We start from the raw sequence: 144,179 nt of genomic DNA on the forward strand, positions 1-144,179 counted from the left end.
TTTTTATACATCTTATAATACTTATCATAGGAAATATTGTAAGAGTGTCAGCTATTCATATCATTAATAACTCTTCATTATTATAATTGCTGATGCCTGTCTTTAAATCTTATTTGCCACTTGTGATCATTGACAAAGACTCAAGAGTGCAGACGTTAAAGAAAAGCACTTCTCAGCCATGGAGGTGCCGTGGTGGGGGTGAGTTGGAACGGATGTTAGCCACCAGGGAACTGCCTAACTGCTCATTTCACCAGGTTAATATTCTTGCTTTTTAAAGAGTTTAGTGCCTGTGCACTGCACCATGAACACAATAGTTACATCATAAAATAACTTTCACAATGATGACAACCGCAAACTACCAAATGCCGGACACTAAGCTGAGCACCTCCTGGGCATTGAAGCATTCTCAACATCTAATCCCCACAGTGTTCCTATCAGGTGGCTCTGACTGTCATACACATTTGATGAGGCCACCCAGGTAGTGAAAGCCGAGGCGCTGCAACTCATAGGCACACTGTATACCCACCAACAGGGTACAGCAGACACAGTTCCAATCACCTCCCTTTCCAAATTCTAAGCATCTCCAAGGACCTGGAAGTTGGAATTCTTGCATTCTATGTAGAGACTGCACTCTTTGTGGACGTCTGATTGCACATGCCTAGCTGCATTGCAAAGAAACTATTCTCCTGGGAAGGTTTTATCTGGCAATTCAGCCTAACTAGTGGCTTTTCATAAATCAGTTTGAATCCTACCACAAAATGAACATGAAAAGGCCCATCTTTGAACGTTTTGCCCAGAGCTTATGTTCCTGCACATATTTCTAAACAACAGAAGCCAACCTTTCCCCAATATTCAAACCTCTTCAAGTAATTTAAAAGAAAAATGTGTTGTCAAGTTTGGATTTCATGTGAGCATTTTTTCAAGAATCTATTCACATGCACCATCAGCATGTGGTTTTCCCAGATCTAGAGTCAGTTCCTCCAGAGATACATTAATATGTTATCATGAAAATTAGAAAAACAATTATTCTGCACTTCAGTAGACTGGGTTGATGTAATGATCATGCAACTATTTGGGTTTATAGGGAACTGCATCTAAGTTCTTACTTCACTTTGGATATTTTACTAACATTTTGGGGGATGAGGCACTGCTTATTGCCCTGGGTGTGAGTGATGAGGCAGTGCAACCCACTACACTAGTACAGCAGTTAACCTAGGGCAGGGGTTCCCAACCAGGGGTGATTTTGCTGCCCAGGGACAACTGGCAATGTCTGCAGAAGTTTTTGGTTGCCGTTACTCAGAGGGGAGAGTGCAACTGGTTTCTACTGGGAAGATGCTACCGTGGACTAAATGGTGCCCTACAATGAACAGTTATTCTACCCAAAACGTCAGCAATGCCAAGGGTGAGAAACTCTGATCTAAGATGATTTGTCTTTATAAAAATTATATACACATAATTTTAATATTTAAATATATATAATGTACGATATAATTTATATTATATTTGAATATTTGTGAACATAATTTTAAACATTTAGATTTTATAATTTTATAAATACAAATTTTAAAATTATATATGTATATATAATCACACACACGTGTACATGAGTCACACATACATATATGTATTTCCTTACTTGATGCAGGTACTCAGTTGAGCTGATTGGAGTCTCCACCTCCACCCAGTAGGAGATACCATGTTTCTGCTTCCTTGGTTAACTCCTTGGTTTGGTGGAGGACATCCTGCAGCAGCTTTCTGAGAAAAGGTACATGGGACGCGTATTTTTTTGACCCCTTGAATTCCTGAGCATGTCTCTCTTCAACCCTCCTGTTTGATGGATGGCCTTGTTGAGAACTGTCAGGCGGAGATGCCTTTGGTTCAGGACTTCCAGGTTTTCTCTGCATTTTCTAGCCCCTCAATGTTGCTGCCGTGAAGTCTGGAGCTTTGTTCACTTCTGGGACGATTTTCTTACCTTTCTCTTCCAACTTTTGCCTCGGACTTTTTCACTTATGCTATCGTATTTTTCACTGCCAAGAGCTTTTTGAGGAACACCGTTTTTGTTTCATGAATACAATATTTTCTTTTCTCTCTCTGAAGTTATTCATGGTAGCTTTTCTTATTTTAAATTTTTGCTCACCGAATAGTCTTTTTTCCTTCCTGTTTCTTTTTTGTTGTTACTGTGGTAAAATACTTATAAAATGTTTGCCTTTTCACTATTTAAATGGTTCCATCTAGTGTCATTTAGAACATTTACAGTGTGGTGCCACCACCCTTTTTTCTAGCCCCAAAACATTCCCATCACCCCAAAAGGGAACCTTGTGCCCATCAGCAGCCACTCCCACCCCTCCTCCTGCAGCCCCTGACAACCACTCAAGCCCTTCCTATCTCTGTGGATTTGTTTATTCTGAACATTCCGTGTGAACGGAATCAGACCTCTTGTGTTTGTGAAACGGGGGTCCCAGGTTGCCATCTCCTATTTATAAGCAGGGCACTGAAGGCCAAGGGGTGCCCCCAAGGAGCTTGGGGAGAATGTAATGAGTATGGGGTCCCTGTGGGGCCCATCAAGGCCATGCCATTAGGGACCTCCAATGTCAGCACGTTTGCGCATTTCTTCTTGGACTCCAGTTCCCCACAGTGGGCTCTTTGCTTCCCTGCCTGGAGGCTGGAGGCCCAGGGCTAATGTTCTGAGAGTCAGCAGGTGGTGAAGTCCTGGTTGGAGGAGGTATCAACCTCCATGCTGAACAAGTCACGCTCGTTCAATCCCCTGCTTTCTGCACAGACCCCCAGCCTGGCTGGGCTCCAGAGACCCCAGTGCCAGCCTTTCAGAGAATGAACGAGCCTCCATCTGCTGCCAAAGTCGGGGCGCCTGGCTGTCTGCAGCACTGGAAGGAGCCGAGGCCCTGCTTCTCCCTACTCCTGGAAGCACCTGGTGCTGCCCATTCCTGAGCATTTAGGGATTCTCTGTCCCATCGAGGGATGGAGTTTTCCCGTCCTCTCCCAAGGCTGTGTTAGGATTCAGCTTCCTGGGTGGAGTGGAGGCGAGGTTAGTTAACACTTCTCCAGGGGCCTGTAGTTTCCGAATTTCTCTGCAGTTTCTACTTCTCTTGTTGAATTCCCAGGTTTGTGCCTTAAAGAAAGTCCCTTCAGTGTCATCTAGTGATGCTTCAGGAAGGAGCCCCTTGCTGCCCCCCACAACGGCCTTGGCTTTGACGACACCATCTCTCTCCCCATGCCCGCCGGCACCCACTCCTAATGCGGAGAGGCAGGGCGTGCCTTCAAGAATAAGGACTGTCTGCTCCGACCTTGATGCCACCCATACCATCACCAGCTGAATGAGCCCAAGAGCCCTGGGGACACAGGATGGATTGGAGGACAAAGACGCCCTCTCCCTGCTTCACTTCACTCTCTCAGCTTTACTACGTTTATTCTCCTGTGCTCTGCGGTGTTACCGCCAATGCTTTAATTGCTTGGAAAACAAATCAGTGGTCAACTGTGTTTGCCAGCCAAAGAAATGGGTAGGATTTTTAGGTGCCACACCCTGCCCAAGCTGCTTCGAAGAGCTTCATTTGTTTTTCAAGGAGGTGTCCAGGGAGGAGGAACACCTACAGAAAAAGATAAATCGCTGTCCTTCCTGTTTTCCTCCGTTGCTCCTTGCTGGAGCAGCCAATCTTCACCTGAGCCCAGCAGGAGTAGTCACACAGCAAGGAGGCCAAGGTTCCCCCATCCCCTGCCTAGAGTCAACCGCCCGGCACCTGCCCCCAACTCAGCCTTGTCCTCGGGAAGGGGTCACGCTTCAGATGCCTGATCTAGCTCAGATCTCAGGGCAGTCCTGGGGGAGGTGAACTCACCCTCCCCCATGATACCCTCACCATGTCAGAGGTCAGAGGGCATGGCATGGGATTTAAGCCAATCACCAGCTCACAATTCTACAGACAATTATCTTGGATTTGAGTTAAAAGGCCAGCCAGGACAGAACCCAGTCACCACACATTCCTCTGCTAATGTGTCGTTTCTTGGAAATGCACAAACAAATAAAGCAAAAAGCATGCCCCACCACTGGTGAGTTCTCACGACTCTGTTTGATGATGTGGGTACAGTGACAGTCGCTCTCCAGGGTTTTAATGCTCCAGACAATTTAAAATAAAGGAGTTGTATCGGGAGGAAAGAATACAGGATGTTTTAAACACCAGAAAACCAAAAATTCTTGTCCCAGGAAATCAGTGACCCCTACGGATGAGCACTTGGAATGAAGGGTCACTGTAAATGGAAAAATGAGAACAACGTCTCTATTACAAAGAAAGCCCAGGGGTAAGGGAATACCAATTGGTACCAATTAGAGACGGATCAGAGAGGTGGGGAAAGTTCAGGTCCCCTCTGGAGTATATTTATATATCCTGTCTAGAGCAAAAGCCTACTTAACCTGTGACTGGCTGTCGGTTTCCCCCATCGGTGACCCGACCCACGGGCTCTCTGTAAGATATTTCAACTGTGGCTAACTCTACTCGACATTATTTGTAAGCATGTTGCAGGGGACACATTTTTTCCAACTGTCTGAAACATTGCGAAACCAATTGCCTTCCAGCATGAGGACAGTAATGTAGACTAGTGAGGCAAGATGGTGCCGGGCAATGGGGCGTGGTGGGGCCTGTGGCTGAGCCCCAGGCACTCATTTCCAGAGGGGAACACTGGTCAGACCTTCTGGGTTTAGCGAGAGCAGCAGGACAACTAGATTTATTGGTAAGATGTCCCCACTTTTAAAACACTGTAGGTCAACAGAAGATGCCCATGGCAATTGAAGACTCCTGGATTAAAGTCACAGAAAATGACGGTGGCTTCTCTGTATGCATTGACCAAACCCTCTCACCTGCCATAGAGGGACAGCCAGCGGTACTGTGGTCTATCTGCTGGCTACTGGCTGGGCCAGAGAGCTTTCCAGCCTACACTACCATCTAGTTCTTGCCTCTGGCCAGAAGGCCTTTTTTGCTCTCCTCCAAATGCAATTTGAGTTGATTAACCTCACAAGATGAGGTTCTCATTACCCTCTGAGAGGAGGAGGTTCATGACTGTCTAGTTGCCCCGTGAACGGGCTTCAGCTTGACTGTATGGTTCAGGTTGAACCATACACTATAGAGCTTGGAATTCGTCTTGCCTGGTCTCTTCTCCCTCAGAGCTTTATTCTCTTACTCTCTGGTGTTTATTGAATGCCCTTCAGGGTCTAGACACTGTGGATATCACTGGATGAGGCTGATGACTTCAGTAGAAAATGTTGTTCTTAGCGCTGGCTCTGAAGAGCCAGGGCAGGTGTGATATTTGGTGTTTCCCTTGAAGGGGGAGCTTCAAGAGAAACTTGAGACATGCTGGGCCACCGGAGACAACTTAGCAGTCCTGTCAGCCTGAGCACTTCTGTGAAACCGGCATCTCTTACTCAAAACGTCTCACACTGATTTCAGCTCATTTGATACTTGGGACTGAACAGAGAGAGAGAGAAAATTAGATATGATCCCTGAAGTCAGGGACCACACTTCGTGATGTGGAGTCTGAGCCCCCAGACCAGGTGCCACTCACCCAGTGTTTGCTATACTTCCTGCCCTTTCAAAACACCCAGGTTTACCAGTGTACAGCTCTTATTAGGAGAAAATAATCAATTGCCTGCTTTAATAAGTGAATGCAATCTCCTTCTAGGGAGGCTGCTAATCTGAAGCCCACCTGCATTTAAAAGATGCATAATTAGGATGGGTCTGGTTGTGCTAGAAAAAAGGCAGAGCTCACACCAGCACTCGTCTTCTGGCTGAGATGGAAACATTCCCACTGGCTACAGCTCTAGTGAATCCTTGATGTGTAAGCCTGCGTGATACAATCACATGAACAAACAGCCAACCGAAGTAACAGGATGAGGCTCGGCGTTCAGATGTTAATCCGCATAAGCCCAGGCACTGATAACCATGACGTTTTGGAAACCAGACACCGCAGATCATTAGACAACAATGTCAAGCCGTAGGTTGTGCCCTGAATGCTCCCCAGTCCCTGGGTTCAAATCCCAGAGGTTAACTTTTGTTCCAGATTACTTTTTTTTTTCCTTTTGTTGGGACAAAAATCATCAAAACACAATTTAACCTCCACCTTTCCTTGTCCCCTTAGACCAGGGTCACTTTTCAGCAAAATAGTGGACACACTGCAAGTGGCTGGTGTTTTTTCCAGTTGTCATTTCCAGTTTACCTTGCAGAGCTTCACCTTTCAGTGAGTAACAAACAGCCGCTGAAATCTATCCAGGACACTTTTGTTCTTTTTCTCTTTTTTTTTCTGCATGCAGTAACCGCCCATAAACCAACGAGGGTAAAAAGAGAGGGATGTCTGCCACCACGAAACAGGCTTTTAAAAGACAAATTATGGCCAGGTGTGGTGGCTCACACCTATATTTCCAGCACTTTGGGAGCCTGAGACAGGAGGATCATGAGGTCTAGAGTTCAAGACCATCCTGGCCAATATGGTGAAACTCCATCTCTACCAAAAATACAAAAAGTAGCCAGGCGTGGTGGCGCGCACCTGTAGTCCCAGCTACTTGGGACGCAGAGGCAGGAGAGTCACTTGAACTTGGAAGGCAGAGGTTGTAGTGAGCCGAGATTGTGCCACTGCTCTCCAGACTAGGTGACAGAGTGAAACTCTGTCTCAGGAAAAAAAAAAAAAAAAAAGACAAATTACACTCATCCTGGGCACGTAACATGAAAATTGTGTTGGTTAAGCAAGCAGATGAAAGTAGAAAAATAATGTCCCATACCTGCGGCTGCAGGGACAGCATGTCCACGTCGGATGGCTGTATGGGAGCCTCTGACAGTTAGGAGTGCTTACACGAAGCACATCTTAGTGGTGTCATTCGTGTTATCTTTACTCTGCTAACTCCAAAAGCATAAAGCAAGCCCTTCCCAAGAAGGGTAAAATTTCCAGGGTGACAGGTTCAAAGGGTAAAACAAGTGGGGTCAAAAGCAAAAAGAAAACAGCCTCTTATTGGATTAATGGTTTGAATTCAATGAGTGGGAAAAAGCCCAGATTCGACAACTTGTGACTTGGTCAAGCCCCAGGTCTCTTCCTGCAACACTGCAACAAGCAAAAGGGGTGGCTGGGCTAAGCAGACCAGCCTTTCTGAGACGCCTGCTGTTCAGTCACTGCTCTTTAGTCAAAGCTGACTAGGAGCTGAAATACACAGGTAGGTGATGCTCTGAGCCAACAATGAAAAGAGTGGTTTTTACGGTTGCACATTTTAAGGGATTTTTTTTGCAAATAAAGTTTTGAAAATACAGCAGCAGCACTTCCTCATCTTCATTTTCCAATTCCACGACCTTGTGAACTGTGAAGGGTTTGGTTATATGGTTCCTAAGAAGTCTGAGTCATAAAGAATGAAAGCAGGTAGAAATAGTGCTTCATTCAGTTCTAGGACTGAGTGAAGTCATCTGAACTAACCTTTGAATTGGTTCATTCATTTATTTCTTTGTTGTTTGTACCACAAATATCTACGGATAATGGTCCCGACAATAGGGTAGGTGACAGGGATAAGTGGTTTTGAGAAAGCTCTCCATCTCATATTCCCTCTTGAGAAAGAGTGGGAGCCCGCAAACTGAAGTGACTTGTCTAGGATTACACAGCAAGCTCGGTTTTGTGCTTGGATGAGCATCTGATGCCCCTCTTTTTTTTTTGAAGACTTCAAAAAAGTCATGTCTCTTAGCAAAGACATGTTTCACCATGTTTTCCTTCTTCTCAACAGGAAAAAGAAACTCCCTCCAGCAGAGGTCCCAGCTATGGACATGACATACGGACTTCCACTTGCCTTCCCCAAACCTGTTCCCCTTCCCCTAAGAAAACCAACAAACACCACTTCACTTTCCTGCTTTCCTCTTGAAAATGTGGCTGCAGCAGTGGCCTGGAAGAATCGGAGAGGCTGGTTCTGGGTTTTGGGAGGGTTATCTAGACAGACGACCACGTGTCCAGGTTTGCGTAGGATGGTCTCAGTTTCTGCCTGCTGAGCTGGCATCCCAGTTAGTTAGCGTATTTTTCAACTCCCAAAGGTGCGTTGGTTTGGATGATGCGTTATGGCCATGCCACTGTAGGACACTTTTAAGCTCTATCCTGCCGGTTACGCGTCGACAACACATCCCAGCCTTCCCTCACAGTGGAGATGTTCCCCGTGTTGGAACTCACAGCAAAGGGGGAGAGAGGTCGGTTCTCTTGGAACGTGGAAGCTAATGGCCCCTGAAAACCTTTGGACTTGTTGACTGGCTACCTCAATTTTAGTGCATTTAGGGCCAAAGCCAGACATATTCACAACATGTGCAGGACCCAGGACGTAGGTCAGTATGAAAACCCACATGTCTTAGATTCAGATATTTTAACATTAAAAATCAAAGAGCTAAATAGAATTTATTCTCCTGACTTGACAAAGGGAGCTTCATGACTATCTGGAAGGTGGGGTTTGAATGCAGAATTCTCATACTCCTAGGAGTTCCATGCTGACAGGTAGGTATGGGCAAAGCCAGGCCTCAGCCCCGGACCATGGCCTGTCTACCTCTTCCTCTCATCCTGGTTCCTTTCTGTGAAGCGCAGGGCCTCAAGCTCATGGATGCAGATACCATAGCCATGCATTCAAGCTCTGCTCATATCCCTTGCAACCAGCTATCCCTCAACCACCTCTTCAGGCTCATCTGTGAAAGAAGTGCTGTGAATGAGACCAGCACAGGCCTTGGGAGTGAGCCGGGGGCCATTTGGGCTGGGAGCTCTGGCCTGGATACCTGGAGCGTGACCTGGAGGTGCAGGTGCAAGTCCAGATGGGCAGCCTCTCCTCACACTTGGCTCCTGGCTTCCCTGTGACCTGTAGCACCATGACATGGTACATGGCTTCCATGTTGTCTACAAGGTACATCCTCATGCTTTTGTCATAGATGAAATCCCAATCTGTCTCTCATTTCTGACCATAAGGGCGCTGCAGTTTTTTCAGTCTGGAAATATCGGGCTGCCTTTTAATTCTTGACTATTTTAGTTCTAGCACACTGACTTTCCCCTGGCCCCCACCTAAGCCATTAGACCTAAGTCAGAATGACTTTTGCTATTCTTCTCAAATTAATCTCATAATTCTGTCTCCAGTCTTCTTAATTACCTCTTACTTTTCCCAAAGTCCTCTTAGTTCCTTTGAGTTTGGGTTTGCATTTCCTAATGTTTTCAAGTCCCAGGACTTATATTATGTCATGAAACAGACATGACAAAGGCAAAACAGACCAGGTGTGGTGGCTCACGCCTGTAATTCCAGCACTGGGAGGCCAAGGTGGACAGATCACCTGAGGTCAAGAATTCAAGGCAGGCACAGTGGCTCACACCTGTAATCCTAGTGCTTTGGGAGGCCGAGGTGTGTGGATCACCTGAGGTCAGGAGTTCAAGACCAGCCTGGCCATCATGGTGAAACCCCATCTTATTAAAAAAAAAAAAAAAAAAAAAAAAAGAATTCGAGACCAGCCTGGCCAAACCCTGTCTTTACTAAAAATACAAAAATTAGCTGGGTGTGGTGGCAGTTGCCTGTAATCCCAGCAACTCAGGAGGCTGAGGCAGGAGAATTCTTTGAACCCAGGGGTGAAGTTAGCTGACACTGCATCACTGCACTCCAGCCTGGGGGATAGAGTGAGACTCTGTCTCCAGAAAAAAAGCGGGGCTGGGGGCAAAACAAATCTACTGCAGAGATTCTATGTCTGATATGTGAGAAACAGAATATGCATGCTTTATCTCTGAATTCTTCAAGTACGGACCAACTCCCATGCACTCTAGAGGTGATTCCACGAAGTTTATATTCCTAATCACATTTGCAAACAAAAAGGTGCAGTATATTTTGGCTCATAAAAGGTCTTCAGCAAATATTTGAGGAGTGAAGAAATGAATGAATGAGTGAATTGCCAAGAACCCAGATTTGGGAGGCTGACAGACCTGGGTTTGAATCCCGGTTATGCGACTTTTTGAATGGGACACCTAGGGCAGTTTTCTGAATAACTCAGCCTCAGATAAGGAAGTGCAATCTCCGAGGGTTGCAGTGAAGATGAAATTAGGTAATATTTGTAAAGACTTGGCAGACTACACAGCATATAGAAAGCATCTAATTATATAGCCTGAAAATAACAAGCATTTAATGCTGTAGAATCAAATAGAGCTTGAGACCCCCAAAGGCATTGTTTGTTCAACTGTGGAGTTAAACAAAACATTTTTTTAACATAAAAGTTTGCAGAGGTGTCCAATCTTTTGGTTTCCTTGGGCCACATTGGAAGAAGAATTATCTTGGGCCACACATGAAATACACTAAGACTAACGATATCTGATGAACTGAAAAAAAAAATTGCAAAAGAAAAAAAAAATCTCATAATGTTTTAAGAAAGTTTACGAATTTGTGTTGGACCACATTCAAAGCCATTCCGGGCCATGGATTGGATGAGTTTGGCTTAAAGACCTCCCCCCGACTATTTTTTGAAAAACATTTTAAAGGCCTTGCTCCTAGAGAGTACACCATCTTCCGAGAAATGAGAATAGTTTCATAGAGTTTGGAATAAACAAGGTTTGAACAATAATATCATCATTATACCGAAAGAATCAGGGTACATAGACAATTATTCTATTTCCTTTTTTTCATTAACTATATAATCCATTTATAATACACTGTCCATATTGATTTACAAAGATATCTCATTTACAATGTGTTTCATATTATTTCACTGAGTGAATGTTTCTTAATGTTTTTGCCCTGTCTCCTGTGAATGGGCTTGGGGCTGCTTCTGTTTTTTTTCTGATTCTATGTTGAATGAATAGATCCCTATGCTTATTTTTCAGTGGGTTAATTTCTAGAAATGAAATTTCTAAGTAAATTTGGTAAATGGAGAAATTGCATTTTGATAAAAAGTGCCAACTTGGCTTCTCCAAAATGTAGACCAGCCATGTTTGAGGGGGTTTACTTCCAAAAATTTCAACCAACATGGAACAGTCTGGTTCTTTTAAATCTGGGACAACCTGGCAGACAAAGTAAAATCTTGTTTTTTTAACATGTGCCTGTATTTGATGACTCACAGCGCTGGAGCACACTCCATGTGAACATTGGCCATTGGTGCCATGTTTTCGTGAGATGCCTGATCACATCCTGCCTTTGTCTGTTTTTCTCTTTCAGTTGTTTATATCTCTGTGCTGTGCTGATATGTAGGTGTTTTCTTTTTGTTTGTTTTGTTTTGTTTTAGACAGAGTCTTGTTCTGTCGCCAGGCTGGTGTGCAGTGGCATGATCTCGGCTCACTGAAACCTCTACCTCCCGGGTTCAAGCAATTCTTCTGCCTCAGTCTCTTGAGTAGCTGGGATTACAGGTGCCCTCCAACCTGCCTGGCTAATGTTTTGTATTTTTAGTAGAGGCGGGGTTTTGCCATGTTGGCCAGGCTGTTCTCAAACTCTTGACCTGCCACGGCCTCCCAAGGCGCTAGGATTACAGGCATAAGCCACCACACCTGGCTGGTATTATTTTAGAATACAAATATTCATCACATGTTTGTCATATGTGTTGGAAATTTCTAGGTTACTGATTACCTTTTAATGTTTCATTACAAATTTTTATAAGATACATTGTGTATTATTCTGGCTTATTTAATCCAGATCCCTGAACATAATTAGATTTCTTATTGATGATCCATAACCTATTCCCTTCTTCGTGGTGGTAATGATGATGGTGGTGGAGGTGGTAATGATAGTGAGCGGGTGGTGATGCTCATCACCAGTTCCCTTCTTCAGTTGCTGCTGAAATTTGTACAACTGTTTGCCCTTTCATGAGATGGCCTCCGACTGCCATATTCTGAATATTTCTATCTATTTTGTTTTCTTGGTCCCCCTACTTTGTGATGTGCTATTCACATCTATTCCTTGTTATTAATGGGTTAAAAATTGTAATGCTCTTCCTTGATTTTCTAAATGCACTTTTCTTGATTGGCTACAGCTGGGGAATCAGACAGCCAAGTCTGTTAGGATTGTGTCTGAAGCAGGAGTCACTAGGTCATGAAGGAGATCCTTAAGCACTCTCAGGTAAATGTATGAGCGATTTTCTGAGTCATTTTGTATTTTCTTGCCAATTCTTGGCTCTTGTTCAGCTGGTTAAGTGTGCTGATATTTTTAACCCCAGTTAAGTGAGGTATTACTATGTCCCAAAGACTTAAATAGAAGCAAGTCACTGCATGCTTTTCAAGTGAAATAATTGACTCTCAGATCTTAGATTTAGTTTACTCTCTCCATCTCCAGATTTTGAAACCATTAACAATGTGCCTAGTTGTGTTTTCATATACACCCTTTTTGAACAATTGCAGTAGTGGACAGACCAGCTCTCTAACCTGAGTATTGTTCATTGAACAGCGCTCATTATTACAAAACTGCGTTACTCTATGGAACATAATTCCCCAGAAAATTCACCCTGTAGTCCTGCATCTGCCTTCTCCTTGACTTAGCTCTGCCACATGTCCTTTTCCCAGTAAGCTCCATGATTGCTCTGTGGTCAGCACAGATGTCCCTGGGTAAGCCTGAATTCCCCCCAACCCCAAAAAACCCACCTCTTCCACCCTAAGGATAAACACCTGGTTTTCCAAGTCCCATAGGGAGCATGGAACTGGCTTTGGAGTCATTTAAATTGCTCTGGGTTAATAATGGTAGCCAGACCCAAAGAGCACCACACCCCCAATGAGGTCATCACCATTCCAGTCCCACTGAGTCTTCCGCAGATGCTACAAGAAACCTGCCCACCAAGCAAGTCACATGTTAAATGTTAACCTGAGAGGTTCTGAATCTGAACGGGTCAGGGACTGAACCTTCCTGCATTTTGGCTGCTGCTCTGGATGCCGGCAATTGGCTTTTGTCTCCCTCAGAAGGCTCTGACTGGTGTGGCAGCATGTGCCTATGACAGTGTCTCCAGTGTCAATTCTTCCTTAACCCTCCAATAGGAAACACACACACACATGCACACACACACACACAGAGCAGGTATTTGTTTTGTTCAGTGGTTTGGTCACTCAGAAATAAGAACTCTTGCCTGTAAGCAAAAACGTTCCGCTTAAGGAAGTGGTGACTCCACCAGACCTCGCCCCCTGAGCACTTCCTCTGGCTTCTATGGGAGATGCCACTGGGAATGGATTTGGACAGCCTAGGAAGTAAAGTGTCTGGATGATGTAATCCTCTGCAAAGGAAAGCCTAGCTCAGCTCATTGTAGGTGTTCTTGTGCCTGCCTGGCAGAGCAAGTCTAAGGAGGATGAAGCAACAGCCGCCCTCCCCATAGGTTAAAAAAATTGCTCCTCATAACATATGGATACCTATATCCTTGAGCCAGATTACACACACTTTGTCCAGGGCTTCCTTTGTCCAGACTTTCAGTATTTTTTTCATCTGTAAAACGAGTGGATTGGACCACAAGATTTTGACAGTGCCCTTTAAATCTAATATTCTTAAACTTATTGGGTCGAAATGGGTTATTTGGGGGAATGGGCACCAAACTATGTCTACTCACCCATCCCTTCCAAGACAATCAATGAAGTACTTTTGCACACAATCAGCATTGATCATGCCAGGACGCCCAGCAGACCCTAATGTGGCTGTCTCGGTTATCATCATTGCCGTCCTCATTCTCTGATCACATGATCACCATGATCACATGATCACCATGATCATTGCCATGAGCATCACTATCACCACCATCCTCATCACCACCGTCCTCACCACCACCACCATCACCATCACCATCTTCATCATCATCGAGGTCATTATCTAGCATTTTGGGTTGTTAAATTGAGCTAAGATTCAAGGTGACTAGTGGTTGTTCTGAAGGCGACACACTGACTCTCACTCAGTAAACAAAGAAATTGTATTGTTTGCTGCCAATTTTGGCTTTCATCTTGACAACACCCCTTTGCATCAAATTCTCCATGCCTGCTTTTTTGACTATTTGCAGACAATGTAGAAAACGATGATAGAGAGAGGTGTCTCTTTTATTACTTAATGGAGTGATTCTGTAGGGAGAGGTAACATGTGGGTGGTAACATACAGCAAAGGAAATGGACAAATAGACCCATTGTTTTGACCACATCTGTTGCCTGTTTGTGATGTGTCTCTGTTGAAATCAGGTGCTGAGTATCCAGTGAACTTCATGCACAGGAACGGAAAAGGGGGATGAGTGACAGAGAGAGAGCAAAGTTTCTCAAGGCACCAGGGTGCCAGGTTCTTACTTCCTCCCACTGAAATCTAGAATAAAAGTATTTTAAAGGAACACTAAAAATATCTCCATACTCTCATGAAGTAAAATCAGTCTTGAGCACTATCTACATTAGAGTTCCCCAAATTCTTATGATAACCATTAATTTATTGTCCAAATTGGAGAATGAAAGGAGGCACTGTAATCAATTAGTAGACATTAATTAATTAACTAGCCTTCATTAAGCTGTCCCAGCCCAACTAGGATGTATAGTCAGCCAACAAATGCCAGACCTTGGGCTCAGCAGATCTATAACAAAGTTGCACCAAACAAGAAAAATGACCATGTAAATATGTACAAATGTGCTGTAAGATTGTCAACTGCCCTTTCCTGGGGCAATCTATTCTTTATCTGTCATTATGTTTCTTCCACTTTTTTGTGTTAAAATAAATTAATTGGTCATGGGGGTAGATTATAGGGTTTCATCATTTTTGTTTATCTGTTTGCTTGTTATTTTCCAATTACTTAACTGACATAAAATCTGATGAGCCTATGTCAATCCACCTGTTTTCATTTTTAATTTCCTGGTCTCCGTAATCCTCAAATCTGGGACTACTTATCCGGACCTTTCCAGCTCACTGGGAAAGGATCATTTGCTCCATGAGTGATGACATCCCTACCGTCTCAGCCTGTCTGCTGCCCCACATTCACGTCCATTCTCAGAACCACCCATTCTTCCAATTGTGCAAGAATCGTTTTTCTTAAATATTTTTGTTTATCGCTAATTTTTAACCTTGATCTTCTTTCCGGTGAAAACGTTAAAAAGCAGCCTCCTCTCTTCCATCAACCCATCCCCAGGCATCCTGACCCCAAGCAATGGCAGCCCCTCCATCATCACAGATAATGGAATTTGTCTCAGAACCATCTGGCAAGCATCACTATGCAAATGATGTCCTCACCGAGGGAGCCCAAAGGGAGATTGCTATCTCAAGCCCCCATGTGGGGTGGTTGTTATTTTTAAAGGCAGCTCATTCAGCCACTGCAGGGAACTAATTTCTTTTCAACACCGCTGCAGCACCCATCCTGAAGTTAGGGAAGCTGGACAGAGATGGAGGAGGTGGGGGTGGGGGAACTATTATTAGCATGATTTCTAGGATCAAAGTTCTTTATGACCTAAAAGATCTAGGCTGTTAAATTATAAATTAGGGTTTAATTAGAGTCTTGTCCATCAACTTTTATCCCTGCTTCAGTTTGGGCAAATGGCTCTTGCTTTGGCAGGTCGCTTCTTAAGTGTTTCTGAGACTACAAGCTCCAGTATTCGTGTTAAACAGAGGAGCGGATGTGTGGTGCTTTTCTACCCTTAAAGCATGGAAAGTGGAGATGCATTTCATTTGCTTAGCAAAAGTAACCACAGACATCAAAGTTTAAAAGTCTTGAAGCATCTACACCTGGTTTGTTCTGGGGCAAAGAGGAAGCCACAACTTAAGTCTACTAGGAAGCAGAGGTTAAAGAGCCTGAGACTTGTGCCCACTGCTGAACTCAGAATTCTGACTCTGACCATGCTGGACAAGTTATTTAGCTTCTCCAAGCTTCATTTCCCCTCAGTTCCATGATAAAGATAGTGATAGTAGCTATTCATGAGGTTATAAAGAATATTGTTTTATTGAGCTACTATTTATTGGGCACCTGGTATATGACAAGCACTGGGCTGAGCTTTGGGAGTCCTATTGTCAATAAAATAAAGAAAACCTTGTGTGGAACTTAAATTCTGGACAGGAGAGAGAGGGAGAAACAACATACCAATAAATAAATAAACATGATATAATGAAGAAAAACTGGGTAGTATGTAGGGAGAAAAACAAGGAGGTACTGAGATGCTAAGTGAGCAAATGCATGTTGAGAAGTTAGTACAGTGTCTAGCAGATAATAAGTGGTCAAATGGTGATGATGCTTTTGATGATGATGACAGAGATGATGGTGATGAAGGTGATGATTGATGGTGATAGTGGTAATATGATGGTGGTGATAATGGTAGTTACAATGGTAATGGTGATGGTGATGGTGATAGTGATGATGGTGATGAAGGTGATTGATGGTGATAGTGGTGATGATGATGATGGTGATGGTAGTTACAATGATAATGGTGATGGTGATGATAGTGTTGATAATAGAGATAATGATGGTAAAGGTGATGATGGTGATGGTGTTAATGGTGATGATGGTGGTGGTGGTGGTGGTGGTGACGATGATGGTTGTGATGAGGATGATGATAGTGATGATGGTGATGATGGTGGTGGTGGTGGTGGTGGTGATAATGGTGATGGTGACGATGATGTTTGTGATGATAGTGATGGTGTTAATGGTGGCAATGGTGATGATGGTGATAATACAGATAATGGTGAAGGTGATGATGGTGATAATGAGGTTGGTGGTGGTGATGAGGATGACAATGATAATAGGGAGGCCAGTGATGATAATGTTTATTCCTAAAACTTTCTGGGCATACCAGATCTCTTTATTTTCATCATTGGAAACAAGGCGTCAGTGATTGATTGGAATGAAGGGATATCAAAGCTATGCCCACTTTTTCTCTTTTCAAGTTGAACTCTTTGCCTGAGATTTGGCCAAAGGTTTTGGATAAGTGTTCAATAGACATTTATTAAAAAGCAACATACACACGCAGTCTAAAAAAGCAGTCATACTAGAAAAGAAAAGGGTTCTTTGTGTTTTGCTGCTTGGCAATGAGTTTGTATTAAATCAGAACAAGACGGATTCTGTGTAGATAGGAACTCTTGGAACCAGCTTTGCTAATGCCCCAAGCTGCACATGGCTGAGTGCCTTTCAACCACACCTGTGCCTTTTATTAAATTTGGGAAGGAAAACTCTTGGTCCAGCTTATTCCATTACTAATTTAGCACTGCAAAGCAAAACAGTAAAGAGGAATGAATTTTCCTTGGAACCTCAGCCCCTTTATAATTTTGTGATCATTCATTAGCAAGAAAAAATGATGGCCATTTTCCTATGTCCCCTCAACAGTGGAGGAATGTCTCCATTCCCAGGGTGCTTCTGGCTTCATCCCATATATGAAGCCATCATATTCATCTAGTTTGGGATAAAAATCCCTGTGTTGAGGCAAGGGCCAGGCTAAGCCAGAGAATTAATCATTCTCATTCATTCCTCTCGCCCTGTGATGAGTGATGGGGAGGAGATAAAAGGAAATGAAATGCAGCACTAAGGGAATCCCGTCTTGCTGCTTCTATCCCTCCAGCCACAGTAAGAGTGAAAGCGTTTGGCTAAATTAAGGACCATACAAAGTATGTAGTTAATTAATCTTACACTACCAGATAGGATAAAAAGAAAGTTTTATTATTTGAGGTTTTTTGGTTGCAATGAAAACATTTCCAACTAAAGAAAAAGGAATTCATGAATTATTCTGGCATAGCTCATGGAGTTGAAAGAGAATTCCAGAACCAGGTCTCAGAAGGATGGGAACTGGGACAGCTTGGGGGCCTCCAGAGACCACTGTCAGAATGCGTGAATGCCAGCTCTTTCTAGCCTTGGGGTCAATTAACACCAGATTCAAATTCCAGGGAGGGCAGAGTTTGTCAGGCTGGCCCCACTTGGGTGACATGCCCAGTCCTTGGCCGTGGGGAATGCCTCTGTTCATCTGTGCTGCTTTAACAATTTACCATGGGCTGTGGGGCTTAGAGAACAGATATTTATTTCTCACCATTCTGGAGTCTGGCAGTCCAAGATCAAGGTGTGTCAGGGCTAGCTTCTTCTAAAGCCATCTGCTTGCTGTGTCCTCACAGTCTTTCCTCAGTGTGTGTCTGTGTCCTAATCCCCACTTCTTTGAAGGACGCCAGTCCTGTTGAATTTGGGGCCTCAACCCTGTGACCTCATTTAACCTTAATTGCAACCTTAGAGGCATTCTCTCCAAATATAGTCCGTTAAGGTTAAGAGTGTCAATATTTGAATTTAAATGAAGGGGTGGCACAATTCAGTTCATAAGAGGGGAACTGGTAGTTAGATTGATAAATCACTTGGAGGGTGGAAACCCAGAGAAAGGAGGATGAACCTGTAATCCCAGCACTTTGGGAGGCCAAGGTGGGTGGATCACATGGGGTAAGGAGTTTGAGATCAGCCTGCCCACTACGGTGAAACTTCATCTTTACTAAAAATACAAAAATTAGCTGGACGTGGTGCCATGTCCCTGTAGTCCCAGCTACGCGGGAGGCTCAGACAGGAGAATTTCTTGAATCTGGAAGGCAGAGGTTGCAGTGAGCTGAGATCACGCCACTGCACTCCAGCCTGGGTGACAGAGTGAGACTCCATCTCAATTAAAAAAAAAAAAAGGAGGAAGAATGAATATGAATTCTGTGTCCAAATACAGACACTCCAGAGAGATCAGTGAGCATGGGCCAAGCACCGGCGTGCTGGAATGAGTGTGACCTGCTACCATCCTCCCAGAGGCACATGTTTGGGGCAGGATGCAGAGGACCACAATACAGACAGGGCCATGGAACCAAGAGGTGGAAACAGAGAGGAGAGGCTTTTAACTGTTCCTAGCAAGATGCGGCCAGGTAGGCTTCAGAGGAAGAGGGCAAGCCTGAGCCAGAGGAAGAGCAGCCATCTCCAAGGGGGTCAGTGAGCATGAACTTTGCCCAGAGCTTCACAGATCCTAGGGGATGCTGTCTGCTTGCTGCCTGGGGCTTCGGCCCTACATGGGTGTGATGGAGACAGTGGCCAGGGCTCAGCACTCGCACTGGGGGAGAACTTATGGCCTTGTTTTCTGAAAAGCGACCCAGGCAACCCCTCCCCCTGTGGCTGTGGAAAACCCCTGACCATGCTCCCCACGGGCCTGGAAAACTCGCTCTCACACCGATCCAAACGCGTTGTTCTGTGCTCCACCCCGGGTGTGATGTAGGTTCATTCATCCGGTTATTATCATTTTCCTCTCGGGATCTTGGAAATCAGTCACTTGCTAAAGTAACCTCATTCAACACGCTAATGGGTTTTCACCCATCCATGGGCTTCTTTTAAAGGTCACATAATTGTATTTTCCAAGGATCTCTAGCCACACCAGGTCAGAGGGTTGATTTCAGGAGTTGTCATTTTAAGCCTGTGACAAGTTAGTTGCCGGAGATACGAGGTAAGTCTTTAACACTTGCTGTCTTGTATATAATGATAAAAGGGATGCACTTATTTCAGAAAATTTGGAAAATATAGAATATATATGTAGAAAAGGGGAACTACGTATAACATCACTGCCAAGGGGTAACCACTGTGAACATGTTGATATGTGTCTGATTACTTCCAAGTGTCATTTCTGCCTGCACACACAGAACACAGTCCACACAGCAGTACATGAAGTTCTGCGTGGAACCCCACTCTGCCCTTCCGCTGCAGAGAGAAGCATGTCCATGGGCTCCTTAGGGGAAAGCACAGCTGGATCCAGGCTGCTTGGCGTTCTCCCACGGGACAACTTTGGAATTTTTTTATCAAGCTCCTCTTCTTGGACATTGACATCACTCTCCAATTTATCCCCTCCCTAAAAATGTGGCGATAAACAGGAAATTTTCTAGCACATACATGTCTGTGTGCATCTCAGGTTATTTCCCAGGGATCACAGCCTGGAAGTAGAATGATTAGACTGGAGGATGAGAAACTTGGATTTCTTGCTAAACATGGGCAGTTGCAAGTCCTGGACGTTCATGCTCTCGGGGAGTGGGTTTGCTCTCTTGCAAGTCTGACCATTTCCACTCTTCATTTCCCTGTCTCTGAATCTGGCTGCTGCAGAGGCCAGGGCTGGCAGGCGGTGTTTCAGGGGTCAGTGGGATCACTAGCTCCAGGACAGTTTCTCCTGAATTGTGCTGGTAACACCTCTCAACCCACCCTTAGGCTTGGAAAGAGGAGGTGCCCATCATTTCTGCTCACACCCCATCAGCCAACACCCAGTTGCCCAGCCCCACTTAGGGGCTGCGGGATTGGCCTGTGGTATAGCATTACCAGGGCCAGAGAGAACCCTGTTACTGGATGCTGGTGAACTAGCCATCCTTTGGCATCAAAAATGATGAAACTCTCCATAAAGATTACACAGCTAGGAAGGGGCAGAGCTGGCATCCAAGCCCAGCTGGTTCAACCCAGAGCCACAGTCCACTTAACTCATTCACAGACCCTTGCTGTGGGCCCAGGTGTATTTCACCCTGGGATTGAGCACTGAGGAAAATGGATAAAAATATGAAACAAAGAAGAAAACGAACAATAGATACATGAGTAAGTAACATGGCTGTATGACTACAGGGAGGAGCTGACAGGTAGGGCAGGGACCCAGGTGGCCACAGGGTCAGTGTAAGCCGGCCCCTGTGATATGGGTGGTGCGGGGGCTGAGCACAGAGCTACCATCTGACCGAGGGCTCGTGGATCTCCAGCTGCTGGGCTGGAAGCGTCTACAGGAAGCCCGGGTGGGAGCCAATGGCAGTCACCTAGGTGGTAGGTGGACTAGGGTGGTCTAGGGCAGTAGCAGCAGAGGTGGGAGGGGTGCAGGCTTAAGGTGAAGCCAGCAGGATTTGCTAATGGATTGGGTGTGGGTGGGAGGGCAGAATGATCCACTGACGCATCCCTGGGGTTGACCTGAGCAGCTTGGCAAGAATGCAGGAAGAACAGGCATGGATGGTGGGTGTCATGGTGTGAGGGGAGGCAAGGTGTCAAGAGTTTAGGTTTGAACGTGAGAAATCTGCAAATCCAAGATCCCGAAGGAGTGAGTCCCACACCACAGAGTATTTCGCCTGGTGCCTGGCACCTGGAAAATCCTCAGAAATGCTGTCTCCTAGGCCGACTCTCTACTACCCCAGGGTGGGCAGGGCCCCAGGCCACATGACCTGCTCGCTGCTGTCTTTTGGTGCCTGCAGCTCCTCGTGTTCATCTCCCACGCAAAAGCCCAGGAAATATGAGCTGTGGCTGAGTGCGGGCCATCCCGGGAGTCAGGGAGATGGATGCTCTGTGCGGAGACGGGGCTTCCCCCGGGGTTAAGGCTGGCGGGAGCGGCAACTCCTCTGCCCACGCCTCTGGAAACCTGATCACTCTGTGTCTGTTAGCAAGAGGAACTTACTGGCAGGTGATTATTTTTGCTTTCCGACTTCATATCAAACACACCAAAGATCAGACCCTCAAAGGCCAGCTGTTGACAAGGAGGCTGGAAGGCAACGGGCAGACGTTCCTGTTGCTCCTTCATGACCTTATTAGGTCCCTAAGCGGAGAGCCCCTCACCCCAGACCCTGGAGGCACACACGGCAGGAGCTGTGGGCCGGGCTCTCTGGATGTCAGGAAAGCCCCTGGGATTGTTCTCTGGGCTTGATAAACTCAGGTCTCACTTCTTCCAGGAAGTCTCCATGCCCCGGGATGCTGCCTCCCTGTTATGTGGCCTCAAAGCACCTGCCCCTCACCCTGGCTTCCTAACACTGCATTCTTGCAATCATCTTTATTTATTTATTTTTGAGATGGAGTCTTTTTCTCTCACCCAGGCTGGAGTGCACTGGTATGATCTGGGCTCACTGCAGCCTTCCAGTGCAACCTCTGCCTCCCGAGCCACTGGGTTTACATGTGCCTGCCACCGTGCATGGCTAATTTTTCTATTTTTTAGTCGAGAAAGGGTTTCACCAACTGGGCCAGACTGGTCTCGAACTCTTGAGCTCGGGATCCACTCGCCTCGGCCTCGCAAAGCGCTGGGATTACAGGAGGGAGCCACCATGCCCGGCCTCTTACAATCATTTTGTCAATCATCCAATACGATTTATGTAGCACCCTTCTCTCCCACATGACCGTGAGCTTCCTGGGGAGGAAAGTCCATGTGTCTGGTTTTGTTAGACCCATTCCAGAGCCTAACACATGACAGAGGATCAATTCATACTTATGGATTGGCTATTGACATTATCTGTGCAGAATGGAATGGAAAAAGCCAGGTTTGTGATCAAACACAAATACAAATCATTGCCCTCTTCCATCTGAGCTATGAGACTTTTTTAAAGACCTAACACCATAAAAACCCTAGAAGAAAATCTAGGCAAAACCATTCAGGACATAGGTGTAGGCAAGGACTTCATGACCAAAACACCAAAAGCATTGACAACAAAAGCCAAAATAGACAAATGGGACCTAATCAAACTCCACAGCTTCTGCACAGCAAAAGAAACAGTCATTAGAGTGAATTGGCAACCAACAGAATGGGAAAAAAATTTTGCAGTTTACCCATCTGACAAAGGGCTGATATCCAGAATTTACAAAGAACTAAAACAGATTTACAAGAAAAAAACTAACAAGCCCATTCAAAAATGGGCAAAGGATATGAACAGATACTTTACAAAAGAAGACATACATGAGGCCAACAAACATATGAAAAAATGCTCACCATCACTGGTCATCAGAGAAATGCAAATCAAAACGACATTGAGATACCATCTCACGCCAGTTAGAATGGCGATCATTAAAAAATCTGGAGACAACAGATGCTAGAGAGGATGTGGAGAAATAGGAACACTTTTACACTGTTGGTGGGAGTATAAATTAGTTCAACCATTGTGGAAGACAGTGTGGCGATTCCTCAAGGACCTAGAAATAGAAATTCCATTTGACCCAGCAATCCCATTACTGGGTATATATCCAAAGGATTACAAATTGTTCTACTATAAGGACATGTGCACACGAATGTTCATTGCAGCACTGTTTACAATAGCAAAGACCTGGAGAATGTTCATTGCAGCACTGTTTATAATAGCAAAGACCTGGAACCAACCCAAATGCCCATCGACAATAGACTGGACAGGGAAAATGTGGCACATATACACCATGGAATATTACGCAGCCATCAAAAACGATGAGTTTGTGTCCTTTGTAGGGACATGGATGAACCTGGAAACCATCATTCTCAGCAAACTGACAGAAGAGCAGAAGATCAAACACCGCATGTTCTCACTCATAGGCGGGTGTTGAACAATGAGAACACATGGAACCCAGGGGGGGATGATCCCCCCCCGGGGTCAGCTGGGGCGAAATTGGGGAGGGACGGTGGGGGGTGGGGAGCTGGGGAGAGATAGCAAGGGGAGAGATGCCAGATGTAGGTGATAGGGGAGAAGGCAGCAAATCACACTGCCACGTGTGTACCTATGCAACAATCTTGCATGTTCTTCACATGTACCCCAAAACCTAAAATGCAATAAAATAAATGGGAAAAAAAAAAAACCTAAATGACAGGCATTTGCCAGTAATCTAAATCCACTGGTTCCAATCTGTGGCTACAGATGTCACTATCGAGAGGGAACAAAATCATTTTAAGGAAGTCTGAATGTGTGGGCCAGGTATTATATTCATTCAAAGTTTTTATTATAAAGATTTCCAAACCCTTAAGTAGGCAAATAGTCTAATGAGCTTTCATAAACTTACTAACTACATTCAAGTTTTCAATACTTTGCCATGCTTCCCAGATTACACATCATTTCTTTCCTAAACACTTAAATAGTCATCATTTTCTAAAAACAGACATTTTCTTACCTAATAGCAAAAGCATCCCTAGAGAAAATACGGTCTTGTACATATGAATTGGACTATTATTTTTCACAGTATATGCTGTTCCCATTACAGGTTTAATAAACTTCATTGAAGAGTGTTATGGAATTCGCAGAAGGCATTTTTGTCAGTGTGCATTTTCTCAATACACACATATTAAATCAGATCATCAGGCCTTAAATCTTCAGGATTGCTATCCTGAAGAGTCCATGACATCCTTTTCTGATGTCATACTTGGAAAGGTTGGAAAACTCTGATTTAAAACTTCATTTCAGCCACAACCTCATTTCTCCCCCAGCCGACTCTTGATGGAAATTGCAAAGAGAACAAATTGGGGAGACTCAGGGTTCCTGTGCTTTGCCTGGTTTCTTTTGCTACCTTCCCATCCAAGTGTTCCCAGGATAAACTGGCATCAGACAAGGGGTGGCTGGAGGGGGCTATTCCACAGAGCATGGTCAGGGTGAGTGCAGCCTGGAACTGGCTTTAGTTTCTGAGTTGTCTGGAAGAATGGACTTAGAGGTTGAATCCATGGGATAGCATTGATCTCAACACAGGTCATCTGCATTCTGTGCTAGTGCAATTGGATTTTAAATGTCAATGAAGGACTGTACATTTGTCTCTGTGAAACTCTGAGCCCTTCATTTCAACTTATTGAAATTCTTTATTTGATAAACATTTATTAAGCACCTCTTAAATGCCAGGTCATAAGTTGTGAACTTTTATAGATGCATTGAGTCCAACTGTTTACCATCTGTTGAATCATTACCATGCTCACCCATTTCATGAAATTTTCTTCTGAGTTTAGTGAATCTTAAGTTTGATGCAATAGTCTGTCTTCAGCCAAGTTTTCTTGTTGTTGTTGTTGTTGTTATTTTGTTTTGTTTTCTGAGATGAAGTTTCGCTCTGTAGCCCAGGCTGGAGCGCAGTGGTGCGATCTCAGTTCACTGCAACTTCCACCTCCCGAGTTCAAGCAATTCTCCTGTCTCAGCCTCCCGAGTAGCTGGGACTACAGGTATGTGCCACCACATCCAGCTAATCTTTGTATTTTTAGTAGAGACAGGGTTTCACCATGTTGGCCAGGCTGGTCTCGAACTCCTCACCTCATGATCTGTCCACCTTGGCCTCCCAAAGTGATGGGATTACAGGCGTGAACCAGCGCACCTGGCCTCAGCCAAGTTTTTATAAAACAAGAGCTAAGTGCAGAGCCCGGTGGCAAGCTACGAGGGACTTCTGTCTGGATGAACTCTCCTACCCTAATAGACTCTGCATGTATGTGTTTGTGTCTGTACACACTACATCTTTCATACAGAAATATTTTAGATGGTTAATTCTAAAGAAAATATTATGAAGCATCTTGACATATTTTTAAGTTGTTTACTACTTTAGTAGACAGAAAAAATGTATTTGTTGAACATAGAGTTTTCTGTGTCTGTCATGAACTTTAAGTGATACTATGAAGGAAGAAGGGGAACCCTCCAAGCGCCCTGTTTTGGAGGGAGCGTTTGCCCTCTTTACTTTTAACCCTGTCCAGAAGCTGAGGCTCCACCATAGTTTTTCATTTTTCATCATAGTCTCACTTGACAAAAAACCTCCCATTTTTTTTGATCCCATTGTGACCGTCTTTCCATATTTTTATTTTCTTATACTACTCATGTCTTCCTGTTGTTCTCCCACTTGGCTGCCCTATCAGTATTTAGTTTCTAAATATTTATTTTCTAAATTGCTGTGCTTGTAGTGTTTAGCCAGGATACTCCATTTCAATGAAGCACTTGTAAATTCATTCATCCATTTGTTTTCAGCCCTGGCTGTGCACAGAATTGCCTAGGAAGCTTCGGAAAGTCACCTTGACCCCACCACGGACCAATGAAGCTAGAATCTCAGGAGGCAGGGTCCAGGTGTGGATATTTGTCAAAAGTTTCCCAGACAATATTGTCATGCAGCCAAAGCTAAGGGAGGCTGATTTCAAAGATATTACTAAATGTTTCTATGAACAAGATAGGGGAGGGTCCTGGAGGGGTGACAGGGAGGGCTTTCTGGAAGAAGAGAAACATAAGTGTCTCCTTGCACAGCCCCAGCTGACTGTCCCTAGCCACATAACTGAGCCTCCTAGATGTCCAGCAAGGCTGAGCCTTCAGGCGAGGCAGCTTTAGCCATCCTCTGACTGCATTTAGAGCAACCGCCCAACTGAGCCCAGCCAACCTTCACAACTGTAAGGTGTAATGATGAACATTGCTTCAAGCCACTAAGGTAACCCATCCGGCAATACAGCGACAGATCACTGAAACTGCAAGCTAAGACCAGGGGCAGCTGAGAGAGACTCAGTTGAAGTGAACCTTTAGGGCTTTCCTAGCCAAGGGAAAGGGAGGGAAAGTCCCCAATCCAGAAGCAAGCACGACTCCTTTGTGGACTGTGGGAATCCAGTGTGGCTGGGGCCCAGGGTGTGCGGAGAAAGTTCCCTAGCACTGCCATGGGCCTCTGGCCACAACCAGGGTGTGCGGAGAAAGCTCCGGGCAGCTAGATACCCACTGTCCTGCTCACAAACAGCAAAATGAGGAAGCAAAAACTCTCCTGCTGATGATTCCCTCTTCCAGTGCCTAGCAGAGCTGGTGGAACATCAGGCTCCTGTCCAGCTCCAGCTCTGAGTCATTCATCCTTGTTCACCTCCCCACAGTGAACATTCTGGCTCACCCCGCATGTTGGGTAGGAGCTCACGGATGGAGCCATCTTTCTTCTCTCTGGTTTGGGTTCAGAGAGGGGCTGCGATCAGTTTGCTCTAGAAAGTCTCAGGACAGAGCTTTTAACGGGAGATCCCTCACTCACCTCTGAGGCTTTGTGTACAAGTTGGTGAAACCCCAGCATGGACAACCTCTCTTCTCAGCAGCTGCACTTGTGAACTGCTTGGACCGAACATGGGAACCCAGTGAGAACTTCCCTAGCACTGCCATGGGCCTCTGGCCACAACCAGGGCTGCAGCTTGGTTTTAATAGGGGCTTTGTAGGAATAGTTTATACCTCATGAAAAGCAGCAACCCCATGGAGTGCAGAACTTGGGAAACCACACACACTGAAAAACTGCTCTCTCTGCCTACACACCCTCCAATCCCCAGGTCTCAAACAGGCCCAAGCTCTCCTGAGTGACCACCCACCCTGCCCTAGATGGAAGGATGGGACTGACCTACCCCTGGATCTGAGGTATCCTTGCAACACACATACCAATCAGAGCCTCACTTACTCCTCCTGCAGGGACTGGCTCATGGTGAGCAACCAGCACTGCCTGTCAATACCACAAGACCCAGGCCCAGGTTTCTGGTGAGACTGGAATTTAAGGCAAGCTTGAAGTTGCTAGGGGATCACCTTGCTGCATCAAGAGAGTGCTGAGAATAAAAATTAAACCAATGAAAAGAAAGGCAGAAATGGAGAGGGACTGAGCCCTGATGATGTGGGAACCTGGGGATGGAGACTGGATGCCCCCAGTGAGACTGCTCCCGGGCTTTCTAATTTTGAGTCCACAGGTGGTCTCCTTGATTTAAGCCAGTTAGGGCTTGGTTCCTACCACTTGCAGTGGGAAGTGTACCCCACACACAGGGAGATGTTTGTTGATTGGTCACAGAGCTCTTCGTCATTAGGCTGACCAACTACATGTTCTATCATTCCTGGGATAGTCCTGTGGTATGTTGTTGCTATGGGGTAATGATTAATAGTACCACTTTTCACTATCAAAATATCCTTTTGAATGATAAATCATATGTCACTGTTTCAGTTATCTATCACTGTGTAACAAACCACCTTGAGGGCCAGTGGTTGAAAACAGCCACTGTCTTATTTGCACAGGATTCTGCAGCCCAGCCTGGGCTCAGCATGGTGATTCATCTGCTCTTTTGCAGGTGGTTGTTTGTGTGGCTACATTTAACTGGTAAGTTGATGGGCTGTACTCAAGGACAACATGTTACTGATTTTTAACGTTCTCCAATCATTGAACGTGTGACTTGTCAATGACATTTGCTGTTGAAAATAAAACTGTCACAAGTAAATTAATCTGATGTTGTACTAATAAGATATTATGAAATGGTGATATGTGGATTTAAAAATAAAGTTCATTTATAAAAAGAAAAAAAAAAAGAATGGGCTGTGTTCAACTGCAGTAGCAGTGCTGTCTGTCTAGGTCTCAGTGCTACTCATTTTCCATGTGGCCATTCCATGTGGTCTCTCCAACATGTGGCCAGACTTCTTATATGGAAGCTCAGAGGTCTCTATAATGCAAAAGCAGAAGCTTCTAGGACCTCTTAAAATAGAGGCTTGGAATGGCCACAGCCCCCGGCAGCCCTCTTATTAAAGTGGGTCACAATCCCAACTGGATTCAAGGAGAGGGGACTGCACAGAGCTGGGAATTCCTGCAGTTGTGGCTCCTTGTAACCAACCTAGGGGACCATCATTGTAACCCTTTCACAGCCCATCCGCCCTTAGCTGGAGCCCAAACAAGAACCTGGAGTCTTCAAAGAATGAGAGGTGGGGAAGGAACACATTGACTCCTCTCTCTTTGATTTCAGCCTCAAGAAAATGAAGTCTGGGATCTTCCTCCCGACTAAGGTGTCATCCCCACAGCAGCAGTAGCAGCATCACCCAGAATTTGTCAGAAATCGGAATCCCAGGCCCACCCCAGACACAGAGAACCATAATTTGCATTCTAATGAGATCCCAGGGGACTCAAATGCATCTTAAGGCACGAGGAGAAAGAGCTCTAGACTCTCCACCATCTCAGAGAACATGCACACCACGTTTGTAGTGTTTTCCAACTCTGCAAAACCCAGAGAATCGTGGCAAAGGCTGCTGCCACCATTGCACAAAATCACTCCTAAGGGGATCCTGGAAATGAGAAACAACCTTTCTGTTCTCAGTCATACGTCCCAGCATATAAGGCTCAGATGCGGCAGGGAGCGGGGACAGCTTGGTTTCAGACAGTGCATTCTGACCACTCGCCCAAAAAGGGCCCCTTCCAACCCAAGACTCTGGGAATCCAGGAAATCCCAATTTAGATATGCAGCTTCGGAAACTGGCAGCAAGCAGAGAATGGAATCCGGAAGGCGCTTGCCATTGTGAACGCAAAGTCTAGACACTGGAAAGGGAGCCACCGAGGCAGGAAGAAGTGAAAGTCCCTTTCTCAGCGATCTACCTTCCAGGAAGCAACGACCCAGCAGGTCTCCACAAAGCCCCGAGGTTGTGATTCAGCAACCCCTGGGGCAGGTCCAACGCACTGTTATCATACTCCCTGAGCCTCGTCCAAATACTCACACACCCAGCCTAGTGCTTCCTCACGATAACACCAGTAGCAGGACCAGCCCGGTGTCATCCTGCACAAACAGGTGGTGTTTATGTACGGCATGTCACCGAGAGCCATCTGACCAGCCGTGCCAGCCGAGAGCAAAGGGGGCTGATAAAGGCAGCTTATCACAAAGGATTAGCAAGTGTTATTTTCTTTTTGTTTGTTTGAAGTTCAGTATTTGGACAATCTCCGTGAACCCTGGTGTGGCCGGGGCCAGGTTTAACAATGGTGGGCAGAGATTGCCGGGTGAAGATGAAATGACATGAGTGAGCCGGTGTTGTGCGGGGGAGACCCACTGCAGGGATTTGTCAGGCTGGGTTTTGAAGGGTGGAGACAATATCAGGATTAATGAACCACTTTGGCTTTAGACAAAATAACCACATAAAGCAAAACTTGTGTGTGCACCAGATCAGGGGTTCTCAACCTAGGCTACATGTTAGAGTCACCTGGGGACTGTTACCACTTTGCCACACAAGGGCTGCCCCCCAAAGCAATGAAATCCCTGGAGACTCTGGAGGTAGGAGTCCCACGTCTGTTCCTTAAAGGTCCCCCGTGTGCAGCCTGGTTTGAGAAGTGGCTCCCTGGACCAAGGCTTCTCCATCTTTCACGTACATTCCAACCACTTGAGGATCTGGCTAAAATGAAGATTCTGATTCAGCCTATCAAGGGTGGGGCCTGGGGTTCTGCATTTTTAACACCCTCTGGGGATGCTGGCACTGCTGGTTGGGGACCACACTTGGAGCAGAAAAAAGAATGGACTGCTGTCCAAATGTCCCCAGCATGGCCCCCAAATCACCTGTGAGGCTATCAGAGAGGTACAGGGGTTCTTGTGGGTGGGTGACAGGGTGATGGCCAAGTTACTAATTGATGGGAAAGAGATCAACAGAAATCTGAGTGAGGGGCACCACTGCAGGGACTTGAGATGCCCACTCCCAGAGAGACTGCCAATGGGCAGAATTAACACAGCTGGGTTTTGTGAGTTAACCAGGTGTGGGTTAGAGAATAAAATCTTGGCCAGGCATGGTGGCTCATGCCTGTAATCCCAGCATTTTGGAAGACAGAGACCAAAGGATTGCTTTAGCCCAGGAGTTCAAGACCAGTCTGGGTAACATAGTGAAACTCCATCTCTACAAAAAATACAAAAATTAGCTGGGTGTGGTGGTGTCCACCTGTAGCCCTAGCTACTCGGGAAGCTGAGATGGGAGGATCAATTGAATCCAGGAGATCAAGGCTGCAGTGGGCCAAGATCACGCCACTGTGCTCCAGCCAGGGCAACAGAGCAAGACCCTCTCTCAAAAAAAAAAAAAAAAAAAAAATCTCATGGCAAAATTTTAAAAACACATTCACACACTGTAATGTACTCCCATTTAAAAAGCACAATACCATGTTTTTTTTTCTTTTTTTCTCTTTTCTTTTTTCCTTTTCCTGAAATGGAGTCTTGCTCTGTCACCCAGGCTGGAGCACAGTGGTGGAATCTTGGCTCACTGCAACTTCACCCTCCTGAGTTCAAGCAATTCTCCCTGCCTCAGCCTCCCAGGTAGCTGGGACTATAGGTGCCTGCCACTATACCCAGCTAATTTTTATATATTTTTTAGTAGAAACAGGGTTTTACCATGTTGGCCAGGCTGGTCTTGAACTCCTGACTTCAGGTGATCCACCCACTTTGACCTCCCAAAGTGCTGAGGTTACAGGTGTGAGCCACCATGCCCGGCCAATGCCATGGTTTTTAGCATATTCCCGGAGTTGTGCAAACATCACAGCTGTGTAGATTTAGAACATTTCTCACCTATAAGGGTGCTATTTCAGGCCACCTTCTTCCCACCACCTCTGGGAAGATTGCGTGCAAGGATGCTCCAGCAGGAGTCGAAAGAGTTGGGCCCCCGGCTGGAAGCACAGGGTGTCATCATATCCTTAGTAAAGGGAGGCTGTGGACACAAACCACGTCACTGACTCCAGGAAGCCCTCTGTGATGCCCCCAGGCAGACTACATCTACTTCCTTCATGTTCTCAAAGCACCCAGCTCACCTGCCACACCCATCAGCCTCCCCAACCAGGCTGGGTATCTCCCCAAGTCAGGACCTGCGTTTTCATAAATCTAGCCCCAGACCCAGCCTCATGCCAGACCACAGCAGGGTACGGTACAGGTGTGGGCTGCAAGGTTGTGCCAAGACCCTTCTCTGCTGTAGTGTGAAAGTCTAGGGAAGGTTAGGGTGTGGTCTGCCCTTGTCCTCTATCATTTTAGTGGATAAAACACTGAACTACCATGAAGTCTGCATCGGAAGCTCACATTCAGCACCCCAGTATCCTCAAATGTAAAATGTGGATGGCATCCCTCCCGGGCTATTACCCATCCCAGGGCTTCTGTAACCTGGGAAGCATTAGATCTCCTCAAGGATAGAACTGGAGGCAGTGAGTGGAGTTCAAGGTTTGAAAATTCTCACTGGATATGAAGAAACAGAGGTTCCCCTGAGGCTGGAGCAAACTTTTAGGTTGGTGAGTCCCCATTACCGGAGATATTTCAGGTAAATGCTGATCCAAGATGTTACCTAGGAAACGGGGGTGACCTTGAAGGTCTGAGGTAACCTTGCACTTTGTGTGTGTGTGTGTGTGTGTGTGTGTGGGTATATATATACATAAAATTTAAGTTCTGGGGTATATGTGCAGAACGTGTAGGTTTGTTACATGGGTATACACATGCCATGGTGGTTTGCTGCACCCATGAACCTGTCATCTACATGGGGTATTTCTCCTAATGCTGTCCCCCCCAAGCCCCCCATCCCACGACAGGCCCAGGTATGTGATGTTCTCCTCCTTGTGTGCATGTGTTCTCATTGTTAAACTCCCACTTATGAGTGAGAACATGTGGGGTTTGGTTTTCTGTTCCTGTGTTACTTTGCCGAGAATGATGGTTTTCAGCTTCATCCATGTCCCTGCAAAGGACAAGAATTCATCCTTTCTTATGGCTGCATAGTATTCCATGGTGCATATGTGCCACATTTTCTTTATGCAGTCTATCATTGATGGGCATTTGGGTTGGTTCCAAGTCTTTGCTATTGTGAGCAGTACTGCAATCCACATGTGTGCATGTGTCTTTATAGAATGATTTCTAATCCTTTGGGTATATATCCAGTAATGGGATTGCTGGGTCAAATAGTATTTCTGGTTCTAGAAGTAAACTTGGACTTCTGTGATGAAGTATTTCCTTGAGGAAAAGATGTATTTTTTATTACTAAGCACTGACCATGTGATGCTGAGTTTTGGGGGCAAGCTGACCAGGAGGGGAATAGTTCCCTAGACCAGAGTCAGAGGACCTCAAGCAAGAACAAGTTCATCTTAACCAGAAGTTCATAAAGTGCTCTTATGGCCCTAGTCAGTGGTTGTGAAGCATCTCAAATGCTGATGATTCCCTCTCAATATTTTTATTAAGGTGTTTTTATTTAAGATGGCAAAACTGAAATTGGTATTTTCCAGAGAGTCTCATTCATGGAAGCAACTGCACAGAGATTTTGGAAACACATTTTAAAAAGAGAAAGACATGCTTGGTCTTATGCTTTTCCCCCCTTTCCCTTCCTCACGCCTGGATCATGGAAGCCATGATCCAGGCGTGAGGGCCATGAGGGTCAACTGTCAAGGATGGCAGGGCAGGAAATCCCAAGGACAGAGATCCATGATGACACTTTTAAGTGAGCATAATGGCCCTGAAGTAGCTCTAAACATTTATATGGTGAAAACGCATTTAAAAAAGAGCTCTGATACATCAATTTGTTCAAGTCACAGTTGAGGTTTTTTTAGTTGTAGCTCGATGCCTTCCTAACTAAGAGCAATCATCTTTCCTGGCCCCTCCTATATGCAATAGAGATGGCAAAAATAAGGACAAATACCTTTGGCCACTTTCTGTTAGATTACACAAGAAGGCCCTACCCTATTCATGATTCCAGGCCAACAGCAAACGACAGTTTCTATGTCAAGTCTCCTCAGCTTTGACACAGCTGGCCTCAGGCCGGCTGCTTCTCTGTGGCGGGGCTTTGTGTATTGCAGGATGTTGAGCAGCATTGCTGGCCTCTACCCCTAGATCCAGTAGCATCCTCTCCTCCCTGTTTCTGACAACCAAAACTGCTTCTACACACTGCCAAATGTCCCCTGGGGAAGCATTTGAGAACCATCCTTGGAGACATGGTAGGAATTTGGCTTTGACTTGTTGTGGGATTTTGAATGGAGGAGGAACCAGACCTGACTGTATTTTCAGAGCATCTCCTGCTGCCATGTGAGAATGGACTGGGCAGAGGAGGTTCAGAAGGGCCCAGGTACTAGTGAGAAGGGGACTGAACTAAGCGGGTCTCTCTAGAATGTAGCCGGAATTGACGGGAAGGGGTGGATCCCAGTTAGATTCTCAAGGTGGAACTGGCACTGTTTTCTGATGGACGGAGGGGTGTGACCCAAACAGAAGACTTGGGGCAAGTTCAAGCTTTTGGTTCTGTGGAGATGCCATTTTCTGATGTGAGAAGGGTCATGGGTGGAGCAGGTTACCAGGCACATCCGGAATTTGCAGAGCCTGGGGCTCTGGGGGTGATGATGTGGTCTCCAAGGGGCAGTGCACATTCTTCACCTTCGACAGCCAAGATCTTTAACTATGACCCAGTCCTTGACATCAAAGATCCACCCACAGGCACTGTGAAGACAGTCACCACATTTAGCCACATGGTTTGTCTTTTCGGAAAATTCCTGAACATTTCCCTGAATCAGACTGAAATCCATTTTCCCAGATTTATTTTTATTTTTATTTATTTATTTTTTTTGAGATGGAGTTTTGCTCTTGTCGCCCAGGCTGGAGTGCAATGGTGCGACTTCCACTTACCACAACCTCCACCTCCCAGGTTCAAGCGATTCTGCTGCCTCAGCCTCCTGAGGAGTGGGATTACAGGCATCGCCACCACGCCTAGCTAATTTTGCATTTTTAGTAGGGATGAAGTTTCTCCATGTTGGTCAGGCTGGTCTCAAACTCCCAACCTCAGGTGATCCACCAGCCTCGGCCTCCCAAGGGGCTGGGATTAGAGGTGTGAGCCACTGTGCCTGGCCCATTTTTCCAGATCTTTAGGGGCAGTCAATTAATACATAAGGCCAAAGTACTAATCATCTATTCATAGGCCAATCACCAAGCCTCCAAGGGCATGAAGTGAACAAAACAACCTGTGATGCAGAACTCAAATTCTACCATTCCTATTGGAACCTTGTCAGAGAGGAGTGGCAGTCACAGGCAGCACCCAGGGCTATGGGACACTGCTGTATAAACCTCCACCCATCAACAGTCACCCAGCTGCCCACACGGTCCCCAGCATGGAGCAGACACTTTCTTTGTTTACAAGTTGACACATCTGGAATATGCCCAAAGCGTGCACCAGAGATAGCCATTCATTTATCTGCACTGCCTGTTTTCAATAGTCAGATTCTCACGAACAAACCTCGCTCACCCACACCAAAAATAACATGAAGGAATGCAGGCCCTACTTGATGCCGCACAGAGTTTCACTCAAGCCGTCACAGACGGCCAAACCAGGACCTTTCTTAGGAGATTTTCTGAACAAGGCAGAATATTGATACTGATAGCTTCCCACGGCTTTATGATGAAGACCAGCGGAGTCCAGCAAGAGCATTTTCACCATCTAGATTCAATTGTGATCAGAGACGCCCTCATCATGCCTTTCTGCTCTGGGTTATTAGACCAAAGAGAATAAAGACATTTAACTCAACATGAACTGGAAAGAGATTCTGATTCAAAACCCACAGAGAAGAGAAAAATAAAGTCGATTTCTAGACAGAGTTTGAAGCGCCTCGCTCCACCTGATCTGACAATTTCCTTTAGATTATTCTATCAGCCAGGGAGGACTAGGTTTGCCACAAGAACACACAACCCTCTTTTGTGTGACCTTGATCTTGTTTTTCTACCGCTCTTCTGCTGGGAGCTCTGACTCTACCAGCATTCAGACATTACCAGCCGCCATGGCAGAGATGAAAGGAGTCATAGTAAATTGCACCCCAGAGTTAAAGCCTCCGGTCTGAGACGTATCAGCTCTCCACACAGTTAGTTGCTTTAACCTCAAAGCCACAGAGAAATGCTACCTGGGCCTGGACGCTGGCAACAACCCTGATGGTTACGGCAGTGACTCATGTTTTCTTTGGCTGCGCAGATGCATGCAGGCTGCTCGCTATTTTCAAGGCTGCATCATAATTATTTCATAATAGCCGTGGTCAGTCCTAATAACACATAGTGAGTAGTTCCCAGGTGCAGGACACCTTGCCCCACGCTGTCTTTCCACGAACTCATTCTTTCATTCATTCAACAATTATATACGGGGTGCCTACTGTGTGCAGAGAGTTATTCTGAGCAACTCACAACCATGATTCCTCTTTGGAACCACCCTGTGAGACAGTGCGGGAGTCAGGATTTGCAGTTGCAGTCACAGAACCCACTTGAGCAAGCTGACGCAGAAAAGGAAATGTACTTAGCAGTTTCTCTTACACAGTCTCTGGGATATGTGAAAACCAGGAGCAATGCCTAGATCCCACTGCAGTGCGCTCCAGTAAAGACGTCATGGCTAAGGCCTCTGGGAGGTGGCATCACAGTGCTATGATGGGCCTCGGCAGCCGTGACCAAACCCACAGAGTCAGATCCCACCAGCACCACCCTCGCCCAAGCCTGCACCCATGTTGCCTCCTCCTGAACCAGAGCATGACATGTTCCCGCCTTCCTGCAAGGGACACTGGGAAACTCACTTTGGGAGCAGGAGGCAAAGGGCAATGCTGTTTACCTGCTGCTGGAAAGCCTAGACATGGCAGATGCTCAAGACAGGAAGTCTGTTCTGTGGATGACAAAACCAAGCCTCAAGAAGCTTCAAAACTAAAAAAAAAACACAACCAACCACCACGACACGCCAGGTTCCCCAGCTAGAAGGGGTGCAGCAGGTTCAGTCCAGCTCCAGCGCATTACCAGATGATGCCCAGCAGCCCGGCAGGGCTCAGATGAATGTGGCATCAGGGCATCCTCCATGTGGCACACATTCTGGTGGGGATTTTCACAGCCGGGTCATTAGACATGTGTCTAGACAGGCCATTTCCTTCACTGTCCTTGTCACATGATGGGTTCTCCCATCAACAAGTGCAGGGAGCAGAGAGCCTGGCTTAAAGACGGAGCCTACCACCTCAGCTCTTCTAAGCCTTCCATGTTCCCCACCTCCCTGGCTGGCTCCTGTCCTGTCTCCCCAGCTCCACCTACCCCTCCCTCACTCTCAGGAGAGCCAAGCTGCTGCCCTGGGCAGGAGGGAGGGCCTAGGGTGGGACAGTCTTGCCCTCAGAAGGCCGCTCGGACACCTTGACCCACTGCATTTGCCTCAAGCCCACGAAGCGAAGAACCCACATTTGCTCTTGCTAAGACTGGCACCCTAGATTCTTATAACAGCTTGTCCTGCCTCACCACAAAGCCACATGGATGAGCCACACCTGCCGGCCCACAAGCCCCCATCTGGTCCAGCCTGGGAGCAGGCCTGGGATTGCCACTCAGGGTTTCTGCTCCCACGCTTTGGGAGGGCAAGCTGTACTGCTTGCTGGTCTGATGATTCTATGTCTTCAATGAAAACAAAGGAGGGAAAGCCTCCTTTCTGAAACAAACCCCACCATGAGAAACCTTAAAATATTTATTTACAGAAGCAGAAATTAAACATCTTTGACCTTGACTGACAGGAGCAACGTTTTCATCGGACGCAGACTGCTTAAAAAAAAAAAAAAAACAACAGACAAGTAAGCCATACACCCTCCACCCTGACCAAGCTCCTCCCTCCGCCGGCCCGTGCCTCTGCCATCCACCTAGAGTTGTAGAATTGGTTGTTATTTGCCTCACACTTCTACATATCTTGTCTGATTTGAAGCTCACAGCAACTCTGGGATGTGATCTCTTTATCAGAGTAAATGAAATGAAGCTCTGTTGTAGGGCGTACTCCAACGGCAAGCAGAGGCGGTGACCAGCAAGTCACAGGGCTCATCCAGCATACCTTACTCTAGAATTCAAAACTGTCTTTTTTTTAATAAGCAGATAATTGGTGCAGGGGGAGCAGTGGACTGGCAGCTCCAAAGCAGATGGACAGAGGGGTGGCTGATGACAAGGGTTACTGTGGGCTGGGCAGGAGTTTGCAACGCTCATGTTTTTTCACTGACCCTTGGCCATCTCCTGGTGTCCCCAAGCCCAGCCTCATCCTTGGAGAGGTGCACCCATCAGGAATGTGGAACGTGGAGAATCTGGCTGTGAACACACAGTGGAGGGGGTGTTGATGTGGAGGGGAGAGGGTCCTCTCATCCCTCCGTAACCACAGAGAGCCACAGAGGGCCCACTACCTCAAAACACCCAGGTCGGGCTCTGGGAAGTTCCAGCTGAGCACTCAGGGTGGGGCTCATCTCACCTGCTCAATGACTTCAGGGAAACATTCAGCAGTACTGACAATCACAGGGGAAGTTCTCTAATTACCCCGCTGACATCCAGGAGAGAGCCCCAAGCACTCTGCCCGCACCTCCCTTAGCAAGCTAGAGCAGGCTTGGGCTCCAAGCCTCCGGCAAGCCACAGCGTCTAGGGAGACTTTGACAATGGTGGTATGGTTTCTTGCCTCTCTTTTTATAGTAGCTTCTGACGGCGATGAGAAATAACTATTTTCATGGAGGTTCTTTTAAAATAAGATAAAGTCAGAAAATCAGACGATGTAAAGAAGAAATATTAGGGGGAGGATAACAGCACAGATGGAACACACGACGCCATCGGGGACCGTGACGTAGAAGTTTAGAAACAGTTTTCTTTCAGCCAGATTAAGCGTGGGTAAATAAGACATAGCGTGTATTTCCAGGATCTAATTAGTTATCAATATGTTCATCGACATTTTCAATTCTCCCCTACTGCATGAGTTTTACTCCCCACCAAAGGAAAGAAACACTTACCTGTGGGGGTAACAAACAGAAACTCGTATGGGGACAGGAGTCTTTTCGACTCTGTCTGCCCGACTGGAGACACCCTGAGACCACAGGTCGCTCTCAGATCTATGGGTTCCAAGACAGCAAAGCTGGCGGTGGATGGCTGAATGGGGAGGTTGAGATGATGGCGCTGATGGGACCCCTGGGTCACCAGCGCCCAAAGGCTGCCACTGTGTGCAGACTGGATGAGGATTACTGCAGGCTGAGTAGGAGTTTGCAACACTCATCTTTCCTCACTGACTCTTGGCCATCCCCTGGTTTCCCCAAGCCCAGCCTCATCCTTGGAGAGGTGCACCCATCAGGAATGTGGAACTTAGAGAAATGGGGAATAGTGAAACGTGGGTGCCAGGAGCCGGTATCAGGGAAAATGGTCAGCAGGAGGCTCACGTTGCGCTCTAGGAAAACAAGCATCTATTCACACTCTGTCACCACAGCAGCGGAAGGGAGGCCATACCTGAAGAAGCTTTGTTATAATCTGGGGCTTCATTCCAACTTTGTATCGGTTATCACAAGCTTCCGGAAAACCATACAAATTCTAATACCTAATCTCCTATTAATTACCATGTAAATATATCTAAAGATTATCCTCAGAAATGCCGGACAATACAACCAAGGGTTCAACACATTGTAATAAATATTCACCGTGGAAAACCACACAATCATTACAAAGGTAGGCTTATCCTAATGCACTACCGAGAAAAATGACAACCTTCTGTTATTAAAAGAAAAAGCCAGCTCACAGGCATTTGCTCACCCAGCCAAGAGTATTTCCTCAGCATCCGCCGTGTTGCGGGCAATGTTTTTGGTGCTGAAGATGCGGTGGTGCACGGTGCATCTGCCAGGGAGGGAGGGTGAGAGGAATCAGTTTGCAAGTAAACAGGAAAATGAGCACCACTGGCCAGACACAGCGGCTCACGCCTGTAATCCCAGCACTGTGGGAGGCTGAGGCGGGCGGATCATGACGTCAGGAGTTCAAGACCAGCCTGGCCAACATGGTGAAACCCTGTCTCTACTAAAAATACAAAACACAAAACCCCGTCTCTACTAAGATTACAAAATACGCCTGTAATCTCAGCTACTCGGGAGGCTGAGGCAGGAGAATTGCTTGAACTAGGACCCAGGAAGCGGAGGTTGCAGTGAGCCAAGATCACACCACCGCACTCCAGCCTGGGCTACAGAGCGAGACTTCGTCTCAAAGGGAAAAGACAAGACAATGAGCACTGCCAGTCAGGCAATGAATAAAACAGGATGCCGCAAGGAGGGACCAGGGTCCCCACGGCAGATGGGTGTGGTCTTGCGGCAAAGGTGAGACTACAGCTGAGAAGTGAAGGAGGAGTAAGAATCAGCCTACAAAGGTGAGGCAGCAGGGGCCGGACTTACCGCTCCGAAGCAGGCCGAGCAAAGCTGCCCAGAAGGAGCTCCAAGTCTTCCAGGACTGGAAAGAAACAGCCCTCAGTGTCTCCACCTGACAAGATCCAGCCAAGTGTGTGGTGTTTCCACTAAGTCCCCTGTTCTCTCAGGAGCTCCAGGAGGAAGACTCTGTCATCCTGTAGAGAAATAGAAGGGACAGCACCATTTGGAAAAGGTATTTTCTCACGGGCAACATGGTCACCTATTAGGTGAGGGCGTCCTCACCCCTGACGTATCTCTGGAATTAATGTCTCCCTGTTCTCTTGATAGAACTCAGCACCTTATCTTTGCCTGGATTGCTTACAAAGCTAAAATTGGCCTTTATAAGAAGCATATTAAAAACAGTTGTCTTGGTTCCTATGTCTTAGACATCCTCGTAAATGCCTGCTGGGCGTGACCTCGTCTTCACACGCCCCTTTCGCCCCTTTCCGAGAGGGACTGAAAGCTCCCCTTTCACAGAGAAGGAACCACAGGCAGCAAACAGCAGAGCTGGGATATGAACTCAGGTTTACCAGCTTCAGGGAGGCAAGGCCGTTGACCTCTTACTGAAAAATACTCATTTTAAAATTGAAATGAAAACCAAGTATGCCAAGAACGCCCAGGAAGACAGAGAGGAAACGAGATGGCACAGAACAGCAAAAAAAAAAAAAAAAGCACAGAAATTAGAAAAATCAAAAACAGAAGTTACAAAAATCTTTCTTTTGTGTTGAAGTTGTTTTTTTGCAGTCTAAGTGGCAGGAGCCATTCCTTTCTTTCCGCTAATGAGACTTCTCTCCGCTGGAAGTTGGAGGCATTGCTTCGGACGCCACATTTGACAGTCCCATCTCTGGCCTTCCGACCTCCACTCTGGCCCCTGCAGACCACCCTCCTAGCTGCCAGGACATCTTCCTAGAATAAAGACATGGCCCTGCTACTTCCCCACTGCACATTTTTCCACGGTGCCCACTGTCAGTGGCGTCAAGTCCCAGCAGGCTCCAGACAACCTCCGAAGCCCTCACCCTCCATCCCTCCCTGTGAGGAGCCCCGAGCCGTCTCTGCTGGGCGTGAGGTTTACTCTCCCACACACCCCTCTAGAATCCCCCTGCCCTGACCCTCTTCTCCAACTCAGGAAATTCTTGGGCTCCTTGGAGGGTCGCTGCAACATCGATAGCTTGTTCTTTGCCCCTGTAGCAGCGTTCCCAGGTCTGTGATTGGCTATGCATGAATCTGCCCTCTAGGTTACTTCCAGAGCTCCGTGAGAGCAGGGCCCGTATCCTGTTCATCTGTTTCTCTAGTGCCTCATCAGAGAAGAGCATGGGAGAGGCCAAGAAAATGAAAAATGACAGAGCAGTTTGGTAAGCTATCTCTTACGGGGGTACAGGATCCAAGGGAAGTGCACACAAAGAGTTAGCAACCAAGCGTGTGGGATGGGCAGGTCAGGGAAGGCTTCCTGGAGGCGGCGCTGGGTAAGCTAAAGGTTGGCCTGGAGCCAGTAAGTGAATGTGGTGGAGAAAAGAAACTGAGGCAGGGTTGAGGGGTTGGAGGGGCTAGGAGCTCTGCCTCTTTGAGTGTGAGTTAGGGGATGGTGAGGATGGTGTTGGATAGGTAGGTAATGGTCTGGAGCCCCTGTTACAAGCTTCAGGCTTCATGGTGACAGGAGCAGGGATGCCTACAGGCTGTTTTCTTACAAGAAGGAAGTGGTGTGGTCGGGTTTCCATTTCAGAAAGGTCACTCTGGCCACAGAGGGGGTGATAGATTAGCAAGAGAGACACCTATGAAGTATGTTCAAGTATATACGTATAGGAGGTCCAAGAACACACGGCAGAAACAAGACATCGTGTGTGCGCATCTGTCAGGCAGTGAATTAGTGACAATATGTTCATTTGCAGATGCAGTGCTATTTGCAGTATTTGTTAGCTTTTCAAAACCTGCAATTTGTTATGGTTTCCTTTCTGAATAGTCACTTGTGTTAACTACTTTATTTGTAATCTTTCCTTCAACAGAGATCCTCAAATTGCATTAAGCCTGCCGCTCACAAAACCTGGATCTGGCAGTGGGGACCAGGCATATACTTTTGCAATTTCAGACAGATCAAAGGTCATTTGGGGTAAGACTGGGGTGTAAACAGTGAGGGCCGCCCCGCTCCAGGCTTGGAAACTCACACTAGATCCCAGCTGAACCAATACCCCTCTGGGCGGATGCTCTGACCCCGGAGCCTTCACGGGCAGTTCACTCATTAATATCACTGGGCTCAGATCTGGGAGATCCAGCCAGAATAACATACTCTAAGCTGGGCGTAGTTGAAAGTGAAACCATGTATTTTTAAAGGTTTAAAAGCTCATCTGAAAAAGGGCAAAGGGTCAGGAAAGAGAGTTCCATTTACAGAGATTTGGAAATCTTCCCCAAGGAAGGTGCCCACTTATGTGTCCTTTCCACTGTATGCCTCGCCCCCAGGCTGGAAACAAGGCGGCTGGTCCACGTTCCTGTCCACAGTGGTGACAAGGGGTTGGCTTCTGAAGTTTGCTCTGGAGAAAGAGGTAAACTTGGGCATTTTGGAGGTGGAGGGAGGGGTCTGCAAAGGACTGGGGGACACAGCTATGGGGTGTAGTGGGGGAACCCTGCACTGCATACCTGCAGCTGTCCCCTCTGGGTGGGCCTGAGGGAGTCACTTTCTCCAAGTGGGTCTCATATGCCAAAGTGGAACAAGCGAAGGCTGGAGAGTTTATGCCTCTTGCCCAAAGTCCCTGTGAAGTGTGTGTGGAGTCGGGGGCAGCAAGCATTGACTGGAAATCCACCTTTTAACAGCAGCCTGATTCAGACTGACAAGGAGTCAGCATTCAGATGTTCCCATCTGAGCTCATTGCTGCAGTTCTAAAAGGCTGTTTGCGTTTTGCTGTCAACATTCCACCTTTTAAAGTGCCCTTTATCATTATCTACAACAACAAGCAGCAGCAGCATCAGGAATGCGTTTCCTCCTGTGCTTTGCAGCTACGTAAGTCTTCTGCATTGTTTCATGAAATTCTCACAAGAACACTATCAGGTAGGCGTTGGATGTCCATTTTACAGAACAGAAAACAGATTTTAAAAAGAGGCCAGGCGACGTAGCTCATGCCTGTAATCCCAGCACTTTGGGAGGTCAAGGAGGGCGAATCACAAGGCCAGGAGATTTAGGCCATCCTGGCTAACACAGTGAAACCCTGTCGCTACCAAAAATACAAAAAATTAGCCAGGCGTGGTGGCATGTGCCCATAGTACCAGCTACTCGGGAGGCTGGGGCAGGAGAAAGCCTTGAACCCGGGAGGCAGAGGTTGCAGTGAGCCGAGATCATGCCCCTGCCCTCCAGTCCAGCCTGGGTGATGCAGCGAGACTCCGCCTCAAAAAATAAAGAGAGAAGGAAAAGGGCTTTATTCGAAGCCAAGTCAGTTAGTAGAGGTGGAGCAAGGACTCAAACCCAGGCCTCCCAGTCTTAACTCCAATATTTTTGGCTCTCTTGGGAACTACTTAGAAGGGCCCATTCCATTTTCCTGGTGTAACATGATGGTATGATGGTATGGGTAGGGGTGCTGTGGGTCCCCACGGGTGATAATGTCTCCCAGCTACCTCCAACAGGTGCTGCCAGGACACGACTCAGCGTCTGGGTCCAGTGGACAGGAGCGCGCTGCGGGCCCCAGCCCTCTGCTGCAGGCCTTGGCTGGTGCCGTTCTCTCTGCCCAGGACACGTCTCTCTCCTTTCTGCTCAGGTGTTGCCTCCTTAGGAGCCAGCTGACGCGTCTCACTGACTACTCCCGCAGCACCCACCACTGGCTGGAATCAGCTCCCGTATGTCTTCTGCTGCTTCCTCGACATCTGAGTCACAGCAGTGGGTTGTAACCTGCAGGAGGACAGGTGTCTTCTTCCTCTGCTTGTCACCCTGTCCTCAGCAGCCACTGCTGGCACCCAGCGTGTTCTCAGTGATCGTGTATGGCTGAGACGCAGGCGGGAAGCAGGAGGAAGACTTGTCTGCTGCCACCTGCATCAGGTCATGTTGTACTGAATACAAGCTTGGCCGGGGAGACCTGCACCCAGGCGGCGCTGAAGGCAATGAGAGGCAGACACTCAGACGGAACAGCAACGTGGGGCTGTCTCGTGGTCCAACAGACTACCGAGCTGAGAGTCTCAGGGGCAGACAACATTCCAGGCTGAAGGCCCCCAGCAGATTCTGATTCACTTATTTAGTCTCTCTTAAACAGGTGATTCTTATTAATAAACAGGTGTTCTGTATTTACTCATAACGCAAAAATATACCAAGTAGGCAGCTGCTTCCTGCTTACCACTAATTGTAAACTAAAAGGTATTCTCCACAGGGGGCCATGGGGGCAGGGTAAATTTAACGTTTCTCGAGAATAAACAATATTTCTCAACAGTGTTTTAAGTGCAGATTGCCGTGGGCTGCAGGTTTTCAGTTGAGATATTTATCTCAAAACAGCATCCTTGAGCATCCTTCTATTCTACAGCACTGCCCCATGCTACCAAGGAGCCTGGGAGGATGGCCAGGGTGAAACCCAAACCCTTCCTTTTTTATGGGAGAACTCCGGGGCAAGTGATGGACCATCTTTGAGTCTTGGCTTCCTCATCTGTAAAACAGGTCTGAGAGCATGGCCACTTGCTGCATAGCCCTGAAGATGGCACCAGAAGTAGGACACTGAAGTACCAACTCAGGATACCCCGAGAAGTGCCCAGTCAACACCAGCTGGAGAATAGATTTGGGAATGCAAGTAACTAAGCTCTGGAAGGCTCCACCTAGCACGTTACTAATCACTAACACTTAAACACCGCTTTCAAATCACAGACATTGTAAGCAACCATCACTCTACCATTGCTTGCAGAAAGAATGAACACAGGTCTGGCGATTTGGGGAGCCCGTCTCAGCCATCACTTCTCTCCTTGCAGGGACATTGTTTCACACGGCAGGGTTGTCACCTCAGATGCCTTCAAGGGCAGGCAGGTGCCTAAAGGAAAAAGGCAGCAGGGGTTAGGTATGACCTTGCTGCCAACAAAGGACGCCCAAAGGTTTAAAACACAGTGGTCACTCAGTAAAATCTATCTCCAGCTCATTCTGCAGACCAGCACTTTGCAACTCTGATACCTTGCATGCGGTTACTTGATTACTGGTGACTATCCTAACTGAGATTATTTCAGGTCCCCAAACCCTTACTTGAAACCACTGGGGCCAGATGCCTGCATAATTCAGAACTTTCACGGGTTGTAGAAGGTAACATGGTGCATAGACCCCATATAATATCACTTCCTCACGGGGTTTAGAGCAGCCTTTCATGAACAGTTCTGTCGGGAGGGTTTCAGCATTCATGCTGAGTGATAAACTGAGATTAAAGACAGTCTCATGCATGTTCAGGGTGGCAGGTTTTCTGCCAGTTGAGCTTTTTGATTATTATTAGGTTTTCGGCGTTTGGGTTATCGAAATTGCTGAAAAGGGATTGCGGATCTGTGTGGCCAGATTCTGAGTCTCTTGGGCAGATCCTGATGCACCCACCACCTCTAGTGTCCCTGTGTCTGTTTCCCTGTGCCCGGAGGAAGAGGTTCCCTTGTCCTCCAGCGCCAAGCCACCTCCTCTGTCCTTCTTCCCTCATCAATGGCCTTCCCATCCAGGCTTCCGAGAGCTGAGGAGATTTTTTCCTCTCTGCATATCTTGCATATTCAGACTCTGAGCGCAGAGGCCAATTGAGCTGCCAATTGAGCGGAACAGCACCAGATGAGCCAACTGATAACTGATTAGCAAGGGCGGGTTCCACGCAGGATCACCAGCAAGCCACGGCGATCGGGGCTAGACTTGCATCTTCTGACTCTGACCTTGGGGTGTTTTTCTCTAAGCTGCAAGAGACTCAAAAGAAAAAAAAAGCCCGGGTGTCCGGCAGAGGACAGCACGCCAAGACTGAATCTGGAGAGGAGACACGGGGCCCCAGGTCCATGTCCATCTTACAGACCCCTGGTCTTTGGCAACCCTTCTTGCTGAAAGTGAAAATCCCTTTTGCCTGTGGGAAAAACCTCATAAAAAAAAAAAAAAGCCCAGCTGAAAAGCACATTGGTTTCTATTTATAATTGGGGGGAAGGAATTTCACACAGATTCAACACATACATGAAAAATAAAAAGAACCTATGACTCAGACTCTGACGTGTTTCCCATTTCCTAATAGCCTTAATTTTTTAGGTCACTGCTCAGCTATTGAAGGATTGTCTCATTTAAAGATGATTTATTTACCAAGGACATTGGGAGAAGCCCAGCGAGTGCTGAATCCGAAAATGCCACACGCAGGCCCCTCTCTACTCACAAATGGAACAGCACCTGCCTACTTCTCTAGTGGTTTCCAAAGAGCTGCCATGTTCAGAAACCTCAAAGAGGAGAAAATGGGAGGAAAATGGTGAATATTTTTAATTTCTTCCCTACAGATAGGAAGAAGGGGATCAAAGAGAAGAAGGGGGACCAATTTCAAAACGGGCAAAGCTGGGGCCTGACTAGAATTTCCAACCAGTCTTTCTGCATGGCATGTCCTGGCAAGGTCGATGGAAAATGAAGAGGCCTTCAAATTAATTTCATTCCATGGGAGTAAAATCCAATCTCATGCCCTGAGGCACTTGGGGAGATTTGGAACTTTTGACCTCTTGGCTGGGTCTGTCTGTCTGTCCAATAAGTGTGAAGGAGGAGGTCAGCTCCAGCTCCCGGTTAACCATTTAGATCGAAGAATGATCTCACCAAATCAGTGAGGCTCACCACTAACTGTCAGCTGCAAACACCATGGCGGAATGAGTGGCATGGCGTTGCTCTTGTCAGTGAAAACCTACTGGATCAGGCCTACTTGTCCATCAGGAAGTAAAACAGCTGCAAAAATAATGGCAACAGAGAATATGGCTGGGGGGTTAGCACCTTCAGAGGCTGCTGGCGGGACTTGATGTGAATTAGCCAACTCCTCTTATGGATTGAATTGTGTCGCCCAAAAGAGCATTGAAGTCCTAACCCCCAATACCTATCAATATGGCCCTATGTGGAAACAGGGGCTTTGCAGGTGATTAATTTAAGACAGTGTCACACCTAGTGGCCTCTGGCTGCTTAGTCAAGAACAGGAGCAGTGAGGGTGGTGTATTAGTTAGGGTTCTCTAGACGGGCACAACCAATAGGATATATGTATAGATGAAAGGGAGTTTATTAGGGAGAATTGACTCATATGATCGCAGGGTCAAGTCCCACGATAGGCTTTCTGCGAGCTGAGGAGCAAGGAAGCCATTGGTGAATCAGTCAGAGTCCCAAAACCTCAAACATAGGGAAGCTCACAGTGCAGCCTTCGGTCTGTGGCCAAAGGCCCGAGAGCCCCTGGCAAGCCACTCATGTAAGTCCAACAGTGCGAATGCTGGGGTAACTTGGAGTCTGATGTTCGAGGGCAGGAAGCATCCAGCGTGGGAGAAAGATGGAGGCCAGAAGACTCAGCAAAAGTCTGCTTTACTCCAGCTGCACTGGCAATTGATTAGGCAGTCCCCACCCCCCCACAATAAGGGTGGGTCTGCTTCACCCAGCCCACTGACACAAATGTTAATCTCCTTTGGCAACACCTTTACAAACAGACCCGGGACAATACTTTGCAACCTTTAATCCAATCCAGTTGACACTTAATATTAACCACCACAGGTGGCTCTGATGGGTGTCCTGAGCGGGGTATGTGGTGCCTGTCACTCCTGGCCGTTCTGCACCTCCGTTTAGGGGAGGGTGGCGCTCTACCTCTCCTCCTCCCACCAGCCTTTCTCTAATTATTGAGTAAATGCTAAGCGCCAGACTCTGGCCCGAGCACTGAGGGCACACAGCCTATTTAGCCTTTTTCACCACCCACCAAGTGGGCGCCATTATTACCCCAGTTTAGACATAAGACTCATTAGGCTCAAGACAGCTGTGTGTCTTGCCCAAGGTCAAACTCCAGCAAGAACAGAAATCTGAGATGCACCCTTGGGCCTGCCTGGCCCTAGAGCCCAAGCTGTGATGCCTGCGGTCCACTTTGGGTGCCAGCCGTTTGAGGGGAATGGGAGTAGCTTCCAGGGGTCGGGTAAGCCCATCCTGTGTCCTTAGAATAAACTAGCAGGAAGTAGCTACACTAGAAAACCAATGTTTCTGCAAGCAGGAGACCAAAGAGGGCTCCCTCTCCAACCTCACTTTCTTTCCCTGGGGTGTTCTTTGCCCCATGGAGCACTTGCATCGTGAGCTTCGAGGGTCAGGGAGCCACACTCTGAAGCCATTTAAGGTCAGCCTCTGGACCTCCAGACCTCCCTGCCTCCCTGCCTCTGTTTTCCTCCCTGGGCACCTGTGTGGCCCCCAAGGCTCCTCTCCACTCTCCCCACTTGAAGCTGACCTGCAGTCCCCTCCCAGGTCTCCCAGGATGGACCTCGCCATGCCCCTCCAAGCGTTGTGAAGGCCCCACTGCCCCTCTTGCTGAGGCCCATGGTGGGCACATCGCACCTGGCTTTGCTGAGCAGAGAAGGTTTGAGCCTTTAGTCTGGGGCAGGTGCTCTGTTTCCAGAACCTCGAAGTTACCCCAACCTGTCTGTGCTGGATCCTTGGCCAGGGGCCCACCAAGGAAGCCCTCAAGGAGGTCTCGATGTTGTAGCTAGGGGAATAAAAGCTGACCCCAACATCTGGGGAAAGGTCCACATTTCTCTTACGGGCCAGAAGCAGGGTGAGGGGCGCCACCGGGGAGGCCTTTGGGGTGGAGCCCTATGGGATGGAAGAGTTCGGCCCTGTGCACATGCTTAGAAGGGAGGTATATTCTGGATGCGTGAGGACCCTTGAGAGAAGGCAGGGCTGAGACACGCTGTTGGCCAGTGGGAAGAGATCAAAGCTAGAGGCAGAATACTTGATGGAAGAGTTGGGTTGAGGCTCAGGCACGGACGGTGGCTGAGGAGAGGCGTGTCCTTGCCACACTGAGGGTTAGAAGAGGAAAACTTGGCAGGCGGCTTCCATCCACCCACAGCCTCTTTTCGGGAACAGTGACAGACACAGCACACAGGATGAGAATTCCTCATGCATGACAGTCATCCCCCCCGCCATTCAATAAAGAGAATTCCATTCACTACCAAAGAAAGACCTCGACTTCCCACACCGACATTTTGGGCTTTTATGACATGTCACAAAAGGCAGAGCGAGGTGGGCCTTGTGTTAGGAGAGGCCGAGACGTGGGAGAAGCGAACAGCACCAGGAAGGGAAACGTGAAAGCGCGGTGCTGCGTCGCCCCTGCGCGCTCTTCGTGTTGGCTGAGAGATACGAGTTAGCAACTTGGTGTTTGCTTTTTTTTTTTTTTTTTTTTTTTTTAAGATGTCCTCTGGTTGCTGGATTTGGCTTCTTTGATGACTGCATTGCCCTGAGACTGGACCCCAGGGGAAAGCGCTCCCCGGACAGCGCAAAGGTGGGTCACCACATACAACAGGGTCTCTTCCTAATCCAACACAAACCATGTGATCCATGGTACTCTTAAAAATCATGTAACTCACCCTTGAATGGCGGGACTCGAGCCCTAAAAAGCTCAGACATGTAAAAAGTTACCTCTTTTTTTTGTTGATGAAGGTTGGCCATAGGGTCCCTTTTCCTGGGGCTGTTTCCCTAAAACAGGAAGGAAGGCAAAGGAATTTAGAACATAATTTCTTCTTAAGCATACATAATAATCAAATTCTGAAAAGTGAAATGTACATGTGCCTCTGTGTGTGCGTGTGTGTGTGTGTGTGCATGTGCATTCATGTGTGTGTTTGTGTGCTTTGTGTGTGCTCATGTGTGGATGTGTGTGTGCTCATGTGTGTGTGCATGTGTGCCTGTGTGTGCTATGATTCCACCGATATATTTCACAGAGGAGAGCGGTTCCTGCTTCTGTGTCTTATTCATTGAAGCTATGCCTGCTCCCCCTGCCCCAGGCTCTCCTTCCAGGGCCAAAGTCATCCTTCATCTCATCTATTCAACCTAACAGATGTATTTTTAGGAAAGAGACCCTCCATGCATTTGCAGCTCCGGGCTTGGTGACTTCTACATTCCTTTCATCTTTCTAAAGGGGGAAAGAGGGGAAGGTCAACACAAAGCCAGCCGTGGCACAGGCCTGGAGGAGAAGGCTGACCGTCCATAGACAGAAGGCCCAAGGCTGTTCTCGCTGCGCTTTGCTGCTGGGAGTGAGTGGCTGGGTGGCAGGCGCCCTCCATGGCCTGTATGAAACTTCACAAATGGCGCTTTGTCATACCGCCGAGGGATCTGGGACGTCCCGTGAGGTGGAATATACAAACGCCCACTGGATTAAGAGCCGTCAGACTGGTTCCCAAAGCAAACACTGAGCTAATTTTTCCAGCATATGTCTTTCATGTCTGGGCTGCTTCAGGCTTTGCTGGGTCACTGGGCTCTTTGTTGCTGCCTCCGCCGAAGTCCCCGGCCCCTCCGCCTCACTGGCTCCTGGAGTCACCCAAATCCTAATACAGTGTTCCGTTTCACTTGAGGAGCTGGAAGAGCCCCCCGAAGAGTTCCTCTGAGATTGGCCTCTGAAATGTGCATGTTAGTGAGCAGGAACCCATTGGAAGTTTGGGATCCCTTTTCTCCAAGTCCACAGCACATGCCGGCCTGTACAAGTCAGGTTCTTACTTCAGGGTGTGTCCCCGATCCTGTCACATGTGTCTCCTCCTGAGAACTGCCTGGTCGTGCTACACAGCCCTCTGACCCTTGCGAAGGTGCACCAGGGGCCCATGCTGTGTCAGGGTGGTCCCCAAACTCCTCCCAGCACTGCCTCCATTCATGCATCGATGTACCAGAGACACCAAGCTAAAACGGAACAATCTAGAGTGGTCTTCAGATTTTCTGCCCAATTTCACTTTATAGGCAGCAACAAGAAGAGAGTCAGCTAAGATGACCCAGTGAATGAATGGATAGCACAGGACCAGGGACCAGCTCTCCTGGCAAGTAGCCCTCTCCCCACCTCCTCCCAGTGGGCTGTACATCCCTGCCTGGGAGGAGCGAGGATCAGGTCCCCATGTGGCTGCACCAGGGCTGATGGCTTTCTGTGTGTAACTGAACCTCCAGCTCTCCATCAGGGCAAATAAATCATCATCGATGCTCCAAAGGCAGTTTACGTGTAAACATGTGTGCTCCTGACGAGCTCTCGTCTCCTTCCTTATCCACCACCACTCCTGCTCCATGCTCCAGTGACCCCAGCCTGCCCAGAGTTCGTGGAATGGTCTGTGCTGTTTCAGGGTGCTGTCGCTGTGTGGCTGTCCCAGCAGCCTGGAATCCAGCCGTCCCAGCCTGCCTTTCCTGACCCATCCTTTAAAATCAGCTCAGATATTCCCTTCTCCTGGAACCTTTCACACCTTGCATCTCCTTCAGCAGAATCATTTCTCTCTGCTTTGTGTTCCTAGGACACCTGCCATTCCTCACCTGGAGCTCTTACCTGGGCGCCTTGCACACCTGTCACCTCAGTGGGCTGTGAGCTGCTTGAGGACTGGGCAGGTCCCTTTTTCTCCCGCCTCCGCTGCCTCTTGCAGGGTACTGGGAAGACAGTAGGCACTCAATAAATGTCAGTGAAAGCCTGCAGTGGACACATTAAAAACAAAAATAAAACTAAATTAACTAAAATGTTAAGTATTGAACAAGGTGCGTATCCCACAACTCCTTAGGGAGAGGAAGGGGTAGGATATTGTCAAGCACTACAAATATCCCTCAGGCCCTCCTAACACATCACAGGTTTCCAAAGGGTGGACCCGCTGAGCTGATCAGAGACAGGAAGAGGCACGGTGGGGGGGAATGTATGTGTTCCATTTCTACAATTCAGATGCCAGTTTCCTTGTTTAGGGGAGTAAAAGTGTTTAAAATCGAAAAACCACAAAAAGATGGTTAAATTTTGTTATCAAGATTACACTTCTTGTGGCATTAAAGCTGCCGTGCCTTGTCCACTGGCCTGCAATCCCAACATTTAGGAGGCTGAGGTGAGAGCATCACTTGAGCCCAGGAGTTTGAGACCAGCCTGGACAACATAGTGAGACCCCATCACCTCAAAAAATGTATTTAGTTAGGCATGGTGATACACACCAGAGCTTCAGGCAGGAGGATTGCTTGAGCCAAGGAGGTCGAGGCAGCAGTGAACTCTGATGGCACCTCTGCACTCCAGCCTAGAGCACAGTGCAAGGCCCTGTTTAAAAAAAAAAAAAAAAAAAGTTATAAGGCTTTGCTTTGTGGAGCCTGTTTGGAGTTTCTGACATCTGCCATTATCCTCATCACCACCACCACCATCATCTTCATCATCACTGTAATTACCACCATCATCATCATGATCACAGGTGGCATCCTTATAATTACCGTGGTTCATGCCAACAAGCAACCCAGAGTAACTGTGTGGATCTAAAGCTACCTGGTACAGGCCGGCAGCAGCAGATACTTCTGGGAGGAGCTTCGTAAGTGGATGCTTTTCTCCCCAGCTCCTCTTTACACAATTATGGGTAACCAGGAGCCCAGCGTTTTTATGCACCAGCTGTAGCCTCACCTCTGTCCCCTAGTTTTACCCAGAGCCTGACCTCACAAGTCAATTACAGCTGTTTTCATTGTGCTCATCAGCTTCCAGCATCCACCCTGGCCCAGCTTTCAACAGAGGGTGGATTCCCATGAACTCTATTCTTTATGACCAGCTGGTTCCGATTAGAGATGCACCAATAAAGCAGGGAGTAATACAGTCGCCGCGTGTTCCTGAATGTTGCGCTTTTCCATGTGCTTTCAGTTACCGACTGGCCAATAAAACCCAGCCTTTCAACAGGGTGGATTCCATACCTCAGATGTCTTGCTCATTTTGGTACATGCAGGTTTTTAGAGACTGAATAAAAAAAGAGCAGGATGACATAGGCTGGGTGAGTGTGTAAGGGCGTGAGCTTTGCGGGGGTATGAGAGTGCATGTGTGTGCCTGTGTGTGAATATGTGTTTGTAAAGCGTATGACTGTGAGAGTGTGTGATGTATTGGGTCAGATGCAGGGTGTCTCTGATGGGGCAGTAAGCATTGACTTCAGAGCATCTAAGGTTTCGGTACAAATGCTCCTTGTCAGCACCCTTGGTTAAAATTTGGATTATGAGCAAAAGGAGAAATACACATTACGGCATTTTCCTCCCTCATTTCTATGAGAACGAGAACGATTTCTCTCCTTCCTAAATATTTACTTTCCACCTGTTGTTTCGTTTCCCTTTAAAGATAGTCATGACTTATCGGTTTCTCTTGCCTTCGTGCTGCATGGAATCGTTGCTATGAAAACGGCAGGAGCGTTTTAAGGAAAGTCCCACATTGTAGCTTTGTGGCCTGGGAGAAGTTCCGTAGGGTTCCAAAAAGAAGAAAGACAACCTTCCCATTAGGCCAGCCTGTCAAAAGGCAGCACTTGATTGTTTTAAGGTAGTTCAAAGGTGGGTGGGAAAAAAGTCCCTGGAAAAACAGGCAGCGGTTCATCACAACCCTCCAGAGTGCAAAGGTGCAGATTTGGTGCTTCTGCCCCAGGCTTGGTTCCTCAGTTAATTTTTTCCCTCCCACATGGAGAGCTTGCTTTGGGTGCAAACACCAGGCAGATGGAGACAACACAAGTTCCTCTTACACACAAGAAAATGGTTTGAGAACAGGAGCACAAGGAAGCTTCAGGTACTGCTCAGAAGCCTAACTGCATCTAGACCAGGAGATGGGCGATGGGAGGGATGGTCCCTGGCCCTGCCAAGCTCTGGTGCTGTGATGGCACCTTGCCTCTGTGGTTCTGCACTGCAGGCCTGGCTTGCTCCGCGACGATGCTATTCATACCTGAAACCCCACGTAAATGCTGTGGCTGGCATTCAGCTGGTGCTCAATAAATGTGTGTGCCTGATGCATCGCCAGGGAAGGTGTGAGGAGGGTCCTGGGGAGGCTTGCTGAAGGAGGCAGGCTTGAGCCTGGTGGTGTGGATTCTGTTCAGGAGAGAAAAGATGGTTTTAGATGAGACTTGGAATTGAGTGTTGGAATAGCAAAAACGGAAGAATGGAGACCACCAGCTTGGCCTCCTGCAAAGAAGCCAGCATGGTACCCTTAAAAGCAGGAGCACCATAAGCCGTAATTTATCATTAATTTATTCATTCAGGAAATGAAGCCACAACGGTGAGTGATATCCGTCCCTCACTCCTGGAACTTACCTTGCAGGTGGGAAAGACAGAAAATTAACAAGCAGACAAGACTGTGAGATTGTGGCAGGTGCCTGATGAAACAGAGCACTGGTGGGGTGATCAGGGAAGGCTCCTCTCAAAAACTCAAGATGGAGCTAAACCTGAAGGGAAAAAATGAAGGAACGCCATCTCCATGGAAGAGACAGGAGCAGCATTCCGGGGAGAGGAGGCAGCACGTGCAGAGGCCCAAGGTGGGCTCAGCTGGATCTCCGCGAATCAGAGGAGCTTGTGTGGCTGGAGCTCAGTGAAGTGAGATTCTAGCACTGGTTTCTCAGCCTGGGCTATGCACTAGAAATCCAGAAGTCCAGGCTGCACCACCAGAAAGCAGAATCTGGGGGCAGGACTGGGGAGTCAGTGTTTTCTCAAGGGCTCCCAGGGATGCCCATGGGCTGCCAGGGTTGAGCATCCAGGTGCCAGGCTGGGAGCAGGTAAAGTGTGTTAGAACAGGAGAGCAGGGAGCTGGATTGAACACAGATGGTGACAGTGGAGACAGAAATGGTGCCATCAGGGAAAGAGGGTCTGGGCAGATGCTTTAATGCTGAGACTCCAAAGGGAGGGCAGGGTGACTGAGGAAGGCTGCCCTACAGAGGGACGTTACTTGGGGTCTGAGGATGTACAGGATTTAGGCAGTTAAAGGGACGGGGAAGGACAGGAATGGTGTTCCAAGCTGAGCACTGCTTCCAGAGCCACAGATGAAGCTGGACATTCAAGGCAGAGACAGGAAGTTCAGGTGGCCAATGGGACGGGACTGAGGAGGGGACACAGTGCAGCCAGATTGTACAGTGCTGCGGGCTCACTGGAAACTGTCGAGTTTTCTTCTAGGGACTGTCCCCAAACCCAGGATGAGCACTGAGTTCCAGGAGTTTATTTGGGTGGATCCCAAGAAGCTTAGTAGGAGGAGCCTGGGGATGAGTGACAGGGAAGGGAAGGAAGCCACGAGAGGGAGTGCGGACAGTCAGGTGGCCCCTGGACTCAGACCCATCAGAGGCTTCCTGGAGACAGTGGGGAGCACCCCTCAGGTGGTCTGCATGAACGGTGAGGGAGCTGGGGTATTGATCCTTCAACCTGAGCTGGTGGAGGCTGTTCCCGGGCCGTCCACCCCACAGCAGCCCTTTCTGCCCCTGTGTAGGCTGAGCATGCTCCCTCAGCCAGAGACACTCACAGGATGGGACCACAGGTGCTGGCGGCAAGAAGCCACCTGCAAATGGACTGAGGCCAGCGTCTGTGATATTAGCCTGGCTGCATGTTAGAATCACTTGGTGACCTTAAAAAAATATCTAAGGATATTTTTTTCATCAAGAGTCACTTGATGAATTTTTCAAAGAATCAAAGCACACACATGCACACATACACACCACACACACACTACACACATCATGCACAAATCATGCACACTACACACAAATCACACACACATAAACACACATACACCACACACACCACACGCACACATAAACACATATACACACACATATACTATACACACATCACACACAGAAACATACACACACATAAACATGTATCACATACCACACACGTACACACCACGCACAAATCACACACACATAACACATACACCCCACACCACACACACACACAAACACCCCTGGAGGTTCAGGTTGGTCTGTGAAGCTCAGGCTCAGTATTTTTATCAGTATTTCGAGTGACTGCCAGGTAAAACCGGACAGGACCCCCTGCCCGAGTATCAAGGAGCATTAAATGGTTGTAAGCATGACAGCCAACTTAGCCTGAAATCTGTGTCCCAAGACTGTGATCACACCTCTTGGTCTGGGGTAGTTATGGGTGCTGGGCAGAAGGAGCCCTGCCCGGGGATGTGAGCAGGCACTTTTCTTTGCTTGAACATGATTGTCCGCTAAAACTTAATAACCCAGGCTTTTTCTCCATTTCTCTGAAACTGAGCAAGTTTTTGCTGGCATGCAAGGAAAGAAAAACAATCAAATACAAATATTCCTCACTTGGAACTTTTCAAAAGGACAATGTGTAGAGGAAATGTCCAGTTGCTTCCTTTTGCAGAGGGTCACTGCAGCGGCGTGAACTCCTGCCTCTGAACCGGTCACACAACGTCCCTCCTCGGCCCAGGAGCTGCATCGTCACTTTTCGGTAGAAGAGTGGAAATCATGTCAAACTTCCCATTAGGCCAGCCTGTCAAAAGAGAACACTTCATTGTTTTAAGGTAGTTCAAAGGTGGTTGGAAAAAAATCCCTGGAAAAACAGACAGGAGTGCACTGCAGTTCTGCACAGCACAAAGGTGGACGCTCGGGGCTTCTGCCTCAGGCTTGGTTCCTGGGTCAATTTCTTCCTCTCCCACATGGAGGGCTCTCATTGGGTGCAAATACCAGCCAAATGGAGCCAGGAAAAGATCCCCTGTGGAGGAGCAAGTGGCCTTGCTGGCCAGCAGGTGGAATGGCATCCTTGGAGAAAGCATGCTTTCCATGTCTGCATGAGGAGCGTTTTAATTTCTTACCATTGCTAGTCGAGGACAGCTGTCACCCATGTGGCTAGGGGTGGGCTTTGGGCTTTTCTTTTTTCTATTTTTTTCCATAGAGGGTCTCACTCCGGTTGCCCAGGTTGGACTACAGTGGCGCCATCTAGTCTCACTGTAGCCTCAAACTCCCAGGCTCAGGTGATTCTCCCAGCTCAGCCTCTCGAGTAGCTGGGACTACAGGAACATGTCACTTCAGCCAGCTCATATTTTCTATTTTTAGTAGAGACAGAGAGGCAGTCTCCTATGTTGCTCGGACTGATCTCGAACTCCTAATCTCAAGCGACCCAGCCACCTAGGCCTCCCAAATTGCTGGGATTACAGATATGGGCCACTACACCTGGTGTAGAGGTGGTTTTTCCACTTTCTGGTGAATATCATCATTTAATGTTCACCTGCCATGTGCCAGGCAAGAAGTGACCCCGGGGACTCTTGAGCCTTGAGTGGCTCCTGTGGGAGGATCGGGGAACCCTTTCTGAGGAAGGTGGTGCTTTTTGGCTGATGCATTCTGCACTGTTCATTTTTTTTCTCTTGATGACGAATGCTTAGAAAATAGAGATGAGCAAAAACACCATAGGAATCTCTCGGAATTATGGTGACCATGTAATTTATTAGCCAAATTGGGACACTTGGGAAGTGAGAAGACACTGTGATTAATTGATTAATGACACCAGGAGAGACCAGGCAGGAAGCAGTGCTGTCTGGAGCCAAACGGGCCATCTGGGAGCTCTGCTGCTAACATGGCTCCCAGCGACAAACTCCCCCAAAGTCTGGAGCACACTCTTCTGGCCATTTTTCTGTGAAGAAGTACAGGCAGTGTTTTCCATGAAGACGGGACCTTGCTCTGCATTCCAATTTTAGGATGACCATGGACTTCCTGGTCCTAACAGGGAGTGCGGACAGTGAGAGGGGAGAGGCAGATACTCCTGCTGGGAAAACAGGCTGTAGGGTCACCCTTGCTGTTTTGAATCCTGTCTTTGTTCCACTTGAAACATCATAGCACCTTTCCCTTTTACTGTTTTCTTTTCCATAAAAGCATTTCTGATGACTGCCTCCTATTCCAGCATGCATGCATGCCATCTCCTCAGCTGAACTTTTTTGTGGTCTCCCATTATTCTGCTGTTAAAACAATGCAGGGGTGATCGTGCTTGGAGACAGGGCCTGGTGCAAATCCATGATTATTTCTCCAGGACAAATTCTTAGAATGTAAAGTTTTTAAAATGTAAATTTTAAGTTTAAATTGCTAGGCAAAAAGGTATGGGCTCTTATTTATTACTAGAGCTCTGCTCTAGCCAACCATCTCTTGTGAGAATAAATTCCCCCACCCTGACTGCTGGGTATAAAGGTACAATGGTAGGGTGATCACGTTTTAGATTCTTAGACTATTTGTAGGTGGAAAGTGACTGTATCAAGCGTGGAGGGTAAGTGGGAACTGTCAGGAGAAGCGGGGAGGTAGGGTATTCCAAGTAGATGGAAAGACTCACCCAAGGCCAGGGATAATGGAAAACTGCCCAGTTTGGAGGTTCTGTTTATCATCAATATTTCACGTTTTAGAGAACTAGGCCACCTGCATTTCTGGGCCTATAAACAGACTGAGAACAAATACAGATTATAAATATATTAACTAATCCCACTTTGATCCTCTTTTCCAAAGTAAACATTGCTATTAACAATAATGGCTCTAACACCTTCCTGTCGGCAGCCGTGGAAATAGTAGCTGCATCGCCATGTCTCAAACCCTCTTAAGCAGGTGGCACGAGATTTTACTGTCTCCACTCTACAGCTGCGGAAACAAAGGCCTAGAGGAAATTCTGTACCTTGTGTGCAGTCAACTTTGGGTCTCCAGTTTCGAGGGTTGCTCACCTAGTCTCTAATCACACCGGATTCCCAGATTCCTGAATATGGTGATGATGGTGCTTATGATGATAATAATGACAGTGGTGATGGTTTTGATGGGGGTGGTGAGGGTGATGATGGTGGTAGTGATGGTTATGATAATGGTGGTGATGGTGAGGATGATGGTAATGATGGTGGTGATGGTAATGATGGTGGTGATGATGGTGATGATGATGATGGTGGTGATGGTGAGGATGATGGTGGTGATGGTGGTGATGGTAATGATGGTGGTGATGATGGTGATGATGATGGTGGTGATGGTAATGATGATGGTGATGGTGATGATGGTGATGGTGGTGGTGATGGTGATGATGATGGTGATGATGATGGTAATGTGATGGTGATGACGGTGATGGTGATGATGATGATGATTGTGATGATGATGGTGGTGATGGTGATGATGGTGATGGTGGTGATGGTGGTGATGGTGATGATGATGGTGATGGTAATGATGATGGTGATGAGGATGGTAATGATGATGATGGTGGTGATGGTTATGATGATGGCAGTGTTGATCATGGTGGCAATGAAGGTGGTGGTAATGACAGTGGTGATGGTGATGGTGGTGATGGTGATGATGGTGGTGATGGTGGTGGTGATAATGGTGCTGTTGCTGCTGGTGGTGGTGATGGTGATGATGATGAAGATGATGGTGGCGATGATCATGGCGGTGATGAAGGTAACGATGACAGTGGTGACAGTGATGATAGTGGTGACGGTGATAATATCATGATGGTGACTGTGGTGATGACAGCAATGATGAAGGCAGTGATGACTAACAATCATATGGAACTCACCTTGTGCTGGCCCTGATCTATATCCTTTGTATAACAATTGATTTCATTCTCATAATTACCCGGGGAGTGAGGAATTATCATTATTCCTATTTTACAGACAAGTAACTGGAGGCTTAAAGAGTGAAGCCCCTTGATCAATCTCAAAAATGACATTTTAGAAATACTCATTCCAAGAATAGTAATACACAGAAATACTCATGCCAGGAGTAGTGAAAATAAGAAGTTTTGTTTCTTTGGAAGTAGAAAATATTATTATGAAAACTTGTTTTTGGCTCACTTGGGAACTAAGGTCAGCAGGGTCTCCTTGCCTTTTCTTTTCTTTCTTCTTTTTTATATATTTATTTTTAAATATTTGAGTCTCTATTTCACTCCCAGTCTGTGAAAAACATTTGTCCCTTTGAGGTGTTTATTCACCCTGGAAGCCTGGCCGCTATCCAAGCACCATTTGCCAGCTCTCCGTGTAAACCAGGGATGCACGTGCTCAAAACAGAACACAGCGAGGTAGCCTTCATTTGTTGAAACCCCCTCAAACCCCACAGTGTTTACTTACTTGCTTTCACCTTGTTTATTGTACCAAAAAAGCAGCACAACATAAAATGAAAACCAGACCGAAGAGGCGGAGTGTGCTGAGGATTTTCCATAGGTGCTCAGCATTTTCTGATGACTTGGCAGAGGGAGGAGACGGATGAAGAAATGATCTGTCACAGCCGTGCGGTACCAGAGGAGTCGGCTCTGCGGAGGCATGGAGGTGCTCTACAGCCCGCTGGGTTGTGGGATCGGCTCTTCCTGAAACTTCGTGGGCCTTCAAGGAGGGCACTGTGCTAGCTGCCAAGAATCAAATGGGGGAGAAGCCTGAAATTTGTGAACCTAAGGAAACTCAGTCTGGGGTGGGGGTGAGCAGAGAAGTAACTAGGCAACTACAAAGTGGTGCGGGACAGTCTATGGTGGGGCACAGCTGAGACCATTCACTTTATCTTCCCTACCCTGAGGGTACACAAGGAGGTCATGTTTCCCCGCCTCTCTTGCAGGCAGGCTGGGACCAGGTGATTAGTTCTGGACAATAGTGTGAGCAACAGTGACATGGGCCACTTTGGGTCCTGGGCAGCTGAGGCAGGACTGAGTTCTCTCCACTCTCTCTGCTCCTTCCTGTGCCCAGGAGTAATGCCTCCTTCAGCCTGAGTCCCTAACAATGGTGTGGAATGGGGATGTGAGCTTTTTGGGATATGCCGTGTGAGTGAGAAGCAGATGTGTGTTGCATGAAGTCCCTGAGGTTGCAGGGTTTATGTGTGACTGCAGCCCGACCTCACTGGTCCTGGCTGGTTCAAGGGAGCAGTTGCACAGTGCTCTGGGCATGAGGTAGATGGCAGGGGGATGGGGCTCAGCAAAGGCTTCCCTCAGACAGGAGAGGTAAACCGAGCCCTGATGGAGCTGGCCAGGTTACCAGCAGAGGAGGAGCTTTCCGTGCAGAGGGAGCAGCTCCTACAGGTGGTGGGGGGAGGGCACTGCATATCCAGGGCCAGGCAGGAGTGCCCAGTGCAGATGGAGCAGAGTGTGCAGGCAGGCACTGGCACCTCTCAGATGGCACGAAAAACACAAGGGAGGAAAAACAAAATCTGAGGATTCAGGCTGCCCTGGGCAGTGGTTTTCTGGCAAGCAAAGGCAAGAGGCTGGGGTGACTGGCATCACTGTCCCTGGGCATGCAGGTCCCTGGTACCTGAGAGAGGGTGAGGGCCGTAGCAGAGCTTTACACCCTCGCTGCCGGCCAGGCCCCGAGACTGCCTTGAGAAGCCCCAGGGGCTGTGTGTGAGGCCGGGCTGTACACTGTTCCCTCGCTTTAGCCCAGCCTGGGCCCCGTGCCCACGGATGGTACGGATGTCATCAACTTAGTGTTTATTTTTGGCTTTTTCCATTGCACTCAGAGCCAGCTATCAAGCCAGACACATTTTGCTTTTTTTTAACTTAGCCTGGCTTATGAGTCCAGCGTTGAACCAGGATCTGAGGGGAGGGCACGTATCGGCGTTAACACAGAAGTCCCAATTGTGTCTCTTGGATGGCAAGATAAAAACAGTTTGCAAAAAAAACGGGGAAAGAGCACAGGCAGAGCAGAGGTGGCTCCCAAAGGGAAGGCTCCGGCGGTGGGCTGGTGGGGGGCTGGCTGAGCCCGCGTCTGCAGGGGGCCATTGGCATCACCTGGCAGAGCCTGGACTAGCTGTCCTTCCTTCCCACCAATGTGCATGACAGGCAGCAGAGCCTCCCGGTGTGCAGGAGCTGAGACTCGCAGCCCACTGAATTTGCATGCTACTTACTCACCAGCCCCAGGCCTTGGTGGACAGTCATTGTCCTGTCACCTTGATCAGCCACACTGACGTTCATTCATTCAACAGGTCTGCTACACCCCTTCTGTGCCAGGTCCTGCTCTCAGTTCTGGGGACCTAACAGAACCTGTTGGACCCACCCGTGTCCTCAGGGAGCTTCCAGTCTAGGGAAAAGAGAGGAAGCTGTGAGCCACAGAAGGTCTCAGAGTGAGAATGGCCTTGTTCCATCACTCAACTTCTGGTTTCTTCCTACCTCTGTAGCTCCGCCTACAAGGTCACATTTCCAATCCTTAGATGTGAGGGTTTCCTGGTGCTTGGTCCCTGGCCCTCTCCTTCCTCCTTGTACTATTTCAGTCCCACCCCTCAGCTCCCAGGCATTCACCTAGCGTCTGAGCTGACCGTTTCCAGGTCCAGAGCTCAGGTCTCTGGCCTAACCTCCTCGTAGACATCTCCACTGGTATCCATCACACCCATACATCTGCTGCCTGGCTCTGTGCACCCAACACTGCAGCCCTGCCCAGGTGGGTTTACTTCTTCCACCTGCAAATCCACAGCCACACAGCCCAGGCTGCTGGCACCTCCAGCCAGGATCTCCCTGGAGCTTTGTGTTGGGCTCCTTCCTGTCCTCCTGTTCTCCCGCCTTGTCCACCTGCACACTACCCGTAGCCTAGTAATCACAGTGGCCCTTGTTCTGAATAGAAGGGCCCATCCCTCTGCTCAGAACCCTACCACAGCCCCTTGTCCCTCAGAGTCAAAGCCGAGGTCTTTACAGGCTCCCAGTGCTCTCTGCTCTCTCCACTCCCCCGACCCCTTCCAACTCTCTCCTCTCCACTCCTCCCACTCACCCCACCACAGCCAGGCTCATCTCTCATTCCTCCATAAGCAACCTGCTTCAAGACCGTCCCTCTCTCTGCTCCCTCTCCTGGCATGCCCTTCCCCTGATATATCTTTGGCTCCCACCTTCCCTTCCACAGGCTTTTACAATGCCACCCTCTCTGCAGCCTTTGGTGACTTCTCTATTTACAATGCAGACCCCACACCCAGCCCCCTACACCAACCCCCTGTCCTATTTTCTCCCCATGTGTTCATATGTGTGCACTTTACTTACTGATTTAATGCCTGAGTCCTCCCTCCAGAACATAAGTCCCTGAGGGCAGGAGTCTGTGCAGTTCTGTCCCCCGCTGTGCCCGCTGGAGGGGATGCCCTCAACCTAACATGCCTGGTTAGCTCTGCTTGCTTTGAACTTCATGGGATTAAACGACGCGCACTTTTGATGTCTGTCTGGCTTGTTGAGCTCAGCAACTCTACGGCTGTGGATTACCCATCTCCAGGGTGAATGGATGAGTATGCCACATTTATTCACCCGTTCTACTATGATGTGCGTTTGAGTTGTTTTCAGCTGCGGTTACTGTGGGTAGTGCTGCTATGCGCACCCCAATCCTTAATTGCTGGAATGGATATCCTTCAAACTGGCAGCTTGGACACAGGTTTGACCCCATGTGGGTGCGGCCTAACCCTCTCCTCCACCAGGCAAGTCCTGCTTGCCCAGATGGCATTTTTGTTAGCTAGAAGAGACGGCCATTCTTTCAAATGACTTTGGTTGCCAAAAATAATAACAGAGTCAATCTAAGGGGCGATTTTAAAATTCAGTTGTCAAGACTTCTCCAATCCAAACTCAGGGTGACCCCCTTTGGATGGCAGAAAGGGGACTGCATCCTCAATGGCACTTTTCTCAGACCACCACCCTCCAGGCCCAGCCACACGTAGTGGTGGCTGCCCACAGCTGGCAATTGTAATGGCATCTGGAGACAGAGCAGCTGACACCCTCTGCCCTTTGTGTGAGGGGTGAGGGGGGCAGAGGGGGTAAGGAAGGGACCAAGCCTGGCCCAGCCTTGGGGGAACATCGGCCGCTGCCTAGAAGGACGAGCTTCCCAGAAGCCCTCCTACGGAGAGCCCGTCTCTCAGAGGTCACGCTCTGGAACCCGGAGCAGCTTCTGCCACTCTCCTTTGTTTGGTTTTATGTTTTATTTTTAATTTGAGCCACATTTTTCTGAAAACGGGAGATGTCACCAATCATTTCAAACTTCTGGCTCCTCTTAAAATGCAGGAAGATACGGCCACCCTGGGCCAGCATTTGGCTCTGGCCACAGCTGGCTGAAGCTGAGCATTGGGCTCTCTACTGAAGGTGAGGGAAATTCCAAACATGAAGTTATTTTATGGTGGCATCATGACCTATGTGCATGTGGATTTGCTTCTAGGTGTTGAGAGAGATGGAAGAAAAAGAGCAAGACAAAGAGGGGTAAGACAGAGACAGAGACACAGAGACAGAGAGACAGAGAGACAGGGAGAGACAGAGAGAGGAGAAGGAAGACAGAGAGGGGCTGAGAGACAGAAGGTAAGACAGAGAGGTAGAGGGAGAAAATGATTCTAAAAGCCTGGGGTCTCTGCCCACCGATGAAACTGAAGACCGGTCCCTTCCCATATCCCACAGCCACCTAGAACGCGCAGCTTGCAGCCCTGAAGGTGAACGTGAGCTCCCCGTTTGCAGACGTATCCTCACTGTGCGGTAGAGCCTCCGTGGAAGCTGCTGCTTTTGCTCATTCAACAGCGGAAGCAGCATGATTTACAGGTGATTTAACTGTTCTTTCAAGGATTATTTTTTCTATACAGTTCTTAATTGGGGGCTTACCTGCTGACATTAGAACCTGATTCCCATTGAAGTGGCAACTCGGTTAAATGATATCTTTTTAGCCAAGCTGTACTCAGCCCCAGCCTTGACCCCTGGGGGAATGTCTCCTCCAGGTAGCACTGGCTGAAACCTGAAATGTGCCCACCTTTCCTGAGAGTGGGATGAGCAGGGGCCACGCAGCTCCTTCCTCACAGCTTCCAGCACCCAGGCTGAGCGGAGCTGAAGGGAACCACACCCCACGGAGAGCAGCGCCAGCCTGGCCAGCTTGTCCCCATCCCCATCCCCATCCCCAGGAGGCCAGGCCAGCTGCCAGTGGGGAGGATGAAAGCCGTGGCACCACAGGTGGTGAGATCAGCCTCCCACTGCACCTGGGGGGGGCGGGCCTCCTCCCAGAGCAGGCACTGAGCGCCAGGCCCCCCACAGCTGTCAGTCACAGCCAAATGGGTCCAGCAAACAAAATGTCACTCACTGTCCCCTGACAAGAACAAATAAATGGCCAGGGAGAGGCAGGAATAAGAGCAAGGCTACAGCTTTACCTTAAGGGCCCACGTGGCTGCTCCGCAAACCTCAAAGTCCTACAAGTACTCACAGACCCCCGGGCTGGCACACGCATGCCATGGACGTACTCACGTGTCCGCAGACATGCACACCCACATGTTCTGAACAACCTGAGCACACAGAGCACATGCAGTTTGGAACTGCGCAGAGGCAATGGCTGCACAACATTGTGAAGGCACCAAATGCCACTGTGTTGTTCACTTTAAAATGGTTGATTTTCTGCTACATGAATTTCCTCTGAATTTTTAAAAGGCAACAGCCGCAATACACACGCACATGAAAACACCGCACATCTTCATAGATACATGCAGGTGTGTACCACCTAACTTCCCAGCACCAGAGAGGAGGCTCCAATTCGGGGGGTGGGGGGCTTGGTTTGGGGACCTAGACTCACCTGATTTTCCAGACCTATCCCCATCGAAAGCTCAGAAATGGGTGGGGGATATTTTCATCTTAGATCCTCCCAACCCTCTGTTATGGGTTAAGGTCAGCCCGTGTGACAGCCGAGACAAGCCAGTTTGAGCAGCCATGCTTGTCTTTATTGTTCCATCATCGAGATCCCCGGAGCCCTGTCCTACCCTCTGCACAGCCCTCTGGCAAGCCTTCCATCCTCTTCTCAGGGCTCACTAAGCTGCTGCCTTCTCAATTTCAGTGCCCTGGTCAGCGAGGGGCATTCACTGGACTACACTGAAACGTATAATTCCAACAGACCACAGACAGCGCAGCTTATCAATGGCATTGTTTAAATAGATAGCTTATGGCCGTGTGTTTTGAAAGAGAAGCTTTCGAAGTCCCTGCGGGATTTAAAGGCTGGATTGCTTAGGGGCGATGCTCTCAGCCAGAGTATGCAGGAAGGAGCACCGTGGAGTGATGCTTCGGTCTGGGAGCCACGTGGCCACCTCACTGATCACGCGCATCTGGTGGTGGATCTCTGCCTTTTGCTGCGTTTTGTGGCTGACTGTATGAAGGCACAGGATGCGACTGTGGCCTGCGTCACATACCCGCCTTCTCACACCGCAGCCTGGCAAGAGAGGCAGAACCTGTGCAGGCCTGGGGGAGTCACACCAAGGTTCTTCCTCAGGCTGTTGGGCTGGTTTAAGCTCAGGGCTACCCCAGCGTGTGGACGTGGCAGGGGTAAGAACCGTGAATGGGTGGAGTCCAGCCTGGATGTTGATGATCGCCACGCAGCTACTGGACAAAGGGCTGCCCCTCGGCAAAGCTTAGGGCCAGCGAGGAAACCGAGGCATGGTCGCTGCTCTCCGTTGGGGGTGTCTGTGGGTCCACAGCTGGGTGATGACCTCTGAGGACCGTCTGCTGCAGGCCATGGCTGTGCCCACCCAGGGGGTGCTGGGGCAGGTCCCAGCTGCTGAGCCAAAAGGTTAGGCCAGCGCCTAATTAAAATGACTCACTGTGAATAGGAAAAAGCACTTGAGGGGTGATACGGTTGTGTCCTCACACAAATCTCATCTCGAATTGTAATCCCCATAATCCCCACGTGTGGAGGGAGGGACCTGGTGGGAGGGGATGGATCACCGGGGCAGGTCCCCCCATGCTGTTCTCATGATAGTGAGTGAGTTCTCGTGAGATCCGATGGTTTCAACGTGGCAGTTTTCCTGGGCTTGTCTCCGACCTGCCTCCTTGTGAAGAAGGTCCTTGCTGCTTCCTTGCCTTCGGCCATGCTCCTCAGCTTCCTGAGGCCTCCCCAGCCATGGGAACTGTGAGTCAGTTAAACCTCTTTCCTTTATAAATTACCCAGTCTTGGGTGGTATCTTTATAGCAGTGTGAAAACGGACTAATACAGGGGTTTGCTTCTTCCTCCCTCCCTCCCTTCCCTCCTTCCCTCCTTCCCTCCCTCCTCCTAATCTCTTTCTTCCCTCCTGTCTTTCTCTCTATTTCTTTTATTCACACAGTCAGCAAACATCCTATGAGCAGGAATTTCCTTATGCTAAGGGCTGAGAGAAACGTAGAGATGAATAACAGATGAGCTCTGGCTCTGCCCTCTGGGGGCTTACAGAAGAATGGACGGCAGGGACCTTACCTCCATGCCATCTCCTCATCCCTCCCTCCCTCAACTTGGTGCCAGGACCCACCTGCCCAGCTGCCTGCAGGGCCGTGCCAGGTGGGGCACAGTGAAGCCCAAACACGGCTGCCCTGAGCCCCGAGGCCATGTCCTCAGCACCAGCCCGTGTGCAGACCCTGATTCCAGGTGACCAAGTAGTCAGTCCTGAGCTGTTTGGGCAGGAAAGAGGCCTGCAGGAACACTTTCAAGGGCTCCTTTCACGTTTAGCAAATAGCTCTTTCAAGTCCAATGTTCCCCCAGCTCAGCAGAATTCCGATTTTCTTGATTTATGCTGACAATCTCACATTCTTTTATTGCTGTTTAAGCGCCTGAAAGCGCAGGAGGGGAAAACGTGATGAGAATCTGTGGCCTGCTGTCTTCCTCCTCACCTCCCTCACCCCCTCTGCTCCTCTGGAAAGTGCTTCTCTCTGAGCTCTGGTCCCCGCCCAGCTGACCACAGGGCAGTGGGAGTTGGCGCCAGTATCACCGCACAGCGCGTATTGATGCAGCAATGGCTGCATGGGAAGAAGGTGGGCAGGCCTTCCAAGAGCTGGGATGCAATTTCCCCCAACAGATTTTGGGGAACTGTGAACCCTGTCCCTGAGAAAATCTGGAGAGCAGGAAAGGTAGTCCAGGCCACACGTCTGCTCTGCGCTTGCTTTTGGCTGAGGGTGGGGACAATGAAGGTCAGCTGCTATCTGAGACGGAGGGGGCACTTGGGTGTGGCCTGGCTTCTGCTACCACTGAGTGTGTGGCCTCAGGCAAGTGGCTTGCCCTCTTTGAGCCTCACACTTCCCCTTATAAAATGAGAGATTTGGATAAGCTTGGGAGCTCAGCTCAGAAACTACTTAGCCACAGACCCTGCTGCTGAGTACCACCAGAAGCCAATCCTTACACATTGTCAGTGGTGTCAGCGTGGGTCCTCGGGAAGGAACGCCATGATGGAGTCAGGATGTACTAGGGAGGTGGTGCCGCTGTGCTGCATAAGGCGGAGGGGCAGCTGGAGGGTGCAGGCCAGCCTTCACATCGTGATGCTGGTCTGACACCCGTGAGAGGAGAGGGGAAGAAAGGAGCATGAGGGAGCAAGGGTCTCGGCCTGCTGTGCAGCTCAGAGGATGTCTCAGCCAGGCTGACTGGGAGCCCCAGACTGAAGGTGGCCCCCAGAGGATGCCCCTGCTGGGCAGAAATGGGGGGCCCTTTGCTTCTGCCATGCTTGGTCATCAACTGCCCCAGAGGCACAGAGCCTTGGCTGGAGAGCTGAGGCAGAGACAGAGGGCACTTGAAGTGGAGGCGCCAGCCACCCTCACCCCACAGCAGGGTTTCTCCTGACGTGAGGGACATCTGAGCCACGCACCCGTGGGCTCCTGCCACAGAAACATCAATTTGGTCAACTTCTTTTGAAAGCGTTTGGACAGTATTTGCCAGAATCTTTTTTTTTTTTTTAAAGGAAAGCGGGTTTTTTTCTGTATGTCTGCTCAGAAACAGAAAGAAAACATCAAGAAGGCCCCTGAGACACTCACCCAGTGCTTTGGGGAGGGACTGGGGACTGGGCTACAGGGAAGAATGACTCTCTCTGTGACTCTGGTATCTCTGTCTCTCTCTGGCCTCTCTGTCTCTCTGGTCTCTGTCTGTCTGTCACTGTCTCTGATCTGTCTCTGTCTCTCTCTCTCTCTCTCTAGCATCTCTCTGTGTCCCTCTCTGGTCTCTCTCTCTGGTTTCTCTGATCTGTCTCTGTCCCTCTCTCTCTCTCTGGTCTCTCTCTCTGTCTCTCTGGTCCCTCTCTGTCTCTGTCTCTCTCTCTCTCTATCTCTCTCTCTCTCTCTCTCTGTCTCTCTCTCTCTCTCCCTGTCTCTATCTCTCTCTCTCTCTTTCTCTATCTTTCTCTCTGTGTGTCCATCTCTCCCTGTCTCTGTCTCACTCTGTTTTTCTCTCTCTGTTTTTTCTTGGTTTCTCTCTGTCTGTCTCTGGTCTCTCTGTCTCTGTCTCTCTCCTTCTGTTCCTATCTCTCTCTGTCTCTGTCTCTCTAACACACACTCTCATTCTCTCACACTCACACACAAATAGACAACAAAGGCTACTGTCTTAAGTTGCAACAGGTTTTCCCCTAATTCCCTAGAAAGTTCCCATTTATTTCCTGTCCTTGGGAAAGGGAAATCTCTAAATCCTTTTGGGGTTTCTCATTAAGATCCTGACAAATGAGAGAGAAAGAAGAACTTGAAGCCCACCGCATCACCAAATATGGGATAAAAATGCGCCCTTTCTCCGCCTGTGTTCCCCATAAGTCATGACCACAGAACTACCGGAGGGCCCCCAGGGGGCTGTTCCTCACGGCCCGTCTCACCCAGCTCCCAACAAATGCTAAATTGGCCGGTGTGACCACACAGACTTCCCAATGAAACCCAAGATGCAAACGGGTTAACCTTTAAAAACAATGCCGGGCTTTCTTAAACGCCGGCCTGACCCGTCCCCACTGCTCCTGCGTTGGCCATGATTGACAGGGCCCCGGGGACCCTCAGGGTGAGGCCTCTGGCAGGCCCTGGCCTTTCCTGGGGTTTAGAGGCCCCCGGCAGATTATCTATATGGTCCAGTGGGGACCTATCTTTCAGCTTTTCCTGTCAAGAATTTCTGCCTCCTGCTTGGGACACGGCGAAGGGGGTTGACAAGCGAGACAGCCTGTCCCCCTTGCAGCCGCCTGAAAGTCACTCGTTCTGAGCCTGCCTCCATCTGTCCAACAGGCACACAGACCGCCGCCAGGCACAGCCCTCATTCTCCACCACAGCTCCCGCACAGCCAGCCAGGAGGCTGGAGCAGCGGAGGGAGCCAGCTGAGGCTCCCCCAACCCCGGGCCGCAACTGTCATCACAGATCCCTGAAAAACGAGCTCTGTAATCTTTGCCGTCGGCAGGCGCACAATTGCAGCCTTACAGTTCCCGCAGCTGTTTACCTTCCCGAGTGGAGCCCTCCTCGGGGCCCAGAGATACAAACACGCTGCCCTGAAGTGGGACTTGACCACTGGGCACCATAGGTGCCCGTGCGAGACCTCATGGGACACTCATGGCCCTGGGGGCAGCTCTTAGGGCCACCCTACAGATGGGGAAACCGAGGCCCGAGAGGCCAAGCAGCAGGTCGGAGTTCCATAGGCAGCCAGTGGCTTCCCTGAGACTCCAATCTAAGCAACTAAGCTCCAAATTGCAGGTTCTGTCAGTCTCGGGTCCCCAGAGAAGCCCTGTTGTTCTCTTGAGATGTTTTCACGGCAGCAACAAAGGACGTGGGGGTGGCCTGATGCCTGCGGAAGGGGCTGGAAGTAGGCGGGCTCTCCCGCCTGTGCATGGCCTGCCAGACTCAGGTGTCTGCCCCCAAATGTTTCTCCCACATTCCTGTCTTCATACACACACGTGCACCTGCCACAGGGCCTTTGCACAGGCTGGGCCACCTGCCTGGAGTGCGGCCTGGTTCATCCCTTTCACTCAGGTCCTCAGGGAGGCCTTCTCTGCCCGCCAGGGGCCAAGGCACCGCTGCCCTGCTGCCCTCACTGTCATCTCACCTCACTGAGCTTCTCCAAGCACTAAGGACTGTGCGGTCACGTGTTTACTTCTCTAAGCACCCTTTCCTCTACCAGTTGTAAGTTTAATAAAGGTAGGAATGTCTATATATTTCATCCACTGATGTAGACCCAGACCCTAGAACAGTGGCTGGCATGAGGTAGGAGCCCAAGAGGTACTTGATGGGCAAGTGGGCAAATGAAGAAATGTGGGTGTGTAGCCTGTATCCCCTTTACCTTCGTGTGGTGAGCAGTGTTTGCAAAGGCTTCCCAGTTCATGACGGAGTCCCTTAACTGCCTGGCTCACCCCTCTGTCCCCCAACTCCCACCCTAAAGCCTTCTTCTGCAATGTGCCTCACACATAGCTGATGGCCTGCCTCAAAAGGAGATCAGAATCCCCAAACAGGGAACTTGGACTCGGGACTGAGAGAGAGAATGCACGCACTGTTAGGTTGTTAGATACACACTCCTGGGGAAATGTTTCCCAGACGTGGACCACATGGGTGGGGGGAGAGGAACCACGGAGGAAAGCACGAGGGCACTGAGAGAGGGGCGAGAGGGACAGGAGAAACAGAGAGACGAAACAGGAAAGAGGGAAGGGACAGCGGGAGGAAAACAGAGACAGAATTCCTGCACCTTCCTGGGGACTTGTCCATCCCCCTCCAAGGTCCAGCCACGTCCCTGTATCCTTATAACTTCCCCATTTGTCACCTAAGCCAGAACCAGGGTGTCTGTGCTGCTTCCCAACAAGAGCCAAACTCAGCGTGCGCCAGCCTGTCTTCTTGTGCACCCCTCACAACGTGGGTGCGCTGGGCCGCGTGCAGCGAGGGAGACAAGGCTGTCTCGAGGAAGATCCTGACCTCCGTGTGTGCAAGGAAACCTGTCTGGCACACGTGTCATTCAAGACACCTACCTCATGTGGAGTCAACAGTCTGTCCATCGTTCCAACAGCATCTTTTGAAAGGCCCCTCTGCGCCAGCCTCATGCTCAGGAGCTGGTGTTGAGTAGACCGACACTACTTAGCACTTGTGTTGTTTACATTCTGTTGGAAAGAAAGGGAGTTCATAAAGCTAAAAAGTAAAAGTCACTGTGCTGTAATTGACAGGAGTAAAGCAGCAGGAGTGCTCAGGGCTAGGGAAGGGGTCAGAGCTTTTGGTAGGGCACTGAAGGCAGGTGTCACTGAAAGGTGGAGTTTGAATAGAAGTGTGAAGGAGGTGAGGGAGGGCACATTCCAGGTGGCTCCAGCAAGTGCAAAGGCCCTGGGGCAGGAACTGCCTGTGTGAGACACTGAGCCCCAGCCCTGTGGCAAGAGGTGGAGGGGGTGGGTGGTGCACGACGGATAGACTCAGGAAGGAACCAGGCCAGACGGGCTGCAGGGGACACATGGGGAGGCCCTCACCAGCCATCCTTGTGATTTATTTTGGCCTCACAGAATCTTGGGAGGTAAAAGATGAAGAACAAAGACTCACAGAGGTCGAGTGAATTCTTGAAGGTCACACGGCTGCTACGCGGGAGGTCTGGGGCTCCAACAGGCATGGGACCCCCACTGGCTCCTTTTCCTTCAGCCCGAGCAAGCCCAGCCAGCAGCTGAGTCTTGAGTGATTGTTAGGAAGCGGTGGGTGTCCACAGCAATGGCACCATTTGTCCCTCACCAGCTGTGAATGCAGGCTCCAGTTCCCCCACACCCTCACCAATGCTGGTGACTTTCCATTCCTGGATGACACCCATCCTGGTGGGTGTGAGGTGGCATCTCCTTGTGGTTTTGATTTGCATTTCTTTGACAGCTTATGATGGTGAGCATCTTTTCATGTGCTCATTGGACACAAAAGGCTGCATAGCGCATAATTCCATTTCCACAAAACATCTAGAAAAAGCAAATCCATATAGACAGAAGGCAGGCTTGCGGTTGACAAGGGCTGGGGTGAGGGACAATGGGGAGGGTCTGTGAGTGGGTGCAGGGTTTCCTCTGCGGGCGGTAAAAATGTTCTGGAGTTTGTGGCAATGGTTGCCCTGTGCTGTGAATGTACTAAATGCCACTGAATCTACACTTCGAAATGGTTAAAATAGTGACTCGTATGTGAGGTGTACTTTACCAAAATAAGAATAGAAGCAATGGATTGCTATGGGCTCTTTTGGAAGGGGATTGCCTAATTATAATTTTATCATCTTATAGTCTGCTCCTTTTTTCTAGATTTTGGCATATGTATGCACAGGCTTGGACTCTTGCCGGGTTTTTTAGGAATTTACCTTAAGAAGAATGTCTTGGAAAGGCCAGCGGGGCTTTCTGCAAGTGTCCTGGTCAGATGTCAGAGCCAGTGAGGAGAATGTGCTGATTACCGGCTTCTCTCTGCAAAACAGAGCCCAGCATGTCCACGTCAGCCTCTGAGGTCACCCCCAAACTCGTCTGGCACCCGATTAAATCAACGCCCAGCCCCACGTGGAAGCCTGAAGAACGTGAACTAATAACAATAAATAGCTCGTTGGTTACTTTTTACAGACACATTTGGACTGCATTTCAGGCGATTTTACGGGCAAATTCTATTTTGAGCATTCCCAATTTCCCAAATTGCACGTGAAACATCCGCAGGGCGAACATGAGGAGTTCTAAGCTCACGGATCTTGGACATAAATCTCAGGCTGTCCCAAGACCCAGGCAAGACTGGCGTAGCCACAAGTGCCCTCCCCGAGGCTTAGACAGGGCCTGGCCAAGACTCGCCCTCATGCACAGCTGGGGAAGAGGCCAGGTCTAAGACCAGGGCCCTCCAGGAAGAGAGAGCTAGAGAATAGAGGGGTGGGGAGGTGGCGGGGAAGTGGGGGGCCATGGGGTTCACCTGCTCTAGGGAACCCCCTCCATCTTCTCAGGAGGTGGGGGCCATTGTTGATCATAACTCTTCCCCATCCTAATTTAGGGTTGGCTTGTCCTAAAGCGGGCACAGGTGGGCTTCCCACCATCACCTTCCCTCCAGATCTGCAGCCCACCCAAGCCTCATCCAGGGCTGCCAGGTGGGCCACAGACACACGGTGCTTACTCTGTTTCCCCCACCTGCCACAAGATGTTGACATCACGTGCTGTCCCTCTACCTGGAAAGCTTTGCTGACCTTTGCCCCCCCCCCCCACCCATCAGCTTCCCCTTCCTCCAGTGCCAACTCACTGTCACTTCCCCAGGACCATGCCCCTGACCACCAGCCCAGGCTGGGCCAGCTCTCGGGGTGACTTGCCCCTCTCCACCACAAGTGTCTCCTTCATTTGCATGATTCATTGACTATCTAATGGGAGACATCATGTGTCCCACTCACCATCCCCAGCACCTAACTGGGACCTGGCTCCTGGAAGGCTCCTAGAAATAACTCACACCTAAACAAACGCCTCCATCCCTGCTCCTAGCTGCAAGAGAGTCCAGGCAGACCCATGTGACAGCCGGGGAGGTGGGCTGACACCAGGAGGAGATGGGTCTGCAGCTGAATCCTGAGATACTCTGAATCACTCATTCATTCATCTGTTTGTTCAAAACCTACTTCATGCCCAGCACTGTGCTGAAGATATGGAGATGAACAAGGCAACCCGTCAGTCTAGCTAGGGAAATGTGCACCCAGATTACTGTTACAAGATGAATCCCAAGGAAGTAACTTGGTGATGAACATGGGAGGAGTCAATTCCGTATCCTAGAAATGCAGAATTGATTCCAGGTCCCCCTCAGATATCATAACCTACGGATGCTTGAGTCCCTCTGTAGTACGGCACAGTGTTTGCATATAACCAATGCACACTCCCCATATACTTTAAATCATCTGTAGGTTACTTATGATACCTAATACAATGTAAATGCTATGTGCATAGTTGTTATACTGTGTTTTGGTATTATTTTTATGGTTGCACTGTTATTTGTATTGGGATCGATTCTGGAATATTTTCAGTGTGAGGTAGGTTGAAGCTGTGGGTGTGAACCTGTGGATGCCGCACAGCGAGGCACGGCTCCCCTGCTGGTTATCAGCTTCCTTCCTCATTGACACAATCCACATCCCATAATAGGCACCAAAACTGCTAAAGGCACTCAATTTCCCAGCATGCCTTGCAGCTAAGCGTGGCCCCCATGGACCCAGTTCACTCCAACCTCAGAATTCAAGGGGAGCTCAGCAGGGGGTCTCTCAGAGAGATCTGCTTCTGGGAAAGCTCTTTCTCCCCAGTGAAGAGATTCCTGGGACGGGAGTCCCCCCTGCAACCCTGTCTTTGGGTCTTACTCTGTGAGAAGGCGGGGCCTGTCGTTGGAGCCCCCGTATCATGAGGTTAACATCAGCCCTTGCAGAGGCTGGGGAACTGGACGAGAGGAGGTGCCCACTCGCAGTGATGCTGCTGAGCCACACTTGGAATCCACCTGCCTGCAGAATCCCCGGCCTGCAGACTTCTGTGGAGCCACTCAAGACCATCACTGCTGACACTACTCTCACTCAGGCATTCTGCTATTTAGAGCCAGGAGCAGCTGAGCCACTGCAACCTTACTGTTCCACCTCATTCTCTTGGAATCTTGTCCCAGGAATGTGGGGGTGCTAAATGAGGCAATACTGGGTATGCCAGAGGGCCTGGCGGACCTCCCTGAAGGTTGCCCATGGCCAAGTCCTCTCAAAGCTTCCAGGATTTTCCACAACCCTCCAGGAGTCCCAGAGCTTCCCAGAGCTCTACCGTCTATCAGCTGTCCAGCACTGACAACTTAGTCAACCTACTGTGACTCAATTTCCTCTGCAGCAAAGAGGAAGAAAACGCCTGAGTCTGGATAAAATAAGGAAATGTGAGTGCCTGCTCTCCCTCTGCCCCTCCCAGGTCTTTTTCTGTGCCCTCACCCCACTTAGCATCCCCAGTTCTCCCTCCTGAAGACACCCAGTGACTTCACCCTCAATGCCCTTCTCAGACCTCGACTGTCAGATCCGCCAGGGAAGGGCCTTGCTCAACTGTCTTTACTCAAAGTGTGTACTTCGCAGAGGTTAGTACATATCTGGCCAAAAATTCATTTTTTTCCCAGGAAAAGAGCCTTCTCATCTCAGGGGGACTTCCCAGACACCAAAGCCCCGAAAATCTCGGGGCCACACTGTCCAGGACAGCACCTCAGGCCACACACAGCTTCTGAGCACTTGAAATAAAGATACTGGAGTAGGCTGCACGTGGTGGCTCCCGCCTGTAATCTCAGCACGCTGGGAGGCCGAGGCGGGCGGATTGCCTGAGCTTAGGAGTTTGCAACCAGCCTGGGCAACATGGTAAGACCCTGTCCCTACTAAAATACAAAAAAAAAAAAAAATAGCGGGCTGTGGTGGTGTCTGCCTGTAGTACCAGCTACTTGGGAGGCTGAGGCAGGAGAATTGCTTGAACCCGGGAGGCAGAGGTTGCACTGAGCTGAGATTGTTCCATTGCACTCTAGCCTGGGCAACTAACCAAGAGTGTCTCAAAACAACAAACAAAAAAAAGATACTGGAGTATAAAATACATGCTGGGCGCCAGATTTCAAAGGCAGAGAAAGAAAAGAATAGAAAGTATCATATTAATAATATTTGCACTGATTACATATTGGTATGATGAATCGTTTTGATATATGGGGTTGCATAAAATGCATTACTAAAGTTGATATCACCTGATTCTTCTTACTGGCTCACGTTGGATCACTTGCGGGATGTTTCCATGCAGCTGCGCTAATGCCAGGGCCCTGCCTGCCCTGACTCCACTCTCGGCCTCACCCACTGTCCTCCAGGCTCCAGCCATGCTGGCCTTGTCTCTGCCTCCCCAGATCTTCACTGAAGACCCTGATTAAGGTCCTCTCTCTGCCTCGTTGCTCCAAGTCATCTTGTTCCCAGCATGTATCACAGTCAGAAAGTATTAGCAGGGATTTTTTTTATTTATTTGCATGCCTGGCTCATTTTTAATTGACAAAAAACATATGTAGGCCAGGCATGGTGGCTCACAAGCCTGTAATCCCAGCACTTTGGTAGGCCAAGGCGGGCAGATCACCTTAGGTCAGGAGTTCAAGCCCTGGCCAACATGGTGAAACCCCGTCTTTACGAAAAATACAAAAATTGGTGTGGTGGTGGATGCCTGTAATCTCAACTACTTGGTAGGCTGAGGCAGGAGAACCGCTTGAACCTGGGAGGTGGAGATTGCAGTGAGCAGAGATCACACCATTGCACTCCAGCCTGGGAGACAGAGCAAGACTATTCTCAAAAAAAAAAAAGAAAAGAGAAAAGAAAAAGCATATGTATTTATGGTGTACATGATGTTTTGAAATATATAATATCTCTTCATCACTTCCCACTTCATCTGGCATGGAAAAGATGTTCAATCATTTGTTAATAAACCAATTTTAAATAAAGTAATGAACAACTGAATGAATGAAGATATGTTCTCGGGGTGCAGCGGATGAGGAAGCCACAGCAACCGCAATCTGGCCTCAGGGCAGTGCCATGGTGTCCTGTCCACCTCAAACGTCGGTTTGTTGCCTGAGGCATTGTGCAAAAGTCCGAAGTGTAAATGGCAAACTTCAAATTATTGGCACACCCATCATCCTGCAATCTTTATTTCATTTTCATTTGTATGCTCCCATTCAGCCATTTTCTATTCATACACACGCTTTTCATAATTTCCATTGTACATCTTTTACTGGTGTTTAACTTTTAACATTGCATCACTTACATTTTTCCAAGTTTCTATGGGACCCTAAATTGGCTACTAAATGTTGAATCATATTTTGCTGTTTCAAAATTTGAGAATCATGTTAGTATAGAAAAGGGGACTATGGGCCAAATCTTGCCTGCTGCCTGTTTTTGTAAATAAAGTTTTATTGGAGCACAGGCCCTCTCCTTGCTTACGTGCTGTCTGTAGCTGCTTTCGTGTTATAATGACAGAGCTGGGGAGCTGAGACAGACGCTGCCTATATGTGGTCTGCAAAGCCAGAAGCGTTTACTGTCTTTGCCTTTAAGAAGAAGGTAGCCATCCCCGATTCTAGAACACTTAGATATTTCCAGATACTGGCAATTAGATTACCTGTCAGTGAACACTTATCTTTGTGCATTTGATTTTTAACTCTTAATACTACCTCTCCTTGTATAAAATCTTAGGGATAGAATCAGTTGGCTGAAGAGAACCAACATTTTTTGCAATGCTTTACCCTCATGTTGTATAAAATTTACCAGGCTACCAAGAGTCAGTGGAGGCTCTGGTTTCACTGCAATCAAATGAACACTAAATGCTAATATTTAGAATGTCAGGGGTTAATATGGGAAGTGTAGAAATGATACTTGAGGGCTTCGTTAATTTCATTATCTTCAATATTTAGTGACCAGATTTATCTTTTGGGAGTGGTTTTACTATCCCAAAAGCCCAATAATAAAGTTGCAGTGAACTTTGTTTTAAAGGGGTATTCAGATACCTTAAACTTGTTCTAAAAAGCCTCTTCCCAGAGAAAAGCATTTCTTTTACTAAGGGAATTAACCTCTGGGGACAGCAATTTCAGTGAGGTAGTCCTAATCCATGGCGTATGGAGTCATGTATGCGGTGTGACTCCCAAAGGAGATTGTAGCCTGCAGCCAGGGCTGAGCCCCTCTGGCCCTACTTGACTTCCCAGGTCCTTGTTTTGGCATCTTCACCCCCTTCACACCCTTGCCCTTTCCTGCCCCAGTCCTCCAGCCATGGAGGCCTCATGTTTCCTTTCATCTACGCATAGGACTCCTCCAACTGCAATGCTGTCTCCAGCCCTTGACCACCAACCAAGTCTGACTCATCCATCAGAAAAAACATCAAATAGGACCGTAGATGCAAGACTAGATTGAATATTGCGCATGTTTCAAAGGCTGCGCACGTGGGTTCTAATCTTGACTAGGACTTAATGGCTGTCTGATTCAAGGAAAACTTTGAACCCTGTCAGCTCACTTTCCTCTACATAGAATGGAAATCATAATGCTGAATTGGCCAGGTTGTTGTGAGGGCTGTAGGCGATAAGTGTGAGTCACGGTGGCCCAAATATGAGCGATACATCCCAATAAATACTGGTTTTAAAACATGCATTATTGTTTTGCTGAAACATTTGCCCCTTAGAGAGAACTAGCCCAACATGCTTCTAGAAAGGATCTTTGAACACTGCCTGTTTTTTGCCTCTTTAAAAACATTTATGTGAGACTCCTGTCTCTGAGCATCTTTAGGGACAGCAAACCTTTATTTTCAGAAGCAGGTTTCGATTTTAAAATAGTCTTTCAGAGCCATTCCTGATGATTCACTGATACAACAAGCATGGCTTGTTTCCCCAGTAAAGAAACAAAACCAGTCTCACCATTGGATTCTGTAACCTCTGGGTGTGTCTGCAAGTCTCCAATGTCAAAAACTGATCAAATATTGAGAGTGCCTTTGTGGACTGGGGTTTTCTATCTATTTATTTGTTTATTTAACAAGTGTCTGTTCATCTTTTGCAGGAGGCTGGGGATGGATGAATAGATGGATGGGTGGATGGACAGAGATAGAAATAAATAATGGAGATAGACAAAGGATAGAGATGGATAAATGTAGATAAAAGACAGATGATAAGATAATAGATATTGATAATATATAGGTGATAGAGATGAACAGAGGATATAGATGCATGCTTAGATAGATAGATAGATGCTAGACACCTGATGCAAAACCGCTTGATGCTATTAGGGACATTCATTACAATCAAAGCGTATCATGAGACTAATGACTAAAGACTTATGATGTAAATTGTATTAAGAGCTATTGTCGAGGACAATAACCTCACTTAAGCATAAATGAGTACAATTACTGTGTCAATTAAAAGAAGAAATTAGAGTTAAAAAGCAAGCAAACTTTGCCTGAGACTGGAAATGATAATCGAAACCCAGTCTTCTCATTGGCAAATTAACCGGTTAGTCATTAGTAGACAGACTTCAGTTAGAGCACAGACATGCAGAGTTGGTCACCCTCACACGTGGACGCATCCGACCGGTGAGGTTCTGAATCTCACACCCGAATGCAGTCGAAAGTTGGAAATGTGACTGTCCTACCTGGGCCCAGACCACAGGTTGGATGGCGACTCATTTTTGATCCCAGTTCACAGGCGCTATGATGATGCTCATACCTGGAACCACCAATAGGCCAAATAAAGCATCTTTAATTGCAGGAATGTGAGAGTGTCTGCTCACACCATGGGGCAGGGTGTCTGTGGGTTCAAATGAGAACACTTGCGATTCCCAGGTGCCAGCACTAGAACATTGTCTTATGATCTGCTATTCCCTTCTGCCTGTCGGGGGATCATGGGCCCCTAGAATCAGGGATCTGTCCATCTCTATCCCAACCCTGGCCATGGGAGGCCCCAGTCATTCCCAACAGGCCTGGGTCCAACCCCTCTCCAGTCTCCTCACTTCCCTAGACCTCATCTATTCTGATCAAAAGATAGGGACAACAATGATTCAGGGAGAACTAATTGAACCTGTGTGTGTTTCACACTTGCATGGCACCTATGGGTGCCAAGTGCTCAGTGTACACGAAGGAAACACCATCCTCCTCCTCCCCACCGTCTCCAGCTTCTACTACCTACTTGCCATGTGGTGGAAACTAAGCAATTTTGTGAAAATCACAATCCCACGGAGATTCCCATGCACAGTGAGGGCACTATGATCTTTACTCCCTTTGTTTCAAGAAGCAGATGGAGGCACAGAGAGAGGAAGTTGCTAGAGGCTGACCCAGGCAGGAAGTGGCAGAGGCAGGATTTGAACCCAAGCATCTCGCCCCGGAGCTCAGGTTCTGAACTCTAGTAATATGGGTCTCTCTGAACATAGGCTAAATGCCTATTTAAAACTAGTTGAAAGCATGCTATTGGATATACTTAGGCACAAAAATGTTATTTACATGCCTGAATACAATTAGAAGATTTCACAGTTAATTTAGCACATAGGACCATTACGTTGGATAATTCGAATCAGCTCTTCCATTTGATCTTTTCTGAAACTGGCTGATGCTATTATTACTATGGCTAAAAATGAAGAGGAAACCTTTCCTGTGCTGTCTCGTAGCCAAGTCAGCTAACGATTTTCTAATATCTGTCGTTATGAACTGGAAAATGTGTTCTAATCTCTGTGAAAGTTTCCAAGTAAGATCTTTATCACCAAACACACAGAAAGGATGGAGATAAACAGCCCAGTTCACCCCAAATGCCTTTTTTGTTGTGTTTTTAAAACATGCATGATTTATTTTATTTGCAGTTGAGCATTTTGGGTGGCTGGCTCTCCTTGTTTTCTGTTTTCCCTTTCCATGGCTTAGCATTTATTCTACATGGGAGAGGCATGGGGTGCAGAATGGTGGCATTGGGGCTGTGTGCCGATCCCTGGGGCTGGTTCCCATAAGTAAACCAGCTTTTTTGGCCCTAGAGGCCAGCTTCCTGGGGAAGATTCCAGAACAGTGACTGCAAGGTAGAATGGTGCACTAAAGTCAAGCACCTGCACAAGGAGGCTGTGGGCAGGTTCCCCATCCTAAAGCTTTAGACCTGAGGTGCTCACCAGGGAGGGGCCACGTGCTCCCCCGCCTTTAGAGTGAGCCACGTGAACCTCTAGACAGGAGAGCTAAGACAGATAGCAACCTAGTTAGATTTAAAATCTAAACATTTTCAAACATTCCATTTCATAATATTGCATACTGTATTGGAAAACGGCTTTTCTCTATATAACTTGAAAACGCAGAGTAACAAAGTGTTTTTGGCAGGTGGAGATTTTTAGGTGGGATCACAGTGGTTAATGAGGACATATTCTCCATAGCCCTTTGGGGCAGTGGGTGTATGAATTGCATATAAAATGGGATGTGTTTCTGCATTTCTCAAAGGAGATATCTGTTTAAGAAAGCTAAGAAACATTTATTTGGAGAATGAGCCAAAGAGTTAGTTAAGAAACCAGCTGCTTTACACTTACCTAATCATTCACAAATTCAGAATAGATGAACATAGCACCAGCTGATTGCTCAGCACAGAGCCCAACCACATCTAAACTCGGGAGGTTTTAGCTCCGATTGGGGGTAGGCAGGTTTTAGCAAAGCATGGTTGGGGTAGGGGCTTATCCTAGCCAAGACCTGCCATGACCCATACAGGCACGACCTTCCTTGTCTTTGGGACTGATACTCTCATTGCAGGGAGCTGTCAGTCTCGTTCTTGAGGAAGATCAATGTGGCTGATAAGCTCTTCCTGGATGAGTGACACAGCCACTTCTCAGTATTATCGTGTTATCACCGTGCCTTCTGTGATTGCACAAATCCTCACAACCTCCCAGCTGCTCATGCTCAGGGGTATCATCTTTCTTCAAAACGCCCCTCTCTCCGGCAGCGGGAGCATCTATTTATAGGCTCCTATGGATTTAGAGTGAAAGAATCCTATTTTCTGGGATCTGCCACTGGGGAGATGTACTCGCATCAAATTTTTTTCTCTGTTACTGTTCTCTGAGGCCCACAGAAGCGAGGGGCATGCCTAGGATCACTTGGTGAGTTAGAAGGGGACCCGGCCCAGGACACCAGCCTCCTGTCCCCCTTCAGGGCTCCCTCCCACCATGACGTCAGAGTGCACACACCCGTCGCTCTGAGTCAGGGAGCTGGGAGTGGACAACATGCCAAGTAGAAATTGGGGTGCAATGTTGCCAAATTTATGAATTTGTAAAAGGTGAAAATGTTTTCTATAATAAATAATAATTAATAATTAATAAATAAATAATAAATAAATAATTCCCCCATTTTTAAAAACACTGAGTTTCCAAAAATGCAAAACCTCAATTGAATCTAATCAAACAAACTCAAAGAGACGCACAACAGCAAAATGCAAGTCTCTTCCAACCAGCGCAGTAAAGACAGAGAAAGACAGAGGAATGTTCCAGATTAAAGAAGACCAAGGAGACAGCCACATGCAAGGTGTGCTTCCAGGTTGAAGCCTGGATGGGAAGGCAAAAGTTGCCCTAAAGCACAGCGTTGGGACAAATGATGATGTTTGAATAGGAAGATCAGCTAAGAGCATTCTGGTGCTATGGCTGTACAGGAGAACGTCCTCCTCCTTGGGAGAACATCGATGTGTTCACAGCTGAGGAACACACCCTCCACAAGTTCCTGTCAAAGAGTTCAACAAAAATAAAGAAATAAACGATGACAATGATGATGCTGATAGTGACAGACAAGGAGCAAAGAGCAAGTGCAGCAAATGCCAGCCACAGGTGAGCCCAGCCACAGGTGAGCCCAGCCACAGGTGAGTCCACCCACAGGTGAGCCCAGCCACAGGTGAGCCCAGCCACAGGTGAGCCCAGCCATAGGTGAGCCCAGCCATAGGTGAGTCCACCCACAGGTGAGCCCAGCTACAGGTGAGCCCAGCCACAGGTGAGTCCACCCACAGGTGAGCCCAGCCACAGATGAGCCCAGCCACAGGCGAGCCCAGCCACAGGTGAGCCCAGCCACAGGTGAGTCCACCCACAAGAAAGCCCAGCCACAGGGGAGCCCAGCCGCCACAGGTAAGCCCAGCCACAGGAATATACCAGGCCATTGTAACATTTGTCCATTTTTCTACAGGTCCAATATTTTTAAAGTAAAAACTTTTATAAAAGCAAATAAAACAGGGAAAAATACAGCCAGGGAGCCATGCCTAGCCTCCCTGCCCATCTGCCCCTCTCATGGGCTGCCCCAGGACGGAAGCTGCCCCTGTAACACAGTGCCCGTTGGTGAAAGGGGCTCAGGTGACCCACCAAGCAGTCCAATCTCATCCAAAGACGTGAGCAGCAAGACTGCTTCGAGCACCCATCTGCCAGGGCACACAGGGAAGAACACATCACACGCAGCTCCTGGCCTTGTGGACTTACAGGCTAGACGCATTCAGATCAGAGCACAAGCAAACTCCGCCCTGTGCGAAGGCAATGAATACGCATGTGCTGACGGGAACAGTGGGCGGCAGCAGCAGCAGTCAGGGCCAGAGGCACTCAAGAGCAAAGACAGGACAGGGAAGCTCACCCTGATGGGGCAGTCAGGGAAGGAGAGCAAAAGCCCCGCCATCCAAGAACTCAGGAAAGGGGTTCCAGCAGCCACCGCCCCATCACACAATGAAGACCAGAGGCCCACGTGCCAGGCACGTTGAGGTAGAGCTAGAGGGTGCAAGGGTGAGTTTTGGGAGCTACGTGGCACTGGCCTGGAAGGTCACCTACAGGAATGGATTTCATTCTGATGGAGAAGGGCCTGTGTCCACCCCTGCCCCTCTCCCTCTGTGCTGTTGGAAGCCTGCAGCTGATGATGACATTAAGAGCAGAGCCGTCTGACATCGCACTTGCTGCAGGCCCAACACAGCTCTGAGCACGCGTCTCTGAGCCAATTCAGTCCCCACACCAGCCCAGCTAGGAAGGTGTGGCTATTATCCCCATGTTGCAGATGAAAAAACTGAGACATCAATGTGAAAAGGGCCGTTGTGGAAAACAGCTCTGTACAGGGTTGAAGTGTGTCACCAAAACAGTTATGATCAAGTCCTACCCTTGGCCACATGTGAGTGAGACCTTATTTGGAAGTGGTGTCACTGCAGATATAATTGGGTTAAGATGTGGTCATATGGGATGAGGGTGGACCCTAATCCAACAGGACTGGTGACTTCATAAGAAGAGGGAAATTTGGACACAGACCCACACAGAGGGAAGACGGCAGAGGCCACAGTAATGCACCTCAGAGCCAGGGAATCCCAAGGAGAGCCAGTGAGACTGGAAGCGGGAAGAGGCAGGAAGCATCCTCCCCTGGAGCCCTCAGAGGGAGCACGGCCCTGCCCGCACCTCAGTTTCAGACTCCCAGCCGCTGGGACTGTGAGAAACTTGATTCTGCTACAGTAAGCCCCACTGTTTGCGGTTATTCATTATGGCCCTGGACATGAATATCAGCTCTGGAGAGGGTTGTCAGATGTGCATACAGGGGCTGGTCCCATCCACTGCAAGACGCTGGTGGCATGGGGGCTCCTACAGGTTGTCGTTGGCGTCGACTGGGGAACAATTGTGCCCCTTGTCAGCCACCCCAGCCCCAAAACATATCGGAACAGAGGTCCTGTAGAACCCACGGGAAAGAAAAATGAAAGTCAAGCAGTCATTACTTCTTTCCCTTCCTCTTTCCCTTGGGGCATCATTGGATAAATTGTAAGCTGGGCCACACTGGAGTTCTCCCACATTTGGCCCGGAGCTGTTTTGATGGACAGCTGTCCACAGAGGGGCAGACGCCTCCAGGGGCTGTGCCTGCAGGACAGGACGGGACTGCCACCATGGCCTCCCTGGGACCCCAAATCAGATACCTGATCAAATTAGCACGTGCAGCTGTCCAAATCGTGGTCCTGAAACCTGATGACTGGTTCTGTGAGGGGCCAGGGACAATCCACAGAGGAGAACCAGCTTTCTAACGAAAACATTTGCGGGAGAAACAAAGGAGACTTTCTCTCTGAGCCCGCCCTGCCTGCGGACCCTCCCTGGGAAGGAGGGAAAGAAGAGGGAGGAAACAGGGGGTCAGGACGGCGGGATGGGTGCGGTGGGAGCCCGAGACCCTCCCTCACCGCACAGTGCCTGTCCCCAGCTGGTGGACCCCAGCCCCTGCCTGCCCCAGCATTCCAGGATATCTGATTCCTGACCAGGGAGGCTGTCTCAGTAAACAAACATTAAGGCTTACGGGGAGCTGTTCAGCATGCATTTTCCTCACAGGGAAATAAGCCAATCTTGCAGGATTTGGAATTTTGGAAGTTTTCATTTGGGAGTAAACAAGCCCCCTTTGATTTCCCTCTCAAGGTACGCCAGGAATAGACATTTTGATCTGACATCCAAGCAGGGGGATCGTCTGTTTTTTGTATAACAGTAGTGGCTGTTTAGAGAAAGGATCGGTAGTTAAACTTTCAAGTCTCAGCCAGAAATTACATGTAAACAAACTGTCGTGAAGGCACCAATGAGTGCCAGATGAGGCCAGGTAGAGGCCTGGGGGCTTCTCCAGGCTGCCCTAGAGCCGAGGATGAAAGGACACTGCAAGCCGCCTGACCGACCGAGGACACAGCACGCACACTGTAAACACACACCTGAACAGCGGAAGTCCGAGTCGCAGAATTTGCACTCAGGCCCAGCACTCCGTGTGTGTGAAGTCCCTAGAAACACGTTTCTGCTGCTTGCTTGCTCTGGAAGCCCTGCACTTGGAGCAGCATTTTGGTGGCTGCCTGAGGGCGAGGGAGCAGAGGGCTTCACCGCTCAGGAGTGATGGGAGCCACGTTGCTGACGGTACTGTACAGCAGACTAAATACAGTGCCGTGAACTAGGGTTTTGCAGAGGTGGAGGCTGTGAAGACACTCTTCTGGTTTTTTTTTTTTTTTTTTTTTTTTTTGAGATGGAGTTTTGCCCTTGTTGCCCAGGCTGGAGTGCAGTGGTGCCATCTCGGCTCACTGCCACCTCTGCCTCCCAGATTCAATTGATTCTCCTGCTTCGGCTTCCCGGGTAGCTGAGATTACAGGCATGCACCACCACACCCAGCTAATTTTGTATTTTTAGTAGAGACAGGGTTTCTCCATGTTGGTCAGGCTAGTCTTGAACTCCCAACCACAGGTGATCTGTCTGTCTTGGCTTCCCAGATTGCTGGGATTACAGGTGTGAGCTACTGCACCCGGCCAACCTGACTTCTAAGTCAGATGATGATACAGAGAGCAAGGCCGGTTATCACAAGAGGGATGAGATGACGCCGCTCCCACAAAAGCACTCGCTCTCCGGGGGGTGATGTGGCACCACTGAGCTGCTGTGGTTCTCGACAGCTGACACTGCCACTCTGACTCACATGCCACACTTCTCTTAAGCAGCTGACAACCATCGTTACTTTTAAATCTCCCAGTGTCTTGCCAGGTGGGTGCTATTATTTTCTCATTTTACTGCTGAGCTAGCTGAGTCTTCGGGACATTCAGTACCTTGAGTGAGTCCTGTGGCTGGGACACAGAGGGGAGGGCATAGCACCCACATCGCCCTGACCTCTGGGAACCCCGTGCTTTTTTGTTGGAAGACTGTTTTTCTCAATGGCCTTTTCTCCCTCCAATAATTATAGTCTGCTCAGTAATTTCACACAGTGTCACTAATTTATCCACTAATCCATTCAGCAAATCCTTACTGGGTTGCCATTTCGTCAGGTACTGGGAGGCATCTGCATAAAGGATGTGTCCAGGCAATGGGGGTAAACCAGTGAACAAAAAGACAAAAATCCCTGTTCTTCTGAGGCTGGCACTGTGGTGGGGACAGATGGGTAAACACAGTGAAGAAGTAAACTATAGGACAGACTAGGAAAGAGAGAACAAGGCCTGGGGTGGGGGTTGGGAGAGCTGGGTCGGAGTGTGCATGTGGATTGAGCACTGGCCAGCTCTAAGCTGGACGCCAGGGGTTAAGAAAGGAGTGAGGCCAAGCTTCTGTGCACAAGCTCATGGCCCATCCGGAGAGACGGACATGGGAACCATCACCACCACACCGGGGGAGAAGGGCTATGCGGAAGCGAGGAGAAGGACATGATGTGGGAACAGGAGGGAAGGTGTCTACACTCTCACAGGCAACCCCAGGGAGCTGCACAGAAGCACACCCGTCGATGTGCGTTGCTTCCCCTGCCAGGTCACCGCCACCGCGGCAGCTGCTGTTGCCATTTCTGACCCACTAAGTGTTAACCCACGCTAAAGGCTTCATTGCCTTCTCAGAACGGCTCCGTGAGAAAGAAACTGAGGCTTGGAGAGAGCAAACGATCTGCCTCTGGTCCCATAGAGATGATGGTGGCTTCAGACCCCCATCAGATCTGTGTCTGTCTCAAACCCCACTCCCATCCAGAATTTTATATACTGCAATACTTTTGAAGGAAAGAACTATTTCTTGTCTTCCCTCTATCTGCTGTAGACCTAGCACAGCTTCTTGAAGAGATTACATGCTCAGTAAACAGTTGCTGAATAAATGAATGTATTTTGTAGTTATATATGGTCTGTGCTTTGTTCCCTGTATATAGGCATTCTCTCTCTCTCTTTCTCTCTCTCGCTCTTCCTCCCTCCCTCCCTCCCTCTCACTCTTCCTCTCCCTCTCTTCCTCTGCCTCTCTTCCTGCATTCCTTCCTTCCCCTACTGAGCAGGAGAGGAAAGAGAAATGTTTAGAGACACTCCCCCAAGATTACAGGTGTGTACCCAGCTCGTCTTGTGGCTGAAGGATTAGCTGTCTTTTCTCCTGGTGGCTTTACTCTGTGCTACCTGACAAGAGGTAGGTTCTGGAGCAACATGGCACCTTGGCTTCCTTCTCCTCACTCTCCAAGTTACTCACCTCTCAGGATGCAAGGGCACTGGGTTATTTGCATGCACAACCCCATGGCCTGGTGGAAGGCTAGGCCTTGTGCCAGCCCTAAGGCCAGGTGGCCTCTCTTCACAGTCTTCAGCAGCCCATAGGAGGGGAGCCAAGCTCAGATCCAATTAGTGGTTCCTCACAAGTCCCTCCTGATGAGAAGGCACAGGAAGGTGAAGCTGCACATCAAAGGCTCCACCTCTTCCATGCACTGAGGCTCGGCCCAGGTCCCTGGAGCAGGCTGCAGAGGAGCTCCATCCAAGATGCCCTGTGAGCTTGGAAAAGTCCTCCTGGAGCAGGGTGGGCCATGGTTTTAGGAGGAGTCAGGTTCTGAGTCCAGGACATCAGAGGTTTGTCTGAAACCTCTCCAAACCTTTCACATTGGAGAAATTGCAGTGGGAGGCTGCCACCCTCCATCCCTGCAGTGAGACTTCTGGCACCTCTGCCCTCCGTTCTGGCCAGAAACAGCGAAGCCGAATTCTTTGCTCCCACACCCCACGCACTTTCAGCTGCACACAGAGTCCCCATTGACTTCAAAGGGAAGAACGGAGAAGAAACAGCGGCCGCCTGTCAGCAGAGGTTCCGAAGCATGAGTTCAACACTCGCAGGCCCTACACCAACAACACAGCCAAATATCTACCTGGGGTGGAATGGGGTGTGGGAAGGAGAGGTGGAAGGGGACCCTCTCAAAACTAGGCAGGCTCAGCCATGCTTGCACAGAGGTGCAGCTCCCAAAGTGCCTGAAAGCCCCCAGTGGGGACTCCCTTTGGTCCAGGGATTGTCTTCCAGAAATGAAGCTTGAGGGATGTGTGCAGACCCTACCTCCCTGAGATCTGCTCAGCCACAGTGGCCACCAAGCCCAGTGTGGCTCCACTTGCTGTCAGAGTCAAAGGAAATGCGGGGGGGGGGGGGGCAGCCAGCACACCCACGCCCCGTGTAAGGCGTTCTCCCTGGCGGCAGCCGATGCTGCAGAGATGCAAACATGACCGGAGCTAAGAGGGCTTACAGAATCGAAGGCCACTCGTAGATCTGCAGGGTGGACAGTGAAAAAGAGGAGAGCAGAGCCTGGCGGCAGCCTGTCCCCAAACCACACATCCAGTAAATGGCAGGACTGGGACCAACAGGTGAGTCTTTTCTTCTGCTTGTCTTTTTCATATGCTATTTCCAAGGGAAGAGCTAACTGGAGATAGATAGGACCCATCATTCATTCATTCATTTAATCATCCATTCATTCATATATTCAATAAATATTACCAAAGACCTGCTCAGGGCTAGACTCTAGATCAACCCTGGGAGACAAAGATGATAAGTCAGAATTTATAGTTTGATGGGGGAAGGAGAGGTATAAGAATTTGTTTAAATACCTGTTTCATTTCTACCCAAAAGAAATGAAACAGGTATTTAAACAAATGCTTTTACACAAATGTTCACAGCCACATGACTCACAATGGCCAAAATATGGAAAGAGTCCAAATGTCTATCAATAGATGATGAAGAGAAACATACTGTACAATGGAATATGATTCAGCCATAAAAAGGAACAAAGTGCTGATTCATGTTACAATAGATGAACTTCAAAAATATGACACTACGTGAAAGAAGCTAAACTCAAAAGGCCACATATTTAACAGGTTTTATGAATGTCCAGAATAGCTAAGCTCATGGAGACAGAAAGCAGACTAGGTAATGCTGGCGGAAGGGGTACGTGGGGAGAGACTGCTCATGGAGACAGGGTTTCTTTTGGGAGGTGGTGAATATCTCATCAAACTGGATAGAGGCGGTGACGATGCGCCACTGTGAGTGCACTGAAGACCACTGAACTGTGCACTTTAAAGTGGGCCTTTGTATGTTTTGTGAATTTTATCTGTGAAACAAAATATAAAAATACAGGACAGTAAAAGCGATAATGAAATCAAGCACAAAGGAAGGACAGAGTTTTTTGTTGTCTTTTTGTGGAGTTTTTTGTTATTTATTTCATTGTACTTGAAGTTCTGGGGTACATGTGCAGAACATGCAGGTTTGTTACATAGGTATACATGTTCCATGGTGGTTGACGGCATCCATCACCCCATCTACGGTAGGTGTTTCTCCTAATGCTATCCCTTCCCTAGACTCCACTCTACAACAGACTCCTGAGTGTGTCATGTTCCCCTCCCTGTGTCCATGTGTTCTCGTTGTTCAGCTCCCACTTATGAGTGAGAACATGCGGTGTTTGGTTTTCTGTTCTTGCATTAGTTTGCTTAGAATGATGGTTTCCAGATCATCCATGTCCCTGCAAAAAACATGAACTCATTCTTTTTTATGGCTGCATAGTATTCCATGGTGTATATGTGCCACATTTTCTTTATCCAGTCTATCATTGATGACATTTGGTTTGGTTCCAAATCTTTGCTATTGTGAACAGTGCCACAGTAAACATATGTGTGCATGGATCTTTATAACGGAATGATCTATAATTATTTGGGTATATACCCAGGAATGGGATTGCTGGGTCAAAACGTATTTCTAGTTCTGGATCCTTGTGGAATTGCCACACGTCTTCCACAATGGTTGAACTAATTTACACTCCCACTAACAGTGTAAACGTGTTCCTGTTCTCCACATCTCCTCCAGCATCTGTTGTCTCCTGACTTTTTAATGACTGCCAATCTCACTGGCATGAGCTGGTATCTAAATGTGAGTTTAATCCGCATTTCTCAAATGGCCAGTGTTGATGAGCTTTTTTTCTTATGTTTGTTGGCTGCACAAATGTCTCACTTTGAGAAGTGTCTGTTCATATCCTTGTGGCTCTCTGAACGACTGGGTGCCCCACACCCCTCATCTCTGCATTAATGAGGGCACTCAAAATTGGCTGTGCTTGCATTCTCATTAGCAAGGACTTCCCTGCCTTTAAAATTATTGTAATTGTATTCAACTCTCAGTCTCCCTTCACATAAGTCACTATCGTCACATTCAGGGGAATTTCCATTCTTCCAATTGCGTATATCAATGTCTACAACAGACCATTTCTCTCCCTTTCTCTGGTCCTTCAAAATACAATTCCAGGAGGGCAATGACACGAGTAATTACTTGCATGTGCTCTGCTTGCTAGAGTTCCTTGAACCCTTTCACAGGTATCCCGTAAGTTCTTCCTTCTAGGGCAAAATTCCTATCTCCATCTCCATCTTGAAGAGGGGAGGAACGGTAAAATAGTATGCAGTCACTACCTGCTACCCCCTGGGCTTTGGAGACGGTAACCCTGTCTTTGAGTCCCAGCCTTGCCTTTTACTAACTGTGAGACCTTGGGCAAATAACTTGACCTCCGTGTTCCCCATTTCTTCATCTGTCAAATGGGAATAATACTTTTCTCATGGGGTTTTTGACCCATCGTTGGGATGTAACATGCTAGAAATGAGAAGTGAGGAGACACACCGTGCTCTTAGAGGAGCTGGAATTCCAAGTGAGGAGTTTATTAAAAGGGGGAATTATAGCACTGAATAGGAAGCTTCAGGGATGATTTGGTCCAAACTTGCTGTCTTGTAGGTTCTGAGTCTGAGACATACAGAGGTGAAACAGCTTCAATTGTCAAGGGCCTTCCAGTAGATCTTTGGGTCTCAGTACGGATGCATACTCATTACGCAGGCAGCCCAGGTTCCACTCCTGGCTAATTGAGTCAGAATCTCTGCAGGGGGGAGGGTTACTTTTTAAAAAGCTCCCAGGCGACTGTAATGTGCAGCCAGGTGTGAGACCACCTCCTCCTTGAACATCTTCTGCTCACATCAACGAATACTCACTGAGCACTTACTCTGAATCAAATGGTGACTTGGCTCCTTTCGAAAAGGTTGTGATCTTTTAACATAATCCAAGTCAACTGAGCTTTACAGAGGAAACTTGATGGGATTCCCAAGCTAAATGTCCTCCGATCCCCCAAGCTTAATGCCTCTCTCTTACCTTTTCACCCAACCCAAACTATCCTGGTTAATGTCAACACCATCTTCCCCTTCTTGAATAGAAACCTTGAGCACGGTTTATGACTCTTTCCTGTCTCTCACCCACGTGATTCCAAACCAACACAGCTCAGTAAATATGTTCGTTCACCCCTAGACAGGTTCATTTTTCATTCCCACGACATAGATACTTTACAGCACTTCTTACCCACCTTCCCTCTTTGAAGACTGCGTTATCTGCTCCTTCACAGAGAAAGTGGTTCACTGTGCACCAACCTTCTCATTTAATCATCTCGTTACTCTCCCTCCCCTGCTCCCTCCCTTTTGTCCTGCCTGCCTTCCCTTCTTCCTCCCTTCCTTCCTTCTTTCCATTATTCCTTCTTTCTTTTTTCTCTCTTTTTTCTATCTCCCTTTCCCTCCATCTCTTTGCCTTCTTCCCCCTCAAGTTTCTGCCATTCTCAGAACAAGGATTTAGATCATCCCCCAAAATAAGGGTTCCTTTTCTAAAGGCTGTGACGATGCAGGCTCTTCTTACTACTCAGTGCTGGGCTCAGACGATGTCTTCAGATAATCCTTGCTGAGTGGAGGGGATAGGGCTTCATCAGGTGTGGGCCCTCTCAAGGGGGTTTTCCTTCGAATGCTTTCTATCAGCTCGGGTTTCCGCATCCTGGGAGGGAGGTGGAGGACAGAGATCTCCAAGCATCATAGAAGGAGAAGTTGGATATTGAAGGAATCTTGGAATCACTCTGCCCTGCTTGTGCTCACACATGGGAGACACCAAGCATCACATGGGCCAGTGTCACATGGGCCAGCGTCACGTGATGCTTGGTGTCTCACATGTGTGAGCACAAGCTGGGTAGAGCAGGCCAGGTCCTTCCAAAGTGTTCCAGGTCCTCCCAACAGAACACAGTGTCAGCAACAGAGCCCAGATGCAAATCCAGAATATTTGACTTCCAAATTTCTTTCCAAGTTTCTAGCAGCTTCTCACCTCATGATCTTTCCTTTGTGACTCCCTTTGGAGGCCTTGAGGATAAATTCAGAAATTTATTATAAGACTAAAAATTAGAACTCACTTCAGTCTCTTTTCTCCTCTTAAGGATATTTAAAAGGTAAAATGAGAGACTGCCACACAGGCTCCCACATTTAAACACCTACAGAAGCCAGGCCTGCAGTTTAAATAAACAAAGTGCACTAGGTGTGAGACAGCAGGGAGTGGTGGGGACTGCAGCACACTGGAAAGCACAGCTTCCTTCAAAGGGGACGGCCACTGCTCACCTCCAGCCAGTGTCTGCCAGGTGGAACGCCCAGCTTTAGCCAGATCTTCTGATTTTTCAAGAAAAGCTGGAGATCTAGGTTTTTTGTTGTTGTTGTTGTTTGTTTGTTTTTTAATAGCAAAGATGTACTTTATCATAAGCAATACCATGTATCTGCTCAGGTCGGCTCTCCTTACTTTGCTGTCATCCACTCTCTGAAGGTTTGGGAGATTTTTCCAAAGTGTTTCAGAAACTCTATTAGGACATTTTCTCAGCTGGTCTTCCCCTTTGGACAGAGATCTGTGGATATTCTCAGATTTTATCATTTGTCCTTTGTCCACCTGAATCTGAAACCAGTGATGTTCTTCTTTCTTTCTTTCTCCTGTGGTATATTTTTTGAATCTTGACCTTTAACTTTTGTTTGACTATTACCCACTTCCATTGTTGTCTCGGTCTTCCCCTCACTTTTAAGCAACTTCTCTTGATTTAGGAAACAGTTAAGTTGATGCTTAGCTTTTTCAGCTTCCTGGAAGGCCTGTTTCAACCGCCCTGAAAGACTTTAAGAGCTGTGAGATGCATTTTTAAAATTTAAACACATCTATGGACTGATCTGGTTCCCAAGCCACCAGGTACATCCTCTGCTTTAGAGTATTAGAATATCTCAGGTAGGGATGTCACTGAGCCTCTAAGCTGTACGCCATCCCCATACAGCCCGCTCTGCCATGGCCAGGAAAAGGAGAAGTCTCCTGGCAGAAATGACAGCTGACATCAATTGTTTGAAATTGGATGTGTCTGTGTGACCTGCCACCCGTCTTTATGTAAGTAGTCGACACTGCTATTAGCAGCTGGACTTCAAAGTGTGATGCGGACAGCAGGCAGGAGGCCTGCACAGTGTCTCTGTTTTCATCCTGTTATTAATGAGAGTTGGTTTACATGAGCCTGAAGTGCTGATAAGGGCGTCTGAGGATCGTCACTGTAAATGCTCCACAGACAATTTATTAGACAGCCAAGCCCAGCCCATTAGTCATGGACTATTAGAAGACTTTTTAGATGTTGTTTTTAAATCATCTTTTGAACTCCATTAGCCTTGAACTTCATGCAGGTAATTTCAGGGAGGATGGGAGCTGAGGGTTGCCTGGTAACCAATGCAGCAATTTCTATCCAGACATTTGCATGGGATTATCAAGGCTTGATGCCATGGAAGGTTAGAGAGCTGGGGGGCACTTTAATTTACCCTCTGACCAGCTGCAGAGCCCTGGAGAAGTCCCCAGGCATGTTCAGGCCTCAGCACCTGCAGCTATAAGATCGAAGCATAAGACCTGGGGTCCCACCGATTTCTTCTGTCTAGGGTGGCCAACACCCCTGTTTGCCTGGGTCTTTCCTAGTTTTTTCACTAGAAGTCCCACAACCCAGGAAAACTAGGGTAGTCACCTTCCCTCCAGCCCTAAATTTTACAAAGCCAATCAAACCAAGAGCCATGAAGACAATCTCTCATTGTCAAAGGTTGGCAGTGAATGCAGAGGTGGTGTGGATGTATCGGGTCAGCTCCATCATCCGAGAGCCTCATAAGAAACTGGCCACTGCATCACAAGCCTTTGCCCAAAGAGCTAGAGTTCTCACAACGCCTGAAGAGGATTCACAGAATCACTTGGGTCTAAGGTGATTGTGGGTTCTTTCATGGAAGAATACTATATGGCTGTAGCACTCTCTGCTGATTTTATTTCAATATGCATGTATCAAGGGGCATTCTGTGAGCCAGACATTAGGCTAGACAGGGATAGCCCTGCCCTCAATGCTGATCCAGTTCAGTCAGGAACACAGCCGTGGTGACATTCTAACACACTCCTTATCACACATTTCCTTTGTGTTGTGTTTTGTAGGAGGAAGAAAAGGGATAGAGAAATCTGACTTGAGGTCTCAGGGTGAAAACTTCCAGCTGGGGCTTAAGCTCCACTTGTGTGAGATGGTCCCTGGACCACGTTAAAGTGCAGGTTCTGATCCCGTGGATCTCGGCAAGCCTGAGATCATGAATCCTTGGACCGTGTTAAAGTGCAGGTTCTGATCCTGTGGGTCTGGGTGAGCCTGAGATCCTGCAACTCTAACAGGCACCAGGTGATATCACTGTTGCAGAGACCAGCTTTGGGCAGCCAGGGGCTGGGTAACCGGCTCCCTCATAGCAGTAACTGAATAGATTTCATTCATCTTTTATCTGTACAAATGAGCAGACCCTGAGAAGGAGCCAATGGACACATGAACAGAATGAATGAATGAATGGGCCATCACTTAACATGGGCTCACCCACCATGGATCCTGGCATTTCTCTTCTACTCAGCGTTTCTGTGTATTTCCAGCCTTTCCCCATTTGGTGCAGTCTACATTTCTGAGAATATTCACGATCACTTATGGGATAATCAACCGATGGAGCTGCCCAGGGGAGAACCCAGTTATGCCCAGCAGAGACGACCAAATCCAGCCCCAATCCTTCTTCTTCTTCCAAGCCCACATGGCCACAACAAGAAGTCCATTTCCTTTCCTTCTTTTTTTTTTTTTTTTTTTTTTTTTTTTTTTGAGACGGAGTTTCGCTCCTGTTGCCCAGGCTGGAGTGCACTGGTGAGATCTCAGCTCCATTAAGCTGAGATCTCCACCCCCAGCCCGGTCTTAAGCAATTCTCCTGCCTCAGCCTCCCAAGTAGCTGGGATTACAAGCAGGGGCCACTGCACCCAGCTAATGTTGTATTTTTAGTAGAGACTGGGTTTCTCCATGTTGGTCAGGCTGGTCTCAAACTCTCAACCTCAGGGCAATCCGCCTGCCTCGGCCTCCCAAACTGCTAGGATTACAAGTGTGAGCCCAGCCCCATTTGCTTCTTAAATGAGCCAAAAGATGGCAATTCTCTTCTTTCATCCTCTCTGCACTTACTCCATTCTTGACAATGATTTGGGAACTTCATTTATACTTATAAGTTTCCTTTATTCCAATTATAAAAATATTAAAATAATCAGAGATATCATCTGAGATATGTACAGGATGTGCAATTCAGTGTGGTTGTATAAATGTCAAAAGAAGGGATTAATTGAATAATTGAGGGTATATCCTTAGGCATAGGTATTTGCTGCCATTAAAAAACATTTTTGCAAGTGAACAACAGGAAGTAATCACCATATAATAATAATTATAAGTGCAAGTTTGAGAAACTATAAAGAGCATAATATTGATTTTGTAGGAAAAAATGTTCCACACAGAAAAGCACAAGAGAAACTGAAACGAAATCGTAGCAGGTTGGTGCTGGGTGGCAGAGTCTTTTTGTCCGTGGGCAAAATAATCAAACATGAAGCTTGGGTGGGAGTCAGATTTCTGGATAAAATCTAAGCTCTACTACCAGCTGGTTCTCTGGCCATGGGCAGGGTTCCTATCTGGTTGGTGCTTTGTTTTCTGTAAAAATGGAAATGATTCTACCCCCGAACTCCTAGGGCTGAAGGGATGAATCAGGCAAAGTACTTGGACAAAATTAAGGGGCTAATGAGGGAACACTGCCAGCACCCATCAGGCCGATCAACTGGGCGACCCGAGGTACTCCTACCCCACCCCTACCTAAGTACAACACACACACACACAAATACACATACACAAATACACACACATACAAACATACACACAAACACACAAAGGTACACACATACGCACACATAAATGCACACATATACAAATGCACATAAACATGAATACACACGCACATACACAAATACACACAAAAACAGAGACACACACACAGACACACAAACTCACAAAGGCACACAGACACAAACACATACACACAAAAATACATACACATCCATAAACAGCACAAACACACAAATTCACACACATATACACAAACACAAACATACACAAATGCACACATACAAAACACACATGCAAGCAAACACACAAATGTGCAAACACACACACAAACACAAACACACAGAAACACAAATGCACACCCAAACACACACATAACCACACAAACAGCCCCACACACAGACACACACCCCCACACACAAGCACCATTCCCTCTCTGCTCCAGCCTCCGTTTGGCTCCTGGCCATGTACTGCGAGCCCTCTCACGGAAGAACCCTTTGCCATTGTCTGCTTCCTGCTTGCCCCTCACCCGCTGAGAGAACAGGTGGGTGAACGGAACTACAGGTGGAGAGGCACCTTCTCAGAGAGTTGGATGCTCCTGCCTCAGATGGGGCAGCAAGCACTGCCTGCCCTCTGAGTACCAGGCTCAGAAATGTCTGGGACAGCCTTCTTGGAGGGAAAGGAGACGGCCGGCAGCAGAAACACCGCAGGCCCGGCTTAGCAACGCTGAGACCCATGTGCTGGGCAGGCTAACACTTTAAACCACTCTAGAGTCTTATTCTGTCCAGTCCCCTGTTGGGTACCACCCCATAATATGCACACACACAGTTTGGGATTTTCTAAATGACAGCACCCGTTAATTGTCTGGTTAGGTATGACCTATTAAACATTTACCGCCCATTTCCTGTACACGTCTGGTGAGGCCGGCAGGAAATTTAGAACAAATTAAACAGCAGCTGCAGTCCCTCATGCTTTAATGGCCCCTCCACGATCCTGTGTGGGATTGTAAAATACGAGGGCAGATCTATTAGGGACAGGCTGGTTTCGTCAAGGAAGCATCCACCTCCCCGTCCTCCTGCCAACGAGACCCCATAAAGTTAAATTGGCCAGTGAGCATCTTCCCCTCCCTGGCTTCCACCCACACTGCCGTAGATGTGAGGAGGTTTTCCATCCCCACACCCCACTCACCTCCTCTCCAGGCCCCCACCCCTCCCAGCCGTTCCCACACGATTTCACATGTGGTCCGAGAGGGGCACTTCCTGCCGTTATAAAAAGCAAAACCAAGACCCCAGCAAAAACAGCCTGTGTGCAGAACACCCAAGTTGACAGTGTGAGAGCGAAGGCCTAATCCATTCCATATGACAAACAGCAGTGGCCCGCAGGGGCCGGCCAAACCCTGAGGAGAATTCAGAACAGTCCCTCCATCCCCCTCCCCTGCCCTAGGTTCCTCACCGCACCACCCCCCCGCCAACTCCCTCCTCAAGTGGACCCTTCAAAACAGGAGAAAAATATTCTTAGGAGCATGCCCCTAACTTTAAACTGATTATGTTTGGGTTTAATAGCCTACTATGCATTGTTCTTTCTTCACTTTGAAAATAAACTCTAGGAAGCATTAATGCAAATACAATATAAACACGCTCGTTCCTAAATTTTCAAATGTCCCTGGTGTGTTTGGGCTTGCTCCTTAAGGTTATGGGTTAGGTTGATGTAAGAACCAGATGGATCTTTAAGTTGGAAGCTTTGCAGCCCTGCCCGTGTAAACAGACAGCTGTCCAGATGATGGGAGGTAGAACAGAGCCCCAGGAACATGGCCTTGGATAACTGCTTCCATTGTCTTTCCTGAACCAGCAAAATGCACAAGCTCTGTGAGGGCTCCTTCCTTGTTGCTCTGAAGCAAAATGACAAACATCACCTTAATTACTGAAGGAGGTGCAATTATAGAGGTGTTGATTTCAGGAGTGAATGAAAATAACAGCTTTCTATGGGACCACACTTTATTCCATCCCTTTATGTTTCTGTAGCTAGCCTTTTCATGCCAAACGATCTTGTTTCCATCGACAAATGCCCTTCGTTCACTGAGTCCCCATTGAAAGCTGGCAAATAGAACAATCCCTGTCGCCATTACCCTCCAAGGATAACTTCATGTGCTTATCAGTAACCACATGTGAAGGAGAACCTTTCTACTTCCTGTTTCCTACTTCCTGCTTCCTGCTCCCAAGTTCCATAAACCATTCTCCTTGAGAGGTGCTAAAAATGGAAAGGACAAGATGAAAGAGTTGGCCAAGAGATTTATACCAGCCCATAAAATCTCTGCGGTGCTCTGAAGACTAAATTGTCACTTCTACTTTAACTTAACCTTTCACTGAGTGGTGATCTGAATGTTGTCTATGATTCCATTAAAACCTACGAGGCTAACCATTTGTGGTTTGGTTGTTCTGGATGACTTGACAAATTAGTCTTGTAAATTTTGGGTGTCTTAAGCACTAAATTAGGTCATTTGTTTAATGAGCCAGTCCACTGCCCAGAATTTGACCCCAGCCCACTGGGGTGAGTTCACATGGAGTTCCACTGCGGAGGCCGGTGGCCCCTCATTTGTCTCAGGCTTCTAGAGAAACAGCTCCAGAGTTAGGGCTGGGAACTGAATTCCGACCTCAACATTGATTCATTAGTGAATATAACAAGGTAAATTATTTGCCCTGTTTCTCTCCTGCCCATTCTCATCATCATCGTCATCATCATCATCATCATCACCACCCTGCCCTGCAACCAGTGCACAAGCAGGATCTCAGCCAGCTCTCACAATAAACCCTTGAGGCAGTGCCATCACTATCCTCATTTTTCCAAATCCTGAAAATACTGTCTTTCCCAAGAACACATTCAGTCACTCACACTCACTCACTTATTAAACTTTTCACTAAATATTTATTAAGCAACTAGCAGGTGCCAGTCACTGGGGATACACAGCTGATTAAGCCATAGGTACTGCTTTTAAGGGTTTTATCATTCCATTGAACAGAGTCATGCATATCAATAAATTTAATGTAATTTTATCATTACCATAATTCAGGCAGAAGTACTCCTGAGGCACAACCAACTTTGTCTCTAAAACATTCCTTGAATTATGCATGTGGATTTCAACCTTTTCAAACAGTGTCCATTCACTAACACGATGTCCATGCACAAGCCAACATCGGTGTGTGCTTCTACAGGCAGTACTGTCTACTCACAGCACATTTCACAGGCACTGCTGACACATCGAGTACCAAGGAAACTGATGTTACTTTTGAAACAAATTGATGGCTCTTTTGAAAGATAGAGTAGGCCAGGCGCAGTGGCTCACGCCTGTAATCCCAGCACCTTGGGAGGCTGAGGTGGGCAGATCACAAGGTCAGAAGTTCAAGACCAGTCTGACCAACATGGTGAAACCCCATCTCTTCTAAAAACACAAAAATTAGCCAGGCGTGGTGTAGCACGCCTGTTATCCTAGCTACTCAGGAGGCTGAGGCAGAAGAATTGCTTGAACCCGGGAGGCGGAGGTTGCAATGAGCCAAACTCGTGCCACTGCACTCTAGCCTGGATGACAGAACAAGACCCCGTCAAAAAAAAAAAAAAAAAAAAAAAAAAAGAAAAGAGTAAAGGCGATCTTCTCATTATTACTTTATTTGCCTCCTTCACATGTCGTAGCTTCCCATTTCTCATCTGACTTGCTCTGAACTGTTAAGACAGATGGGTCATTCCAAGTCTGGCCAATAATCAACCCACAGCCCGTCCTCCTTCATGGCAATATTTTGTTTGGTTATTTTACAAAGGACTCCTGAGAGGGCTAGCCGGGAAGAGTTACTTCTAAGAGACGACAAGCTGAGGACCTTTCCAAAGGCTCTTGCTGCCCACGTATGTAACAAGGGCAGTGTGAATGTCACGGCCACGTCATCCCATGACTGCCTTCACAGACCTGCCCCATGCCAGGAGGAAGTTCCTTTTTTTTTTCCCTCTGCCTAAATATGCACTGACATGATCACAGATCTAATAGTAGATTTAAGTATTTAGGAAAAACAAGGACCACTGAACAATTGCCTTGCATACTTAGACCATGGGTGGTAACAATGCCAATGAAATTGTTAAACTTTTTGTATTTGGTGCAAGTATATAAAACCTCAAATCCCCACCCCCAACACACAGAGATGGGGGATATAGAGAGAGAGAGGGAAAGAGAGACACCCAAATACATGCACACACATTGACATGTACCTTGGAAACACTATATGAAGGTAGAGATGTCCTCCTGAACCAACAGCAGCCTGATGGTGACTCTGGAGTCTCCTAACTTAGGTTTCAATGGCACCTTCCTGATCCATCCCAGTTTCTACTGACATATTCCTTACCTGAACTTCCTAGAGTGTGCCAATCACCCCAGCTAGGCTGTAACTCAGTTGAGGGCAGTACCTGTGTCATTTCCCTAATTTTAGTTGGAACATTATAAATACATAGTAAAGAACACAACTATTAAGAATACACCCAGGGACGATCCAAGATGGCTGAATAGGAACAGCTCTGGATTGCAGTTCCCAGCAAAAACACAGAGGGTGAGTGATCACCTCATTTCCACATGAATTTTTACTGCCCACAGACTAGAAGATTCCCGGGCAGAAAAGCACTACGAGTCTCCAGCATGGCTATTTCAGCCAGTGGAATGAATCTCCGCACAAAAACTCACACAAATCCGGGCACTGTTTCACCTGGCGACTGGAATGCCTGGGAGACAGGCATTCAACTGAAAAAAAGGTGGCTGAAGCAGGGAGCCAGGTGATCTGGCTCAGCTGGTCCCACCCCCACAAAGACCAGAAATCTGAAACGCTCTGGATTGAGAGTTTCACAGCAATGGACAGCTGGACCCAGGATGGTCTAGCTCTGTAGGGGTAAGAGCATCCACCATTACCGAGGCAGTCACCACTACCAAGGCAGTCCACCATTACTGAGGCAGTCCACAATTACTGAGGCAGTCCATCATTATGAAGGCAATCCGCCATTTCCAAGGCAGTCTGCCATTACAGAGACAGTCTGCCATTACTGAGGCAGACCGCCATTACCGAGGCAGTTCTAACTATACCCCTATAAACAAAACTGCGAGGAAGTTCACACAGGAGCTGGGCAGAGCCCACGGCAGCTCAGCAATGTCTCTGCTGGCAGACTGTGACTAGGCTACCTCCTTGCTGGGCAGGACATCTCTGAAAAAAGGCAGCAGCACATCAGGAACTTATAAATAAAGCCCCACCTTCCTGGGACAGAGAACCTGGGAAAAAAAAGGTGGTTATGAGTTCCACTGCAGCAGACTTAAACGTACCTGCCCAGCAGCTCTGAATGGAACAATGGAGCTCACAAGCTCAGCACTTGAGCTCCTATAAGGGACAAAATGTCTCCTCAAGCAGCTCCCTGACCCCTGTATATCCAAAGAGACACCTCATAATGGAGAGCTGAGGCTGACATCTGGCAGGTATCCTTCTGGGACAAAGATAACAGAAGAAGAAACTGGCAGCAACCCTTCCTGTTCTGCAGCTGCTTCAGGGGATCCCCAGGCAAGCGGGGTCTGGAGTGGACCTCCAGCAGTCCTACAGCAGAGGGGCCTGACTGTTAGAAGGAAAACTAAGAAATAGAAAGAAATAACTCCATCATCAACAAACAGGACATCCACTCAGAGACCCCATCTGAAAGTCACCAAATGCAAAGATCACAGGGATATAAAACCACAAAGATGGGAAGAACCCAGTACAAAAAGGATGAAAAAACCCAAAACCAGAATGCCTCTCCTCCTCCAAGGGATCACAACTCCTCACCAGCAAGAGAACAAGGCTGGATGGAGAATGAGTCTGATGAATTGACAGAAACAGGCTTGAGAAGGTGGGTAATAACAAACTTCTCTGAGCTAAAAGAACATGTTCTAATCCAATGCAAAGAAGCTAAGAACCTCAAAAAAAGGTTTGACGAAATGCTAACAGGAATAGACCGCTGAGAGAGGAATATAAATGAATTGATGGAGCTGAAAAACATAACACTAGAGCTTTGCAAAGCATACACGAGTTTCAATAGCCAAATCAACCAAGTAGAAGAAAGGATATCAGAGATTGAAGATCAACTTAATGAAATAAAACAAGAAGGCAAGATTAGAGAAAAAAGAGTAAAATGAAATGAACAAAGCCTCCAACAAATATGGGATTATGTGAAAGGACCTAATCTACATTTAATAGGTGTACCTGAATGTGACGGAGAGAATGAATCCAAGCTGGAAAACACTCTTCAGGATATTATCCAGGAGAACTTCCCCAACCTAGCAAGGCAGGCCAACATTCAAGTCCAGGATATACAGAGAACACCACAGAGATATTCCTCAAGAAGAGCAAACCCAAGGCACGTAATCATCAGATTCACCAGGGTTGAAATGAAAGAAAAAATGCTAAGGGCAGCCAGAGAGAAAGGTCGCGTTATCCACAAAGGGAAGCCTATCAGACTCACAGCGGATCTCTCAGCAGAAACCCTCCAAGCCAGAAGAGAGTGGGGGCCAATATTCAACATCCTTAAAGAAAAGAACTTTCAACCTAGAATTTCATATCCAGCCAAACTAAGCTTCATAAGCAAAGGAGAAATAAAATCCTTTATGAACAAGCAATTGCTCAGAGATTTCATCACCACCAGGCCTAATTTACAAGAGCTCCTGAAAGAAGCACTAAACATAGAAAGGAACAACCAGTACCAGGTACTCCAAAAATGTACCAAATGGTAAAGAGCATCAACACAATGAAGAAACTGTGTCAACTAATGGTCAAAACAACCAGCTAGCATCAAAATGGCAGGATCAAATTCACACATAACAATATTAACCTTCAATGTAAATGGGCTAAATGACCCAATCAAAAGACACAGACTGGCAAATTGGATAAAAAGTCAAAACCCATTGGTGTGCTATATCCAGGAAACCCATCTCACATGCAAGGATACACATAGGTTCAAAATAAAATAAAGGGATGGAGGAAGATTTAGAAGCAAATGGAGAGCAAAAAGAAGCAGGAGTTGCAATCCTAGTCTCTGATAAAATAGACTTTAAACCAAGAAAGATCAAAAGAGACAAAGAAGGGCATTACATAATGGTAAAAGGATCAATGCAACAAGAAGAGCTAACGATCCTAAATATATACACAGCCAATACAGGAGCACCCAGATACATAAAGCAAGTTCTTAATGACTTAACAAAGAGACTTAGACTCCCACACAATAATAGTGGGAGACTTTAACACTCCACTGTCAACATTAGACAGGTCAATGAGACAGAAAATTAACAAGTATATCCAGGACTTGAACTCAGATCTGGACCAAGCAAACCTAATAGACATCTAAAGAACTCTCCACCCCAAATCCACAGAATATACATTCTTCTCAGCACCACATCACACCTACTCTAAAACTGACCACATAGTTGGAAGTAAATCACTCCTCAGCAAATGCAAAAGAACGGAAATCATAACAGTCTCTCAGACCATAGTGCAATCAAACTAGAACTCAGAAACTAACTCAGAACCACACAACTTCATGGAAACTGAACAACTGGCTCTTGAATGTTGACTGGATAAACAATGAAATGAAAGCAGAAATAAAGATGTTCTTTGAAACCAATGAGAACGAAGACACAATGTACCAGGATCTCTGGGACACATTTAAAGCAGTGTCTAGAAGAAAATTTAAAGCAATAAATGCCCACATGGGAAGCAAGGAAAGATCTAAAATCGACACCCTATCGTCAAAATTGGAAGAGCTAGAGGAGCATGATCAAAAAAACTCAAAAGCTGGCAGAAGACAATAACTAAGATCAGAGTAGAACTGAAGGAGATAGAGATACCAAAGTCCCTTCAAAAAAATCAATAAATCCAGGAGCTGTTTTTTGAAAAGATCAATAAAATATACCACTAGCCAGATTAATAAAAAAGAATAATCAAATAGATGCAATAAAAAACGATAAAGGGGATATCACCACAGATTCCACAGAAATTCAAACCATCATCAGAGATTATTACAAACAACTCTATGCACATAAACTAGTAAACCTGGAAGAAATGGATAAATTCCTAGACACTTGCATCCTCCTAAGCCTAAACCAGGAAGAATTCAAAACCCTGAATAGACCAATAACAAGGGCTGAAGTTGAGGCAGCAATAAGTAGCCTACCAACAAAAGAAAGCTCAGGTCCAGATAGGTTCACAGCCAAATTCTACCAGACATACAAAGAGGAGCTGGTAACAATCCTTCTGAAACTATTCCAAACAATCCAAAGAGAGGGAATCCTTTCCAATCATTTTATGAGACCAACATCATCCTGATACCAAAACCTGGCTGAGACTCAACAAGAAAAGAAAACTTCAGGCCAATATCCATGATGAACATAGATGCAAAAATCTTCAATAAAATACTGGCAAACTGATTGCAACAGCACATTAAAAAGCTTATCCATCATGATCAAGTAGGCTTCATCCCAGGGATGCAAGGCTGGTTCAACATACACAAGTCTATAAACGTAATTCACCACATAAATAGAACCAAAGACAAAAACCACATGATTGTCTCAATAGATGCAGAGAAGGCCTTCAACAAAATTCAACAGCCCTTTACGCTAAAAACTCTCAGTAAACTAGGTATCAGTGGAATGTATCTCAAAATAATAAAAACTATTTACAACAAACCCACAGCCAATGTCATACTGAATGGGAAGAAACTGAAAGCACTCCTTTTGAAATCTGGCACTAGACAAGAATGCCCTCTCTCACCACTCCTATTCAATACAGTATTGGAAATTCTGGCCAGAGCAATGAGGCAAGAAAAATGAATAAAGGGTATTCAGTTAGGAAAAGAGGAAGTCAAATTGTCTCTATTTGCAGACAACATGATTGTATATTTACAAGACCCCATTGGATCAGCCCAAAATCTCCTGAAACTGATAAGCAACTTCAGCAAATTCTCAGGATACAAAATCAATGTGAAAAAATCACAAGCATTCCTATACACCAATAACAGACTTAAAGAGAGCCAAATCAAGAATGAACTGCCGTTCACAATTGCTACAAAGAGAATAAAATACCTAGGAATACAACTAACAAAGGATATAAAGGACCTCTTCAAGAACTATAAACCACTGCTCAAGGAAATAAGAGAGGACACAAACAGATGGAAAAACTTATTCCATGTTCATGGTTAGGAAGACTTAATATTGTGAAAATGGCCATACTGCCCAAAGTAATTTATAGATTCAATGCTATCCCCATCAAGCTACCTATGACCCTCTTCACAAAACTGGAAAAAAAAAAAACACCTTAAACTTCATATGGAACCAAAAGAGGGCCCACATAGCCAAGTCAATTCTAAGCAAAAAGAACAAAGCTGGAGGCATCACACTACCTGACTTCAAACTATACTACAAGGATACAGTAATCAAAACAGCATGATACTGGTACCAAAACAGAGATATAGACCAATGGGACAGAACAGAGGCCTCAGAGGCAATGCCACACATCTACAACCATCTGATCTTTGACAAACCTGACAAAAACAAGCAATGGGGAAAAGATCACCTGTTTAATAAATGGTGTTGGGAAAATTGGCTAGCCATGTGCAGAAAGCAGAAATTGGACCCCTTCCTGACACCTTACACTAAAATTAACTCCAGATGGATTAAAGGCTTTAACATAAGACCTAACACCATGAAACCCCTAGAAGAAAACCTAGGCAAAACCATTCAGGACATAGGCACAGGCAAGGACTTCATGACTAAAACACCAAAAGCATTGGCAACAAAAGGCAAAATAGACAAATGGGACCTAATTAAACTCCAGAGCTTCTGCACAGCAAAAGAAACAATCATTAGAGTGAACTGGCAACCAACAGAATGGGAAAAAATTTTTGCAATCTTCCCATCTGACAAAGGGCTTATATCCAGAATCTACAAAGAACTAAAACAGATTTACAAGAAAAAAACAACCCCATTCAAAAGTGGGCAATGGATATGAACAGACACTTTTCAAAAGAAGGCATATATGAGGCCACCAAACATAGGAAGAAATGCTCATCATCACTGGTCATTAGAGAAATGCAGATCAAAACCACATTGAGATACCATCTCACACCAGTTAGAATGGAGATCATTAAAAAAATCTGGAGACAACAGATGTTGGAGAGGATGTGGAGAAATAGGAACACTTTTACACTGTTGGTAGGAGTGTAAATTAGTTCAACCATTGTGGAAGACAATGTGGCGATTCCTCAAGGGCCTATAAATAGAAATTCCATTTGATCCAGCAATCCCATTATTGAGTATATATCCAAAGGATTATAAATCCTTCTATTATAAAGACGCATGCACACGTATGTTCATTGCAGCACTGTTTACAATAGCAAAGACTAGGAACCAACACAAATGCCCATCGATGATAGACTGGACAGGAAAAATGTAGCACATATACACCATGGAATACTATGCAGCCATAAAAAATGATGCATTCATGTCCTTTGTAGGGACATGGATGAACCTGGAAACCATCATTCTCAGCAAACTGACACAAGAACAGAAAATCAAACACCACATGTTCTCACTTATAGGTAGATGTTGAACAATGAGAACACATGGACACAGGGAGGGGAGCATCACACACTGAGATCTGTTGGGGGGGAATAGGGGAGGCATGGGGGGGTAGGGAGTTGGGGAGGGATAACATGGGGAGAAATGCTAGATGTAGGTAATGGGGATGGAGGCAGCAAACCACATTGCCATGTATGTACCTATGCAACAATCCTGCATGTTCTTCACATGTACCCAGAACCTAAAGTGCAGCTATATATATAGATAGATAGATAGATAGATAGATAGATAGATAGATAGATATGAATACACCATAATTTTCACATAGGTACAGTGTAACTACCACCCACATGAAATAGAGTGTTTTCCAGTACCCTGGAAGACCCTTCTGCACCCCTTCCCAACCAACATCTCCCAAGGATGACTGCTGTCCTGACCTCCACCATCAGAGACTGGTGTTGCCTGCCCTCCCTCTTCATATAAAGGGACGTATGGTGTTTGCTCTTTTCTTTAGCATGGGAGATTCCTTCACTCATCATTAGTGTGTGAGATTCACCCATGTCATGGATAGCAGTACTCCATTCTTCTTCAATGCTGTGAGTGTGGTCCATTATATGGAGATGCTTCGATTATTTATGCATCCTACATGGATGAATACTTGGTATTTTCTGGCTTGGGGTGATGATGAATGAAGCAGTTATGAATGCTCTTTTCTTGCATATATGGTTGGTGGATGTTATTCATTTCTCTGGGCTGCATATGTTGGATCATACGATAGGAGGACACAGAGCTGTAGTAGACCTTTATTAAGCATCCACCAAATGCCAGGCACTGGGGATACAGAGACGATGAAGCCATAGTTCTCATCACATGGTTCTCCGGAGCATGCCAATTCACACCCCACCGGCCAGGCGTGAGCTCTAGTAGCTCACACCCTCACCAATACAGGGCATTCCCAGTTTCTTCCATTTCAATCATTGCACTGGGCAGGTAGCAGTTACCTTGTTGTGGCTTTAATGTTTATTTCCCCAGTGAGTAATGAGTCGGGGCACCTGTTCATACACACACTGCCCATTTATGACTCTAGTGAAAAGTACTTGGTCAAGTCTTCAAGGATCATGCGGTTCATACTCAGCGACCGACTATTGTTTTTAACCATTAAGCCCAATGGCTCAAGCCCAGTGCCTTTCTCCTTCAGCCATGAGCAGAGCATGAGCTCAACGTGTGGGCCTGGACATGTCGTGGCCTTGTGGCTGTGATATTTCCAAGCTCTCCCTCCATAACAGGGCAGCAGTCATCCTTTCTTCTACCTCCTAAGATTGTTTTGTGGATTAACCAAGATGATGCATGCAGAGTGCTGAACACCATGCCCGCTGCACAGTTAATGCTTGATACCTATTAGCTATGATTCTGTCAACAAGGTGTTGGCCAATTTTCATCATTCTTGGGGGCAGGGATGGACCTCCATAAATGGCTGCTCCCCTCCAGAATGCCTGTGGTGGCTTTGCTGAGATTGGCATCCTTGCTGATGGTCAGCTTGTTCCCATTCAGCCCCATGAGGGTGACGAGGGGTTCTTGAATCAGCTTGTTCCTTTGCTGCTGTCTGCCCTGGTAGGAGTGTGTGGGGGACAGTCACTTCTCCCTCAAGAGCTCTGATGGTACCTCCAAGCTGAGGAGGAGAACAGGAACCCCTCAGGAAGTGGCCCATCTATGGGTGCTGCCACCCCAGTATTATCCACCGCCTCAGGGGTGGAGTCCAATGCTACGTCTAGAACGTTTGCCTCCTGGCCCTTCTCTTTGCTTTTAGATTTCAGTGGGGGAAGCCCCCTCTCCGTCACCTCTTCCTGCTTCCCTGAACAAAAACACCATTCTCCACGCTGAACTCTGCCCTGATGCAGGGGCGTCTGGCTTCCTCCACACGGCAGCCTGTCAGGTTTCGATTAGGCCAGGGAAACACCACAGGAAATGAGTCCAGGAGAGGAAGCCTGTGATTTTTTTTTTTTATTTTCAAATGCCAGATTTATTAATTTTTTTAAGGGACAGCGTCCCGGCTGTGCCAAGTCAAGGAGGAATGTGAAAAATCTGCTGCTCCAAGCAGAGAGGTAGCTGCTGGGTCCTCCGTTGTCTCCATTAAAAGCCCCTGGGAAGCTCCCAGTGTCCTGGGGAAGACAAGGTGCACCAGCTGCGAGGACGTGAGTGCTGGGGTCACACCCAGGGCCGGGTGGGCAGCTGACCAGGCACAGCCCGCCATGCACAGCCGCAGTTTGGCTCCTCTGGCTTCATCCCCTGCCTGGCCCTGTGAAGCCCAATGACCCTGACTTACTGTCCCAGGCTTTGAATATTTCAGGAGCCAACCACTTTCCTGAGCTTTGGTTTCCTCTGTTGTAGGACAGGGACTTTGAACTGAATATATAGGTCATCTGAGACCCTTCTGGCTACGAATGACATCGGTATTGCCTGCTAGTGGAGGGGGTGTGAGCATGATTAGGGCTGCAGGTGCCACAACAGATATCCGCATCCCACACCGACTCGGCCACTTCTGTGCCATGACGCGAGTTACAGACCCTTCCTTAGCCTCGGTTTCTTCCTTGGTAAAGCAGGAATCCCAATAGTTACACCCACTCCGTGCCAGTCATTCTCACTGCCTGACATGTGCCAACTCACTTCATCTCCAAAATGGTTTGGCTCTGTTCCCACCCAAATCTCACCTTGAATGGCAATAATTCTCATGTGTCAAGGGAGGGAACTGATGGGAGATAACTGAATCATGGGGCAAGTTTTTCCTGTTCTGTTCTTGTGATAGTGAATAAGTCTCACGAGATCTGACGGTTTTATAAGGGGAGTTCCCCTGCACACAGTCTCTTACATGCCGCCATGTAAGACATGATTTTGCTCTTCCTTCACCTTCTCCCATAATTGTGAGGCCTCCCCAGCCTCACAATTCAAGAGGAACTGTGAGTCCATTAAACCTCTTTTCTTTATAAATTACCCAGTCTCGGGTATGTCTTTATTAGCAGTGTGAGAACGGACAAATACAGTCCCCATCTAGAGGACTATGGACTTAATCCATCAATATTGGTTCATCACTTGTAGCAAATGTACCACACGATGTTACCAGTAGTGGAAACTGTATTTCCCCATCTAAAGGACTGTATTAGAGTCCTAGCGAGCACAGAGGCAAGCACTATTATTAACCCCATTCTACAGATAATGTAACTGAGGGTAAATAACTTGCCCTAGGTCACACAGCTGTTACATGGCTAAATCAGTTAGGTTTCTAGCAGAGATGCAGAGCTGGTGGAAGACACATCATAAGAGATTTACTGCCAGGGTGGGCTTCACAGTGGTGGGGCCAGCTGGGCAGGTCCAGCATCTGCAGGGTGCTCACTTCAAGGGGCGGGCAGGGGAGCTGCTGCCCACAGGTGGGGTTTCTTCTTCCTCAGGAAAGCAAAGCCTCAGCCTGGCTCTCAAGGCCTCCCAGCTGACCCACCCAGGCCCACCCAGGTCATCTAAAACAGTCTCCCTTGCTGAGGGGCAACTGATCATGCACTTTCATCACATCTGCAAAACCACCTCCCCACCAGCAGCACCCAGAGGTGTGGGACTGAATAACCAGGAACTGAAGTTGACACATAAAACTGACCACCTTGGTGGTGAAGGCGGGGCTCGCACTGGGAAGGTCTGGCTCCAGGGTTCACATACTGTTTGTGTCCTTCTGATTTTTTAAATTCATGGAATTTTTAGAGTAGTTTTGGGCTTACAGAAATTGAGCAGAAAGTACAGAGTTTCCATTCTCTCCTGCACACAGAGTTTCCACTACTAGTAACATCATGTGATACATTTGTTACAATGAACCAATATTGATGGATAATCATTAAGTCCATAGTAGCTCACTCTTGGCATTGGACATTCTATGAGTTTGGACAATTGCATAATGACCTGACCCCACAATTCCACTATCATACCCCAAGTTTCTCTGCCCTAAAAATGCCCTTGACCTACTTATCTCTCTCTCCCTCACCCCTGGAAGCCACAAATGCTTTCACTATCTCCACAGCTTTGCCTTTTTCAGAATGTCATCTAGATGATCCAACGGCCTGTGGCCTTTTCCGATGGGCTTCTTTCACTGAGCAATGGGCATTTAAGGCTTCTCTGTGTCCTCCCAAGGCCTGGCAGCTCATTTCCTTTTGTTGCTGAATAATATTCCACAGCCACCTCCCACTGTGTATTTATCCGTTTGGTGCTGAAGGATATCTGGGTTGCCTCTGGGTTTTGAAAATTAGAATAAAACTGATACATCTGCATGCAGGTTTTTGTGTGGACAGAGGTTTACAACTCCTTTGGGTAAATACCAAGGATCATGACTGCTGGAGCGGGCACCAAGAGCATGCTCAGTTTTGTGGGAAACTTTTGGACTGTCCTCCAGAGCGGCTATGCCCATGACTCTATGGCCTTTCAGCAGCACTGCCCACATCCAGGTGTGGGTGGTCACTGAACAGCCTAGAGGACAGGCAGGCAGGCATGCAGGTGGTGCTCACTGAGTGAAAGGCAGGCACGCAGGTGGTGCTCACTGTCGGATGGGCAGGCGCCTAGGTGGCGCCCCTCAGCAATGACAACCCTCTGTTGGCTCTCCCCATGGGGCAAACATCTAGCGGCTCCTTACTGCACATTGAGGGACGGGCAGGGGCGAGGTGGAGCTCAGTGTAGAATGGGCAGAAGCGCAGGTGGCCTCAGTGCGGGATGGGGAGGCGTGCAGTTGTGCTCCATTCAAGCTGCTATGACCTCCATGCGAGTCTTTCTACACACCCTTCTCATCTTGGGGCCCATGGAGGTGATGTCAGCCGCACCACGGAGCTCTGCTGTCTCCTCGGGGTTGCAGGGCCTGGTGAAGAGCTTCCCATTTAGAAGGAGCCAGCCTGGCATACCCTTGGAGTCCAAGCTCAGGTCACAGCCAGTTCAGCTTTGTGAACTTCTACAGACCCTGGCATCCTGCCGGTCTCCTGGTGGGGGCTTCAGGGTGTACTGGGGATGAAATCATGCCAGGCTGGCTGGGCGAGCTTTTTTTACTTCTCATTTCCAAACACAAGTATGCAGGCCATGCAGGCCAGCAAAGGCTGCCGCAGCTCACAGGGGCCCACAGGCCACAGACTACAGCCATAGTGTGATTGGGCCCACGGAAGCATCTGCACATACAGGAAGGGAACAGCCCACACCCAGGTAAGGCCTAAGATCTGGCCTCTGGCTCACCTGGCCCCTGGGCTCTCCAGAGGTGCAGTTAGAGACCTGGGAAATGGCAGCAATGACGACCCCCTGTTGGCTCTCCCCATGGGGCAAACATCTAGCTGCTCCTTACTGCACATCTCACCAAGCACGTTACCTGCAGCGTCTTGTGAGAGCCCTCGTGAACGTGAGGTGGGTGCTGTGACTCTCTCCCGATTGGGCAGGTGTGACCCCAAGACTCACAGGGGTGACGTGAAGTTCAGGGGTTGGCTGGACTTGCCAGAGGTGATTGAACTGTTAGGGGCAGAACCAGGGATTCTAGCCCAGTTCCTTTGACTACAAGGCTCACAACCAACGGGAGTGCGTGAACAACTATTGAGTGCCCACTGCATACCGAATATATTTATCAATATGTCAACTCCAATTTGAGACTGAAAACCCTGTGAGGTAAATTTCATAAACCCAACGTACAGACGCGACAATCGAATGATACCAGGGCAATTGAAGACTATCTTGTCATCAGCAGGCCAGAGCTATTTCCTCCTGGGAACAAGGTTGGCATCAGCTGGATTCCCTCCCCAGCCCTGCTGCAGGCCATCTTTTTTACACTGAGTGAGTCAGTGGCACAGCAGCCTCATCAGCAAAACCAGAATGACACAGTCCCCCCTGCACTGGCTTCCGAAAATGATGAGCCCAGGCCACGGCACCGTGAGCTGCCAGGAATATCAATGGCTGGCATTATTCCTCGCCCCCCACACACTCCCCACCCTGGTCTCAGCACACAGCGGCCGGCATCACCCTCTGGCTGCGACGCTTCTCAGCCAGAAGCAACCTTCAGGGGTGCTGCCTCTTCTACCCACCCAAGAAAAGCCCTTTTCAGCCTCCTTTTCTGAACATCAAACATCTCTCAGCTCCGCCATCCGAGAGCCAGGAGTCAGGCTGAGAAAGAAGGGAGCACACTGAATAAACAGAAAGCAACCCTGCCCAGGGTGGACACGCAGCGGGGGAACAGCATTGGACTAGGCAGAGCTCACAGTGAGGCCGAGAGCTTCCAACTTCCTGATGGGTTCCATTTCATGTAAACACGACTTAACTCTTTAAATCATTAGAAGAGCTGGCCCAGTGTCCTTGTCACCCCCCGAGTCCCTCCCTACCTTGCTGGACGGCAATTCCCAGGCGGTCTCAGGATGTGGTGACGTTGTTTTTAAAGAGGCTCCAAATGGTCCCCACACCACGTTTCTCTTGAGACACAGGCAATTGGGGTGTGGTGGGGCCTTTGTAGAGATGGGAACGGATTATTTCACTGTTTCTGCCGTGAAGATGAAAGAGCGGGAGGCAGGTTGGAAAACAGACAATTCATGGGGCTGTCAGAGCTCGATTTGAATTTCATTCACACCAGGCCGAGCCAGGGTTGGGGGGAGCAGGGCTTGAGGTCTTTTTCCAAGGGGAAGGGGCCAAGCGCTCACTGCCGAAGTGATAATCCAGCCCAAGGGGCCTGGCCCAGGCTGGACATTTTGTCCTGACTGTCAAAATGCTGGGAATCCAGGAGCAGATGGAGTGGTGTCGGCAGTCAGAAAATGCCCTGCCCCACCGGGGACAAATAGGTCAGGAGGAGGGACTGGCGCCATGCATGTCATAAAACCCTCCAGGCCTGTCATGTTCCGATAAATCTTGATTTTGTAACAGAATAGCGCCGCAGTTCCCAGCCTTGGGTTTCACAGGTGAGCTGTGGGCTGATGGATGGTCTGGGAGCCGGGGGTAGGAACAAGGACAGAGGAAACCCTAGCCGACACCCACTCCAGGCTCCCGGCGCTGGCAGGAAACCTGGCCTGCAGGGGGACCTCAGGCATGTGTCACTGCTGGCAGGTGCCCAGGTTCCACGTGCATCGAATTGGATGAGCCAAATAACGGTGGGTGATGTCCTTGCTGTCGGGCTCCTGGGCTCATCCGTGGTAACACAAACAGGGACTGCCAAGGAGAATGAGGCTGAGCCCAGCACAGCCTGGGGAATTCATTGCCCCGGGTGGGGGGCACCTGTGAACTGTCTGCTACCCCCTGGGGGCCCTTCTGTCTTTTGCACCGAGGCCCCATCTTGCCAGTAGGAGCTCTGTGGCTGAATGTCCACCACAAACACTTCACAGGAAGGATCAGACTCCAACCCAAGGTCTTCCAGGGTGGCAGGTGATGACATACTGCATACATTTATATATCAACACATCAACTCTTATTCCAGCGAGGGAAGCAGGCCAGGTGGGAGAAGATAAAGCGTGAGTGACACTTGGCCTCCTGCCTTGGGGAGAAAGAAACGGAGACTCTCAGGGACTTACTTGCCCACAGAGAACATGGGCTCTGGTCATTGCCAGGATGGAATCTGGGCTTGGCATGATCAGATCTTCTGGCATTTAGAAGGAAAAATCTGAATTCCAGGTGGATTCTCCCTAGCAGTAGGCATTGAGGAGTCAAATGTAAAACGTGCTGGCCAACGTGGCAGAGCAACAGAAAGCTGGTGACTCTGGTAAGGGCCTCTAGGCTCGACTTGGGCAGTAAGACCAGAAGGAGTGCAGAAGGTTCTTCCTATGAACTCCAGAGCCTGTAGACTATGGTCAAGTTTTCCATTCCGACCCCCGAGAGCAGCCCGTGCAGGTGCATGGGTGGTTACGTGTTATTTTCACATGGCAAGCTGTGGCTTTGGCTCCGTATCTCCCACTCGAGCAGACAATCTGGAATGCAAATGAGAGAGAGTGATTTTATAGTAGGCCTAACCTTGAAGGCCTCTGATTTAGGAACATAAAAGTCAATGGTGTCTGAACTCCTGAATTTTCTCAGTGGGGACGTGTCTTGTACTCCCCTTGTACCTCATGGGATGTTCTAACTGGTGGAGGCTTTGGGACTGAGTCTGGGGAACTGGAACTGCCAGGTTCTAATGGAGGAGGAGGGAGTTCTCTCAACCAGCACACTGGCTGAGACAATCCCAGCCCTGAGCAGCACCCAGGTCATTGTTCACTGCCACAGCTGATCTCAGTGTGTTATGATGCCACCCTCTGCCCTGCCACTCCTTTGTGCTCCATGGAATTTAAAAATAAAAGGTGACAACCAGCAGACCACTGCTGCCCTACTCTCACACCCTGGGGTTTGAAAGCAGAAGGAACTTGGGTGAGTCCCAGCTCCACCATGCAGTAACTGTAATGTTGGACCAATAGCTATTGACCACGTTTGTGTTCTCTGCCTCCTTATCTTTGAAATAGGAACACAGTATTCCCATGCAAAAACTGGTGATGAGACTCTGAATGAGGCTGTGCTCTGCATGGTGGTTCTTCAGTAACTGGTGGTCCTCACTCCTGTGGCTGCTTAAGATTTGTGTTATTTTGAGTGCATTGAGACTTATCCAGACACTCCTCTCTGTCGCCTGGGATGGGTCCTGTCCTGCACGTTCTGCTGAGCCTTGTTGAGCTTTTGCACCTTCAAATCCCAGTGGTGTTCAGGTATCTCTGGCCCCAAATAGAGGACAATTCAGAAAAACGGGGAGATCACCCCACTTTGATTTCTAAGGCCTTCCCCCTGGGGACCCATGTGCATTCTAACAGATTTCTAAAGCTATCCAGATGATGCATGCTGAAGGCGTTAAGAAGAACAAGTTAGATCTGTCCACAGTAACACAAATAGCTTCTGAAAAAAATGTAAATTTTAGATTGATACAGTGTGATACGATTTATATAAACACACTTACAAACCATCAATTATTTCCTATGGATATATATATGTCCACATGTGTAAAATATATATACATACCTATGAGAGTGTGTATGTGACAGAAAGAGAGATAATTAGCTACCACAATATGACATTAGCATTCTCTCAATTTTGGGGAAGGAGAAAGTAACTAAAAGTAGAGGTGGTAAATTCTAAATGTTTTAAGAGAACAGTGAGTGTCTTTTTACCTTTGTAACTGATTTTTAAGCTAAGAAAATCAAATTATTTTCAAGCTTCAAGTCATGGCATGGGAAGTCACCAATGGACTGGTCTTGAATATTCCTCGTCACTGAAAGGAATTCTGGTCACTTCCTGGTAACCCCATTCAGGGGTTACCGGGGTGCTGTCATACCCTGCAGGGTTCCAGGCCATTCTTTCTTTGGGTCACCCCGGGGGTGGCTGGGAGGGTGGGGAGGGTAGGACAGACTTCCTCTGCCCTGGCTGAGACCTTCTCTCTCTCTCTCTCTAATATTGCTTTCATGCTCGTCAAACACAGCATCTAACTTTAGAGACCAAGATCAGGGGCTTGCCAAAACCTTAGAAAATTTATTCAACAGGAAGCAGTTTCTGCAAAAGCACGCTGATAGGAAATAAAGCTGAAGGACTCCAAAATGCAAAATGCTCCCCAGAAGCCCTGTTGCTTTTCAAAAACAGAGAAACTAAAGTCGAACAGTAAGAGACTGGCTGTGTAAATTCTGAAATGTGTATTAAAACAGAACATGATGTAGACGTGGAAAATAATGTTGGGAAACGGCTCATGACACGAGAGACTGAGATATACATTGTTGAGTCATTATTTCAAAGTTGAAAGCTATTCCTTGTAGCAAAAACTTCTGGACAAAAATAGAGAAGGAAAAAAACCAGTAGTTTGAGAGAATGCAGACACAATCTGCTAATGACTGATTGGTGACTCCCCAGTTCATATGGTGAAGCCCTCACCCACAATGTAATAGAATTTGGGAGGTGATTCAGTTTAGATGAGGTCATGAGGAAGGGACCCTCATGCTGGACTTTGTGTCCATATAAGAGACACCAGGGAGCCTTCTCTCTGCCACATGAAGACCCAGCAAGGCGGCAGCCCTCTGCAAGCCAGGAAGAGCACCATCACCAAACCCAACCATGCTGGCACAGCCTCCAAAACTATGAGAAATAAACATCTGTTGTTGAAGCCACCCGGTCTGTGTATTTTGTTATGACAGCCCAAGCAGACTGAGACACAGCCCACCTCTACCTGAGCCCAACAGAATGTGGCCCTGACTCAGCCACACAGGTGTGTGATCCCAGGCAAATCACACACCCCTCCTGGGTCTGGATTTCCACTTTCTATAATCTCTCGGACCAGCCATTCCCATCTTGGGTGCCCCAAACCTTAAGACTTGATGAAGACAGTTGTGAAAGCTATTATAAAGTCTTTCTAGCTATTCCAAAAAATGCCTATTTACATTGAAGTTACAGATGTCTTTAACTGATACAATGGAAAAAAGAATTCATTTTGAAAAAATAATTATGGTTTCTAGTAGACAAAATCTTTCAAATAGAGAGGCGTATTAGGGTAATGCTAGGTGCTGTAACAAATAACCCCCCAAATAAAAGTGGCTTAGCACAATAAATATTTATAACTCCATGATGTAAAGTCTAAACCAATGTTCCTGACTTAACAGGCAGCTCTCCTCCAGGTGGGAATTCTGTCTAGTGGTCTTCCAGGACCTCAGATTCTTCTGAATTTCGCTGGAAAATAGGGAAAGAAGAGAAAATCTTGGAAGGGAGATTTTCCTGGGCCATTGGTTAGACTCAGTCACATGACCACAGCGAATTGCAAGGGAGGCTGGGAAACAAAGTCCAGCTGTATTTCTAGGGGACAAAAAAGAGGTCACTGGCTTGATGAGCCACTGATTGGTCTCTACCAGAGGAGGCAAAAAGGTCACACACAAAACAGTGCATTCATGTGGAGAAAACATGGAGCTGTTGCCGTGTGGGGTGTCTTCTGTGATGTCCTGTGAGTCTGTGATTTGGGGCTCATATCTCACCTCCCAAATGATGGGCAAGGATGGTATTAAAATAGTGGCATTTGAAAAAGCCAGCTATGTTGTCCCTATGGCACCAGTACCCTCAAAAATGCCTCACAGTGCAACACACCAGCAGCAAATGCACCTGGATCTCCTACTTCAGGCAGCCAGACCCAGCCTGTGGCATAGGCTTTGATGTCTGCCTCACCAAGTGCTGGAGAGGCTGTGTCCGGTGGTCACTGCCATCAGGCCTCCAGAGGGTCCCAGGCGCCATCATGGTACTCTGCAGCAGGCCAGCTCCTCCTCTTTGAGTTCCTCGGTTGGCGGCCTGGGAGCTGGGAACATGGAGACCTCTGAAACATCTCTGCTTTCCAGGGGTCTACACCCAGGGGAGGGTAAGGCCAGAGCCTGGGTGGTCTGGATCCAGGCAAGTCCCTTCCCCTGGGAGCCTATGTGCCCTCATCTGCTGGCCTGTCTCCTGCCTGTCCTTCCCCCTACCTCCTCACCCCACTGGTCCTCTGCAGCTTCAGGCCAAGTTTGCTGAAGCTCCACAGGGACCCTGTGTTCTTCCCTCCACATCTCTGCAGGTGCCATTTCTCCACCCCAAGCACCTGCCTCATGTCCCCTCCTCACTCGGCCCCAACTCCTGTGTCAACACAGTGTATGTTGCATACCTCGGGCTCCCTGTCCTTTCCTTTCTACTCACTGCCCTGAGTCATAATCCCTGGTGACTCCTCTGCCACCCCCCACTGTCATCTTCCACTAGGCCTCTAAGACCACTTCCCCATCCCACTCTCCTCCTTCTGCCAGAATCCCAGCTGGGGTGACTCTGCAGGCTGAGCCACACACCCCACCCCAGGTTCACCAGCACACCAGCAAGGAGCCTCAGAGGCTGCAGAGACTTGGGGTGCAGCAAACAGGAAAGGCTGGGGCCATGGGCTGGCATGTAGGCAATTACTGTCTGTTAACTGAATATGCACCAAGAGACAGGGCCATTTAGGGCTGGAGAATGGGAGGATGGCTGAAGGATGCAGAGGTTTCTTTCCACAGTGATAAGAATGTTCTAGAATTGATTGAGATGGTGAGTGGTTGTGCATATGTGTGAATATAGTAAAAGCCATTGAATTGGACACTTGAAATGGATGCATTGCATGGCATTCGAATGACATCTCCCTAAAGCTGATCAAAAGCAGGGTTGAAGGGTGGATCCCATGCCCCACAGCGGAAGGCAGCAGAAGGCAGGACGGAAGGCTGTGTGTCTGTCAAAGGACTTTGAGACAATTCACTAAGGCAATAAAAGTAAAGTGCTTGGCACAGCACCAGCTTATTGTAAATTCTCAATAAACAGTTATGAAGTGAACAAGAAGAAAGTGATGACCACCATCCCAGCATGACTTTGGAGCCAGCCAGTGCCGGGGGTCCCTTCCCCCTGTGCAGAGCAAGCCCCTCTGTGCCTGGCTTCCGGGGAGGCAGGGGCCCCTTCCTGGAGAGGACAGAGGTTTGGGTAGGGATGCAGCTCACTGCCCTTTCTTCAGGGCAGCGTGAAGGCCTCCTCCACAGATAAGCCACCAGCCTCTTCGCCAGGTTCTCAGCAGCGAGACTGGAGATCTCTGGCTTGCGGGCTGCGGCTCCTGGCTGTCAGGAGGAATGAGCCCAGGGATGATTAATGAGAGAGAAGGAAATGTAATCATGCATGCCGGTCCACCAAGCAGCATAAATCTCTCCAGAGATTGCAGAGAGAATGGATTCCTCCCCGCCGGGCCTTGAGAAAGGGCATCCTCTAGGTTCCACAGAGTCTGGGGAACCCCCACAGGCCTTGAATCAAAGCTCACCTGCACGGACCAGATGGGAGCTGAGTTTGCAGGAACCTGATGCTGAGGATGACCACCATGCCCTTGGAGGCAGCCTGAATTGGTGACTCACTGGGAAGCCAGGCTTGGCTGCAGACGGGACAATGGATAAAGGTAGCAGGCATAAGCCCAGGTTCGAATCCAGCCTCTCCACTCACTAGCTCTGAGGCCTGGGCGAGTTTCTTCCCTCTCTTGGCTTCTCCTTGTCTGTGAAATGGCAATAAAGGATTTCTACAGGGCGTCGTGTGGAGACTGAGTTGCTAGGGGCACAGTTCTCAGAAGCAAGCCTTGGTGGGCGGCAGGCAGGCCCTGCAGGAGCTGCTGTCCTGTTCATCTTCTCTGCCACACAGTTGCTCTGCATCCTCTCATTCAATCATCGAGACACCTCAAGAAACAGGAGTTACCGGTCCCATCGTACAGATGGGAACACAGAGGCCCCGTGTGTTTCCTGACTTGTCCAACCTTCCACAGTGAGCAGCCTGGCCCCTCACCGAGCTGTCTGACCTGGGGTCTCTGTGACTTTTAAAAGTTTGTTCCCAGCCTCCTATAGGGCACTGGCATGGCCATTTGTCAGCACTGCCTCCAGACCCCAGGTGGCAGGAACAAATGTCGCCCTCCCACCTGCCAGCTGTCTTTGCTGCACGCAGCATCTGAGCGGCCCCAGATCTATTTCTGAAGGGGGTGTGTTCCCCTTTGTTCCTCCTCCCAGCCATCAAGAGTCCCCTGCCCTTCTTCATCCAAATTATGAAAAGTCCTTTCAGCCCTGGGATCTGCGTAGGCTTTGGACTCCTCGGAGGTCAGAAACCCGAGCTGGGCACTAAGAAGACACCGACTGTTGCTGAGAAGGGAGGGACTTTAATGGTTTTAGCAGATGCCACAGGAGGGAGGGCCCACCCGCAGATAACCCCTGCCCCTGCCTCTCTCAATGGGTGAGGCAGAAAGTCCAAGCTCTGGGGAGGCCGATAAATACTGAGGTGTCAGCCCCTGTGGGCTTCAAGCCTCTTGCCTCGGAGAAGGCATTTTAAGTTCTCACAAGAACCTTTTTGCTGAACCAGCAGGAAACTGTGCTTGGGCACTGATGGGACTGAGGACTGTGGCTTCTATAGGGGGTTCTAGAATCCCAGGGCTGCAAAACTCTGTCTGGATTTGTGTGTCACCTGGCCCCAGGACTGAACGACTCCATCCAGGGGTAGGTGGGTAGGGGTAAAGCCATGGGCCCCAAGCGCCCATGCCCGGCTCCAGGCTGGGACACTCACTGCCCACAGATGTGCCCTCTGCTCACCTCTGAGACTCCTGGGGAGGCAAGATGAGAGGTTTTATTTGCACAAAGGGGGTCTGTTTATTATTCATGAGAACAACTCTGTTTAGAAGACAGGATGGAGCTTTTGTTTTCTTTTTAAGGTCAGACAGTCACATAGCTAAAAATTCAAGATACACAAAGTTATCTCCCTCTCACCTTTTCCCACAGCTACCTTCCCAGGGGTGCCTATGTTTACGGATGTTTTAGGCCTGTACACGTATCATTGCATGCATATAAGTAGGTAAGTACATATCCTGTGTACATGTAAGTATACACAGACATACACACACAGCTGTGAACCACTTAAAGACAGGGATACATTCTGAGAAATGCATCACTATGTGATTTTGTCATTGTGTGGACATCCTAGAGTGCACTTACACAAACCTGGATGACACAGCCTATTGCACACCTAGGCTGTAGGGTGTAGTCTATTGCTCCTAGGCTACAAACCTGCACAGCATGCTATACACTGAATACTGTGGGTAATTGTAACAGAAATCTAAGTATCTGTATATCTAAACATCAAAAAAGGACAATAAAAATACGGCATGATTATCTTAGGAGACCACCATCGTACATGCAGTCCACTGTTGGCTGAGGCGTTATGCAGTGCATGACTGTACACACACACACACACGTTCACACACACACTATCCACACGGCTTTACACCTTGCTGTTTTCAGCCATCTCTTTTGGTGATAAGTACATGTTGGCATCTAAAGAGCTGTGGTTCTTTTTCGTGGCTGTATACTACTCCCTCAAGCAGCCCATTCATCATCTACGTATTTAACTGGTCCCCTGGAGACAGGCCCTTCCTTATAAGCATGACTTTTCTCACGGAATGGGAGTTTTGCCGGGGGAGGGGGGGGTGGTTACTGCTTGTGGGGCGACAGGGAGGGCTTGGTGAGAATTTGGGGTCTAGAGATGTGAGTGAGCATCCTGACCTCCTGGTCATTATCTGTGTGTCTTGTGCCACCGTCAGCCACCCCTGCCTGTCCACCAGGCAGTAAACAAGACACAGAGGCCTTCACGAACAGAACACACAGCTGTTTAGGGCAGAAGAGTTTAGCTAGTCCATCCTGAGTTCTGAAGGCAGCCTCACCTGGAATCACATTCCCACCCTACTTCTTACAAACCAGGTGCACTTGGCAGAAACCTTTCCTTTGAGCCTTAGTTGGGGCATAATTATGACAGTCCCTGCCCAGGTTTATTTTATGATTAAATGAGATTCACCAGCATATGTCCAGCCACTCCACATCAGCTGGCATCAGCGCGTGCTCAATGCATTTTTGCTTTTGCTGTTGTCATCGTCACTAGGGTGGCGGTGGCCCTCCTGACACACCATACCCTTCTGCACAGATGTTCCCCACAATGCAGTTATTCCAAACCCAGAGCACTACTGGGGCTCAGAGACTCAGCACAGCTGGTGGGGATTACCACTTCATCCACCCCCGCAGGTGCTCGGGAGGCCACTTCCTCTCCCGAGGTCCCCACGTGTGTCTTTGAATATTAGAACACACACGATTCCTCTCTGGTGGGGGAATCCTGCCTGGAGGCAGGGGATTGAACCAAATGACCTTTTGACCTTTTGCCCAACCGCAGCCCCAGGATTCGAGATCAGCTGGCGTGCACATGGACCAATGAAATTAGCCACTCCTTCCGGAGAGGCGAGTGTATTCGGCACTCTACGGCTCCCAGGGGCTGTCTCAGATAAGACTTGCCCCAGACTCTTTTCTTCCCCCCGGGACTTGTGGAAATGTCTGAGTCTGTTTGACATCAACTCCTGTCCTCCCAGTCCCAACACTGGCCTTCCACTGACCTTTGGAGACCAGGGAGAGAAAATGTCATTTTTCCCCTAACCCACTGAACTCTCTGAAAGGACAAAGTGACAGAGGCCAGCATGGCCTCTCCAGAAAGGCCTCCGGCCCCCACCATCACTGTGACTTAGAAAACGCACCCACACCCAGCTGAGGACAAGACGCACCGGCCGCCCCTTACACTGAAAATGAAGTGAAACCTCCCGAGAGGCTTCTCCAGAGAGGCTCGGAAGAGCGGCAGGAAGGCAGGGGGATGCCGATAGGGCACCGGGGAAGAGGAGGAAACGGCCCGCTGGGTCTAGACACCTTATCTGGCCCCGCGCGGGCACCAGCTCCACACTCATCCATCGTCCCCTGGAATGGACTTCCTGCCTTAGGACCCGCGCCAATGACCTCACCCCCTTGCTATCTCAGCGGTCCCGCTGCTGCCCGCTCTGGGCTCTCAGGAATTAGGGGGCCAGATAACAAGTCTAGACAGCTCAGAAGTTTGAAATGGATTATTCTCAGGGGGAGGAGAATGGCTAGCAACGAGCTCTAGGGACTCAAATGCCAAATCCCTGGACTGCCTTCAGATTCCGAGTGGGAGTCCAGGCATTTGCGTTCTTCCCCCGTGGCCCCACCGCCCTGAGGCTAGCAAGGAGTACAGCAGCTGCCACGAAGCCACCAGGGTCTGGTTCCCTGGCCCGGGCAGTGGGCACTCCACTCGCTCCTCCCTTCTGTCAGCTTCAGATGAGCTTCCAGGGCCAACTCTGCAGAGCTGGACAGGGATCTCCAGGCCAAGAAGGTGACGGTGCCTCACCACCCTCAACGCATCCAGCCCCAGGAGCAGGAGTAAGCCACACAAAGAACAGAAGGAAGTCCCCCATGGAGCAGAGCTCCTCCCAAGGGGTCTCAGTGCTGAGTGCTCGCCCAGACAGCAAGCATTTGCCACGAAGCTCTCGTCGGTGCCCTCTCTGCCCCTTCTCCCACCCTGTTATGAATCCATTGTGTTCCCCAGAAATTCTCATGTTGCCATCCTCACTGCCAGCCCCTCTGAATGTGACCTTATTTGGAAATAGGGCCCTAGGAGATGTGATTTGTTGCGCTGAAGTCGCTGGAGCAGGACTAGCCACTCACCCATTATGACTGGCGCCCTTATAACAAGGCCCCTCACAGACGGGCAGGCCAGAAATGCCCAGAGCCACTGTGGTCGGGTGCAGCCCCGGGCCCGGGACAGTGAAACGCTGAGATGTAACCCTGCGTGGCTGCAAACTGTGAGGGCCCCCACAGTCTCCCAGAGCTCCCCGGAGGGTGGAGCCCCAGTTGCCCCCCATGGTCAGCTGATCAACAGTAACCCTGTGCTGGCTTCCTCCCTTTCCTGGGTCCCTTCACCCCATCCCCATGCTTCCTGAGATCCCCTCCCAGACTGCCTGCATTCCCACCCGGACTCTGGGCTGAGTGGAGGGGAGACAACTGGCCATGAACTCGGGCCAGGAAGAGGAGACATGGTCTTGGCTGCACATGGAAGGGATAACCCTATATACACCCACGGGTTTTATAGAACACCTGTCCCCAAACTAGAACCAGCCTGATGCGTATCAGGAAATCGCTAGTTCTCTCTACAGCCATTCTGCCTCTTAAGGGGTCATTTTAATTATAACCAGGTGCATGACTGCCCTTCCCCAAGATTCACCACCCCGCCCTTCATTCTTTTATTCTGTTGGGGCAGGGGATGGAGTTCGCCCTATCACCTAGGCTGGAGTGCAGTGGTGTGATTTTGGCTCACTGCAACCTCCTCCGCCTTCTGGGTTCCAGCAACTCTCCTGCCTCAGCCTCCCAAGCATCTGGGACTACAGGTGTGCGCCACCACTCCTAGCTAATTTTTTGTATTTTCAGTAGGGGGTTTCACCATGTTAGCCAGGATGGTCTCAAATTCCTGACCTCTTGATCCACCTACCTCGGCCTCTCAAAGTGCTGGGATTACAAGGTGAGCCACCACACCCGGCCCTGCCCTTCATTCTTAGTGAAGACCTAAGGTCCCAGGTGTCACTTCACGTCTAGATTCTGGGATGTGAACAAAGGTGATGCCCAACTTGTAGCTTGTGGCCTTAAAGGGTGGACATATGCCTGCATCCCTCCTTTCCTCCGTCACGCTGTCTACAATGCAGGTGTGATGGGGCAGATATGACTACTCCCCCTCCTGCCCCTTCTCCTCCTCCTCTTTCTCCCCCTCTTCCTCCTCTTCTCTTCCTCTTCCTTCATTTTTTTCTCTCATCCTCTTTTCCTCTTCCTTGTCTCACACTCAGGCAGTATGAGGTTTAAAAGCACCATGCAGTCTTAGGCTAATCTTTCCCCATCAGAGCCAACATTGAAGCTTCTGACCCTAGCATCCCTTTCATTTACCTTAGAGAGCCCAATACAGACTTCATTTACATTTATCCAACAACAAAGTGGGAGAAAAAAACGATGGTCAGGGATTCAGGTGAACCCAGGAAGCGCGGGGAAAGGGGCTCCTTCCAGGAAAGGCCAGGGGGAGACAAGCAGCCTGTTCCGATCAAATCTGGAAAAAGCTGCTTTCCAGGGGCGAGGTGGCCTGACACATGGCGGGCGGGTCACCGGGAACCCCACGTGGGGGAATTTCCTAGAATGGCAATGCACAGGGACAATGGGTGAGTCAGGTCTTTAATTGCCAGAAATTATCTTGACTTCATGGCAATGTTGAAGTGTTTAGAAAGCCTGTGTTACATAAAGATAAACTCGTGTGAAGACCACGGATGACGAGCAGCCAAAAGCACTGAGGAATGTGAGCTCCACACCGGCTCCTGCCGATGGGTTCAGCAGCACACTTTTTCAGGCATGGAGCAGGAACCGAGTGTATCTGAGAGACTGAGAAGACATCAGCTGTGAGCTCGGCCCTGCGTGTTGGCCACAGGAGGCCGGCTCAGTGGCTGTCCCTGGTGCCGGCTGATCCTGATCTGCACGCAGCTTCAGGCTGGGTGGGGGCGTGGCGTGCGGCTTGCTGAAAATGACCCTTCCTGGGACCAGTGTGTGGGCTCAGGGCCAGTGCTGGGCTGTACCACTCCTGCTCCTTGCCAGCTGTGGGGCCTGACGTCACCTAACCTCTCTGAGTGCATTTGGCGTGCCTCTGAAATGAAGCCAATGGCGCCTCTTGTGTTTGGTACCTGAGGGTACAAGGTAATATCGGGAGAATTATTTCCCATCAGCTCTCCTCCTCCTCCCTTTCCCTTTGAGACATGAAAAGAAGCACTTGGGCTGACACGGGCCTGGGGCACATGCAACCATGTGTGGAGGTGTGAGGTGTGGTGTGAGAGTGAGGTGTGTGTGTGAAGTGTGAAAGAGTGAGGTGTGTGATTGTGAGGTGTGGTGTGAGAATGAGGTGTGTGAGTGTGAAGTGTGAAAGAGTGAGGTGTGTGATTGTGAGGCACGGTGTGAGAGGTGTATGTGTGAATGTGAGTGAGGTGCATGATTGTGAGGTGTGTGTGAGTGTGAAGTGTGAAAGAGTGAGGTGCGTGATTGTGAGGTGTGTGTGAGTGTGAAGTGTGAAAGAGGTGTGTGATTGTGAGGCATAGTGTGAGAGTGAGGTATGTGAGTGTGAAATGTGTAAGAGTGAGGTGCATGAGTGAGGTGTGAGTGATGTGAGGTGTACGAGGTGTGAGGCGGATGTAAGGGTGAAGGATGAGAGTGAAGCGTGATGTGTGAGGTTTGGTATGGTGTGAGTGAGAGGTGTGGTGTGGTGTGTGTGAGGTGTGAAAGTGAGGCGAGTTATGTGAGGTGCAAGGTGGATGTCAGGGTGAAGAGTGAGAGTGAAGTGTGATGTGGGAGGTGTGGTGTGAGTGGGAGATATGGTGTGTGAGATGTGAGTGTAGGTGAGTGAGTGTGAGGGATGCTGTGAGTTGGCGTGTCATGTGTGAGGTGTGTTGTGTGTAACTGATATGTGAGTGTGGGGTGTGAGGTGAAGTGTGAGTGTGAAGTATGAGTGTGAGGAGTGTGAGTGTAAGGTCTGGAGTGTGAAGTGTGAGTGTGAGGTGGTATGAGATGCATGTGAGGTGTGGTGTTAGTGTGAGATGTGTGGTGTGTGAGATGTGAGTGTGAAGTATAAGCGTGAGGTGTGTTTGAGATATGAGTGTGAGGTGTGAGATGTGTGAGGTATCAGAGCTGTGAGTGTGAGGTGTGGTGTGAGTGTGAGGTGGTGTGAGAGATGTGTGCGAGGTGTGACCAAGGGTGAGGTGAGGTGTGAGTGTGAGATGTGTGAATGTGAAGTGTGAGGTGAAGTGTGACATGTGCCTGAGGTGTGACTGAGTATGAGGTGTGAGGGGAGGTATAAGATGTGTGAGTGTGAGAAAGTGTGGGGTGGCTGCGTGAGTTGGAAATCCCCCTGGAGAGGAAGTCAGGAGCACCAGGGAAGTGGCAATATTTGGAAGGAAAATCAAGTCAAGGTTTTCACAGGCATATCACTTGCAGCAAGAATACTTACTGGTTTTGGTAGCTACCTACATGTGCAGTAAGAGCATAAAACTATGGACAGAAGGAAACACCCCAGCTTCTGAATAGAGGTTGCCTTTAGGGCTGGAAAGACGGGGAAGAAGGGAAGGAGGAAAATGGGGTACAGTGGCAGCCTCTGGGTGTCTTGAAGTTTTTAAATAGGCAAAATGGAACATGGGTTAATTCTGAGAGCTGGCACAGCCAGATGCCAATAAACATGAGAAGCTGACCAACACTATCAGCCATTGGGAAATGCAAGAAGCCGCACTGCAATCCTCATCACATCCTCCAGGCTGGAGAGAGTGAGCACTGAGGAGGGGGTGGAGCGGCTGGAGCTCCCGGATGCTGTGGTTGGGGTCGCGCGGTGCCACCACCTTGGAAAAGCGTTCAGCGGTGCCTTACACGACAAAGCACACGCACACCTTGTCACCCAGCAACTCCACGCTAGCTGTGTGCCCACCCCACGGGTGAACGTGTCCCTCAGAAGACATCTACAGGAAGGTTCCCGGCGGCACTATTATTCAGAACAGTTAAAACCCAGCCTTATGCCTCCAACACAGATATCAGCTCAGCACGTGCGGTCTCTTCTCACAGCGGAACACAATAGAGCGATGAGAACAAGCAAAGCGCACAGCTCCACGCAGCTGAGGATGGCTCTCAGATAGGGTGATGAGGGGTTCCTGCTGCTGGATTTCATTACCATTGAGTTTCATCAAGTTCAAGCGCAGGCACCACCAATCTCTTAGTTAGAGATCAGGGTAATGATCGGCCTTTGGTGGTAGTGACCAAAGGGGCCTAAGGGGCTTACGGGGTTCAGTGGTCATATTCTTGTTTTGCTTTGAGACAGGGTCTTGCTCTGTTGCCCAGGCTGGAGTCCGGTGGTGTGCTCATGGCTCACTGCAGCCTCAACCTCCTGGGCTCCAGCAATCCTCCCCCCTCAGCCTCCCACGTATCCAAGAACACAGGCACACACTAGCATACCCAGCTAATTTATTTTATTTTTTGTAGAAATTGGGTTATCACTGTGTTTCCCAGGCTGATCTCAAATTCCTAGACTCAAGCCATCCTCCTGCCTCAGACTCCCAAAGTGCTGGGATTACAGGCGTGAGCCATTGTGCCTGGCCTTCTATTCTGCTTCTCTGAGTGCTGGTGACACGGGTGTGATCGCTCTGAAAATTCTTCAGCCCGTGCCCTTAGGATCTGTGCACTCTTCAGACTGTATCTTATACTTTAATAAAAACGTCTACTTCGGCCGGGCGCAGTGGCTCAAGCCTGTAATCCCAGCACTTTGGGAGGCCAAGGCGGGTGGATCACGAGGTCAAGAGATCGAGACCATCCTGGTCAACATGGTGAAACCCCGTCTCTACTAAAAATGCAAAAAATTAGCTGGGCATGGTGGCACGTGCCTGTAATCCCAGCTACTCAGGAGGCTGAGGCAGGAGAATTGCCTGAACCCAGGAGGCGGAGGTTGCAGTGAGCCGAGATCGCGCCATTGCACTCCAGCCTGGGTAACATGAGTGAAACTCCGTCTCAAAAAAAAAAAAAAAACAAAAAAAACGTCTACTTCGAAAAGTATCTTTAAACACCTGGATGGGGGATATGCTGTTATCTATCTTTATTTTCCAGATCTTTGGTAGATTTCATGATTTTAAAAATAGACACAAAGATATACAGCAATAGGAGATGCAAGAATTCAAGCCAGTTACTGAAAAGGGTTTAAGGGGCAGGCAGAGAGTGGGGCCATTTCCCGGGAATTAGCTCATGAATCCCCACATCAACCCCTGAACGTGCACCAGAGACCGCAGCTCTGAAGCGCGAGGCAAGGCAGCTGCCCGTGGCCACAGTGATCCATGCAAGCTTCTCTGAACCTTCTGCCCTGGCCCGGGTGGCTGCCGGCCACAGGGTCGGACGAGTTCTCTCAGAAGGAGGACAACAAGAATGGCAGCCTCTTCCAGCTCCAGTGCCCTCAGCGCCTGCACTGGCAAGTCAGGGAGAGTTCACCAGGTCAGCATTCCAGGCCACGGAGGAGTTTCAGTTACACTGCAAGGACTCGGGAGTTCTGTGGCCGTCACCGGCTGATTTGTTCTGGGTCACAAGGCTATCGGAGGCTGCTCAAAGTCAGGGGAATGAGGAAGCTGGTGGTTTATGTGGGTGCCTGTGAGCAAAGACAGGAAATGACAGAGATTTGCTCCTCAGAGCAGCCACAAAGCTTGGGGCGGAGGGGCAGCATCCACACTGAGCCTCCCCCTGCCCTTTGGAGGGGCACCCAGCGAGTGAGATGCAAACTCAGCAGGCGTGTGATAGAAGCGCGTGCTCGATCTAATCCACCCCCCAGTGCCATTTTCAAGATGAAAACATCTTTGAGAGATGAGGCATTCTCAGCCCCTTCCCAGCCCCAGGGTCCCCCAGGGGGTACATCTCCGAACACCAGATCCCAGGCAAGGTTCCCGCACAAAACACAGCCCCCCCTCCCCAACAACCACACACACACACACACAATGGATCAGGGGTCTCATAAGTTCAGGGCAGGCTGCCGACAACAGACTCCTCAGGAAGTGACATTGAACAAAGGATTTTGTTTCAGGGAGCTCCCAACCCCCAACTTCTCACCAGCTTTATTGAGACGTCACTCATAGCCCGCACAATTCAACCACTTAAAGTGTACAACTCAATGGGTTTTGGCGTGTTCACAGAGTGGTGCAGCCATCACCACATTCAGAACCATTGTAGTCAATTTTAGAACATTGTCATCACTCTGGAAAGAAACCCAGCACCTCTTAGCGATCAGCACCCCCCAACTTCTCCCTTTCCCCCAGTGCTGGTAACATCTAATCTGCTTCATGTCTCCGTGGGTTTGCTTGTTTTGGACGATTTCTATAAATGGATCCATTTAATACCTCAGGGCTCTCTCACCTCGCGTCCTGTTTTCAAGGTTCGTCCTTGTAGCTTGTGCCCGAGCTTCATTCCTTTCCGTGGCAGAATAATATTCTGTTGTGTGGATGGATGGCATTTTGCATAGCCATTGATCACTTGATGGGCATTTGGGTTTTTTGTAATTTTGGCCATTATGAATCACTCTGCTGTGAGCAACTGTGTACGGATACTTGTGTGGACGAATGTATGCAATTCTCTGGGATAGCTGGCATAAGCTATGCCGTCTGCAGAGCAAGAACTGTACAGCATGCCCTCGAGGACATCACCCCCGGCTGCGTGCAGTAGAAGGCAGGGAGAAAGGTGTGGTACTCTTATGGAATCCCAGTGCACATCACACAGCGAGGCCCTGTAGATACTCGATGAAGAAATGATGCAGTGCACAAATGTATCTGGGCACTTGGCCATATCAGATGCTTGAATTTTAGGTGTTAGTGTGTGCTGACCCTGACTCCTTCCGTCACCCTCTGTGGGACAAAGTTGGCCTAAGGAACTTTCCCCATGTGATTCTAAGAGGTGCTCGAGGTAGGGGGGCAATGTGTGCCTGCCCATGGGGCATCTTCAACAGTCCATCCAAATGGGACCACGGGTGGGGTGGAAACACGTGTGGAGAACTTTTCTCCGAGAAGAGAAAGAGCAGGCATAACTCTGTGACCGCTCGCCTTCATGGTGATCACAGCACAGACTCTGGAATAGACATGCCGTGGACAAAAGTCCCAGCTCCACCTCACTGGTGCATGACCATGCAAGCTCTTGGTGTCTCCCAGCCTTGGTTCCCCTCTGCATGGTGGGGACCACAATGCCTTACTATTTACAGGTATAGGCTGGGGTTGTAAAGCTCCTGCAAAGGTCTGATGTGGAGTCAGCACTCCGGAACCAGCAGTGCTGCAAAGTGAAGTGGCCACAGCACGTAGACCCACACCCAGGGGGAACGGTGTGGATCGCTCAGGGTGTGCACCCGGGGGAACGGTGTGGATCGCTCAGGGTGTGCACCCGAGGGGAATGGTGTGGATCACTCAGGGTGTGCACCCGAGGGGAATGGTGTGGATCACTCAGGGTGCACACCCGAGGGGAATGGTGTGGATCACTCAGGGTGCACACCCGGGGGGAATGGTGTGGATCGCTCAGGGTGTGCACCCAGGGGAATGGTGTGGATTGCTCAGGGTGCACACCCGAGGGGAATGGTGTGGATCACTCAGGGAGCACACCCGGGGAAAAATGGTATGGATCACTCAGGGTGCACACCCGGGGGGAATGGTGTGGATCACTCAGGGTTCACACCCAGGGGGAATGGTGTAGATCAGTCAGGGTGCACACCCAGTGGGAATGGTGTGGATCAGTCAGGGTGCGCACTCAGGAGGAATGGTATGGGTCACTGAAGGTGCGTGCCCAGGGAGCCAAGTAGTGCTGTGAATAGATGCTTTATTTAGGAAACTATTTATTTCTCCTTATTTTAAGGAGCATTGCTAATTCTCTGGATACCAAGTAGCATTCCGGCTTAAAAGGATTTGATGAATCTAGTGAATTGAGTATAGAAAGAGAGACTCCAGCACAGGTTTGTCTTGACCTCTCTGGAATAGACGTTCTTAGGAGCATTCTGAAATGTTATACACAGATGTCATGGCTCCTAGACCAGGCTGACTTGAGAGGTTTTCACCTGGGAAGCAGAACCTTTGCCATGCACATGAGATCTTGCCCAAGCACCTGCGGTCTGGCATCCTTTCCTTCACATTTTTCTTGGGTAGATTTCTTTTTTCCAGTTCCACCTCCAAGAGTCTCCTCCCAAGCCCTGCAGGAAACCGTGAGCTGTAGCTTCGACAGTCCAAGTCCCCGCCCCTTTCTTTTTCACCCCTGTGTTCTTCAGAGTGTGCTGTAGAGTTCAGAAATAAACTAGGAGAAGTATTAAGTCCTTCTGTGTTTCATTCGGGACCATGTTTTGCATGGACTACAAACCATTTGCTCATATGTTACCATAAACCTTAATAGTAGAGGAACCAACACTGTTGCTCCAACCATAGCCTTTTGTGGCAGAGACAGGACAGTTATCAAGTCATGCTCAGGACTGTCCTCATGGTCACAAGGTAGCTGCTGCTGCTGCTCAGGACGTCACATTATTACTTCCCAACGTTCAAAGCAGTACGTACAAGGAGGGAGGAGAGAGAATATCTCTTTCTATTCGTATTTATATGCTTCTAAACACACAAATACATTTTCTTCTAAGTTTTTGGTCTTGCCATTCACATTAAACTTCTGGATAAATCTGGTATTCATTTTTGTGTACAGTGTTAAGTAGGAATCCCATTTCATGTTTTAACATACAGTGTTTAAATGATGCAACTGAATTTGTTCATCTTTTCTTCTGTGGATTTTGCTTTGAAACCAGTGCTGTGTTCTCATTAATACATCTCCCAAGCTCGTTTTGAGGTCAGGGTACTTGTCCTGTAGGTTGAGATCTTTTGGGATGTTTTCAGAAAGGGGATGGGGTGGGGGACAGGTGTGCTGCCCAGCAATATTCCAGACATTGATTTGTCTGGGAATTCATGGAAGAGTACACGTGTGTTGGCACTAGTGACATTTTCCACATCTAAGATCTCAGCTGCCAATAAAGTTATGAAGTAGACAGAGCTGCTGTCTCCATCCCTCATTGTATGCAGGAGACAGCCGAGGCTTCAGGGTGGCTCTTGCAGGTGGCTCTGGAGTGCAGGTCATTCTCCCCCTTCCATGGAACCCTGATGGCTCTTCTTGTAAGTTCAGATGGCCACCCCTCCCCAGTGTCACGGATGCCTGACCACTTCCTGACCAAGGATGTTCCCCATACAGAAGATAGACCCATGGCTCTAAGGGACTCAGGCTGGGCTCTCCACCCATTTCCATCTACATTATGGAACCCTCCTGACATTAACCATGGTGCTCCTTCCTCTTTGGCACCTGAAGGCAACACAAACATCAGTGTGGCTCCACAGCCCCCAGCCCCATTTGGATTGATACCGTGCAGATGTGCCAGGCTCTGATTTCGCCGATTCCTGGACACAAGTTCATGTTCCAGGAGAAGGCTCACTTTACAGCAGGCCAGGGTATAGGAAGACAAGAGCCTTGTCACTTTTTGGACACATTTGGTCACTTATCATTTGTGCCTTCAAAGCACTGTATTTGGGAGCCAGATATTTTTCATAAATAAATGAAGTCAAAAGCTGATAAAAATCAACGCATCTGAAACAACGCATGGTTCCTGGTTCGGCTTTCCAGCGGATATCTTGTGGCCCGGCGGGTCCCTTTGAAATATTCACAACAACAAAAAGGCTTGTTTTTCCATCCAAGGCAAATGGGAATACTCGCAGTAGGGCAAAAACAGATATTGTTTGGGGCCTGGAGCCTCTCAGACAACCAAGCGGTCTGTGGGCATGGAGGATGTTCACAACTTTGCTGAGACCATCTGTGAGAGGAGGGGTCTTCACGTCACATGGAAAGACAGGAGACTGTCTTAGGGTGTAACCGTTTGTAAGAGAGAATTCAGGTGTGAACAGAGTGGTTTCTGGAGCCAGATGAACCTGGGTTGCAATCCTGGTGCAGCTGCTTGCTAGTTACCTTGCCTTTCGGAGCCTCAGTTTACCTGTCTGACAGACAGGATGTTAGTAGTTACTTAACAGGGGCCGGGAGGCATAAATGACTTAAATCACATCATTAAGTCCTAACTTAGTGGTAGTTCTCCATATTGTTAATATTTCCATATCAGAAATTAATGAAGTGTTAAGTCCTTGTCAAATGGCTAATTTGTATCCGGTACCATCACATTCAGCATTATTTTGTCTTACACTTGTTGTTTCATGTCATTAGCTGAGTTAGGCCCTATGGATGAGTCTCTTCTCTCCACCTAGGGGCAGGGGCCAGGCCTGGTACTCCTTCTGTACCCACATGGGATTTTTATTAGGAATAATAGTTCACGGTCACCAAGTCTGGAGGCACTCACACATGCCAGGTGAAGCTCTGAGTACTTCCCACATACTAGTCACTGACTTAATCCTCACAATAATCCATGCCAGGGTGGAGGGCACTATGATTATCCCAATTTTACAGATTGAAACTGAAGCTCAGAATGGCGGATTAACCTCCTCAGCACCATTCAGCTTGCACGTGGCAGGACCAGGGTTCACCCAAGACAGCCTACCCCTCTCTGTCAAATCATGTTTCATCTATCAGCAGGGGAGTGAAAAAGAGTTCCAGGGGTCCGGGGTTAGCCGTCATATCTGGAACAGTCATGTTTGGGTGAAGTCAGGAGATAAATATAAATCTAAGGCATTAGAATGTAACATCACGCAGCTACTAGAGAAAACAGCTTGTCAGTTCCTCGAAAGATGAAACCTAGACTTAGTGTATGATCCAGCAATTCCACTCCTGGGTGCGCACCCAAGAGAAATGAAAGCAAGTGTTTAAACAAAGACATGTACACACATGTTCATAGCAGCCTTATTTGCAATAGCCAAAAGGCAGAAACAGCCCAAAAATCCATTAGCAGATGAATGCATAAACATAAAATACAGTCTAACCACACAAGTGAATATTAATCAGTCTTAAAAAGGAATGAAGTTCTGACACATGCTGCAATATGGGTGGACCTTGAACACATCATGCTAAGTCAAAGAAAGTAGATACAAAGCATCACCTATTGTATGATTCCATTTGTATGAAAGGTCCAGAATAGGTAAATTCATAGAAGCAGAAAATGGGTTAGTGGTTTTTAGGCCTGAAGAGAGAGGAATGAGAAGAGATTGCTAATGGTTATGGGATTTCCCTTTGGGGTGACAAAAATATTCTGGAACTAGACAGAGGTGATGTTTGTACAACATATTGAATACACTAAGTGCCACAGAGTTGTTCACTTTAAAAAAATTAATCTTTACCAGACAAAGCCAGTCTGCAAAGAATGGACGAAGTCCCTACTTCTTCGAATGTAGGACATCAACTCAAGGCAATAAGAAATATAAAAATCCAAGGGGACATAACACCACTGAAAGAACACCATAATATCCTGATAGAATACCCCGACGAAATGGAGATATATTAATTACCTGACAAAGAATTAAAAATAATTGTTTTAAGGAGGCTCAGTGAACTTTGAGAAAATCCAGAGAAACAATTCAATGAAATCAAGAAAACTATAAATAACAAAAACGATTAACTTTATAGTATGTAAATTTAATGTCAATACAAAACGAAAAACTTGAGAATATGAGATCGGTGCTCACCAATCTTTGCTAACAACCACTTCTGTGCCGATGTTGCCAGGTTCTAAACGCTTTCTGAATCTAAATCTGTGACACTGGGTTCAGAGAGAACATTTAGTTCACTGGGAATGAAAGTCTTGCTCATATCTACCTGGAGGCTGACAGCCTCCTCACCCAGCCTCCACAGGCCTGAACAAATGTTCTTATGAGAAAGACGTCATCTCGCATGTGCTCCCTTGTGGGGAAATGGCAACATCAAGGCAAATAAGCATTAATGTGGGAAGTCCACAAATTCTCTGGCCTGAATTGCTGTGTGTGTGTGTGTACACATATCAACCAAGGAAACAGAGGAGAGTCCTGAGTACATGAATAGGCAAAGTCCATTCAGAACAGGGACCCAACAACCCAGGTCAACTCAGGAGCAGAGCTAGAATCAAGATGTCTTGGTGGAGCAAAGTGAAAGGCCCAAACTTGTTCTTGCCAGATGTTGACTCTCTGGCACATGGTGATGGACCACAAAGCCACCACCCAAAGATGGAGTGAAGGGCAAATGACTGCAAGCCTTTCCAAACAGTGCAATTTATTCATTCACTCATTCATGCAACCAGTATTAACTGAGCACCTATTACATGCTGGTGGGAAAACCTAATAAACAAAGAATCCAGTTCATGCCCTTGTACAATTTATATTCTAGAGACACATGTATAGTGATTAAAGTTGTGGAAAGTGGCCTAGGGAAGTAGAAAGTGCATAATCAATTTCAAGAAACCCTGATCTTGCCAGTGAATCAGGGAAGGCTTCCTGAAGGAAGTAGTATTAACTAGGAAAATAAGGGAAAGAAAGCACACCCCAGGAAGAGACAACAGTGTGTCCCAAGCCCCAGTTAAGAGGGAGCATAGTGAGTCTGAGGGATGGAAAACGTCCATGTCCAGAGAGTAAGGGCCAATAGGTACTATTGCTTGGATGTTCACTACCTGCCATGCACAGCACTCAGCCCTGTACCACAGTGCAATCTTTTAATCCTCATGGCAGTCTTTGAGGTGGGCTCTACAGTCATTCCTATTTTCCAGGTGAGGTTGCTGAAGCACAGAGAGATTCATGAACTTCCCTCGAGTCCCTCACTAGGGAGTGTGGGACAGGAATGTGCCCAGTGAGCTTCAGAGCCAGTGCTCTTGAGCGGCACCCGCTTACACAGGGGACTTGGACAGGGGCCAGGCCACAGAATCTTGAAATTCATGGCAGCAGGAATTTTGCCTTTTGTCTTAAGATGATACAGAAGTTACTGAGGCAGTGCCACAGACAAGGCTGCAATGCAAAAGGAACATTGTGGAGGAGAATGAGAGACCAGGCGCAAGACCAATAAGATGGGGTCACTGGGTGGGAGCCAATGCCTCTTTCTCCAGGGTGGCAGCACCTGGTGGTTGGTAACCCATGGTGGTCCCAGAAAATGACCACCCAGGTAAAGCACGCTTCCCAGAAGCACTGCTTCCCAGCCATCAAGTGGACCTTAATCTCTCTCCAAAGAGCAGGAATTATTCTATCACTCCATGGATGACTCCAGGGCAGTGCCACCCAACATTGGCTGCTGGTCAAAATCACCTGGGGAGCTTTAAAAATAGGAGTGTTGGGCCCCACCCAGGAAAGGATGATGTAATGGGCCTTGGGTGGGACTCAGGCACTGGCATTTTTAAGAGCTCCCTGAATGATGCCACTGGGCAACCAGCAGCCAGAGAAGTCAGGTTTCCAGCCAGGCCCTGTTGTTCTCAGGCAGCCTCAGAGGCTCTTCTGGGCTAGAGGATGACTCTTCCCTCAAACCAAAGGAATTCACAGGCCCAGGAAGGAGGTCCACAGCCTGCACAGACGTGGTGGGGGATTGGCATGGCCCTTTCTGGAAATTCTTTTTATCCTCCCTGTTCCCCTGTCATTTTCTTGAGGCAAAAATAAATACTGACATCCCCACTTGTGTCAAAGTGAAGGGTGTGTACGCCCTCCATGTGAAAAGTTATGCCCCAAAGCCAAGTCAGACAACCAAACAGAACCTCACTGTCAGTGAGTGGATGTGTCCAATATTTCAAGCAAAACTGTTTAAAGCTATTTTTGTAATGTGACGCTAAGTGGATAATGGAAGGCTACGGCGAGGCCCGGGGAATGAATGCATTTTTGTTTGCAGTTTGAAAATCAATAGCAGACTTGGAAATCCTAGGTGCACTCATGCACGAGACAATCCATATCATTGAAGTGAGGCTGGTCCATAGCCTTGCAAGAGAGGCCAGCAGCCCAGGGAGCAGGACAGACCCTCCAGATGCAGCAGGCCCGCTCCCGCTCTGGGAAAAAGGATTGGCCTTCACCACCAATCCTTGCAAACAACCAATTCCATGCCACTGCTGCATGGATTTAAGTGCTCTCTGTGCCATTGAGGCATTGAGTTCAGACAGAACATTCAGTTCACTGGGAATGAAGATCTTGCTCATATCTATCTGGAGGCTGGGAGCCTCCTCAACCAGCCTCTACAGGCCCCAACAGATGTTCTCATGAGAAAGGAAGACATCATCTTGTGTGTGCTGTCTTATGGGGAAGTGGCAACATCAATGCAAACAAGCATTCACGCGGGAAGTTCTCAAATTCCCTGGCCTGAATTGTTACAATTCTTCCAAGTTGAGGGGACCCTACCCTGGGTCCATATCTGCCTTTTAGTGGCTGCATGAGTCCTCTTGGTTGGGTGTGGAATTCCACATGGGAGTCAGCCTTCTGTGAGGAATTCCCATTAGCTTTATCAGATTTTCCCAGGAACTCCTCAACCCAAAAGCTGGAGGCTCACCCGCCCTCCCAATCTGTGGAGAGGCAAGTGCTGAAAGAAGGAAGTTGTGAGTGGGCTCGGGAGTGATCCACCAAAGTGTAGTGGCCTCTGGGGACACTGAGGGGGAGTCTGGCCACTCCAGGTTTGCCACACATGTTTTTGTCTGTGCCAGAAACACTGCCAGGGACTTTGCGCTTATCTCCTATATTCCGATTTTACCTTAACCCTCGCAAGAGGGGGTGTCTATTGCCCACCAGTCTTATCCCCATCTTAAATGTGAGAAGCTGAGATTCAGGGAAGCAAAGGAGTTTGCTGGTGGTCATTCCGAGCAGCTGGAAAGTGAGATCTTGAAACCCGTTTCTTTGTCTGATTCCAAATCCCAGACTGTAACTGTGGTGTGGGGGTCCCCGGAGAAGCAAGCCCGAGAAGAGGGTCTGGATGCCACCCCGTGGAGGCCATGTCTGGAAGGTGGTAGCCGCAGAGGAAAAGCTGAGTCACTGCACCTGAAATTCTGCTGATCTGACCCATCCCCACACTTTTAGGAAAAACAATCCACTCTCTTTGATCAATGTCCAGGGCCATAATGGGCTCAGGTTCAAAAACAACACATCCCTAAAGTGTGGAAGCCCTTGGGTTCTGGGAAAGTGGGAGAACGGATTTGTTCTTCCTGAAGTTTATTCAAGGTTTCTTCCTCACTGCGTTGCCCAGGCCTCCTTGGGAGAGGCAGCGTGGCCGCAGACCCCTCAACCACGCCAACACCACAGGGCCCACGGCAAGGATGGGCGGCGCCAGCCCCATCAGCACGTGGTGGGATGCAGACCTTTCAGGAGGGACCTTGAGGAGGCTCAGAGTCCAGAGGAAGGCCTCAGTTTCCCTGCAGGTGCACCCTTTGGGTGGCCAGGGACCGGGCCTGTTCTAAACATGCGTGTGTGCTCCACAGCTTCCGGCAGCAGCAGCGCTGTGAAATACCCAAACAAGTCCAGCCGAGCTTAGGACATACCCTGATTACCATAGTAAATGACAGCATTGTATTTAGCTGTGAAAAGAAACAGCGAGCTATGGGAATTCTTCGATAGTCCAAGTTTTTAAATACTCTCTGAAATTTCTCCTAGATCTTTTTATCACAAACTTGTGCAAACAAAGTGACGTCAAGATTTTAAAAAGGGACCCTTCATGTGTTGGTCAAGAATTGCACATAGCTATTTCCAGTATAAAACCTGATTTCCTTTAAAAAAGCTATACTCGGGGAGGTGGCAGGTAAAAGGAGTGGCTGCTCATTAACATGGTTTTTCGGGGTGATGAAAATGTTCTAAAACTGGCTGTTGTGATAGTTGCACAGATCTGTGAGTACACTAAAATCACTGACGTGTACACCTTCCATGACTGAATTGTATGGTAGATTAATCACATCTCAATAAGACTGCTATGAAAAAGGAAGTTACATTCACGGAAGTACACTAAAGCTTCTTGTTGAAATTTCTGAAATGATACATTTGGACAATTAATGCCTATTCAAGTGTAAAGTCATTGATTATTCACTTCATGTAAATGAAAATAGAATTAGCACCCTATCTTCCTGTAGTGACTTTATAGAAAGGAAACATGGAGATGGCCCCCAGGTCCTCCGCTTACCCGACCGTGCGTACAGATATGGTTATTATGCATGTGTCACCCTGCAGGAATGGTGGGAATGTCCTGAAATAAAGTCCTTTGGTCCTCTCTACGGGACAGCCAAGGAGATGGAAAGATCAGATGACACTGAAAATATTCACAGCCAGCCCGGCTGGGGCCTAGGCGGTCAGAACAAACACCCCTGGAGGCACTGGGCCCCAGCAGGGGCCCTCGGGTGAGTTAGGGCTGCAGGTTAAGTTGCACAGGTTGGGGAAGTAAACTCCTCCCTCACCTGACCTCCCCCACCTCCCTAGACTGGCTGCTGCCTTCAGCTGCTTCCCTGTCTCTCCCTTTTCTGCTCTTAGTGGGGATTTTTTTTAACTTTTAGTTTAGGCTCAGGGCTACATGCACAGGCTTGTTATGCAGGTGAATTGCATGTCACAGGGGTTTGGTATACAGGCTGTTTCATCACCCAGGTGATAAGCATAGCACCCGACAGTTTTTGGATCCTAACTCCCCTCCCCTCCATACCCTCAGGCAGGGGTCTGCAGCCTGGCTCACCCACCATGCCTGGGAAGGCTTTGCAGGGCGCCATCAGGCCCTGCTGTCTTCTAGTTGCTCCTGCTGTGAGCTACTAGGCTCCTGGCGTGTCCCCACGTTCTGATGCTGTCAACATGGCAACAAGATAAGCGCCCTCCTGCTCTACCTGTTGGTCCAGATCAACCCCATGTTTCCTCCTGACGTCCTTGGCTGGCTCAGGATGAGGGATGGAGCAGGGGGATCCTCTTCACAGTCACTCGGTCACTCAGCGGACCTCGCCATCCAGCAACCTCTGGCCTCCCAGAACTGCTCTGCTGGCCAGCGTGGCTAACAGCTTCTCCAAGGGCTATGCTGAGAATCACTGTCCTCAAAAGGATGGCAAGGGGTGAACACTTTCCCTTGAACATTTTCTTTGAAGACAGACTGTTGGCAAGTTTAGGGAGTGGCAGGTCCCCAGCCATGGAGGAGCTCTGGGGTCCACCATCCCCTGACCCATCCCGTGCCTGCCATTTATGGACCCCTTCAATGAGCCAGGCATGGAGCTAACCAGCCACAGGTTTCCTCTCATCTCCTCACAGCTGCTCCAGGAGAGGGTCTTGTTATCCTCCTATGGGGAAACCGAGGCACAGGAGGGCAGCGAATGACTAACTCATAGATCCAACTCCCAAGTGGTGGAGGCAAGCTAAGAACCCCACTGCCTGCTGCTAACCCATGCTGACGTCCCTCACTGTACACTGACACACATACACGGCACCCAGAGACACACATCAAGCCACAGGCGTCCCCACCTACACGAAGGTCAGTGCACAGCACTCGGATGGCAGAGATGGCTGCAAAGCCACAGCCCTTCCATCCACCTTCTCGTCCTGCAACTGTGATGAGTTACTGCACTTTGTGTGCCTCATCTGTACCCTGAAGGTATTAGTACCCGCCACATCATGTTACAAAAAATAAGTTTATGTGTGAAAAATATTAAATATATTTTAAAAACTTAGATTTTAGATTATGTGTTCAATACCATGACCTGCTGCTATGACAGTTACTATTATTACTGCCATTGTTGCCCCCACCCTGCCCATAGGTAGGGTCCTTGTTGCCGGGCCAGGGAGGATACGGGGAGGCCCAGGAGCTCTGAGGCTCCCGCCCTTCCCAGGAATTGAACCCCCTTGGCTGCTCCCGCTCCCACCCCCACAGCTTCCACAGAGGAATCCTGCCAGGAAAGGCTCTGTCCTGGGCACCTCCGCCCCCACCAAGGCAACACATCTTTCATGACCCCAGCCCTTCTAGGAGTCTCTGCATGTGCACTCAGGTGTGTTTACATACCAGATGTCCCTGTCACCTGTGTTCACGGGTTATTCTCCGAACTAAATTCCAGGACCAGCACTGGAGGGCGGTGAGCATATGTGAGTGAAAGAAGGAGGCTGACCTAGGAAGTTTCCATCAATTCCCAATGCAACCTTCTCCTTGAACCCCCTAGGACTGACCATGCGCCGCTGTCACCTGGAGGGAGAGGTGTGAGGGAAGATGCCACCTTCTCCAGAACACAGGTCATGGACAAGCTCTCTTGGCGCTGGGTGGTTTCAAGCACATTGCATGTGTGCTAATTCAACCTCCCGAAAGGTTCACCTCAGAGGATGGAACCCAAAGATAGGTATTTCCATTTTCATGTCCATTTTACAAATGGGGAAACTGACGGCTGAGGGGAGACACTTTCCAAAGGTCAGGACAGTGGAGACAGTGCAAAGCCAGCAGATCTGCTGCGGAGGCCCTGCGTTCCGCTGTGACATTGCACTGCCTCCCTGGCTTTTCTTTGCCAAAAGGAAGAATTCCAGGACCCAGAAGGGACCTTGGAGGTCCTCCAAGCAATCCCCTCCTCTCTGTTCTCAGAACACTTGGAGATGGGGAAACTGAGGCACAGGGTGCTCAGGGGAAGTTTCTGAATCTACAAGGCAATCAGAGACCTCCTTCCACCAGGTGCACCTAGCTCCTGCCCTTTTGGTCGACAGCCTGATTCTCTTAGAAACACGGATGGAAGAAAAGTTCACGCAAGGAAGCAAGCCCGATTTTTTACTTTTCTGTGATGAGAAGGATTTCATATAGGAAGTTGGACGGTGAGTGGATGCACCATGGACGCACATGCATGCCCTCTCCCCATCCAGGGAGGCAAGCGGCCAGCTCTAATGATAATACATTTCCTGAGAACTTTCCACTCGTTCTGAAGCACTTCTAATTATGTCTGGAGCTCTTCCTTCCTACCCCACAGGATGAGCTGGGATATGCGCTCGGGAGTTTTCTCTCTTGCACTGGCTTGGAGCTGTGCCAGGAGCATTAGAGCCGAGTTGAGGGGGATTCCCGGCTCCCCACATCCCGCCATCTCCCTGGGCTGCATTTTCTCACCTGCAAAGGGGAGAGAGCAATACCTGCTTCCACGTGCAGGTGTTCCTGGAAGGATTCGGTGGGATGGTGACTGCGGGTCATCCCCTGTCATTAGTCCACAAGTGCTAGCTATTCTCACAGTGATTCTGAAAGGGGTAGACAAGAGGCAACTTTGTCCGTTTCTTACTGCTGTGGAGCCACAATTATCTTTTAAGGCACTCTCAGAATTACCAGCCACTGCCTTCTCTTTCTTGAAACCAAATACTTCTTCAAGAACACCTGGGTATCTGTCCCTCTGGGTGTTTGTCTATCCCCAGCTGGTTTCACAACCCACCTGATGTCCCCAACCACCTCCTAGGGTTTCATGGACTCAATCCACTTTAACCTACACACATTGTGATATCCTATGATATTAAATAAAATGCTTGCATTGCATGATATTTATGTTATAAAATATACATACCTAATATAATATGCTAGACATTATATAATGTTGATAATGTATGATGCAACATAAGGAGTTGATGTTGTGGTCAGGTGCAAGAGGCAATCACACAGAAAGATCTTCAGGGAAAGGAGACCCCTTTGGCCTGTGCTTGACCTTTAGGCTCGTCCTCAGAAACCCTGAGTTATCATCTAGCCCTACCACTTAAACCTTGCCCCATCAAGCCTCAGTTTCCAAATCTGTCACATGGGAAACAAGGCCCTCATCATCACATATTGCAGATTCAATGGGCATAGTTACCACATCAACGGTGCATCTGGAGGGCAGGCATAGTGGAAGGCATTGTTTTCCCTGGCTCATCTAAGACCTTGGTAACTCCAGAAAGGAAGTATTCTATCAATCCTTGATGTACAGCTGAAGAGCCAAGGCTGGGAGAGGCAGAATCCTCTATTCAGAGTCATGGGATTGTGGAGAGAAGGTTCTGAATCTTGAGTTCCCAAAGCCTATGTCCCCCATGTCTGTGTGCACTGCCTTACAAAGTCAGGGGCTGTAAGGCTTTTTATCTGCCCTTCCAGACCAGCAAGAGCCAGCTGGCAGGACTCAGCCATGCTGCTGTGTCTTTTCTTCCCAGCCCACTTCCACCTTCCACCTGAGTTGATTTCCCAGCCACATTCTGACTAGGAATAGATGGGTTACAAGGTCCCTTCCATCATTCTAGAGATCAGTTCCTGACCACTTCCTGGGCCTCCCAAGTGGCAGCCCTTGTAGCTTAGAAGAAACAGTAAAAGACTCTGCTCTTTAGCAAGTCTTATTTCACTACACTAGAGCCATGAGTCTCATGACCCATTCCCTTCATCTTAGTGGCCACAGTATCCCCAGCGTCCAGCACTGTACCTGGCATGAGGCCAGGAGGTACTAAACACATATGCGGGCTTCGGCATCAGCCAGACCTGCAGTGACTGTGCCTGACCACTTACTAATGGTGTGGCCCTGGCAGGTTACTGCACTCCTCCAAGCCTTCTTTTTTTTCATCTGTAAAA

The 144,179-nt window shown here is 48.3% G+C and overlaps 1 long non-coding RNA gene across 1 annotated transcript; it reads right to left on the reverse strand.

Annotated features, from left to right (window-relative positions):
* Positions 1-52,724: 52,724 nt before the first annotated feature.
* Positions 52,725-114,723, reverse strand: LOC116555732. The gene is made up of 6 exons (XR_004270645.1): positions 113,163-114,723; positions 71,533-72,410; positions 70,977-71,105; positions 59,453-59,727; positions 55,683-55,869; positions 52,725-53,454 (listed from the first exon to the last, which is right to left on the reverse strand). It is a non-coding gene; the product is annotated as an uncharacterized LOC116555732 (long non-coding RNA).
* Positions 114,724-144,179: the final 29,456 nt, after the last annotated feature.

The sequence above is a fragment of the Sapajus apella genome, unplaced genomic scaffold (assembly GCF_009761245.1).
Source record: "Sapajus apella isolate SASKATOON/1434 unplaced genomic scaffold, GSC_monkey_1.0 scaffold15, whole genome shotgun sequence".
NCBI lineage: Eukaryota > Metazoa > Chordata > Mammalia > Primates > Cebidae > Sapajus > Sapajus apella.